Source organism: Muscardinus avellanarius (genome assembly GCF_963383645.1).
Source record: "Muscardinus avellanarius genome assembly, chromosome: 1".
NCBI classification, from domain to species: domain Eukaryota; kingdom Metazoa; phylum Chordata; class Mammalia; order Rodentia; family Gliridae; genus Muscardinus; species Muscardinus avellanarius.
The window spans coordinates 220,261,731-220,392,732 of record NC_137786.1 but is presented as its reverse complement, the minus strand read 5'-3'; the positions used below and the strand labels follow the sequence as shown (position 1 = coordinate 220,392,732).

The following is a 131,002-nucleotide window of genomic DNA, read 5'->3' as shown; positions in this document are numbered from 1 at the left end:
AAGCACAAGGGTGTCTCAGGTCCCAGTTTTACTTCCCCAGGGTCCTAGCTGGGAAACTGTAAACTTATTTCCACCCTTAGAGGGCAGCCAAGCCCCAGCTCACACTTGAGGTCTTAGAAGGTTTTGTGGGCTCTAGGACCAACCAGTCAATTGTAGCACCTTCCTTTAAAAAAAAAAAAAAAAATGCTAACCTTTGGGACATCCACTTCAGAAATCAGAACTCTCCAAAATCAGAGCTAGGCAAGCGTAGACATGCCAACTGTCCCCAGCAGCAAGCCCAGATTGAGGAGCACTGGGTGGGAGCTCGCAAGGGCCAGCGCAGAGGTGGTCTGAGCGGGAGGCAAGCAAAACCCAGAAGAGCTCTGGACTGCTCTCTGGAGGAGGCTGGCTCCTGAGGGAAGAGAGTAGCCCAAGGTGCGGACTCAGGGGAGAAGGCCAAGCGACGAAGCTTACCAGGAGAAACATCAGGCACGGGGGCCTCCAGCCACAGGGACATCTCTTCCTGGAGCCCTGGACATTACCAAGGAACTGTCCTGCAGGAACGGCCCAGGTCACACTCTTCAGAACTGGCCTCCTTCTGGCCTCAGCTCCCTTCTCCTGTTTCTGCCTTTTATGGGTTCTCACATTATCAGCTAACATCTACTTGCCATGTATTAGCCCGTGCTAAGACTTTACATGCCTTCCTCGTAATATCCCTAGGAGGTCAGAACTGTTCTCTCTCCCTCCCTCTCTCCCTCCCTCCCTCTCTCTCCCCATCCCCCTCCCCCCTCTCTCCCCCATTGCTGGGCACTGAACCCAAGGCCCTGCACCTGCTAAGCAAGCAAGCACTCTGCCACTGAGCTATACCCCCAGCCCCTCGGGAATATTGTTTGTTTGTTTGTTTGTACTGGTAATTAAACCCAGGGGTGTTCTACCTCTGACCTATACCCTAGCCCTTTTAATTCATTGCTGAGGCTGTCCTTGAACCTGCAATCCTCCTGTCTCAGCCTCCCAAATACAGGGATTACAGGTGTATGTCACCATGCCCAACTCCCTCAGGAGTCTGTGTGTGTGTGTGTGTGTGTGTGTGTGTGTGTGTGTGTGCGCGCGCGCACGCGCGCTACTGAGGATTAAACCCAGGGCCATTCTACCCCTGAGATATATCCCCACCCCTTTTTGTTTTATTTGGAAATAGGGTCTCACTAAGTTGCTGAGGCTGGCTTTGAACCTGCAATCCTCGTGTTTCAGCCTCCCCAAAACTGGAATTACAGGCTCATACAACCATGCCTGGCCCCTCAGGACTATTCTTAAACCCATTTTACAGAGCAGCAAACTGAGGTTCAAAGAGGTTAAGTAAACTGCCTATCGCCATAAAATTAAGTGGTGGTAGAGCCAAGACCACAGCCTGGTCTGACTCCAAAGTCGGCTCCCAGCCATCGTGCCTCCCTGGTCTCCAAAGCCCCTCCAGGCCACCGGGAGTGTTTGGGCACACTGCTCTGCTTCGGTCAGATCCTCTTCCACTTGCCCCAGCACCCAGGGAGAGCCAAAGTAGACAGGACCAGGAGACGGAGGCACGGGCTACACGAGAGAATCTCACTCCCACCTGGACCTGGTGCTGCAGGCATACCTGTAACATGATCCCAGTACTTGGGAGGCTGAGACAGGAGGATCGCAGCTTTGAGGTCAGTCTCATCAACTCAGTAAGAGCCTCAGCAAAATAAAATAGGGATGGGTATCTAGCTCAGAGGCAGAATACCCCAGGGTTCAATCCTCAGCACCACAAAAGCAGGGAGGGATGGAGGGAGGGAGGGAGGGAAGGAAGGAGAGGGTGAGGGAGAGGAAGAGAGAGAATATGAAACTGAATATCTTACTCTCATCAATTTCTGGGTAGAAACAAACCTCTTGCTCCAAGACTCACTCTCCAAGATTTCAGATACAGGACCTCCTTCCCAGGACCGAAGGGTACTTCTTCGACCTAAATAGGACCTTATCCTGCCCCAAGCTCCCATCACCATCATCCCCCGCGGCTTCCCAGAGACCCCTTCTAAGATCCCAGCCTGCCCCACCCCCACACAGAGCCCCAGGCCACTGCTGAGGAGCAGACCCACCGAGTCCCCAGGCCACCACACTTCCTGGCTGCGCAGTCTCTGGAGCCCCCTTGCTGGGAGAGCAGGGTGGTGCAGTCCCTGTCGGGAGGCCCGGCCAGCCTCCCGGGCGCTGAGCACAGAGAGACCTGGAGTCCCAGGGAAGTGATAATGTGGGGAAGGCCGAGGGAGGGACTGCCCAGGGGTCGGGCCACCTCTCCTTCCTGCCGACTGCCCCACAAGTGACTGGAGCCCTGGCCTCCGCCCACGGGGTAGCTTCCCCACCGGGCTGACTCCTCCCCAGTCGGCCACCCCCTCGGCCGGCGCCACCCTGTCCCCTACCCTTAACCAAGACAGTTGCATTTCCCCACAAACCAGCCCAGTTCCAAGTCTCTCCTGTCCCTCTCTTCAACCTGGAGGCTCTCTGCTCTTAGGACTGCTTCCCAGGCGCCCCCACCCCAGTCCCGGCAGCCTCCAGAGGAGCGTTCCCTCCCCTCCATAGACACCTCGCGGAGCAAAGGTCTCAGCTCAGCCCAGAATTGCGACACCGAGTCCCAGCCTGCCTTCCCAGCCTCCCTCCTCCTCCCCTGCCTCTGGGAAGGGGCCAAGCTCTCCCCACAAGCCCCAGGACCGAGCCAAGCTGGTAGAACTCCAAGGGTGGAGAGAGGCAGGTGCTGGGGCTTCCAAGGAGTCAGTCTGTGAGTGCCCTGCGGGGCCAGAGAGGAGAGGAAGCCAGCAGACGGAGGGGCTGGTAGGGAGTCAGCTCTGAGAAATGACAGGCCTGGGACGAGGCTGGGGCAGCAGGTGGCAGCAATTCAGGGGCCAGCCCAGGCTGGACCCGGGAAGGTATGCAGGTTGCCCCAGCTGGGAAGAGTCCCATCTGAGGCTATCGCTGTAGCCTTCCTGCCGCTGCAGAGACCTGAGATCGACCTCACGTTTCACCTCCCCGTAACCCCTGGAACAGGACCTGACAAAGAGGAGGCAACACAATAGGTACTGTGTTCTTGTTTGTTGAATGAATAAGTAAACAATAAAAATAAGATTCTCTTCTAGCCCATACTTGTTAGCTCCAGTGAATTTCAACTTGGCATGCTGATTTAGCATTTGGTATCTGTGCTCAGATTCTGGGTTCAAATCCTGATCCTGCCTCTCATTAGCTGTGGTTATTTTTTTCTTTTTGTTTTTTTTTTTTTTTTGTTTGTTTGTTTGTTTGTTTTTTCCTCTCTCTTCAGTGCTAGGGATCCAGCTTAGGGCATCATACATGCTAGGCAAGTGGTTTATCACTGAGTTACACACCAAGCCCAGATGTGTGATTTTGTGTGTACGTGTGTGTGTGTCTGTCTGTCTGTCTGTGTGTTACTGCGGATTGAACCCAGGGGTGTTCTACCTCTGAGCTACACCTCTAGCCTTTCTTTTATTTTAATTCAAGGTTTTGCTAAGTTACTGTGTGCTGGTCTCAAGCCTGTGATCCCTCTATCTCAGCCTCCCAAATACTGGGATTACAGGCATGTGCCACTACACTGAGCTCCAGATATATGGTGTGTGTGTGTGTGTGTGTGTGTGTGTGTGTGTGTGTGTGTTACTGGGGATTGAACCCAGGGGCAGTCAACCTCCACGTTACACTCCCAGCCTTTTTATTTTTTTGTTTTGAAATGAGGTGTTGCCCTTGGCCTCCCAGGAACTGGGAATATATGCATGAACCACCTCACCCAGATCAGATGTATGATCGTAATTGAACAAATTATTTACTTATATCTCTAAACCTCTATCTTTATTTCTTTGTTATTTATTTATTTATTGTGGTACTGGGGATGGAACCCAGGAGCATTCTAACTCTGAGCTACACCTATAGCTCTATTTTTTATTCTTTATTTTGAAACAGGGTCTCACTGAGCTGCAAAGAGCCTCACTAAGTAGCTGAGGCTGTCAGCAAACTGCGATCTTCCAGTCTCAGCCTCTGGAATGCTGGGATTACAAGGGTGCACCATCATACCGGGCTATCTTTATTTATTTTTTTTTTTAAGTACTAGGGGTAGAACCCAGGGACATTCTACTTCTGAACAATACCCCCAGACCTGTTTTATACTCTTTATTTTTGAAACAGGGTCTCACTAAGTTGTGGAGGGCCTAAGTAGCTGAAGCTGTTCATGAACCACAATTCTCCTGTCTCAACCTCCCAAATGCTGGGATTACAAGTGTATGCCACCATGCCTGGCTCTAAACCTCTTCTTTAAAATGGAGTGTTATAAGCCAGGTGTGGTGGCGCACGCTTGAAATCCCAGCATTCAGGAGGCTGAGACTAGAGGATAGTGGTTTGCGGACAGCCTCAGTTACTTAGTGAGGGTCTCCGTAACTTAATGAGACCCTGTTTCAAAATAAGGAATAAAAAATAGGAGCCAGGCATGGTGGCGCATGCTTGTAATCCCGGCGCTTGGGAGGCAGAGACAGGAGGATTGCGAAGGTTCAAAGCCAGACTCGCTGGCTTGAGACCCTATTTCCAAATAAAAAAAAATATATATAAATAGGTCTGGGAGTGTAGCCCAGAGGTAGAAGGGTTTCCAGAAACCCCAGTACCACAAAAAAAAAAAAAAAAAAAAAAGAGAAAAGAAAGAAAAGAAAAGAAAATAGGGCAGGGGCTGTAGCTCAGGGGTCGAATACCCTGAGTTCCATCCCCAGACCTGTAAAAATAAATAAATAAATAAAAATAAAATGGAGTATTATAATAGCACAGTGTTATTAAGACACACACTTATTATCCCAGTACTTGGGAGGCCAAGACAAGAGGATTGCAGGTTTGAAGCCAGCCTCAACAGCTTAGTGAGGCTTTCAGCAACTTAGTGAGACTCTGTTTCCAAATAAAATATAAAATAGGTCTAGAGATGTAGCTCAGAAATAGAAGGCTCCTGGGTTTCTTCCCTAGTTACACACACACACACACACACACACACACACACACACACACAAATGGAGATAATAACAGGTGTGTGTGTTTATGTGTGTGTGGTATTGAGGATTGAACCCTGGGGCAGTCTATCTCCGAGCCCTACCTACAGTACTATATTAATATATTATTTTTTATTTTGAAACAGGGTCTCACTCGGTTGATGAGTGTCTCCCTACTTGCTGAGGCTGTCCTTGAACCTGCGATCCTCCTGTCTCAGCTGCTCACATACTGGGATTACAGGTGTGTGCCACCATGCCTGGCTTCTGTGGCATTTTTTTCTTTGCCACATAAAGTTGTGGTGAGATATGAACATAGCATGACACAACGTGTGGCATGTTAGTAGATGCTCAAAAACTGGCAGCAGTTATCATTGCCTCCTAGTCCTCTCATCCTTTTTCATTTTTTTTTTTTTTGGTGGTACTGAGGATGGAACCCAGGGACATTCTATCTTGGAGCTACACCCCCAGCCTATTTATTTATTTATTTATTTTTATTTTTTGGTGGTCCTGGGGTTCCTGGAAACCCTTCTACCTCCGGGCTACACTCTCAGACCTATTTTATATTTTCTATTTGGAAACAGGGTCTCTTAAGCCAGCGCGACTGGCTTCAAACCTGTGCGATCCTCCTGTCTCTGCCTCTCAAGCACAGGGATTATAAGCGTGCGCCACCATGCCCGGCTATTTTTTAAATTTTGAAACAGGGTCTCACTAAGTTGCAGAGGGCCTCACTAAGTTGCTGAGGCTGGCTACAAACCTGGACCTCCTGTCTGAGCCTCCCAAGCACTGGGCTTACAGGCGTGAACCCCCATGCCTGCCCCCCCCCCCCCCCCCCCGCTTTGCTTTTTTGGTCCTTACAGCAGTCCCAGGAGGGAGGGAGGATAAATAACTCCATTTTACAGAGAACATCGAAGCTCACAGGAGGGCCTTGCTCAAGACCACACACAGTGCTGAGCTGAGATCAGAATCAGATGTCCCGCTCAGTCCTGTGCTCTGTTTCTCCCGCATCGGGACCTGCCGCTGCTCTCAGGTGAGATGGAGGAAGCAGCGCTGGCAGCTGCGGGGAGCAGGGAGAGCACTGCAGATGCCTCACTCAGATGTGCAGGCAGGAGCTGAGGTTACTGCTGGCCATTCACCCTTGACCCATTCCCAGCTTCCTGCTCACAGGCGCTTCCTGTTTGCTGTGAACTCCAGTTCTCATGGGCCCACATTAAAGCATAGCACAGGGGCCAGGGCGAGCCGCCAGAGGGACCAGAGCGGAGATGAGCAGGGCACCAGGGGAGAGGAGGACAGAGGGAGCAGGGGTGGATGTGGGGTGTGGGGCGGGACAGGAGAAACCAGAGGGGAGAGGGCTGGGAAAACTGAAGAGGAGCTTGGTGAGAGATGGGAGGAAGCGGGGTGGGATGGGGAATGGGGCAGGGATTGCACAGAGAAGCAGGGTGCAAAATCTGCCCATGTATTTAATTTCGCAGTTCAGAAAAGCCCCTCTCCAGCCCTCATCTTAACTTCTGCCTCCGGCACTTGCTCTGTTCCCTCGTCACAAGGTCCCCTCACGGCCCCCACCCCAGTCTGCTGGTCTGGGCGTTTCTGAGTCATAACTCTGTTCCTCTCCTGTGTTCCTTCCCCAAACTTCACAAGGCCCTGGCTGTCCTGTGAAAGCAGAAACCAGGGACAGCAGCCGCTGGGAGACACCCACAGCACCAAATCTGCTCCCTCCCCACCCGCGCTCCAGCATGGCAGCACCTCAGATACCTGGATTCAAGGGCCTGGAATCTGAGCATCTGGGGCCTTGAGAAGAGCCTCTTCTCCCCTCCCCCCTCATCCACTCCTGACCCTCAGCTCCTTCTCCTAGACTCTCCCAGGACCAGGACCACACACAAGTCCCCTCTGGAGCCCTTAGATCAGGAGACCTGCTGCTCCAGGCCACAAGGGTTGAGGAGCACCTTACAAAGAGGCAAAGGGAGAGGAAAACAGGGAGAGACCAAGACCTGTTGGCAGGGTCTCCAGTTTCATGAGCACAACGGCCGAGACTTCTGCCCCAAGCCAGAGCAATAATGAGGTGACCTGCAGCTCGCATCACTGTCCCACTCCGCCAGCCTCACCTTCATGGCACAGTCCTGCCGGCCCACAGGAAGGTTAAGTCCAAGTGTCCATGGGCCTTTCCTATATATCTCCTTGGCGCCTACAGGAGGCAACATTCCTGGGAACACACTCGGGAGTCTCCTAAGTCACATTTCTGACCTCCAAATCTCCAGAGGCTTCTTTTGGCAGTAAAAGGAACCTGGAAGCAAAAATAGGAACATGTGCCAGTCTGTGGTCACATGCACTGTTGGATAACTCCCCTGAAGACACTCTCCCAGGGAGCAGGCCACAGGAGGGGTTTCAGAAGCCTGGGCAAGTGCTTCTTGCTCTCTCAGGTTCGGGAAGGCTGGAAAGTGCAGGGATCATCTCCCAAGTGACTTCTACTCAACAACCCAATCAAGATAGGGACAAATCTAATTCCTGGCTCCCAGACCTCCAAGTTCAGGGATGATGCAGAAGGCAGAAAATAAAGAAGAAACATACATTTATTTAGGCTTGTCTACATAATTTTGTTTTTACATGCACTGTTTCATTTATTCTCACAATAAGTCTGCAGAGATAGTCACTAGTAAGGTGCAGATGTAAAATCTGAATGCAGGTAAAGCTTATTTAAAAGCTGAAGCTCTAGCCGGGCTTGGTGGAGCACGCCTGTAATACCCGCGCTTGGGAGGCTGAGATGGGAGGAATGCACGGGTTCGAAGCCAGCCTCAGCTACTCAGTGAGGCTCTCAGCAACTTAGTGAGACCCTGTTTCCAAATAAAGGATAAAAAATAGGGCTGGGGGTGCAGCTTGGAGGTAGAATTTCCCTGAGTTTCATCCCCAGTACCGAAAAAAAAAAAAAAAAAAAAAAAAAAAACAACTCAAGCTCAAAACAAAATCAACATCACCCCCTTACACAAAACTATCTTTCCTGACAGGAAAAATGATTAACTCACCTCTATTTAGGTTTGCTTCTGCCAACACAGAATAGATCAGTGATTCCCAAATTTGACCTCCCCTTCAGAGATTCTACTTTATTTGGTCAGGTATATATATGCACATGTACCTACCTACCCATCTATCTATCTATCTATCTACCAATCTATATACAGGTTTTTTTTTTTTTTTTTTCGGGAATAGGGATGGAACCCAGGGGCATTTGATCTCCGAGCTACACCCCCTGCCCTATTTTTTATTCTTTCTTTTGAAACAGAGTCTCACTAAGTTGCAGAGGGCCTCAGTGAGTAGCTGAGGCTAGCCACGAACTGCGATCCTCCAGTCTCAGCCTCCCCAATGCTGGGATTGCAAGCGTGCGCCACCATGCCTGGCTTAGGTCTATTTTTTCATATATAATAAGATATGAGAGTTGGGTGTGGAGACATGCCTGTAATCCTACTGCTTGGGAGGCTGAGACAGGAGGACCGCAGGTTCCCAGTGGCTTTAGCAACTGAGAACTTCAAGCAATTTATGGAGATCCTGTTTCAAAGTAATAGGGCTAAGGGTGCAGATCAGAAGTAAAATGCCCCTGCAAGAAATCAAGGCTTTGCCCTAGACCCTACTATCTACTTTTAATCTACACCTTCCTGGAATCATTTTTCATTATAAAAACTGGAGCCAGTCTGGGCGTGGTGGCGCACGCATGCTTGTAATCCCAGCATTTGGGAGGCTGAGACCGGAGGGTCGTGGTTCTTGGACAGCCTCAACTACTACTTAGTGAGGCCCTTTGCCACTCATTGAGACCCTGTTTCAAAATAAAGAATAAAAAACTGGGCATGGTGGCACATACTTGTAATCCCCACACATGGGAGGCTGAGACAGGAGGATCACATAGGTTCGAAGCCAGCCTCAGCTACTTAGCGAGGCTCTCAGCGACTTAGTGAGACCCTGTTTCCAAATAAAATAGAAAATAGGTCTGGGAGTATAGCCCGGAGGTAGAAAGCCTCTGGGTTCCACCCCCAGTACCACCAAAAATAAAAAATAAAAAATAAAAAATAGGGATGGGGGTATAGCTCATAGGTAGAATGCCCCTGTGTTCAATCCCCAGTAACACACACACACACAAACACACACACACATTGAACCGGGCTTGGTGTCACAAGCTTCTAATCTTAGTACTTGGAGGCTGAGACAGGAAGATCACAGGTTCCAGACCAACCTCAGCCCTTGCAACTTAGTGAGATCGGGTTTCAAAATAAAGAATAAAAACAGGGCTGGGGATGTAGCTCAGAGATAGAATGTCCCTGGGTTCAATCACCAGTACCACATTCACACACAAAAAATGAAGTAAAATCTGCTTCACGGATCCCTCCTACAAGGCATACTTGTAGGCACAAAGGATGTAGACATATCTGAGCAAGTGGGAAGAAAAGCAAAAGATGAATCCGAGGAATTTTTGTTCTATTTGCTAAAATTTGGCGAACTAAAAATGTGTATTCTGAAAGTACAGTGGTCTGCCTCGTTTGCAAGAAGAATAAGGATCACATTAAAAAGAAAAACATTCTAGAGCTGGGCGTGGTACGCACATTTGTAATCCCCGTACTTGGGAGGATGAGACAGGAGATTCCAGGTTTGCAGCCAGCCTCTGCTACTGAGTGAGGCCTCTGCAACTTAGTGAGACCCTGTTTCAAAAGAAAGAATAAAAAATATAGGACTGGGGGTGTAGCTCAGAGGTCAAATGCCCCTGGGTTCCATTCCCAGCAACCCCCTCACACAGGAAAGATTCTAGCTCGGCATGGTGGCACATGCCAGCAATTCAAGCTATTTGGGAGGCTGAGGCAGTAGGATCACAACTTCAAGGACAGTGTGGGCAAGTTAGCAAGACCCTGTCTCAAAATAAAAAAGGGTGAGGATGTAGCTCAGGGGTGGAGTGCCCCTGGATGAAAGTCCTAGTACCACACAAACAAAACAAAAAAACCGGCCGGGCGTGGTGGCGCTCGCTTGTAATCCCTGCGCTTGGGAGGCAGAGACAGAAGATCGCACAGGTTTGAAGCCAGCCTCTGCCGCTGGCTTAGGAAACCCTGTTTCCAAATAAAAAAATGTAAAAATAGGTCTGGGAGTGTAGCCCGGAGGTAGAAGGGCTTCCAGGAACCCCAGTACCACCAAAAATGAAAACAAAACAAAAAAATCTAAATAAATTTTCATTAATATGCACATTTTTCCCATTTAGCCATGTTTCTTCTCATTCAATCCCACTAATGTGAAAAGGTTTCTTTTTTTTTTTTTAAGTACTGAGGAATGAACCTGAGGCATTCTACCTTCAAGCTATACCCCAGCTCTATTTTTTATTCTTTATTTTGAAACAGGGTCTCACTAATTTGCAGAGGGCCTTGCTAAGTAGCTGGGGCTGGTTGTGAATCCATGATCTTGCTGTCTCAGCCTCTCAAGTACTGGGATCACAAGCGTGTGCCACCATGCCTGGCTTAATAGAAATATTTTTATTGAAGGTACTCCAGGCTACCAAAAATAGTCTAGCAATGTAATTTGAGTAGCCTGCAAGAAACAGCCCATTATAAAGACTAATTGAGAATCAAAAAACTTGAATTTCAGTCTATTTTCCTGAACCGGAACTTAGGTAAGTCACTTCTTCACTTCTTCTCTCTTTGAATTTTGATTTCCTTCCATTCTTTCTTGCTTGCTTGGTGTGTGTGTGTGTGTGTGTGTGTGTGTGTGTGTGTGTGTGTGTTACTGGGGATTGAACCTAGGGGCATTTTATCTTTGAGCCAAACCCCTAGTCCTATTTTATCCTTTTTTTTGGGGGGGGGGTACTGGGGATGGAACCCAGAGGCATTCTACCTCCAAGCTACACCCCGAGCACTATTTTTTATTCTTTATTTTGAAACAGGGTGTCACTGAGTTGCAAAGGGCTTCATTACGTTGTTGAGGCTGTCTGTGAACCCAGATCCTCCTGTCTCAGCCTCCTAAATGTTGGAATTACAAGTGTGCGCCACCATGCCCGGCTTATTCTTTATTTTATTATTATTATTATTTGTGTGTGTGTGTGTGTGTGTGTGTGTGGGTCTGGGAATGGAACCCAGAGGCATTCAACTTCTGGGCTACACCCCCTGCCTTATTTTTTATTCTTTATTTTGAAACAGGGTCTCACTGAGTTGCAGAGGGCCTCAATAAGTAGCTGAGGCTGTCGGCGAACTGCGATCCTCCAGTCTCAGCCTCCCAAATGCTGGGATTACAAGTGTGTGCCACCACACCCGGCTTTATTCTTTTTTTTTTGGTGGTACTGGGGGTGGAACCCAGAGGCTTTCTACCTCCGGGCTATTCTCCCAGACCTATTTTCTATTTTATTTGGAAACAGGGTCTCACTAAGTTGCTTAGAGCCTCACTAAGTAGCTGAGGCTGGCTTCGAACCTATGCAATCCTCCTGTGTCAGCCTCCAAGCACGGGGATTACAAGCATGTGCTACCATGCCTGGCTTTTATTCTTTATTTTGAAACAGGGTCGCACTAAATTGAAGATAGCCTCACTATGTTGCTGAGGCCGAGAACCTGCAATCCACCTGTCTTAGCCTCCCAAGCACTGGGATTATAATTGTGAACCACTTCTGGGTTTGTTTTCTAATCTGTAAAGTAAGAGAACTAGGTAAAATCAGGGATTCAGAATTGCAGATTTTTTTATTTTTTTATTTTTTGGTACTGGGGATGGAACCCAAGGGCATTCTACCTCCGAGTTAAAACCCCAGCCCTTTTTTTATTGTTTATTCTGAAACAGGGTCTCACTGAATTGCTGGGATTACAAGTGTGTGTCACCATGCCTGGCTTGCAGATTTTTAAACCTTTGGACAAAGATGGGTGTCTTTGCACGCACCTGTAATCCCTGTACTTTGGAGGCTGAGACAGGAGGGTCACAGGTTGAGGATAGCCTCAACAAGTAGTGAGACTCTCATCAACCTAAGGAGACCCTGTTTCTAAATAAGAAATAAAATTGGGCTGGATTTAGCTTGAAGGTAGAATGCCTCTGGGTTCAATCCCCAGTACCACAAATGAAAAATAAAATAAACCAGTGGAGGGTCATTGTGACACTTTGGGATTATATACAAAATTCCATTGTCTGTTCATAATATTGACATTGTGTTTATATTACCTTTTTAAGGGTGGAACTGGGGATTGAAGCCAGGGGCATTCTACCTCTGAGCCAATCCCTCAACCCTAATTATTATTATTATTATTTTATTATTATTATTATTATTTTGAAAGAGTCTCACTAAGTACCTGAGGCTGGCTATGAACCTGTGATGCTCCTGTCTCAGCCTCCCAAGTACTGGAGGTACTGGGGATGGAACCCAGAGGCATTCTACCTCTGAGCTACGCCCCCAGCCCTATTTTTAATCTTTATTTTTAAACAGGGTCTCACTGAGTTGCATAGAGCCTCACTAAGTAGCTGAGGCTGCCCTGGAATCGCCATCCTCCTGTCTCAGCCTCCCAAATGCTGGGATTACAAGTGTGGGCCACCATGCTGGGTTTCTTATATTACTCTTGACATTTGTCTGGAGAAGGCTAAATTTTCATCTGATTCATAAAGGAGCTTGTGACTAAAATGGTTAAAATCTATTTGGCCACCCAACCTTATTCCATTCACTCAGCCTCCTTCATCACAACTATGTAAGTAAAATTTAGATGGCTTGGTATAAATAAATAATTTAGTTTGGAGTCCTAAATAGTTCTGTTTGCCCATGATAGGGTGAATTTGCTTTTGGTGGGCAGATCTGAATCAAAGTGTCCGAAGGGCCTATAATCTGACCTCCTGTAACTTTGCGTCACTCCAGGTTCAGAGTCACATAGTCCAAAGCGGCTGCACTGAATCCTAAGGGTCAATGCCTGGAGGGCCTCCGATTCTGCAGGATCCCCACCTATCTATCCAGCTCTATGTTATGGGCCTGCCCAAAAATATCGCCCCAATGACTCGTAATTCCTCCTTAGGGAGTCAATGCTTTGGGTTTGCCGTCTGAACATCCTGTGCAACCCAACTCCTTAGGGAAGCAGCGTGACGTCCTGACTCTGACAGAAACTTGGAAGTGGATGGGAGGGTGGAGAGCTGGGGAAGGGAAGTGAAAGGGCTACCAAGGTTTTGCTCCGGGCACGAAGCGCAGCCTAGACCCGGCCCAACCTCAAGGGCGCAGGGAGTCCAAAGGGCTGTTTACACGCTTTACCCCGCTCCCCAAACGGAGCCGGAGCCCAGGTTCAAACTCCACCCAGGGCAGGGCGTGGCGAGGTTAGGGTTAGCCCCAGGCTCCCCTCCCCCTCGCAAGTCGGCCTCCGCCGCGGCTCAGGGTCGGGCTGCCGCGCCCCGGCCCGGGGCGGCGCTCGCTCTCTCGGCCTAGCACAAGCGCCGCCTTGGTACGTGAAGAGAAAGCGCGATCAGGCCCGCTCTACCCAGACGAGGTCTTCAAGCCCTTTCTGCCGCGCGAGGTCGCGCTGCACCCCCAGGCTTCTCTGCCACTGCCACATCGCGAACCTCCTCCACGCCTCCCGTGCCGGACGGACCTTTCCCCATCACTCCAGTCTTTCCCTTAGCAAGATGGCGGCGCGGGCACTTCCGGTGTGCCGTCCCGAGCGCGTCCGGGCGGCTGCAGTGGGTGCCACCCAGTGCGTTCCGGCCTCTTTGCTGCACACACGACAGCGGTGATGGCGGGCAGGTCGTCCGGCTGGAGCCGGGCGGCTCTTCTCCAGCTCCTTCTTGGGATGCACCTGATGGTGATGCCACTCACCCAGGCCCGGAGCCTGCGCTTCGTTACCTTGGTAATGGGTGACGCAGTCACCAAAGTTTCGCCAGAACTAAAGGGCAAAGGCCTGCTGGAGGGAGGGGCAGGGCTTGTGTTGGGGGTCGGGTCTGGAGGAGGACGGGTTTAGGAGACACGGCCTGGGGCAGTTCGGGAGGCCTGGTTCAGAATGAATGTGGCGCTCTGGGCCATTTCGGTGGGGCAGGGCGCCCGAATAAGGAGTTGTACATCGGGGGAGGGAGGATGTGGGTTAAGTCTGCCCCGAGACATGGATGTAGTTAAAAGGTTAAGAGACCCATCAATCAAGAGGGTTTTGGTGGTCTTTTTTCTCAGTTTCCCCCACCGAATGCATTGCTTTCACTACTGTTTTTGCTTCCCACCAGCGCCTTTGGTTTGCTTGTGGTCTCTGGTTACACTGCTTTGTCAAATTCGGACCCTCCTGAACTCTGTGGTCTTTTGCACGGGGTAGTGAGAGTGAGGCTTCCTTCCCCGACACGGGGCAGAGGGAGGCTCTGTGCCCACATGGAGGAGACCCCTTACATGTAGGCAAACCATTTTCTTTCCTCAGCTGTACCGACATGGAGACCGTTCACCAGTAAAGACATATCCCAAGGACCCCTATCAGGAAGAGGCGTGGCCCCAGGGCTTTGGTCAGCTAACCAAGGTGGGTCAGGAGCCAGCACACCTCAGGGTCAATTGTAGAATGAGTGACCTCTGTCTAGGCAGGTCGCAGCTCATAGGGAGGCGGAGGCAAGAGGATCTCAAGTTCAAGGCCAGCAGGGGCAACTTAATGAGACTCTGTCTCAAAGTAAAAAATGAATAAAAAAGGCTGGGAATGTAGCTCAGTGGTAGAGGGCCCTTGGGTCACAGGGGTGCTTGCTTTGACCAGATATTGTTTTTGGGGTTTGTGTGGCACTAGGGATCATACATGATAAGCACACTGTGCTGTTGAGCCACATCTCTGCCCCTAATCAGATTCTGTGTACGTGTGTGTGTGTGTGTGTGTGTGTGTGTGTGTGTGTGCGTGCGCGAGTGTTGGTAGTACTAGGGATTGAACCCAGGGGCATTCTACCTTCCAGCTACATCTTTTTATTTTCTGTTCCGTCTTCAAGGGTCCCAGTAGGCTGCTGAGTCTTGCTAAATTGCTGAGGCTGGCCTCAAACCTGCAATCTTCCTATCCCAGCCTCCCGAGTACTGGGATTACAGGCAGGTACCATCACGCCTGTCTCTAATCAGATTTCAGAACCTTATGTTACTCTGCACAACTGGCTACGTAACAAATCACTTCTGGGGTCAGATTAACCCACTCCTCCTTCCAGCTAGGGGCAAGCTTAGGAAGCAGCAGTGTCTAAAACCTAGAGGGCTTTGAACCACCCCTCCCTCCTGGGTCCTTTAACCTGGGTTTGCCCACAGGAGGGGATGCAGCAGCACTGGGAGCTGGGCCGGGCTCTGCGGCAGCGCTACCGTGGCTTTCTAAACACATCTTATCATCGCCAAGAGGTAAGGCTGGGCGCTCTAGGGCAAGGCGAATGGAGCTGGCTGTCTTCATCCTCTGGCCCCAGGAAGCCTAAGAATGAGGCTGGACACTCTGCCTCCTTCCTGCATCATGGTCCCAGAACTAGACAAGACAGGAGGCATCTAGAATGTAGCCCTGGAGGCTGAGTGGCCTCTGCTCGGATGGGAAGAGGCAAAACTGATCAAGCATCCACGTCAGGTTGGAGGAAGGGCCTGGCAAAGGAGATTCTGACCGAAATAGCAAGCTTGCTATTGAGTGCCTTCTAAGGGCCAAGCATCGTGCGAGGGCTTTGCATACGGCGTACAGTACACAGACGACAGTCTCTGTCTTCATGGGCAAAGAATGCAGTGAGAATGTCAGATGATAAGCCAGACAAGCCACGATAAAGAGCAGCGGCTCTAATAAGTGCACCGCTCCCAAGCTCCCTGCTTCCCCGGGATGGAGGTAGCTGTCCTCCTAGTTACGGCACTCAGCCGCAGGTGTCTCAAGGGTTTGTACATGTTATTGTTCCCTGGAGGACCAGCTCTGTCCTGAGCTTGCCCTTCTCCAGTTTCTTTCTCCCTTTTCAAAAACTGCTCTATTCCTTGTTTTTCCTCCTTGGTCTCTAAGTTACTTTATAAAGGGAAGAGGGAAGAGTGAGGAGTGATTTCCACCCTCCAGGACCCTAGTCTGCATGAGAAGACACGTGTTCTTATAGACCAGTACTTGGAGCCAGGTGTGATGGTGCATGCTTTGTAGTCACAGTACTTGGGAGGCTGAGATAGGAGGATCGTAGGTTTGCGGCCAGCCTCAGCTACTTAGTGAGGCCCTCTGCAAACAGGCGAAACCCAGTTTCTTTCTTTTTTTTTTTTTTTTTTTTTTTTGTGTGTGTGTGTGTGTGTGTGGTACTGGGGATGGAACCCAGGGGCATTCTACCTCCAAGCTATGCCCCCAGCCCTATTTTTTATTCTTTAATTGAAACAGGGTCTGAGTTGCAGAGGGCCTCACTAAGTAGCTGAGGCTGTGCATGAACCACGATCCTCTTGTCTCAGCCTCCCAAATGCTGGCATTACAAGCGTGCGCCACCACGCCCGGCTCCCAGTTTCAAAATAAAGAATAATAAATAGGACTGGCAGTGTAGCTCAGAGGTAAAATGCCCCTGGATCCCCCTGGATTCAATCCCTAATTCTGCAATAAAAATAGAATAGGTACTTGGGAGGTTGAGGATCACAGGTTCAAGACCACCCTCAACAACTTAGCAAGACCTTGTTTCAAAGTTAAACATAAAAAAAGGCTGAGAGTATAGCTCAGAGGTAGAATGCCTCTGGGTTCAATCTCCAGTACCAAAAAATAAAAAATAAAAAAAACAGGCCAGAGAGACTACTAAGTACTTTTGACTAGGAGGAAGGGGAATTTGAATTAGAGCCATTCTCAAAAGCTAAGTTCTTCACCAGTGGTAACAGCCCCCTGCTAAGTGTTAGGGCCTTCAAGGATAGAGGGGAGAGGGCCACATGTTTGGTGGGTATACGGTGCTGGGCAGCCATCAAGAATAGGTTCTTCCAGCTGGTACAGTGGCACACACCTATAATCCCAGTGTTTAGGAGGCCGAGGCAGGAGGATTGCAGGTATGGGGCCAGCCTCGGCAATTTAGTAAGACCCTCTTTCAAAATATATAATTTTTCTTTTGCCCCTGGGGCTCCAGTGAGAGGCCAGAGTGCGCGCGCGCACACACACACACACACACACACACACACACACACACACACACACGGCTCTTGCTGCTATCTGTACAGGTTTATGTGCGGAGCACAGACTTTGACCGGACTCTCATGAGCGCTGAGGCCAACCTGGCTGGGCTTTTTCCTCCCATCCAAATGCAGCGCTTCAACCCTAACATCTCGTGGCAGCCTATCCCTGTTCACACTGTGCCCATCACTGAGGACAGGGTAAGACTGGCCAGCCCTTCCCTAGAGGCGGCGGAGGGGCCACCTGTGCTCATGGGCCTGCTTTTCCCAAACGCCTCTGCTTGTTTCCCCACTTTGGTCTGCAGCTGCTGAAGTTCCCGCTGGGCCCATGTCCCCGTTATGAGCAGCTGCAGAATGAGACCCGGCAGACGCCAGAGTATCAGAACGAGAGCGCTCAGAGCGTGGTGAGCGGGGCGAGCCGGGCGCCATCACACGGCTCTCCCCGGGGCAGGGCTGATCCCCGATTTGCTCTTTATAGCAATTTCTGGACATGGTGGCCAATGAGACAGGGCTGACAGACCTGACTCTGGAGACCGTCTGGAACGTCTATGACACGCTCTTCTGTGAGGTGAGTGCGCCGGGGTCCCCAGTGGGATTGCTCTTCCCCCCTCAGCAGACGCCAGGCCAGCAGAGCACGTGTCTGGATACGGCCATTCCTATCCCCGGCACACCGCTGCCATGAAACACGGGACTTCCCTCAAGAGGGAAAGAACCCCAGAGCGGGAAATGGTTTACTGGTCATCAGCAGTTCCTGCTCCCCTCCGGGCTCGTGTGGTACCAGACGCCTTTCTGCTGAGTCCCACTCTTGTTCCCCTCCTACGCCCTGCAGCCCAGCGCTGTCCCCACGTCTGCCTCACCTCTGCCCTCCTCTCCCTCCCTCACACACACAGGCACCTTCCCTCCCGGGAAGAGGGCTGCCCCTGGAGAGGCTCTGGCCTGGGCCCAGGGAGCTAACCTGCCTGGTGCGACACACAGCAAACCCACGGGCTGCTCCTGCCTCCCTGGGCCTCACTCCAAACCATGCAGCGTCTGAGCCAGCTGAAGGACTTCAGCTTCCGCTTCCTCTTCGGGATCCATGAGCAGGCAGAGAAGGCCCGGCTCCAGGGGGGTGAGTGACGAGAGCGCGTGTCACGCCCTTCCTCCGCGTTGAAAATGTGGTGGGGGCTTCTCACTGTCTGAAATATTTCCCCCCATCATCCCCTTTACACAGATCTCCTGTTCCCCTGACACAGTCTGTGTCACCATGATCAGGCTTGCATGCTGCTTTTGTGCCATTCTTTTTTTTTTTTTTTTTTTTGGTGGTACTAGGGATCGAACTCAGGGACATTTTCTCCTGCTGAGCTACACCTCTGGAACTATTTATTCGTTTATTTATTTATTTATTTATTGGTGGTACTGGGGTTCCTGGAAGCCCTTCTACCTCCGGGCTACACTCCCAGACCTATTTTTACATTTTTATTTGGAAACAGGGTCTCCTAAGCCAGCGCGTGCGGCTGGCTTTGAACCTGCGCGATCCTCCTGTCTCTGCCTCCCAAGTGCAGGGATTACAAGCGTGCGCCACCACGCCCAGCTATTTATTTTTTTTTGAAACAGAATCTCGCCAGGTTGCCGAGAGTCTCACTAAGTCGCTGTGTCTGGTCTCACACCTGCCATCCTCCTGTCTCAGCCTCCTAAGTACTGGACTACAGGCGTGCACCACCACGCCCGGCGGCCATTCTTATTCTCAAGTGTCAGGAGACCCTCCCTTCTCTAAGTAAACACCTCCCTCCAGAGAACCTCTGGGGCCACTTTGACAGTAGGCAGAGAGTACTCTGAGCACGCAGGTGTGTGCCAGCTGTCGAACCTGACACCTCAGTAATTTTCAGAACCTGCATGTGGCAGTTACCCTGGCACTGAGCCACCATCTTAAGTGCCCTGAAGCCGTCTGAGGTTTACATCTCGTTCTGCATTGGCGTAATCAAACTATGGGCAGGACCTCATCGCTCATTCACAAGTGACCAGGCTTTTACATGTGTGTTTAAATACAGATACCTTGTTTTAGCTGGCTTCCCTCTGTCGATGCGAGTGTTCTTAGAGGGAGTGCTGTAGAGTTCTGGCCTGGTCTCCATGAAGCTGAAGAATCCTCTGGGTTGGTGGTCAGCACTAGCCGAGGATGAGAGGAGCAGGTGGGCCTGACCTGAAGGCAGTGGCAGCCGTCAGCACTCACACCGGGGCCTCTTCTTCTTCAGGGGTCCTGCTGGCTCAGATACGGAAGAACCTGACCCTGATGGCAACCACCTCCCAGCTCCCTAAGCTGCTGGTTTACTCGGCGGTAAGCTCCTAAACCCAGTGCCCTGATGTCGAGCCCCAGCTGGGCCTCTGCTCTCCCCGGTGCCTGGGGGTCTGGGGAGCAGTCTGATGGGCAGCCCCTCTCCCTCAAAGCACGACACTACCCTGGTGGCTCTGCAAATGGCCCTGGATGTCTACAATGGGAAGCAGGCCCCCTACGCCTCCTGCCACATATTTGAACTTTACCAGGAAGACAACGGGTAAGTAGAGCTACCAGTGTGTTCTCTGGAGGGCATTCAGTGTGGCTGGGGGCAGCCTGGGACTCGGTTACAAGCACGGTGAGCCGCTCCTGTCTTGCCCCGTCCACCCTCAGGAATTTCTCGGTGGAGATGTACTTTCGCAATGAAAGTAAGGCGGCCCCCTGGCCGCTGATCCTGCCCGGCTGCCCTCACAGCTGCCCACTGCAGGACTTCCTCCGCCTCACAGAGCCTGTCGTGCCCAAGGACTGGCAGCAGGAGTGCCAGCTGGCAGACGATGCCGCAGACACAGGTGAGCCGCTGCCCGCCTTGGTGCTCAACGTTACATTCACATCCACCAGCCCTGGGGAGCCATCTTACTGCGTCCCCTGGCCACTTCCCTGAGACCATTTTATGCCGTGTCCCCAGTCCTCCCCCTTAGGGGATACCTCACTTCTAGCACCGAGAAAATAAGAGCAGCCAGGAGAGAGCACCCGCTCTCCCCCTCCGGATTCCCAGCTGACCTGCTGGTGTGCGCCAGGTGCGAGGACGAGTGTCCCTGCATCCCGGGTTCGTCCCCTCTCCTCTGTGAGGACCTCTGATGACGGTGCTTCCTTCTCTCCCGCTTACGTCCCGAAGCCTAACAGACCTCTGAGACCCATTTCTCCAGCTCCTCTGTGTCCTTCGTCCCTCTGAGAGTGGAGGCCAGGACGGAGTTGCCTGGACTTTGGCTCTACTTCCTCGCTGCGCATTCTCTCGCGCTGACGGTGGAAGCCTGGCGTCACCTTGGGCTGCAGTGACGCCTTTGTCGAGGTGGCCAATTCCTAGCTCCCCTCACCTCCCAGCAGCTTTACTAACTGACCACTCCTTCCTTAACCACTTTCTTGGGCACTGGAATGCACCTCACTGGTAAAAGTGCTTGCCTAGCATGCAGGAAGCCCTGGGTTCAGATCCTGGCACCGCCAAACAGAAACCAAAAGACCTTTCTTGGCTTCTCTTGGTTTTTCTCTTAACTTCCAGGCGGCTTCCTTCCCTGTTAAGTGATGGCCCAGGGCTTGTCCTCAGCCCTTTCTCATCTGTGCTGGCTCTTAAGGTCCTCTCTTCCAGCCTCATGGCTTCCGTACGTCATCTCCAACTCGAGGTCTTCACATGGATGTCCAATGAGGCATCTAAGTCGACATGTCTAAACCTAGTGGTCAGCCGGGCGTGGTGGCGCACGCCCGTAATCCCAGTACTGGGAGGCTGGCAGGAGAATTGCAGGTTCAAGACCAGCCTCAGTGGCTTAGGGAGACCATTTTAAAATAAAAAGTCAGCCGGGCGTGGTGGCGCACGCTTGTAATCCCCACGCTTGGGAGGTGAGACAGGAGGATCGTGCAGGTTTGAAGCCAGCCTTGCTGGCTTAAGAGACCCTGTTTCCAAATAAAAATATAAAATATAAAATAGGTCTGGGAGTGTAGCCCGGAGGTAGAAGGGTTTCCAGGAACCCCAGTACCACACACACACAAAAATAAAAATAAATAAATAAATAAATAAATAAATAAATAAATAAATAAAAATTCGGGCTGGGGGTATAGTTCAGATAGAACGCCCTTGAGTCCAATCCCCCAGTTACACACACACACACACACACAGTCTTTCCTCACACACAGTCTTTCCTAAAATCTGCTCTTCCTTCAGGCTTCCCCCATTCAAGCTTCCCCCATTTCAGGCAGTGCCAAGCAGACCCCTGGTTGCATAGCGTGAGCCTAGCCCTTCCCTCTCTCACACCCCACCTCCAGTCCCCTAGCAGACCCTAACAGCTCAGCCTTACAAATACATGCGCTTGCCTCCCTAGTCCAGCCACCATCGGCTCTTGCCTGACCTGCTCAAAAGCCTCCCAGTGTTCTTCCTGGTTCTGTTCTTGTCCCTACTAGTCTCATCACAGCAGAGTTAATTTTTTTTAATATATGGGCTCAGCCGGGCATGGTAGCACATGCTTGTCATCCCAGTACTTGGGAGGCTGAGACAGGAATATTGCAGGTTCAAGGACAGCCTTAGCAACCTAGTGAGACTCTTAGCAACCAAGCAAGACCCTGTTTCAAAACAAAAAGTAAAATCAGGGTGGGTATATAGCTTGGAGGTAGAATGCCTCTGGGTTCAATTCCCAGTACCGTAAATAGAGGCTCACATCACCGTGCTTCTCAGAATCTTCCAGTGGCTTCCTGTCATAGAGAATGAAATCCAGGTTCTCTGCCATGGCCTCCCAGCCCCTGCGTGGCCTGGTCCTCTGCTCCGTCTCCTGCTTGCCCCTAGCCTGCTCTGCTCTGATACCAGTGTGCTCATCTTGGGCCCTGTGAGGCTTATTCCTGTCTCGGGCCTTCTGCACTTGCTTCCTGACCCTCCCTCTGCTCACGTCGCTGTGCCTCACTCACTGCTCCGGGCTGTCCTCACCTCCTCGGTGCTGCCTCCCCTGACTCACCTCCTTTCCACTTGCTTATGGGTCCTCTCCTAGAAAGTAAACTTGGGCCATGGCTGGGGCTCCGTGGTGGAGCACTTCCCTAGTATGCGTGAGGCCCTGTTTGATCTCCAGCACGGGAAGAAAGAACCTTTGTGTTAGAATGTAAACTCCATGAGGGAAGAGACTACTCAGCATGCCAGAACAGCACCGGACACGGGGGAGGCGCCGGCGTTTGCTGGGGGTGCTGATGCTGCCTTCTCTCCCCGCCCTGTGCAGAGGTGATCGTGGCCCTGGCGGTCTGCGGCTCCATCCTCTTCCTTCTCATAGTGCTGCTGCTCACGGTCCTCTTCCGGGTGCAGGCCCAGCCTCCTGGCTACCGCCACATCGCAGATGGGGAAGACCATGCCTGACAACCACTCAGCCCCCTGCCCTCTGCCTCCTAGGGGAGGTGGGCTGGGGCCGTGTTCCTGACTGCTACTCCACAGCTACGGGCTGGAGAGCCTGGCTTGGGCCTCCTCTGCCCCTAGCCCACACGAGCAAGTGGGGCTTGGCTTGGCCCGTGGCGCCTCTTCGCTCAGCATTCACATTTACCAAGTGCTGTGCCGGACAGGGGCTTTCTCCTGCTGGATTTGCCTCTTCCGTGCGCTGAGGACCTGAGACGAAGACAGCACTCAGGCTTCACTCAGGACCTGGGATAAAAACTGAAGGAGTCAGTGTCTGGCCCGCCTTGCTCTCCCACCACGCCCTGCCCTCTTCCAGTCTTGAGTCCTTGGCAAATGGCTCAGAGGACATCGTCTTGCCTCCAGTGCTTAAGACAGAAAAACTGCACAATGCTGGGGTTACAAACTTTCGCTACCAAGGAATCAGATCACCCAGTAGCCAGCCAGCTACATTTACTCTGTCCAGCTGAAGCTACTGTTAGTCAGACATAATGCTTCAGGCACCATTCCACCCTCCCCCCGGGACTTGAACAGGTCTGGAAGGCGCTGGCACTGCACGGGGAGGGAGTGGGGGAGGTGGGCGTGAATCATAAGCCCACTCCCTCAGCCGTGCTGGGCTCCGCAGGGACCTGAGGTACATGCAGCCAGTGAGCTGGACAGCTCTTGACTCTGCCTGGGATAAGGCTGAGGCGGCTCCCAGAGAATGAAGTTTTGGACTGTGAGTACTGGTTCTGTGCCTTTTCTTTATGTCAGAGACCCATGGAGCCCGTTGACCAAGTCAGTGTGAGACCTACTCAGATGCTCAGTTGAGTATGGTTTTATTGGCTGTGTCAACAGAGAGTACAAACAAAAACACCCCCGGACCATTTGACACCACACATCAAAAGGGAGAGAAGTGCCTTGGCTCCAGGCTGGATATAACAGGGACTCCATGCAGCTGGGTCACCCTAAGTTTCTGGAGCTAAGTCAAGAGCAATAACATACCAGTATCCCATGCCACGGTGCCCCTGCCTCAATCCTAAGGCTCAGATGCTTATGGTCCATTAACAAATAGCTGCAGGGCATGGTGATACACTCCTGTAATTCCCAGTATTAGGAGGCTGAGACAGGAGGATTGTAGTTTGAGGCCAGCCTCAGCAACCTAGCAAGACCCTGTTTCCAAATAACAATAATAGAAAGGTGCTGGGGTGTAACTGGAAGGTAGAATGCCTCCAGGTCCAACCTCCAGTGCCATGGAACAACAACAAACCAAACAGCTGCCTCTCTTCACAGGACTTATTCCCACTTGTGGCCACCGAGTCATTGCTTGGCGGCACCTTCAGTGTCTCTCATTTTCATTCCATGGCCCCAGCTTCCTCCTGTCTCCAAATGAGAATGTGATAACCTAGAAAGAAGAAGAGTAGTCTGAATTACACCTTCCATTATCAGTCTTTGAGAACTTGGGATGGCCCAGGGAACCCAGGGCTCAGTGAGGAAATGCTAGGAAGTGGGACAGCAGCCAGGTACTTCCACAACCCTCTCAAAGCAAGACAGACAGAGGGCCTGGGCTAGAGAGGTCACTGTCTCATGCTCCCTTCAGTGGCTACTGCCCTGGGGTGAGCATGGCAGGGCTAAGGTGAGCTTTGCCTGCGTGGGAACTTGGGGAGAAGGGCTGGGCTTGGCCAGTCTGAGATGTATCTGTGCTACTCACCCATGGCAGAGGCCAGCGTGTCCCCCATGGGGTTGAACTCATTAAGCTGCAGAGACAAGAGTTTCAGCATGAAGAGGAGCTGGAGTTATTGACAGAAGGGCACAGGACTAATTTCTGACCAGTAAGGAAGATTGAATCCCTGCTTCCTCCCATCATTGGGGGCCCAAGGCTCACCGAAACAATACCAGAAGATTCTGGGTCATAGAGTTGACACATCATCTTCCCCGAGCTCCCATCAAACACATCGACTGTCCTTAATTCGCCGGGGGCACAACTTTTGAAATTAGGATCTGGGTATCGGCCCACCACAATGAGGTTATACCGAGGATGCCAGGTTGCCTAGGAGATGGAGAGGTTGATGCAGAACTTGTCAAGAGGGACATCAAAAGTACTCTTTGTGGGGCTGGGTCCTGGTGTAAGAGCACTTTGCCTAGCATGGGCGAGGCCGGGTTTGATCTCCAGTACTGGAAAGGAAAGAATTCTTTTTCCTACGAACAAGCCAAAAACTTAAAAAGAGGAGACAAGACCTATATAAAACTACAATGATGGCTTCAACTGTGTGTACATCTATCTACCTTTGGAGATTCTTAGTCCCCATCTGGCCTCTGGCCCTTAGGGATACCTTCAGGCCTTCAAATGCTTTTGCATTTCTTGAGATCATACCAACTGGTAAACATGGTTTTTCACCTTTCTATGCTGGGGACTGAACCCAGGCCCTTGTGCACACTAGGCAAGCACTCTACCACTGAGCTACCCAGCCCTACAAGTGTTTATTATCAGCTTGGCCCAGACATTAACCCAAGAGGTAGTAAGCCTATAACAAAGCAAAAAGACTCAGTAACAGAAACCAAATAGGGTGTAAGTTCTGAAGTAACCCCATTGCTAACTGTTAACGTTGAATCGCTTAGAGAACGGAACCTCAGGGAGTCTAACAAAAATGCACCTTCGGTCAACTTTTGCTTTTGAAATTCCTCGTTTGACTTCCCGTCCCGGTGCACGTGGAAATGACAGCTGCCGAGGGGGGCGGGCGCGGCGCCTAGAGCGTGCGCGGGTTGTACTCCGGCAGCCTCATGAAAAATGAAGAGTTGAATTTACAACTGGTAATGGCTAAGAAAGGAGAGGAAGCCCACGTTCTCCAGATCGCCCTACTCAAATCTAGCAGTTACTGGAATGACAGAACAGGATGTCACTTCCCTCCTTAAGGAAGTTTTGAAGGAAGAAAGACATGATTAGCAAGAAGGAAGAAATGGCAGATATATGCTATAGCTCGGACCTAAGTCACTAGCAAGTCACAGAGGGGAGGTTGGTCTGGCTGGATGTGAAGGGGGAATGAAGACAGATGGAACAGCAAGAACACCAACTGGTAAAGGCATCTTGATATTATTTATTATTTGATTTGAGGTACATGGGGTACTAAATCATCATTTACTGAGTACTTACCAGGTGCTAGGCATGGTGACAAGTGCTTTAAGTATATTGATTCATCCTCACAACAACCCTATCAGTTAGATACTATTGTGCCCTTTTTACAGATGAGGAAACGGGGACTTATTTCTATTATTTAGAAGCCACCTAAACCTGCAAGACAAACTCAGAAAGTGAAGGTTAGTTTGTGGATCCGTGGTACACACGGGTAACTGAAACTGAGAAGACAGAGCAGAGGGGCAGGATCATAGAAAATGCCCAGTGAGATCAGGGCTGGGCTGAAAACACTCAAAAAATAGCTCATCAGAGAGCCACGAAGGAAATTAAACAAGATGGAATTGCAGAAGCGGGACAGACTGCTTTGTGTCAGGGCAGGAAGCGCTCTGGGCCTGTAGGCTGAGCACGTCTGGCCCTCCTGCCGCCTCAGGCTGGCTGGTCTGTCCTGGGACCACGGCTGCCTTGGCCGCCCGCTGTGGGCCGGGCCCTGGAGCTGCAGCAGCGAGCAGACAGCAGCGTGTCACCCACCTTGATGGGCGTCAGGTGCTGGAAGTGCCGGTGGGGGTGTGGGATGAGGCCCAGGGAGCAGTCCCACTGCGAGGCGGAGTACACCCGGATCTCGCTCTTCTGGTCAGTGGTGAGGAGCCGAGCTCCATCAGGGCTAAAACATGCTGGCAAAGGGAGAAGGAACCCTGAGCCTGGCCTTCACAGGCCTCTTGTGGGATGCCCCCTCCCCACTATTCCTCTACCAAAACATTCTAAAAACTTCAGCAGTTGATGGAAGCAGCCCATGCCAGAAAGGGTCCCAGATGTCAGGGTGGCGGAGGCCATTGGGCCCGTGGGCTGACCCCACAGCTTCTAAGCTTCGAGAGGAGCGCCTGCAGCGGAGACAGGGCCTGGCTGTCATACCTGAATTGACAGGGTAACTGTGCAGCAGCGAGTAGAGGAAGCCGTCTTTCCCTCTCATCTGGCGCAGGTCCCACAGCTTCACTGTTTGATCTACGGAGGCCGTGGCCAGCAACCAGTCACAGCAGGGGTTCAGGGCCACATGGGTCACTTTCTTTTTGTGCATTCGGAGATTCCACAGCTGCAGAGGAGAGCCCAGTTCAGAGGTGGGGCCACGGGACAAAGGCAGGGTAAAGGAGGGAAAGGGGGAGCCTGGGCTAGAGAGCGTACCTCCTTGCCGTCAGTGTTCAGCAGGAACACGTGCCCCATGTTGTCTCCTGTGACCACCACTCGGCTTTCGGCCGACACATCCAGGCTGCAAAACCAGACACTAGAGGGAGAGACGGTGCTGTGAGGCTCACAGGGCCTGAGACAGGTCCATGTATTCACTGTTGCAGCCCCAGTGTCTAACTCACAGTGGGCGTCAAGAAATATTTGTTGAATGAAATGAGTAATTGTCTTGCCACGGGCCCCAGTGAGGAACACTCAGCTCGGCCCACCATCCAGGCAGAGGGGATGGGGGTGATGGGCCAGCACCCCCAGAAATAAGAGCAGCGCAACTCAACTTTACCTCCATGAGGCAAGTCCACAGGCCAGCTTGCCCTGCCGCCCCCACACCTTGGGTTTGGGGGAAGCCTGCTCTACTATCCTCTCCCCAACCACTCTCCACCTTGGGGCAAACATAGAGGGCAAACCGAACAAACGAGGATCATCCAGCTCTGTTCCTCACAGCTGACCACACGTGAACATGTGCCCTCTTCTGGGCAGTTAGGGGAAAAGCACACACAACCCAGTTCTTGAGAATAACAGTTTTTTTTTTTTTTTTTTTTTTTTTGGTGGGTCTGGGGATGCAACCCAGGGGCATTCAACCTCCGAGCTACACCCCCTGCCCTATTTTTTATTCTTTATCTTGAAACAGGGTCTCACTGAGTTGCACAGGGCCTCACTAAGTAGCTGAGGCTGTCCGTGAACTGCATTCTCCCGTCTCAGCCTCCCGAATGCTGGGATTACAAACTGGGATTACAAGCGTGCGCCACCACGCCCGGCTCAGGATAACAGCTCTTGGGAGAAGCATGCTTCATGGATCCTGAGCACACCCAACAGAGCTCCAATCCACACTGCTTCTTGGAAACCTGCAAATCCAGGAAACATGGACTTCTGCCATCCTCCCTCAGTGTCTGTAAGAGGGAGAGCTTTAAAATTTTTTATTTTGTTGTGGTACTGGGGACTGAACATGGGCATTCTGCCTCTCAGCTACAACTCTAGCCCTATTTTTTTTTTTTTTTCAGTACTGGGTATTGAACCCAGGGGCTACCTCTACCTCTGAGCCACACCCCCAGCCCTATTTTTTATTCTTTATTTTGAAATAGGGTCTCATTAAGTTGAAGAGGGCTTCACTAAGTAGCTGAGGATGGCTGCAAACCAGTGATCCTCCTGTCTCAGCCCCCCAAGTACTGGGATTACAAGCGTGCACCACTACATCCAGCCATCTTCAGCCTTTATTTTTTATTTTGAAATAGGGTCTTAATAAGTTACTGAGGCTAGCCTTGAACCTGCAATCCTCCTGTCTCAGCTAACAAGATTGGGATTACAGGCATGGTGCCACCATGACCAGCTCCCAGCTGGTTATTTATTTTGAATGGTCTCACTAAGTTGGGGAAGCTGGCCTTGGACCTGCAATCCTCCCATGTCAGTCTCCCAAGGACTATGATTACAGGTATGGGCCACCACACCCAGCTTCGGGAGGTCCACTTGAGAGTTACCTGGAACTGAGTCGGTCTAGTCACCGATCCTGATGGCTCATCTGTTTCTCACCCCATGGGACGCCCAGAATAACCCCCAAGGCTAGGTAGACACCACATTCTCACAGATTCTCAGGAAGACGTCAGAGTTGCGTCTTGGGCTGGAAATGAAAGCGATTTGCGTTTTCTAATTTCTCCAGATGCTGTCAAAAGAGGAGGGTTCTGCCATTTAAGCAGTCCATCAAGGAGCAGCCAGGTCATTACACCCTGTGACTGGAGCAGTAAGCCTTCAGTCCTCAGTTCTGGCTTCACTAAGTGGTTTTCCAGGCCAACGCCCTGCCCTGTCTTGGTCCTGTGAGAGTCAAGGTCTAGTTAATATGAGCATGACTTCGAGAAGAGCTAAAGCCTGAGAAGCGCTGAGGCTCCCAGGCATGGCGGCGCACGCTTGTGATCCCAGTACTTGGGATGCTGAGACAGGAAGATCGCAGGTTCCAGGACAGTCTCAGCAAGTAGTGGGTGATCATCAACCTAGTGCAACTCTGTTTCCAAATTAAAAAAAAAAAAATGTAGCTGGGCGTGGTGGCAGCATACCTATAATCCCAGTATGTGGGAGGCTGAGGCAGGAGAATCACAGGTTCAAGATATGCCTCATCAACTTAGTGAGACTATCAGCAACCTAGCAAAACCCGGTTTCAAAATATAAAAACCAGGCTGGGAGTACAGCTCAGAGGTAGAATGCCAGGATGGGACACAGCTCAGTACTTGCTTTGCAAGCACAATGTCCTGGCTTCAATCCCAGTAGTAAAAAGGACCCCCCCCCCCAAAAAAAAAAAAGAGAGAGAAAGATAGCCGGGTGTGGTAGCCCATGCTTGTAATCCCAGCACTTGGGAGGCTGAGACTGGAGGATCGCGCAAGTTCAAAGCCAGCTTCAGATACTTAGTGAGGCTCTCAGCAACTTAGTGAGACCCTGTTTCCAAATAAAACATTAAAAAAAAAATTAGGTCTGGGAGTGTACATCTGGGGTAGAAAGCCCCTGGGTTCCACCTCCAGTATTCCAGTATATCTCTCTCTCTCTCTCTCTCTCTCTCTCTCTCTCTCTCTCTCTCTCTCTCTCTCTCTCTCTCTCTCTCTCACACACACACACACACACACACACACACACACACACACACACAGATGCTCTCGCTAGAACTACATTTAGAGCTTAGAAGCTCTTTCCTTTACTGGTTAAGCTACTCACTTGCAGTTATCTGAGCTGGTGAAAACTCGAAGCGTGTTGCCATTAAAGTCTTGCAGCCTCGTTGTTCCCTCCATTGAGGAAGCGAAAAACTGGTTGGTGTTGAGAAGGTTAAACTTCAGCCCAGTGATGCTCCCTCCAGCTCCAATCTAACAGGAGAAAGGGAAAAGCCAGTGCGTGATGATGGGCCAGGGGTGAGGACCAGGCCGGGCACACAGTGCCCCAAGATTAACACCCATTGATCAGCACCAGGGCCAGGCCGGCGTGACGCTTAGACACTAGGGTGCTCACCCCAACTCTGTGTGTGTGTGTGTGTGTGTGTGTGTGTGAGAGAGAGAGAGAGAGAGAGAAGACAGACAGACAGACACACACAGGGACAGATGGAGGGAGGGAGGGAGGGAGGGAGGGATTAAACCCAGCGGGGATTCTACTTCTGAGTCACACTCCTGGCCCTATTTTATATTTTATTTATTTATTTTTTGTGGTGCTGGGGATTGAACCCAGGGGCATTCTACCTCCAAGCTACACTCCCAGCTTTATTTAAAAAAAATTTTTTTTTGAAACGGTCTCACTAGGTTGATGAGAGTCCCACTACTTGCTGAGGCTGTCCTTGAACCTATGATCGTCCTGTCTCAGCCTTCCAAGTACTGGGATTACAGGCATGCACCACCACATCTAGCTTATTTTTCATTTTTAAACAGTCTTAATTAAATGCTTATTATTTAGCAAGGATTATTTTAAGAGTACCACATCTTCAAGAGCTCCTCTTCCTTAGGCTGTTGCTACCCAGCTTCCAGACTCGAACAGGCCTCCCCCAGAGCAAGCACTTAACCAGCTCAACACACCATGGGCATGCATACACCACTGCTCTACACCCCGCCCAGCGCCGGCCCTGCCACTCCCTGCCCGCTAGAGCCGCCCAGCAGCTCACCAGGCTTTGCTCTTGCATCCCGATGTCACCCATCCCTCAAACCTGCCTGTGCGGACGCCTCCTTCCCCTGCCTGCATGAGGCTGCTGCTGAGTGGCCACCCTGTCACCACCTGAACTGATATTATTGCTTGAATTTTATGATGAACATAAATTATAAAAGAATAAAGCATCTTCATTTTGAAAATGTCAACACATGTTCCCTAACCAAGGGGCTTGAACGAGGTCGAGGTCCGAGCCAAGGTCAGATGACTTCAGTGGTGAAACGCAGCGCTGCTGCTCCCTCAGGAACTGTGCCCACTTGGCCTTCTGCTGGGAGTGCAGCCAGCTGTCTCCCCACACCGGCGGGCCTTTCCTCTGCTCCACCCGAGCTGCCTGAAAGCCCCAACGTTCAAATGCCCACATGAACCTCCACGATTAGCTACAAGCACGTAATAATAAATGGTGATGCAGGCGTGGAGCTGATGCTTGCCGAGACTGTGCTCAGCGTGCAGAAGGCACCTGTCTCCATCTGCAGCATAGAAGAAATGAAAGAGGAGTGAACCAGACAAAAGCAGCCTCAGTGTGGCTCATGGTCAGAGTGGTTCCAGGTTTACCCAAACTTCTCCATCCTCATGTCCTAGATTCCAGAGAAAAATAAATTAACCTCTTCCTGCCTGAGCTCTGAGTTCAAACTTCAACTGAATGTTCTCCTCCTGGCAGACACCTGCCCACCTCTTACCTACCTTGTTTGAGGGGCAGAAAACTCCAAGTTCCGTCCTCAGCACGCCTCTGGCTGCCTGTCTCTGGCTTCCAGCAGTGTTTCTTGGACATTTGTCTCACATCTTCCCCTGCGTGTGTGTGGTGGGGGGTGCTGGGGATTGAACCCAGGGGCTAAGTTGCTGAGGCTGGTCTTGAACTTGCGATCCTCCTGTCTCAGCCTCCCAAGTCCTAGGATTACAGGCTTGTGCCCCCACGCCTAGCTCCGTGTCATGTCTTGAATACTAGCCGCTCACACCCGTCTAACTAGCCTTTTCTGATGGGCTGCTCCTGAAGCCTCTCCATTTCTGAGACTTCTTCCCGGTTCCCCCTCATCTCTTCCACCTCTAAACCAGAGTTGGAAAAACAGTGAGTGGAAGCACAGTCCAGCTCAGGTGTGTGCTTACCTTTAGTTAGTCCCAGCATCCAGAAGTCCTAGAGACTGTTACACATTTTACTTAATGCTACTGACCTGTACTCTCAGCTCCTTGAGCAGCCAAGGCAGGAGGATTGCTTGAGCCCTGGGCCTCTTGAAGCCTGAGTTTTTGACTCCTGCTTTAAAGCCAGTCACTTTTCATAGTAGATCTATCCAAGGTCAGCCACCAACTAGACAAGCTAGAAGACATGGAAGCGCTAACACACTCACCCCTCATCAACTGATAAATACTAGTACCTTATGATTATCCTCAAAGGGCCTGAGGTGTAATTCTGGTAGAATGCTTCCCTGATATGCATGAAGCCTTGGGTCCCAACCTTAGGACCAGAAGCTTAAAAAATAAAAAAGAAGATTCCTTCTAAAAGTCTATGCTAAACCAGGCATGGTGGCACATGCTTATAATCCCAATACATGGAGGCTGAGACAGAACGATCACAGGTTTGCAGTCAGCCTCAGCAACTCAGAGGCCCTGTTTCAAAATAAATAAAATAAGCCAGGCGTGGTGGCACACGTTTGTAATCTCAGTACTTGGGAGGCTGAGACAGGAGGATCGCACAGGTTCAAAGCCAGCCTCAGCTACTTAGTGAGGCCCTCTGCAACTTAGTGAGACCCTGTTTCAAAATAAAGAATAAAAAATAGGGCAGGGGGTGTAGCTCGGAGGTCGAATGCCCCTGGGTTCCATCCCCAGACCCTCAAAAATAAATAAATAAATTAATTAATTAAATTAAATAGGGCTAGGGGTGTATCTTAGAAGTAAAATGCCCTGGGTTTAATTCCCAGTACTCTCCCAATAAAAAAAAACCTCTACAATAGCACACTGTGCCTTTCCTCCTTCTCTTTTGTTTTTTGTTTTCTCACTCATGCACGAAGACTTTTCCAACAATTCTTTTTTCTTTTTTGGGGGGGGGGGTTACTGAGGATTGAACTTATGGCCATTCTACCTCCAAACTACAGCCCCAGCCCCATTTTATTTTTATTTTATTGTATTATTATTATTAGTAGTAGTAGTAGTAGTAGTATTAGTAGTAGTAGTAGTAGTAGTACTGGGGATGGAACCCAGGGGCCTTCTACCTCCGGGCTACACTCCCAGACCTATTTTTTTATATTTTATTTGGAAACAGGGTCTCACTAAGTTGCTGAAAGCCTAAGTGGCTGAGGCTGGCTTTGAACCTGCATGATCCTCCTGTCTCAGCCTCCCAAGAGCAGGGATTACAAGCGTGCGCCACCACGCCCGGCTTTTTATTTATTTATTATTATTATTTTTTATTTTTTTTATTTTTTGGTGGTACTGGGGTTCCTGGAAGCCCTTCTACCTCGGGGCTACACTCCCAGACCTATTTTTACATTTTCATTTTGGAAACAGGGTCTCTTACACCAGCACGGCTGGCTTCGAACCTGCGCGATCCTCCTGTCTCCGCCTCCCAAGCGCGGGGATTACAAGCGTGCGCCACCACGCCTGGCGTGGCTTTTTATTTTTATTTTAAAACAGGGTCTCACTAGGTTGCGGAGTCTCACTCACTACATGGTGACACTGTCCTAGAACCTGCAATCCTCCTGTCTCAACCTTCCAAATACTGGAATTACAAGTGTGTGCCACCACACCTAGCTTCTTCTCCATCAATTCTAATTCACAAGGGGCTCTTCCTTCTCTCATGTCTGGGGGGATTTGGCACCTGCACTGTTAGTTATCTTGTATGGACCTCATATATATACATTCCATCTGCCCCACTACACTTCAAACTTCTCATTCATTCAACAAATACAAAGCAGCCTCTAGCCCAAGCACTGTTCTAGGCACTGGGGATACAGTGGTGAACCACAAAGACAAGGTCCCTGCCACCAAAGAGCCTAAGTTCCAGTATGTCAAGACCACAGTGAAATAGGGTATTTCAAGCCAGATGTGGTGGTGCATGCTTGTAATCCCAGCATTTGGGAGGCTGAGACAGGAGGATCACAGTTCACGGACAGCCTCAGCTACTTAGTGAGGCCCTCCGCAACTCAGTGAGACCCTGTTTCAAAATAAAGAATAAAATATAGGGCGGGGGTGTAGCTTGGAGGTCAAATGCCCCTGGGTTCTATCAGACCCACATTAAAAAAAAAAAAGAAATAGGGTATTTCAGACACATAAACATTTGGGGGGTATGAAGCAGGTAATGATCTAGGGAATGGCTCGGTAGGGGGGGACTTTCTAAGTAGGTCAGGCAGTAGAAGCCTCTTTGAAGAGATAGATGAGCAGAGAGCCCTTGGAAAGGGGCACTCCAGTCAAGGGGAACAGCAAGTGCAGAGCCCCAGTTTCAGGAACAGAAATAGCTGGTGTGGCTAAAACAGGAAGTAGGACAGACAGGCCAGGGATGGTGGCACACGCCTGCAATCTCGGTACTTAGGAGGCAGAGACGGGAGGATCGCAGGTTGGAGGCCAGCACAATGGAACTTAAAGAAGAGATCCTGTTTAAGCTGGGCATGGTGGCCCACGCTTGTAATTCCAGCACTGGGGGCTGAGACAAGAGGATCAAGGTTCACAGACAGCCTCAGCTACTTAGTGAGGCCATTTGCAACTTAGTGAGACCCTGTTTCAACAATAAAAAGACTCAAAATAGGGCTGAGAGTGCTGCTCAAAGCTACAACACTCCTGGGTTCCATCCCCAGTACTGCAAAAAAAAAAAAAAGCCGGGCATGGTGGCACACGCTTCTAATCCCAGCATTTGGGAAGCTGAGAATAGAGGATTGCAGTTTGTGGACAGCTTCAGCTACTTAGTGAAGCCCTCTGCAACTTAGTGAGACCCGGTTTCAAAAATAAAAGAATTAAAAATAGGGCAGGGGGTGTAGCTCGGTGGTCGAATGCCCCTGGGTTCCATCCCCAGACCCACAAAAAAAAAAAAAAAAAAAAAAAAAAATTTAAAGCTGGGCCTGGGAGCGCACGCTTGTAATCTCAGCATTTGGGAGGCTGAGACAGGAGGATCTGGGTTTGTACCCAGCCTCAGCTACTTAGTGAGGCCCTCTGCAACTTAGTGAGACCCTGTTTCAAAATAAAGAATAAAAAATAGGGCTCAGGGTATAGCTCACAGGTAGAATGCCTCTGGGTTCCATTCTCAGTACCGCAAAAAAATAAAAATAAAAATAAATAATAAGTAAATAAAAATTACAAAGGGCTGGAGAATGACTTTCCTCCTCCCTGTGTTGGCAGGAATGGGGCAGTGGGACAGTGTGTGATTTCTCAATGATTTCCTAGCACTGTTCCCTCCCTCAAAGTGGGAGGAGATCACACCATCCCAGGAATGCTCAATACATCTTTATTATTTAAGCTAAAATAAATAAATAAAAAGGGCTAGAAGATACTGCTCAATGGTAGAATGCCCCTGGGTTCAATCCCTCATCACACACACACACACACACACACACACACACACACACACACACACACGAAAATAAGGAAGGATGAGATGAGGTCAAAGAAATAGGAAGGGGCTTAGACTCTAAACACGATCATTATTCTGTACCTCGAATCCAGGGGCATTCTACTTCCAAGCTACAACTCCAGCCCTATTTTATTTTTTATTTGGAAACAGGTACTCACTAAGCCTTGCTAAGTTGCTGAGACTGGCTTCAAACCTGTGATCCTCCTGACTCAACACCCCAAGTACTGGGATAACAGGCCTGTGCAACCACACCTGGCTTTTTTTTTTTTTTTTTTTTTTTTTTTGATACTGGGTATTAAACCCAGGAGCACTTTACCTTGAGCTAAACCTCCAGCTCCCCCCCCTTTTTTTTTTGCAGTACTGGGAATGGAACCCTGGGACATTTTACCTCTGAGCTACACCCCCAGCCCTATTTTATAGTCTTTATTTTGAAGCAGGGTCTCAACTAAGTTGCAGAGGGCCTCATTAAGTAGCTGAGGCTGTGAACCTCGATCCTCCCATCTCAGCCCCCAAGTACTAGGATTAAAGCGTGCACCACCACGCTTGGCTCCAACCCTTTTTATTTTATTTTATTATTTTTGTGTGGGGGGGAATGGAACCCAAGGGCATTCTACCTCTGAGCTACACCCCCAGTCCTATATTTTATTCTTTATTTTGAAAAAGGGTCTCACTGAGTTGCAAAGGGACTCACTAAGTAGTAGCTGAGGCCGGGCGTGGTGGCACACACTTGTAATCCCAGCATTTGGGAGGCTGAGACAGGAGGATTGTGGTTTGAGGACAGTCTCAGCTACTTAGTGAGGCCCTTTGCAACTCAGTGAGACCCAGTTTAAAAAAAAAAAAAAAAGAAGAATTAAAAAATAAGGCTGGGGGTGTAACTCAGAGGAAGAATGCCCCTGGGTTCCATCTCCAGTACAACAACAACAACAAAAAAAAAAAAAAAAAAAAAAAAAAAAAGAAAGAAAAGAAAAAATGTAGTAGCTGAGGCTGTCCTCGAACTGAGATCCTCCTGTTTGAGCCTCTCAAATGCTAGGATTACAAGTGTGAGTCACCACACCCAACTTCCTTTTTATTCATTTCTTTTTTTTTTATTTTTTGCAGAACTGGGGATGCCCAGGGGCATTCTACCTCCGAGCTACACCCCCAGCTCTACTTTTTATTCTTTTTATTTTGAAAGGCCCTCACTAAGTAGCTGAGGCTCTCCTTGAACCATAATCCTCCTGTCTCAGCCTCCCAAATGCTAGGATTACAAGCGTGCGCCACCACGCCTGGCCAGCCCTTTTTATTTAATAGTTATTTTGTTTTGAAACAGGGCCTCACTGCTTGCTGAGGCTGTCCTCAAATCTGTGATCCTCGTCTCAGCCTCCCAAGTACTGAGATTACAGGTGTGCATCACCATTCCTAGCTATACTTTCGAATATTTCAAGGGCAGGCATTCAAGAAATAGTCACGTATCATTACTATTCCCACGTTTCAAAATGACCAGTGACACTCATCTGACTCCTGAACGATACCAACATGCCTTTCGTTCCTTCATGAGACACGTCTTCAGCACTATGCTGTGGCACTGGAAACTGCTTACCCCTTTAATGAAGGTGGGCTTGTCCTTTACGGCAAAGTTCCACAGCATGATATCTCCCCCTTTGGAGGCCACAGCCACGGTGCTGGGGTGCGTCGGGTGCCATGCCAAGGACGTAGCCCTCCTGTCAAAGGGGGCCGCCTTTTGGAATATCCGGTACGAAGCCAGGGAGTGCAGAAAAGTCTGCTGGAGACCCTGATGCAGAGACAATAGAATTAAATTGAATTACAATGTGGTAAAATGCCAACCTTTTGTTCCTTTGTAGACGAGCCCCAAGACTAAGTCCTTCCACCAAAGGAAATCTGCCTGGCCCTGCACATGAAAATGTCTAAAATGTACAAGGACTAATCTTTTTTTTTGGTGGTCCTGGGGGGTGGAACCCAGGGGCTTTCTACCTCTGGGCTATACTCCCAGACCTATTTATATATATATTTTTAAGATTTAAAGAAGTTTATTAAAAAGATAGAAATACAGAAAATAGAAATACAGAAAATAGTTACAGCCCCATGCCAAAATGGCATGAGGGGGGAGGGTGGCCCGGGCCAACTCACCACTCCCCTATACTTTATTTTTTTATTTTATTTTATTTTATTTTATTTTATTTTATTTTATTTTATTTTTGGTGGTACTGGGGTTCCTGGAAGCCCTTCTACCTCCGGGCTACACTCCCAGACCTATTTTATATTTTTGAAACAGGGTCTCTTACGCCAGCGCGGCTGGCTTCGAACCTGCGCGATCCTCCTGTCTCCGCCTCCCAAGCGCGGGGATCACAAGCGTGCGCCACCACGCCCGGCCCCCCTATACTTTATTTAAAAACAGGGTCTCACTAAGTTTCTGAGAGCCTCACTAAGTAACTGAACCTGTGCGATCCTCCTGTCTCAGCCTCCCAAGCGCGGGGATTACAAGCGTGCGCCCCCACGCCCGGCACAAGGACTAATCTTCGCTAGCATGAGGACAGAGTGCCTTCTACTTGGGACCTTGACAACATAAGACTTTTTTTCTTCTTTTTACTTGAACCAAGGGGCATTCCACGTCTGAACTACATCCCCAACTCTAACTCTGTTTAGTTCTGCATTGTGAAACAGGGTCTCAGTTGCTGAGGCTGGCTTCAAACCCGCAATCCTCCTGTCTCAGCCTCCCAAGTACTGAGATTACAGGCTTGTGCCACGGCTGAACATAAGACGCATGACCGACCTTTACAGCATAAGACTTTTCTCCCTGGCTGAGGCCCAGCAGCAGGGTTGGGGTGATCTGACCACTCTTGACAACCTGCTGAGCCAACCCATTATCTACTTTCGGAGTGTCCCAGGATAAAAAGCTATCTGCAACTCCTTGAGCACTTCAGCTAGGAAACACCTTACCTGCTGTAGCGATGGCCAGGCAGCCTTGCCCAGCTTCTGCTGGTTGAGGGCCCTGACGATGCTGCTGCACAGCTGTGGGACTTGCAGACTAGCGGCCTCCGCCCTGAGGCAGCCTGAGTCACATCTCCTGCTAGAACCTGCCAGGAAGAACAGACACATATTTTCCTCTCTGATCTCAGGAAAGGTTTTTCAGCTGAAATCCCATAACGAAAGCCCGCTGTTTCATTCAGTAGGCCCGATCTGTCTCATCTCTTGAAGCCTTTCCATGGTCTGGGTTTAATCTCACTCAATACAAGAAAGAATGAGTAAACTCCATCATCAACCCTTCCCAGAAACACCCCCCTGACCAGTAAATTTTTTTTTTTTTTTGGTGGTAATGCGGTTCCTGGAAACCCTTCTACCTCCAGGCTACACTCCCAGATCTATTTTTATATTTTTTTTTAATTTGGAAACAGGGTCTCTTAAACCAGTGAGGCTGGCTTCAAACCTGTGTGATCCTCCTGTCTCCACCTCCCAAGCGCGGGGATTACAAGCGTGCGACGCCATGTCCGGCTGACCAGTAATTTTAAAGTGAAACTAAATATGATCTTGTAGGGTTCCTCAGGGCTGAGCCAAAATAAAACAAAAACAGCCAAGCGTGGTGGGCACATGCCTATCATCACAGATATTCCAGAGGCTGAAGCAGGAGGCTTACAAGTTCAAGGCTAGCCAGGGCAATTTATCCAGACCATGTCTCAAACTAAAAAGGGCTGGGGTGTAGCTCAGTAGCAAAGCGCCTCTGGGTTCAGTTTCCAATATTGCAAAGGGAAGAGGGGAAAAAAAAAGGTGTTTAAGAAAGAGGCATGTTGCTGGGGATGTGGCTCAGTGGTAGAGTGTTTGCCTTAGCATGAGCGAGGTCCTCTGTTCAATCCTCAGTACTGCACGCGCGCGCGCGCGCGCGCACACACACACACACACACACACACACACACACACAAAGCATGTTAATTTTGTGTGTGTGGTACTGGGGATGAAACCAGGGGCATTCTATACTTGAGCTACACCCCCAGTCCTATTTTTTATTCTTTAGTTTGAAACAGGACCTCACTGAGTTGTAAAAGGCCTCACTAAGTAGCTGAGGCTGTGTGCGAACCTGGATCCTCCTGTCTCAGCCTCCCAAATGTTGGGATTACAAGCGTGAACCACCACACAAGGCTGCATTTAAATCTTGTATTAAAGTAACGTATCGGTGACCAACTGTTAGCCCCAAGTTGTCTGTTTTCCTGGAAACCAACAAGATCCAGAGGGACTGGAATAGCTCTAAATTGTAACAGGTTACTTCTGAGGCAGTAAATCAAATTATAATAAGAATAAAGCAACTCTAGCACACCAAGCTCTATTGGTAGACCCACCCTCTAAGGACAGACCTCTTGACAACCGATCTTTCTTCTCATGAGCAAAAAGCATTTCATCAGCTCGGGCTCCAGTCTTTTGGGCTCCTGCCCCTCTCACCCCCAGATTCAAGCCCTGTACATCTCTTGAGCAGGAGCTTTCTAAGGAAAGAAAGGCGGGAAGGAAACTGCAGGCTCACGCAGCCGAAGCCTAGGAGCTACAGCTAACAGCCCTGTCAAAATTCAGCAACTCTAGCCGGGCAAGGTGGCGCACGCTTGTAATCCCAGCGCTTGGGAGGCCGGGACAGGAGGATGGCACAGGTTCGAAGCCAGCCTCAGCTACTTAGGCTTTGAGCAATTCAGTGAGACCCTGTTTCCAAATAAATTATAAAATAGGGCTGTGGGTGTAGCCGGGAGGTAGAACGCCCCTGGATTCCATCCCCAGTACTGCCAAAAAAAAAAAAAAAAAAAAAAAAAAAAAAATTAAATTCAGCAACTCTAGAGAGAGGCTGGAAGAATGGGATTATTTCAAGCAGTATTGGAACAAACAAAGAAGGTGAACAGCCATGTGTCTGTGGCCACGGGGCTCCTCTGCTCCTCAGTCGCCTGGGAGCGGGCGCTAAGCCATAGCTCTGACGTCGGAGGCACCTGCGACCCCCGCGGCCTCGGGGACCTGGGGCGCCCATCCCCCAGCCAGCCTCCGGCGCGAGCACCCAGAACTGCGGGACCGAAAGCGGCAGCACAGGCAGTACCCGAGCCCTTCACACTGAGCTTCCTGGCCTCGGGCTGCAGCTCCCGGGGGCTTCTCCTGGTCCGGAGGCGCGCCACCACCTTGGGGGTCTTCTGGGCTTCCGGGCATTTTCTGGGAGCCATCGTCCTCCGAGCGAAGGGGTGCAGTGCCCCGCACCGAGAGTACGGAGGGAAGACGCCGGGCGCGCACTCGGGAGCCCGCACGGCCACAGGTGACCGTCCAGCCAGCCAACTTCCCGCCAAACATGCCCAGGACTTGTTTGCGTCGAGCCCGCCCCGCCCTCGGGAGGCCACGCCCCTTCCTGGTGGGCGGGGCCGCGTGGGCGGGGCCGACCGCGCCCTAGATGGCAGAGGGAGGTGGTTTCTTTTCTTTACCGACAGGGTACCTTGGGGTTTCGCCTTGGTGATGGGTGTGGCCAAGTTTAATGGCTCATGTCTGAACCTAGGCGAAGATAGGAATATTGTCCAGAAATATGGGAGATGTCGCTGGACTGGGGCCCTGAGGGGGGGCAGCAGGATGTAGTCCTAGAAAGGAAATTAAGGATGAGTCACAGATTGATTTTATTGAGAGAAGAAAAGACGTCCACACTCAGAGAGAGAGGGTAGAGTGTGGGTGCTGGAGAGGGGCCGGCCAACTAAGTCTTGGAGAGACATATACAGGTAAACTCCAGGAGCGAGTGAAGCCAGGCGTGGTGGCGCACGCTGGTAATCCCAGTACTTGGGAGGCTGAGCCAGGAGCAGCCAGCCTCAGCATCTTAGCGAGGCCCTCCGCAGCTTAGACCTTCTTTCAAAATAAAGAATAAAAATAGGGCTGGGGGAGTAGTCCCTGGGCTCAATTGTCAGTACCGAAAAAAAGTCCAGGAGCGAGGTGGTAAAGTGCTTGCCTAGCACCCAGCAAGGCCCTTGGCTTCATTCCCCAGTGCATCAAAAATAATATACAGGTAAAATCTGTAGTGTAGTGATATGGTTTGAGAGCAAGTTTTTAGTTTTCTTTGTATTGGAGATTGCATATATTAATTATTAACTACTAGAAGTTACATTCTGGTGTTTTTGTTTTTTGTTTTTGGTACTGGGAATGGAACTCAGGGACATTCTACCTCCAAGCTACACCCCCAGCCCTATATTTTTTTGGTTTTTTTGGTGGTGGGGATGGAATCCAGGGGCATTCTACCTCCAAGATACACGCCCAGCCCTATTATTTATTTATTTATTTATTATATTTATTTATTTATTCTTGGTGGTACTGGGGTTCCTGGAAGCCCTTCTACCTCTGGCTACACTCCCAGACCTATTTTAATACTTTTTTCTTTACTTTTTTTTTTTTATTTAATGTGGAAACAGGGTCTCGTAAACCAACGCGGCTGGCTTCGAACCTGCGCGATCCTCCTGTCTCTGCCTCCCAAGCGCGGGGATTACAAGTGTGCGCCACCACGCCTGGCCAGGGGCATTTTCTATCTCTGAACTACATCTAGACTTTTTTACTTTTTATTTATTTATTTTTGTGGTAATGGCGGTGGAACCCAGGGGTTTTCAACCTCCGGGCTACACTCCCAGACCTATTTTATACTTTATTTGAAAACAGGGTCTCACTAAGTTGCTGAGAGCCTCACTCAGTAGCTGAGGCTGTTGGTGAACTGCGATCCACACCCGACAGGGCATTCTATTTCTGAACAGCACCCACAGCCCTTTTTATTTATTTTGAAACAGGGTCTTATTAAGTTGCTGAGGCTGACCTAGAACCTATAATCCTGTCTCACTCTCCCAAATTCTGGGATTACAGGCATGCACCACCAGGCTCAGCTGAAAGTGAATTCTAAATCTGGACTTTCAACGTCTCTGAAAGTGGACTTCAAGTCTGTATTTTAACCGTGGCCACTCTTGTTTTGTCCTTCCTGTTTCCTTTCTACCTGTCCTTATGCCTTCTACCTCAAAATGATCAAACATCTCCCTGTTTTGGCCAATATTAATAGCAGCAGCTGCTTTGCCCATCACGGGTTTAGTTTTGCTTTCTTCCCCCACCTTATAGATAAATTTTATTAAAGAAATTATAAGCTGGGTATGGTGGTGCACTCTTGTAATCCCAGCATTCAGGAGGCTGAGACTGGAGGATCACAGTTTGAGGACAGCCTCAGCTACTTAGTGAGGCCTTCTGCAACTTAGTGAGACCCTGTTTCAAAAGAAAGAATAAAAAATAGGGCAGGGGGTGTAGCTCAGAGGTTGAAAGCCCCTGGGTTCCTTCTCCAGACCACCCCCCAAAAAAGAAAAGAAATTATAGAGGTTAGATATAAATAAGTCCACAGGGTGATTATAGATAGTAGCAATGTATCATATCTTTAAAAAAAAAAAAACTAGAATTTTGAATGCTTTCACCATAAAGAAATGACAAATGTTTGAAGAGACAGATATGTTTAATGTCATTTAAACAACACACAAGCTGGGCTTGTAATTCCAGGATTCGGGAGGCTGAGACAGGAGGATCATGGTTCACAGACAGCCTCAGCTACTTGGTGAGGCCCTTTGCAACTCAGTATTTCAAAATAAAAAAATAGAAAATAGAGCTAGGGGTGTAGCTTGGAGGTAGAATGGCCCTGGGTTCCATCCCCAGTACTGCAAAAAAAAAATAAAATAAATAAACAACACACAATATATTCCTGTTTGAAATATCAGATGGTACTCCATGAATATGTATAATTTGTGTGTGTGTGTGTGTGTGTGTGTGTGTGTGTGTGTGTGTGTGTGTGACTGTGGTTTGAACTCAGGGGCATTCTACCTCTGAGCTACACTCCCAGCCTCATTTTACTTTTTAGTTTGAAACAGGGTCTCACTAAGTTGCTGAAGCTGGCTGCAAACCTGCGATCCTCTTCTCTCAGCCTCCCAAGTACTGGGATTATAAGCATGCGCCACCATACCTGGCTAATTTTTACATTTTTATGTATGTTTTTAAAATAAATTTAGAGCCAGGCATGGTGGCGCATGTTTGTAATCCTAGTACTTGGGAGGCTGAGACAGGAGGATTGCACAGGTTCGAAGCCAGCCTCAGTTACTTAGTGAGGCTCTCAGCAACTTAGTGAGACCCTGTTTCCAAATAAAATATATAAAAATAGGTCTGGGTGTGTAGCCCAGAGGTAGAAAGCCCCTGGGTTCCATCCTCAGTACCACAAAAATAATTAATTAATTAATTAATTAATTTAGAGCTGGACATGGTGGCGACAGCATTCAGGAGGCTGAGATCAGAGGATCGCGGTTCACAGACAGCCTTAGATACTTAGTGAGGCCCTCTGCAACTCAGTGAGATCCGGTTTTAAAATAAAGAATAAAGCTGGGGATGGAGGTGCACGCTAGTAATCCCTGCGCTTGGGAGGCAGAGACAGGAGGATCACGCAGGTTCAAAGCCAGCCGCACTGGCTTAAAAGACCCTATTTCAAAAAAAAAAAAAAGTGTAAAATAGGTCTGGGAGCGTAGCCCGGAGGTAGAAGAGTTTCCAGGAACCCCAGTACCACCAAAATTAAAAATAAATAAATAAATAAATAAAAATATAGGGCTGGGGGGTGCAGCTTGGAGGTAGATTGCCCCATTCCATCTCCAATACTGCAAATTAATAAATAAATTTAAAATTTAAAAAGAAGATATTATGGGGAAGGACAGACCTTCTGTTCTCTTAGGGTTTGTGGTTGGGCCTAAGAATTAAGTTGATGCAAAACAGATTAACAGGAGAAAAGCATACAAATTTTATTTAACATTTTTGCCTGTATATGGGAAACTTCAAAAGAAAATGAAGACCACAGACAGCAAGCAACTGTGGAGCCGGGCGTGGTGGTGCACGCTTGGGATTCCAGTCCTCCTCCAGAGGCTGAGACAGAGGATCCGGGTTCGTGGCCGGCCGCAGCTACTTAGTAATGCCCTCCGCAATTTAGTGAGACCCTGTTTCAAATAAAGAATAAAAAATAGGGCTGGGAGCCGGGCGTGGTGGCGCATGCTTGTAATCCCAGCATTCAGGATGCTGAGACAGGAGGATCATGGTTCGTGGACAGCCTCAGCTACTTAGTGAGGCCCTCTGCAACTCAGTGAGACCCGGTTTCAAAATAAATAATAAAAAATAGGGCAGGGGGTGTAGCTTGGAGGTCAAATGCCCCTGGGTTCCATTCCCCGACCCTCAAAAAAAAAAAAAAATAGGGTTGTGGTGTAGTTCAGATGTAGAATGTCCCTGGGTTCCATTCCTAGCACCACACACAAAATAATAATAGTATTAACAATAATAATAATAATAATAATAATAATAATAATAAATAGGGCTGGAGGTATAGCCCAGAGATAGAATGCCTCTGGGTTCAACTTCTGGTATCAAATCATCATCATCATCACCAATCAGTGGCATGTTCTGAACCCCTTCCATTGACATTCATAAGATCATCCCCATTTCCTGAAAGCCTCCAATCCAGAGCAAATCCCCACTTGAACTCTCCCCAAATCATTCCACACAAGTCAAAACCTTATATACCCTTTCTAAGACCCTCTTACCCAAACATTTTATCTTCTCCAAAGTATATGTTCTCCACTTCAAAGAGCAATAAGCCCAAACTGCAGTGAGGATGGAGTGCGCTCAGCTTAGAGAGGAAGCGTGGGAGAAGGAAGGGGCACGGGAGAGGGACACTTCAGGTCAGCCTGGGGAGGAGGAGGGAAGCGCGAAGTCAAGAACGTGCTTCCAAAGAAGGTAACACTTAACCTGACCCCGGGATGGGGAGGAGGTCATTTCAACAGAAGAAGCAGGAATGCAAAGTCAGAAAGGTGGTTGTGAGCCGGGCGTGGTGGCGCGCACTTGTGATTCCAGTACTTGGGAGGCTGAGATAGGAGGAATACAGGTTTGAGCCCAGCCTCAGCAACTTAGGCCCTCCACAACTTAGTGAGATCTTGTTTTAAAAATTAAAAATAAAATAGGGCTGGGGGGTAGCTCAGAGGTAGAATGCCCCTGGATTCAACCCCCAGGTGAAAAAACAAAACAAAACAAAGGTAGTGAGCTGTTATAAATAGATTCATGAACAAGGGAAGTGTTCCTGCTTAAATCTCTGGTTATCCCAGGATCCATCTTTAGGCCTGGGGAAGTTTTCCATGGTTGATAGAAAGAGCCATGTGTGATCAATGGAATCCTGCCCGGCACATACCAAGAAAGCACCTTGTTTCAGACTGGGCTTTTTTTTTTTTTTTTTTTTTTTTTTTTTTGCAGTACTAGGGATTGAACCCAGGTGCAGTCTACCTCTGAGTTACAGCTCCAGGCCTATTTTTAGCTTATTTATTTATTTATTTATTTTTATTTTTTATTTTTGGAAGTACTGGGGTTCCTGGAAACCCTCCGGGCTATACTCCCAGACCTATTTTTATATTTTTATTTGGGAACAAGGTCTCTTACGCCAGTGAGGCTGGCTTCGAACCTATGCGATCCTCCTGTCTCCGCCTCCCAAGCGGGAGGTGGGGGGATTACAAGCGTGCGCCACCACACACCTGGCCTAGCTCTTTATTTTGAAACAGATTCTCATTAAATTTTGAAGGGCCTCACTAAGTAGCTGAGGCTGGCCATGAACCCATGATCCTCCTGTCTCAACCTCCCAAGTACTGGGATTACAAGCATTCGCCACCATACCTATTCTTTATTTTTATTTATTATTATTATTTTTTTTTTTTTTTTGCAGGTCTGGGGATGGAACCCAGGGGCATTTGACCTCTGAGCTACATCCTCTGCCCTGTTTTTTATTCTTTATTTTGAAACAAAGTCTCACTGAGTTGCAGAGGGCCTCACTAAGTAGCTAAGGCTGTCTGCGAACAACGATCCTCCGGTCTCAGCTTCCCGAATGCTGGGATTACAAGCGTGCGCCACCACGCCCGGCTATTCTTTATTCTTAAAACAAGCTCTCACTAAGTTGTAGAGGGGCTCACTAAGTAGCTGAGGCTGGCCGCAAACCTGCCATCCTCCTGCCTCAGCCTCCCTGGTTTTGAGGCATCCTTAACCCAGATGTTGCTTTGAATCCTGTTGTTTCACAACCAAACAGTGGCCTAGGGCCTTGATGTTATCCATCAAGTGCAGGACGGACAACCACATTTATACAGGTCTTTTTTTTTTTGGTGGTACTAGGGATGGAACCCTTCTACCTCTGGGCTACACTCCCAGACCTATTTTATATTTTATTTGGAAACAGGGTATCTTTTTTTTCTTCTTCTTCTTTTAAATTTTGGTGGTACTGGGGTTCCTGGAAGCCCTTCTACCTCCAGGCTACACCCCCAGACCTATTTTATATTTTTATTTGGAAACAGGGTCTCTTAAGCCAGCGCAGCTGGCTTCAAACCTGCCCGATCCTCCTGTCTCTGCCTCCCAAGCGCGGGGATTACAAGCGTGCGCCACCACGCCCGGCCCTATACATGTCTTTTAATGCTGCTTATCTGATACGGGGGTGAAGAAAGCAGCGCTGCTCGGTTCCGTGGCGAGGAAAGGCCGTGCAGGCACGGCGCCCCGTTTGTATAGATGTTTTGGTCTTGTCTATGATAGTACTTTGGACAGAAGGCATCACAAGGCAACTCATTCAGAAGCTGCTGGGACAGCAAATCATGGTCTCACGTCCACACAGGGATCTGGGCAGACCATGGGCATGACTCTAAATAATGCCTGTTTCTTTGATCTGCAAAACAATATGTGGCTTTACTGAGGTGTTTTCTAGAACAGAAAACATGGCACAGCGGAAAGAGCACCGTACTCGGGCTGTGTGATCTTGGGGCTCATCCTTCCACTTTCCACGTGTTCGTTTCCTCGTCATAAAATGAAATAATGGGAGAGAGTGGGTGGGCTCTAGTATTCATTTTGTTTTGGAACCTGTGATCTTGGGACTTGCTGTAAAAGTAGCAAAAGCCAGCTTTCTGCTCTAGTCTCCCTGTGGCAAGTTTCCATCCGGCAGGAGTCATTTTCTTGGTACAGGCTGATACATGACTCTGATTCTGCTCAAGCCATCTATGGATCCAAACACTTGCTGAGTCTGCAAAGCCATCCATAATTCACACAGATGATATGTGCAGGCTTCCCACACACAGTTACTGCATCCAGCGGTTTGCAAATGACAGCCTCAGGGATTCTGCAGAGCTTGCAGGGAACCCAAATTTTTATTCCTTCTTCAGGGATTGGAAACAGACAGAACAGAACTGAAGCAGCCAGAGTTCTCATTGCTTGGCATCACCAATTCAGGGTTAGATGCCCAAATATGAACAAATTCATAGTGTGCTTAGTGAGGTCATGACTCCCACCCTCTGGGGATGTGGACTGTTATATTCAATAACATAACTTTGGAGCTGGGTGTGGTGGTGTGTGCCTGTAATTTCAGTACTTGGGAGGCTGAGACAGGAGGATCGCAGGTTCATGGCCGGCCTCAGCAACTTAGTGAGACCCTATTTCCAAATAAATAATAAATTAGGGCTGGGGGTACAACTAGAAGGTAGAATGCCCCTGAGTTCAATCGCCAGTAACACGCACACAGACACACACACACGTACCCATGCATACATGCACACACACTTTTGCACTTTACCTCCAAGTTACAACCCCAGCCCTATTTTATTGAGAAACAGGGTCTTGCTAGGTCGATGAGAGTTTCACAACTTGCTGAGGCTGTCCTGCGATCCTCCTGTCTCAGCCTCCCAAGTACTGGGATTACAGGCATATGTCATCACACTCAGCTTAAAAAAAAAAAATATATATATATATATATATAATCAATCATGTGTATGTGTGTGTATATATATATATACATACACATGATATATATACACACATACATATGTGTGTGTATGTACACATATAATTTTGGTCTGGGGATGTAGCACAGTAGTAGAGTGAGGGTTTGTTTTGTTTTTTTCTTTTTTTTTTCTTTTTTTTCTTTTTTTGGTGGTACTGGGGTGGAACCCAGAGGCTTTCTACTTCCGGGCTATACTCCCAGGCCCAATTTATATTTTATTTGGAAACAGGGTCTCACTAAGTTGCTAAGAGCCTCACTAAGTAACTGAGGCTGGCTTCGAACCTATGTGATCCTCCTGTCTCAGCCTCCCAAGCGCGGGGATTATAAGCATGTGCCACCACGCCCGGCTAGAGTGAAGGTTTGGCATGCACAAATCCTGTGTTTGATCTCTAGCACCACAAAAAATAAATATAATAAAATTATGTGCATGTAATTTATTATTTATCCTGGCATTATGGCATGTGCCTGTAATCTCAGTACTTGGGAGCCTGAGACAGATGATTCTCAGGGTCAAGGCCAGTCTCAGCAACTTAGTGAAACCCTTTCTTTCTTTCTTTATTCATTCCTTCCTTCCTTTCTTTTTTATTTATTTTGCAGTGCTGAGGATGGGACCCAGGGCCATTCTACCTCCAAGCTATACCCCTGACTCCATTTTTTATTCTTTATTTTGAAACAGGGTCTCACTAAGTTGCAGAGGGCCTCACTAAGTAGCTGGCCGTGAACCTGGATCTACTGTCTCAGCCTCCCAAGTACTGAGATTATAAGTGTGCACCATCATGCCTGGGCTGAAACCCAGCTTCAAAATTTAAAAAAAATAAAATAAAATAAAATTACACCTGGGGGTATAGCTTAGAGGTAGAACATCCCTGGGTTCAATCCCAGTACCTCAAGAAATGTATTATTTACATGATATACATATACATATAAATAAATAATTTGGGGTAGCTTTGGAGGTGTCAGATAGCTATGTAAATACCAACCAAAACAAACAAATACCTTCTGTTTTTACTGTGGGGAATGAGGTACCATTACTGAAAGGACAAAGTTTGATCACACCAGAGACCACCTTGTAGCCAAGAGATTTATTGGAGGGGCCGGTATGAAAGGAAGAGAGAGAGAGAAAGAGAGAGAAAGAAAGACAGACAGACAGACAGAGGGGGAGAGAGAAAGAAGAATCCGGGAAGAGAGAGAGCATGTGCTGGGATCAGGGTTATATAGGGGCTTGGGGTTACAGATTGGGGGCCAATAGGATAGGAGAAATGCTCTTTGAACTAATTGGCTAGAGTCCCATGGGAGGGGGTCGTGCGGCCAGGTAATTGGCTTGGGGTCAGCGGGGAATCTCCCTTTCACTGTTTGGTCAAGGGCACCAGGAGGGGGCAGGTCTCCCAGGTAAGTGACCAGGTTCGGTCAGAGGGGGATGGTAGCTTAACTGGTCAGACCAGGGCCTTTCAGGACACTAAGCTTATGGGGGGGGGGGGGATCTGAAATAAGAACCGAATTCATCTAACAATTACTATTTAAAATACCATCAGTTTAAGATGCCAGAGATCACTGAGTGTGGTGGCTCAGGTCTGTAATCCCAAGATTTGAGAGGCTGAGATAAGAGGGTCATAGGTTCAAGGCCAGACTCAGAAATTTAGGGAGACCTCCCAGCAACTTAAGGAGACCTCCCAGCAACTTAAGTGAGACCTTAATTCTTCTTCTTCTTCTTCTTTTTTTTTTTTGCGGGTCTAAGAATGGAACCCAGGGGCATTCGACCTCTGAGCTTACCCCCTGCCCGATTTTTTATTCTTTATTTTGAAACAGGGTCTCACTAAGTTGCAAAGGGCCTAAGTAGCTGAGGCTGTCCGCAAGCCAGCAAGCCATGATCCTCCCAAAAGCTGGGATTACAAGCCTGCGCCACCACGCCCGGCTCAGTGAGACCCTATTTCAAAAACAAAATGAAATAGGGCTGGGGATGTAGCTTGGAGCTAGAATGCCTCTGGGTTCAATCCCCAACACCAAAAATAACATTTAAAAAAGATACCAAGAATCTTCTCCAGGCAGCCAAATTCACACAGCAATCACCAGAGTACTGAAATAATCTCTGTGAGATGTTTTGCACACTGTAGAGTGTTCTACAAATAGGCATCGTTATATAAGCTTCCGGCACTGTGTTACCTACTGGAAAGTTCTGATGAAGGTGGTGAGGATGCTCTTTGCTGACCTCGAGTCCTGAGCAGTCAGGACACCACCGTGGGAAGAGCGGGGCATCTGAGAGTCAGAAATCAGGGTGTGGGTTCTGGTGGGGCGTCTGTTCACTCTTCTGGCCCAAAGGTTTTTTCCTAAGGACTACAGAAATCCCAAGTGGCAGAGAGGGAAATGGTTGTCTCTGCGTTACAGCCGCTCAGTTCCCTACAGTGGGGCGAGAGAAGGCATCAACATTCCTTTACATTCCTCTCTTCCCACTCTCCTCCGCTGCCCGGCTTTGGCTCCTGTCCCTCCTATAACACTACGACACTGTAACTCCAGGGGCATGTGATAGAGAGAGAGAGACAGAGAGACAGAGACAGAGAGAGACAGAGAGAGACAGTGAAAGACAGAGAGAGACAGACACACACACACACTCACACACACACACACTCACACACGAGACTTCCAAGGCTCCCATCTGAGTGCCTCGCGTGGAGGAAGTGCTGAACTGAGTAGCTGTGGTTCTTGGTGAGGCCTGCATCCTGGCGGACGGCGTCTTGGGCAAAGCCATACACATCCTTCCCAACCTGGAGCTCCGAGGGGCGTCCCTGCAGACCCATTAATAGTGCATTCCCCTTGCGTTCAACTGTCCCTGTGTCATGGGACCCGAGAATCTGAGGGTTTTGTTATAATCCAGGCAGCCTAGACGATCAAGCCACACTGAGCCCACGGATCCACTGTGCAAAGAGACCGGAGTGATGTGACTGCAAGCACGTGGAAAAATCGATGGAAGCAGAACTCATGTTGGATTATCCTGGGAGGCTCCACACTCATGGCAGAAGTGCTCATAAGAGTGAAGGAGAAGAAGCTGGGCGTGGTGGCCCATACTTGTGATTGCAGTATTTGGGAGGCTGAGACAGGAGGATCTAGGGTTCAAAGCCAGCCTCAGCTACTTAGTGAGGCTCTCAGCAACTTAGTGAGATTCTGTTTGGGGGTGGGGTGAAGGAAAGCTGAGCAGGGCAGCACATTCTTGGAATTTTAATTCTAGTACTTGGAAGACTGAGAAAAGAGGTTCGAGGTCAGCCTCAGCAACTTAGACCTTGTTTGATTATTTATTTCTTGCGATAATGGGGATGGGACCCAGGGACATTCTACCTCTAAGTTACATTCCCAACCTTATTTTTAGTCTTTATTTTGAAATAGGGTCTCACTGAGTTGCAAAGAGCCTCACTAAGTAGTAGCTGAGTCTGTCCTTAAACCACGATCCTTCTGTCTCAGCCTCTCAAATGCTGAGTTTACAAGCGTGTGCCACCACACCTGGCTTGACCCTGTTTTACTTTATTTATTTATTTATTTATTTATTTATTTATTTATTTATTTATTTATTTTTATTGTTTTGTGGTGTTGGGACTGAGCCCAGGGGCATTCTATCTCCAAGCTATACTCCCAGCCCGATTTTTAAAAAATTATTATTCTTTATTTTGAAACAGGGTTTCACTAAGTTGCAGAGTGCCTCCCTCACTAAGTAGCTGAGGCTGGTGGCATGGTGGCGCACGCTTGTAATCCCCATGCTTGGGAGGCTGAGACAGGAGGATCACACAGGTTCAAAGCCAGCCTCAGCTACTGAGTGAGGCTCTCAGCAACTTAGTGAGACCCTGTTTCCAAATAAAAATATAAAATAGGTCTGGGAGTATAGCCCGGAGGTAGAAAGCCCCTGGGTTCCACCTCCAATACCACCTAAATAAATAAATAAATAAATAAATAAATAAATAGCTGAGTCTGTCTGCAAACCCAGGTCCTCCCTGAGAGACCCTATTTTAAAATAAAAAATGAGCCAGGCGTGGTGGTACATGTTTGTAATCCCAGCATTTGAGAGGCTGAGACAGGAGGATCAAGGTTCGAAGACAGCCTCAGCTACTACTTAGTGAGGCCCTTTGCAACTCAGTGAGAACCTGTTTCCAAATAAAGAATTAAAAAAATAGGGCTGGGGGTGTAGCTTGGAGGTAAAATGCCCCTGGATTTCATCCTCGATACCGCAAAAAATAAAATAATAATAATAAATAAATAATAAATAAAATAGGGATGGAGTTGTAGCTCAGAGGTTGAATGCCCCTGGGTTCACTCCTTAATACACACACACACACACACACACACACACACACACACACACACACACACACACGGAAATGAGATACAGACACAGAGAGAAAGACAGAGCAGCGACCGTGAGGATGGAGACAGAGCCCGGAGTGATGTGACCGCAAGCCATAGGTGCCAAAGATTGCCAGATTGCCAGCTGTCACCAGACCAGGCAAGGGAAGGTTCTCCCCCACCACCTAGCAAGTGGGGTCCTGCCAACATTGTGATTTAGAATTTCTAGCCCCCAGAACTGTGAACCCATTTCTGTTTTAAACCACCCATTTGTGGCCATGGTTGCCGCCTTAGGAAACCAACACACCAGCCTCTGCCGCGGGTGCCCACCCTCACCAAGGGGGAAGTCGGCTCGCCACCAGCGCTGGGGCAGATGGCATTCCTTCCCCACTTCCTGGCTGTGTCTTTGGGCATCAATTAATGCCTCTCGATGTTCACTTTCCTCCTTTGTTGCATGGGATGAATACGTCTCACTGCACAGAAGAGGCCGGAAGACTCGGGTGGCAAGGGTTGGTGCTGAATGCCATGTGTCCCACAGACACTACCCACGCCGGTGCTCCCAGCCTCCCTCCTCACTACCTCGGTCCTCCATCACAGGACCGAGGCGCTTCACCCTAAGCACTGAACTCCCACTGCAAGACTGAGGACCCTCTCACACCCCGCAGCTGCCACCCAGAACAGCCACCCCTCACCTGCGAGCACTGCAGCCGCCCCCTCACCAGTCCTCCTGCTACTTCTCTTTCCATTCCTGAATGAGGGTCAGCCTCATTCAGGTGCAAAGGGCCAGACAATAAATATTTGAGGCTTTGTCCTGTGGCAACAGCCACAGTTTTTACATAGATGAGTTATGACTGTGTTTCAATGTAATTTTAATTAATTAATTAGTTTTGGTGTGGTACTGGGGATGAACCCAGTACATGATACATCACTAGCCCTTTTTATTTTTATTTATTTAAATATTGTGGTACTGCCAGGCGTGGTGGTGCACGCTTGTAATCCCCGCGCTTGGGAGGCTGAGACAGGAGGATCGCGCAGGTTCGAAGCCAGCCTCAGCTACTTAGTGAGGCTCTCAGCAACTTAGTGAGACCCTGTTTCCAAATAAAATATAAAATAGGTCTGGGAGTGTAGCCCTGAGGTAGAAGGGCTTCCAGGAACACCAGTACCAAAAATAAGTAAATAAATAAAATAAAATAAATACCAAAATAAATAAATATTGCGGTACTGGGGATGGAACCCAGGGGCATTGTATCTCCAAGCTACACCCCTATCCCTATTTTTTAGTCTTTTTATCTTTGAAGCAGGGTCTCACTGAGTTGTGAAGGGCCTTGCTAAGTAGTTGAGGCTGTCTGCGAACCATGATCCTCCTGTCTCAGCCTCCCAAATGCTGGGATTACAAGCATGCGCCACCACACCCAGCTTTATTTTACCTTTTTTTTTTTTTTTTTTTTTTTGGCAGTACTGGGGATGAAACCCAGGGGATTCTACATCTGAGCTACTTCCCTAGCCCTAGTTTTTATTCTTTATTTTGAAACAAGGTCTCAGTGAGTTGCAAAGGGGCTCACTAAGTAGCTGAGGCTGTCTGTGAACCACGATCCTCCTGTCTCAGCCTCCCAAATGCTGGGTTTACAAGTGTGCGCCACCACGCCCGGCTTATTTTTTGTTTTGAATCAGGGTCTTGCTAGGTCATTGAGAGTTTCACTAAGGTCCTGAGCCTGTGATTCTTTTGTCTCAGCCTTTTTTTTTTTTTTTAATTTTTATTTTTTGGTAGTACTGGGGATGGAACCCTTCTCTGGGCTACACTCCCAGACCCATTTTTTATTTTTTATATATTTAGTTGGAAACAGGGTCTCTTAAACCAGCTTGGCTGGCTTCGAACCTGCGTGCTCCTCCTGTCTCGGCCTCCCAAGTGCGGGGATTACAAATGTGCGCCACCACGCCCGGGGATGTCTCAGCCTTCTAAGTACTGGGACTACAGGTGTGCACCACCACGCCTGACTATCTGCTTTCTTTAAATTGAGGACCAAGTGGGTGACACAGTGCTGGTCTGCAGTGGGTGCTCCTCTCCCCTGGGATTCCTGCACCAGCAAAGGAGGCCATGGAAGGCCCAGGGCCGACTTTCCAAGCAGAGCCTCCTGCCTCCAGGGCTGAAGGGTGGACAGTTCAACAGCAGCCCGCAGGATGCGTCCTGCCAACTCTGTGGTTCTTTCCAAAGAATCTGCCCTGGGCAAATTCCTGACCCTGAAGAATCTTTCCGTGTGGCTGCACTCAGAAACCTGCTACGCTTTCTCACTCCAGTGCCGGTCCTCCGCCGTGCTCCCCACCATCCTCACTTGGAAATGGCCTCCCCGACTGACGACTGACTGACCGTAACCCCTCTCGAAAACACACACCAGTTTTCCCACCTTGGGTTGCCTGAAATTTTAAAAACAGAGCTGTTAAATCAGGATACTTTAGTCAGCTGCCTATCAGGAATGCTGGGCGGTGTCCAGGGGCTGAGAGGAACAAAGCAGCTTTCAGAGCCCGGGCTGTCCTGAGGCCCCGGCTTCCTCTGGTTTACCCTTGGCAGGGCTGTTAGAGGTGTGTGTGTGTGTGTGTGTGTGTGTTTTGTTGTTGTTGTTAGTGGTGGGTGTGTACTGAAGATTGAATCCAGGAGAGTTTTGCCTCTGAGCAACACCCCCAGCCCTTTTTATTTTGAAACAGGGTCTCCCTAGGTTACCATATGCTAGCCTCAAACCTGTGATCCTCCTGTCTCAGCCTCCCGGTGCTGTGATTACAGCTATCATACCCAGCTGGTGCAAGCCTATAGTCCCAGTACTGGGGAGGCTGAGATACAAGAATTGCAAGTTTAAGACCAGTTTCAGTAACTTAGTGAGACTCTCAGAAACTTGGCAAGACCCTGCTTTAAAACAAAAATAAATAAATAAATAAATAAATAAATAAATAAATAAATAATAGGGCTGAGGGTGTAGCTGTGAGGTAGAATGCCTCAGATTTCAATCTCCAGTACCACATGAACACATAGACAAAAAGGATAAACCTGAAGCCGGGCTTGGTGGTGCGCGCTTGTAATCCCAGCGTTCGGGAGGCTGAGACCGGAGGACCGCGATTCGTAGACAGCCTCAGCTACTTAGTGAGGCCCTCTGCAACAAATAGGGCTGGTGGTGTAGCTCGGAGGTATAATGCTCTTGGGTTCCAGTCCCAGTACTGCACATAAAAAGAAAAAAAAAAGGATAAACCTGGGCTGGGGCGTAGCTCAGTGGTAGAGCACAGTGCTTTGCATGGCTGAGATCCTGGGTTTAATCTGCAGCACCACAGAAAGATAATAAAAGGATAAACCTGGCTCTGTGCCCCTAGTCCCAGCTACTTGTGAGGCTCAAGCTGGAGGATTATTTGAGCCCAGGAGTTTGAGGCCAGCCTGGGAAACATAGTGAGACCCCCCATCTTAAAACAAAAAAAATCTACGGTGTCTCATGCTCATAATTCCAGTCAGTACTTGGGAGGCTGAGACAAGAGCATCACATGTTCATGACCAGCCCCAGCAACTTAGGGAGGCCCGCAGCAATTTAGTGAGACCTTGTTTCAAAATAAATAAAACAGAGCTGAGGGTGTAGCTCAGCTGTAGGATACCCTGAGTTCAATTCCCAGTACTGAAAGAAAGAAAGAAAGAAAGAAAGAAAGAAAGAAAGAAAGAAAGAGAAAATATTCAGTCTTTCTTTCTTGTATTGGAGATTGAACCCAGGGGCATTCTACCTCTGAGCTACACCCCCAGCCCTTTTTTTTTTTTGCGGGTCTGAGGATGGAACCCAGGGGTATTCTACCTCTGAGCTACATACCCTACCCTATTTTTTATTCTTTATTTTGAAACTGGGTCTCACTGAGTTGCAGCGGGCCTCACTAAGTAGCTGAGGCTGTCTGTGAACCGCCATCCTCTGGTCTCAGCCTCCCGAATGCTGGGATTACAAGCATGCACCACCACGCCAGGCTCCCCAGCCCTATTAAATATGTTATTTTGAAACAGGGTCTCACTAAGTTGCTGAAGCTGACCACAACCTGCACTCCTCCTGTCTCAGGCTCTCAAGGACTGGGATGCACCACCACACCCGGCTTACGTTTCAAATGCTTAGTAGCCACGTGCGGCTCACAGCTATGGCTAGGACCACTGCAGAAGATTCTACTGACAGCACTGTAGCAGACCCAACACCGACTCACCTCCCTCCATATTTCATTTAATTACGGCATGTACATGTAGGTACATTCTCGTTGTAAAATTTTGTTTCTCAGTGCTGTGGATGGGTTTTGTGTATGCTAAGCACACGCTCTGTCGACTGGAGCTACAGTCCAGTTCCTCACTGTGAATTCTCTAACATTACAAAAATGGCGCTTTCCAATTAAAGACTTCTCAGCCGGGCGTGGTGGCGCACGCTGGTAATCCCCGCGCTTGGGAGGCAGAGACAGGAGGATCGCGCAGGTTCGAAGCCAGCCACCCTGGTGTAAGAGACCCTGTTTCAAAAATATAAAATAGGTCTGGGAGTGTAGCCCGGAGGTAGTACCACCACCAAAAAAAAAAAAAAAAAAAAAACAATTAGAGACTTCTCCCTGGAGACAGCTACCCCAGTCGGCTTGACATATCTTCTCTTTCAATAGTTAGTGTATTCTTCGCTGCCCTTCTTTCATTCAACAATGATGAGGAGCTCTTCATGTAAGAATACATCTCAGCAAGCTGGGCATGGTGGCAAATGCTTATGATCCCAGTTCTTGGGAGGCTGAGACAGGAGGATCGCATGTTCAAGGCCAGCTTCAGCTACTTGGGCTCTCTGCAACTTAGTGAGACGCTGCTTCAAAATAAAGAATAAAAAATAGAGCTCTGGCCGGGCGTGGTGGCACACGCTTGTAATCCCCGCGCTTGGGAGGCAGAGACAGGAGGATCGCGCAGGTTCGAAGCCAGCCGCGCGCGCTGGCTTAGGAGACGCTGTTTCCAAATAAAAAATGTAAAAATAGGTCTGGGAGTGTAGCTGGAGGTAGAAGGGCTTCCAGGAACCCCAGTACCACCAAAAAAATAAATAAATAAAATAATAATAAAATAAATAAATAAAAAAATAGAGCTCTGTAGCTCAGAGGTAGAATGCCCCTGGATCTAATCCCCGGTACCACCAAACGTGCCGGTACCACCAAAACGTGCACACACACACACACACACACACACACACACACAACCCCTCTTCTACCTTTTTCGTGAGTTATCTCAGAGTAATCCATAGCATGGATAAATTTTAAGTTATTCAACTATCTCCCTCATAATGGACATTTGTTTTCAGTTTTCCCTAATTGCAAACAATGCCATATGCAAATATCCTTATATTTCTTTTGTTACTTGTACACACATTTGTTGCTAATAGATATAAAAAAAGGAATTGCAAGCTGAGCATGGTGGCATGTGCTTGTAATCTCAGTACTGGGGAGGCTGAGGCAGAAAATGGCAAATTAGCAAGTTGGAGGCCAGCCTCAGCAGTTTAGCAAGGCCCTCGGCAACCTAATGAGACCCTGTTTCAAAAAAAAAAAAAAATCCGGGTGTGGTAGCATACACTTGTAACCCCAGTACTTGAGAGGCTGAGACAGAAGGATTTCAGGTTTGTGGCCAGCCTCGGCTACTTAGTGAGGTCTTCTGCAACATAGTGAGACTCTGTTTCAAAATAAAAGATTAAAAAAAATAGGGCTGGGGATGTAGCTCTGAGGTAGAATGCTCCTGGGTTCAATTTCTAGTAACTGAAAACATAAAATTAAAAAAAATAAAGTTGGGAGTGATGGAATAACAAGTGAATTACACTGTAATCCCAGTACTGGGGAAGATGAGACAGGAGGATCACAGGTTCGCAGCCAGCCACAGCTACTTAGTGAGATCTTGCTTCAAAATAAAAAATAAAATAAGGCTGGAGGTATAGCTTGGAGGTGGAATGTCCCTGGGTTCAATCCCCAGTACCCTGCAAAGTGTAATAAATAAACAAATAAATAAATAAAAATAAAAAGGACGGAGGGTGTATAGCTCAGAGGCAGATAACCCTTTGGTTCAATCCCCAATGACACACACATACACACACACACACACACACACACACACACACAGAATTGCTAGGTCATAGACTCATACACTGACCCCCCTGGAGCCTGGCACGCCCAGATGCTCCCACCTAGAAAGCCTCTCCCCATGACTGATTCCTTCTCATGAAGCCCAATCAAGCGTCATGTCCCTGTGAGAAGTGGTCTCTCGCTTGGGTTCTGCCCTGGTTTTTCACACCCAAGTCGTATCATTGATGTATACTTCGGGTTCTGCCTTATGTATCCTAAACACTAGTCATAGAGATTAGCAGAGGGTAATATTTCAGTCTTGGCTGGATGAATGAATGGATACATAAACAAAGGAAGGCAAGGTTAGGACATACCAGAAACTCAAGGTGAGCCTGCGAGTGTCCTGGTATTTGGCTGCAGACCAAGGTGCCACCTGGTGCCCTGAGCTCAGCTGCCTCTCACTAGGTTTCTGTCTCCCCGCGGCCTCCGGCCCTGGGCATCCCCGCTTGAGCCCTGTCCAGGTGGGGAGTGGCGTTGACGAGCAGTGTGTGTGAAGGTCTGATCTGAGCCCCAACGGTGGCACTAGGTGGGAGCTGGTTTTCTAAGGACATGTGTGTCTTCTTTTCCCTTGGCAGCAGCCTGCATACTCTGGGTTCTGGTTTATTTTCTCCCCCTACAGCACCTTGGGAACAATTATGATCAACTGCAGCGTTCCTGCTTCCAGATCTGAACCCCAGGGAAGCCAGATGTTTTCCACTGGCATCCCCTTCGCCTTGGGGCCCACGAACGTCCTGCCTCACGAGCCTCTCATAGCCTCGCTTTCCCAGTTGGCTGCCAACTTTAATTTTAATGAGGCTTTAATAGGCGGTTCCTGTAATTAATTTCATTCTTATATTTTCGCACTTTCTGTCTAGGTACCTAAAGGCCCCCAGGCACTGTGTGGATGTTAACTGATTTAAAATAATACAAAACACGATAGCTGCCATTAGACTTTTCCCCAGCGCCTCTGATTTGCAATTGTTTTACAATCACTAATTAGCTGGGGCACATGGCCCAGTGGAAGGTCAGCTGGGGCGCCTGTCAGGTTTGATAGAGGTAGAAACAGAGATAAGGAGAGAAGGGACTTGTCCAAGCCCTAAGAGAGAGTGGGTGTTGAAACTGGTTGCAGAAGCCACATCCTCAGGTATGAGTTGCCAAACTCGGCCAGAGTCCTCCGGCCAAAGGTGGTAGGTCTTAGGTGCACCACAGGTGTCTGGAGGAGGCAATTTCACAGCCCCCCAATCAGCTCTCAGCAGCTAATGCTACTCCAGAAACCATCTCTAAAGGTCCCCTTTCCATTTTTGTGAGCGAATTCACGGGTCGGTGATTTAGAATCTCACTTACAAAATGAGATTTATCTCATTTTTGCTATTTTTTATTTTTAAAAGCTGCCTTTTAAAAATTCGCGCGCAGTGCTCGCACTCCTCGGGGAGCGGGGGCTGGGTGGGAAGGTGCTTCAAGCCCTCCCAACCCGACCTCGCCGGCCCGCGCCGCCGCAGGGTCACCCGGCCCGCTCCTCGGGAGGGGCGGGGAGGCCAAGCAGGTGGCCATTAGGTCGGCCTCGGAACATTCTTGGACCGCTCCAGTGGATATAAATAACAGGCCGGCTCCGAAAACTCCTGAGGGGCCTGGGGAGGAGGCGAGGAAGAAGGGACTTAGTCACGGTGGGGTGGCATCGTGGCGCTCTGGAAAAATCGGCCACATTGATAAAGTGGGCGGAGGGACTTAAGAATGAATCGTGGTAGAAAATCGGGGAACAAGATCACGCAGGGGCGGAGCTCGTGCATTTTCGTTCCGCCCCCACCGCGTGCTGGGCCCGGGGCCTCGGAGTGCGCCCCAGACTAGCGAGGAGCTGTGCGCCCACGGGGCACCACTTTTAAGTCCCGCTCTGCACGACTAGGGCTTCTGGGGTAAACTGCGGATGGTCTCTGAACCTCAGTTCCCGCCATCTGTGAAATGGGAATCCTAGCCCTAAGGGGGGGGTGAGCCTCCCCAGGCTCGCAGCTGGGAACGCGGTGCTCCGCGGGGAGCACGGCCGCGCCCCTGGAGGGCACCGCCCGCCCCCTCGCCGTCCCCAGCTCGGACTCCCGCGGCCTCGCGGGACCCCGGGGCCTGCGCCCCCCGCCCGCCGGCTGCGCGGTGCCGGGGGGGGGGGGCGGCGCGGGGAGGGCGGGGCCGGGGGCGGGCTTCCCGGGGGAGGGCCGGGCGCGCTCCGGGAGGCGGCGGCCGGGCGGGAGCGGCAGGACTCGGACCGGAGCGTGGCCGGACCCCCGCCCGCCGAGCGCGCGGAGCCCGCGGTGAGTGCCCGGAGGGGGCGCGGGCCGAGGCTCGAGCCCGCCCTCCCGCGCTCTGGCTCCTGAAGTTGGCATCGCGACCGCCTCCCGCCGGGGACCCCGGCCACCCTGCCCTGCGTGGGGACCGCAAGCGCGGCCGCCGGGCCGGGCCGGGGGCGTCTGGCCCGCGGCGCCGCCACCCTGGCGACTCCCCGTGCCTGCGGGGGCAGGAGACGTCGGGCTGGACGGCCACTCCATCGCCCGGGCCCCTCGAGGGCCCAGATCGGCCTCTTCGCGCCGGCTCTGGGCCCCCAGGGAGGCCGCGCTCCGGGTGACTCCTTGCCCTCTGCAAAGAGCCTCAATTCCTGGGGCCGCCGCCCGGGGCCACCATCTGGAGTCCGCGGCGGAGACCCGGGCGCCCCCTCCCCGCCTCAGGGACCGGCTGGCCCCACCCCCGCCGAGACCGAGTTCAGCAAGTTTGGCCAAGAAGTCCTAGAGCCTCCATGGCTAGGCCTGGCCCTGCTGCTCCGCTTGGGCTCCCGGGGCTGGGAGCTGTGCAGCGCCGGGCGGCCCCGCGGGGTCTGTCGAGGGTCGCCGTCCGCGAGGGTTGGGGCTGGAGACGCGCCGCCCCCGGCTCCGGGATTTGGTGTGCAGGCTCGGGGTTTGGAGTGCGTCATCCCGGAGCAGGCACCTCAGCCGGCAGGTCGGGTTTCCAAAAGTGCCCCTTTGTTTTGCCCCTCCCTGGCCCTGCCTCCTCCCTCTTTCCCCGCGCCACCCCTCCCCCAGGCTCCGGGGCGCTCCGGCTGCTGGTGCCCGCCCCTTGGGCCTGGGTGCCCCTCCAAGGACCAGCGACTGCCCCTTCCTGTGCCCTCAAATCCTAGGGCTGTGGGCTCGCCGGAAGGGGCTGCTGGGGAAGAAATCCTTGGGTGCAGCCTGTGACTCAGGGCACCCGGGCTGGGTTGGGCAGGGAGGCAGTGCTCCCTCCCCGCGGCATGCCCCCAGCTTCTGATAGGGGTGGAGGCGGGGTACCTGGGACCGTCGGGTGGAAGGAGGCCCTGGAACCCAGGACTCCTTCCTGCTTTGGTCCCAGCAGCTGGGAGGAGACCCTTCCAAGCCCCAGAAGGTCTTCTGTGGCCCAGGAGGTGTGCGCCCAGGGAAGATTTCCTGACTTGCTTTCTGAGCACTTGCTTGTGGCAGAGTGTGTTCTGCCCAATTTGTGTCTTTGCTGAGATCAGGAGGGACAAGGTGTCAACAAGGACCAAGGCACAAGGCCCACCCCCTCTGCTAGGAGAAGCGGGGCTGGTGGTGCCTGGGCCTTGGGCTTATGTTTGCTCTGTGAGGCCGGAGGGAGCTGTGCCAGCCCTGCACACACAGCCAGCTCTGTTCTGGGGCCAGAGAGAGGGAACGGGTGGGGGGCAGCTCTCAGGGGAGCAGAGAGGCTGATGCAGGCAGCACCCCCACCCCACGGCTCACTGGGACAGCTCCAAAGGCCCTGAGATTTATAGCACACTCTCTATGTGGCTGGAGAGTCTTTTCTGGACAAATGGGGCAGACTGAGGGAAGCAAGGTGAAGAAGAGCTTATTGGGGTGCTGGTGGGGCAGCTGCTCTGTGCCCAGCCACCTCTAGTGCCTGCACCTCCATGGGTCTCCATGGGGCCCCGAGCTCCGGCTCTCTCCTGTCAGCCGGGCTGGAAGCTCCCTCAAGCCAAGCTTTGTCATGGCGCTGTCGCCAGGGGTCTCCTGGGCTTGAGGAGGATGTCATTTCTCTTTTTGAATTACTGGGGATTGAATCCAGTGGTACCACTGTACTACATTCCCAGCCCCCCCTTTTGTGGTATTGGGGATTGAACCCAGGGGCATTCTCCCTCCAAACTATACCCCCAGCCCTGTTTTTTCTTTATTTTGAAACAGGGTCTCACTAAGTTGCAGAGGCCCTCACTAAGTAACCTGGGATCCTTCTGTCTCAGCCTCCAAAGTACTGGGATTACAAGTGTGCACTACCACACCCGGCTCTCTCCCAGCACCCCCTTTTTTGCAGTACTGGGGATAGAAGAACCCAGGTGCATCCTACCTCCAAGCTATACCTCTAGCCCTATTTTTTTATTCTTTATTTTGAAATCTGGCTCACTAAGTCGCAAGGGTCTCACTAAGTAGCTCAGGCTGGCTGTAAACCTACGATCCTCCTGTCTTAGCCTCCCAAACGCTGGAATTACAAGCATGTGCCACCACGCTCAGCTCCCCCAGCCCTTTTTATTTTGAGACAGTCTTGCTAATTTGCTTACTCTGGTCTTGAACTGGCAAACCTCCTGCCTCAGCCTCCCAACTACTGTGATGATAGTTGTGTGTTACTACTCCCTAGTCGTCTTTACTTTTGGTGCTGAGGGTTGAACGTCAGTCCTTGCACATGCTAAGCTACACACCACCACTGAGCTATCCTACTAGTCCCTCCCTTACTTTTTTTTTTTTAAACTAATTATTCCTTATTTTGGTGCCTAGGGAAACATAAATCAACCAAAGAAGTCTGTCCATGACTGGGGACAGATGTCCTGTCTGTCACACCCAGGGGATATATGCCCTGACTGAGGGGTCACAGGGTCTGCAGGATCCCAGAGGATGGAAGAGCAGGAGTGGCTGCAGAGAAGATGCCCTGTTTGAGGGTTTTTTTCTTTTTTCTTTTTTTGGTAGTACTGGGATGGAACCCAGGGGCATTCTACCTCCAAGCTATACCCCAAGCCCTATTTTTTATTCTTTAATTTTTGAAACAGGGTCTCGGTCTCACTGTGTTGCAAAGGGCCTCACTAAGTAGCCAGTATGAATTTTGAAAGATGTGTAGAGGTTCCCCCCCCCCCAGTACTGGGGATGAAACCCAGGGGCATTCTACCTCCAAGCTATACCCCCAGCCCTATTTTTTAATTTATTATTTTGAAACAGGGTCTCACTGAGTTGCAAAGGGCCTCAGTAAGTAGCTGAGGATGGCTGTGAACCTGGATCCTCCTGTTTTAGCCTCCCAAATGCTGGGATTATAAGCATTTGCCACCACGCCTGGTGGGGCTTTTTTTTTTTTTTTTTCTCCCAGGACTGGGGATGGAACCCAGGGGCATTGTACCTCTGAGTTACACCCCCAACCCTGTTTTTTAGCCCTTTAAAAATTTTTTGAAACAGGGTGTCACTGACTTGCAAAGGGCCTTGCTAAGTAGCTGAGGCTGTCCTGGGACTGCGATCCTCCTGTCTCCACCTCCCAAATGCTGGGATTACAAGCTTGTTCCACCATGCGAGGTTCTCAGTTTGAAGGGAGCACTTGACAGAGAGCCCTGCTTTGGGGGCAGCAGGAATGCACTCTGTCCTCTGGGGCCAAGTGTCCCTGGGACCTGGGTTTGCTCAGAGGAAGTGATTTCCTTGTAGAGGCCATGAGTCATGGGGACAGCTGAGACCCTGCTCATGAGCAGGAGGGGAGCGGCTGCATACCTCGGTGTCCTCTGGTCCCTGAGGTGGTAACTGGGGCTGGGATTCTGCCGACTGATGGCTTGGCTGGCTCCCTGCGCTGCCCAGACTCTGGGCTTTCTGAGGGCCGGACTTGAGTACCTGGTGATCCACGGGGCCCCGCGGGGCCTTGTGGGTGTCGTGGAGGGGGATGAGTAGCTCCTTGTGACTTCTGGATCCTGGTGTTTCTCTTGCAGTGCCTGGTTTGAGTCTTACACCAGCCCCGCCATGGAAGCTTACTGGGGCCGCGGAGGGGGGGATTTCCACCCCAGAGGGAGCTGAGGCTCCTCAGGGCAGTAAAATGCACTTGTCCATGCTTCCTGGCCAAGACAGGGCTCAGGCGTCCTGGCTCGCTTTCTACTCTTCCCAGCACAGCAGCCACCGGCCGTGCCAGGCACGCTCTCAGGTGGCCTGGTCTGCTAACGGGGTTGCCTTGTCATTCGAGGGAAGGCAACAGGGACCCTGGCGTGGGCCGGAGTCCTCTTCTCTCATCCGCAGAGCGCAGTGCGGGGAGCGGGGCTTTTGGCCCACCCCCCAGCCCTGCCTGCCACCTAATCCCCTGCTGGATCATGTGACCCTCCTGGCATTCTCCTGCCTGGAATCTGGCGCTTCTGACAGCAGTTGCTATATCGGGGGAGCCGGGCACCGCCCTGGACACTCTGGGCCCCACCTCACCCCCTGCTCTGCTCTTGTTAACTTCAAGGCAGATCACAGCAGCCGTTCGGAGAGCTGGCCACTCGGTCCCTGCAGTGATCTCCGGACCCCAGGTACGCAGGGGGAGGCAGGGAAGGGAAGACCCGGGCAAGTGGAGGCACTTTATCTTTGCCCCATTTTGGCTCCTCTTGGCGATCGCCAGCCCTCTGCCTGCTCACACTGAGCTCGGGTAGCCCCGTGGGTGCTGGGGATGGCAGTGGGGCAAGGCCCAGGGATAGAGGGGGCCGCTTCCTAACCCCAAAACACAGGTCCAACTTTCCTGCTAAACACCTGCACTCCACGGCCCCAAATCCGCCACCATTCCGTGCTGCGGGGACACCATGGCTCCAGAAGAGGACGCCGGAGGGGAGGCCTTAGGGGGCAGTTTCTGGGAGGTGAGTAGCTGAGGCTGGGCACTGAAATATCGCCCCTTCTTTGGATGTACCCTCCCGTCCGGGAAGGAGCCTAGCTGTCAGCCCTAGCCCAGGAGGGGCTTCTCCTGTGAAGTTGTCCTCCTCGTGTGCACCCACAGGCTGGCAACTATAGGCGGACAGTGCAGCGGGTGGAGGATGGGCACCGGCTGTGCGGAGATCTGGTCAGCTGCTTCCAGGAGCGTGCCCGCATCGAGAAGGCCTATGCGCAGCAGCTGGCCGACTGGGCCCGCAAGTGGAGGGGCGCTGTGGAGAAGGGTGAGCCGGCCTGCAAGCCTGGCAGGGAGGGACGCGCAGGGCGGCTTCTTTTACACTTCTCGGGGAAAGTCCAGGGCTCTTCCACATCTGCCTTTTCCCCTTTCTAGAGGAAGATCCCCTTGGTCTTTCTCATAGTTATGCTGGTGTAGTCTGTAAAGTATGTGCCTGAGTTACTCTGATATTTCTAACAATCCTAAGATGGAGATGGTCCTGTTCTATGCATTTAAAAACTTTTTCAGAGCCAGGCGTGGTGGCGCACGCTTATAATCCCAGCTTTCGGGAGGCTGAGACAGGAGCATCGCAGTTTGCGGACAGCCTCAGCTACTTAGTGAGGGACAGCCTCAGCTACTTAGGCCCTCTGCAACTCAGTGAGACTCTGTTTCTTTTCTTTTTTTTTTTTTTTTTTTTTTTGGTGGTACTGGGGGTAGAACCCAGAGGCTTTCTACCTCCGGGCTATACTCCCAGACCTTTTTTATATTTTATTTGGAAACGGGGTCTCACTAAGTTGCTGGAAGCCTCACTGAGTATAGCTGAGGCTGGCTTCGAACCTATGCGATCCTCCTGTTTCAGCCTCCCAAGAGCGGGGATTACAAGTGTGTGCCACCACTCCTGGCAAGACTCTGTTTCAAAAATAAAAAATAAAACATAGGGCTGGGGGGGTTGTTGCTCTGAGGTAGAATGACCCTGGGTTCCATCCCCGGTACTTAAAAAAAATTTTTTTTTCTTTTCCTGTTTGCGGTGCTGGGGGTCAAACCCAGGCCCTTGCACATTCTAGGCAGGTGCTCTGCCTCTGAGTTATACTGCTAGTTCCCTATGCATTTTTACAGGAGAAACTGGAAGTTCAGAGGAGCTAAGGGCTTTGCATGAAGTCACACAGCGTGGGGGGCTGTAGGTAGAGTCCAGGCTTTCTACTGGGTAGAGAGAGCCCAGGCACGTAGAGTTTATGCATCAGGCTTGGGTCTGACTTTTGGCTCCATTCCAACGCTTCCAGACAGTTTGCTTGGCTCCTCTGGGCTTCAGTCCTTGTCAATAATGATGCTGCCCACTTGGCAGTGGTAGAGGCAAGGATTCAGGAAGAGCTCTGTGCCAGGCACAGAGTAGGCATCTTGTGGGCAGCAGCTGACAGCACTGCCATTCATCTTCGCACCCCTCCATGCTGCCACCCAGAGGGGCACCTGTGAGAGGCCTTGGGTTTGCTTGGGGTGGCACTCTCCCCAGCCTGGCCCAATCCCCTTTGCTCTGCAGGCCCGCAATATGGCACGCTGGAGAAGGCCTGGCACGCCTTCTTCACGGCGGCCGAGAGGCTGAGCGAGCTGCACCTGGAGGTTCGGGAGAAGCTGCACGGGCCTGACAGCGAGCGGGTGCGCAACTGGCAGCGGGGGGCCTTCCACCGGCCAGTGCTGGGCGGCTTCCGCGAGAGCCGGGCGGCGGAGGACGGCTTCCGCAAGGCCCAGAAGCCCTGGCTGAAGAGGTTGAAGGAGGTGAGGCTGGATGGGCTGGGCATCAGAGGCAGGCCTCTTCCAGGTCTGCACAGGGCTCTAGGCGGCCTGCGCAGGGCGTCCAGCAACCAGAATTGTCCCCTTGTATGTCAGGTTGAGGCTTCCAAGAAGAGCTACCACGCAGCCCGGAAGGACGAGAAGACGGCCCAGACCCGGGAGAGCCACGCGAAGGCGGACAACGCCGTGTCCCAGGAGCAGCTGCGCAAACTTCAGGAGCGGGTGGGACGCTGCACCAAGGAGGCCGAGAAGGTACGGCCGGGCCAGGCCTCCTGCCCAGAGCTTGCTCCCTGCACGCCTTCTCCAGCCCCAGGGCCTCCCGTCCCTGTCCCCAGGTGCCACCTCTTTCCAGGTGTTCACTGATAGAGACAGCAAAGGTGATGCTCCTCCCAGGGAGAGGAGCTGCGGGGTTCTGGCCCTGGGACTTTGAGAGCAGTTGAGGAGGCGCCTTCCTCGCGCAGTGCGCTATGTGGCCCACTCTTCCTGCAGTGCCTGTCCCTCCTGTGCTACATATTCCAAATCCTCCCTGTCCTCTGAGCCGCCGCTCACTTTCTACCCCCTCCAGGACGCCTTTCTGATTTCGCTGCCTGTCCACTCACTCTGCCAGACTTGCAGATGCCGTGTCTGAACGGCATCTCCGTTGTGAAGCTGCAGGAATGGTCTTGGGCCCGCAGGTCCCTGTGCCTGGCCCAGGGGCTAACCTGAGGCCGTGCCTGGTAAATACTGGTGGAGTCGCAGGGGAGGCGGTCCGTCCTCACCAGGCCCCCTCTTCTCCTGTCCAGACAAAAACCCAGTACGAGCAGACGCTGGCAGAGCTGCATCGCTACACCCCGCGCTACATGGAGGACATGGAGCAGGCCTTCGAGAGCTGCCAGGCCGCTGAGCGCCAGCGGCTCGTCTTCTTCAAGGAGATGCTGCTCACTTTGCACCAGCACCTTGACCTCTCCAGCAGTGACAAGTATGGCTTGCGGGTGGGCGTGGGGCCCCTCTGCCTCCCCGCGCTCTGGCTGGGGGAATGGCGTCGGGGAGGGGCCCCAGACTTCCGCACCTGAGGGGCCGCCATGCTGTAGGTTCCACGAGCTCCACCGAGACCTGCACCAGGGCATTGAGGCAGCCAGCGACGAGGAGGATCTGCGCTGGTGGCGCAGCACCCACGGGCCCGGCATGGCCATGAACTGGCCACAGTTTGAGGCATGTGGGGCTCAGCGTGGGCCCTGGGAGGGAGGCCAGGGCTCTGGGAGAAGCAGGAAAAGGTGGTCGGATGGGCTTGCTGCCGCCGCAGCCATAACACTGCCTAACCCTAAGCACTGTCCCCTCAGGAATGGTCCTTGGACACCCAGAGGACAATCAGCCGGAAGGAGAAGGGTGGCCGGAGCCCCGATGAGGTTACTCTGACCAGTATCGTGCCCACAAGAGATGGCACGGCACCCCCGCCCCAGTCCCCGGGGTCCCCAGGGTGAGAGCCGGGAGCCTGGCTGAGGCAGACAGCTGTGTGCCCTGCCCGGGCCCTCTTCCTTTTCTTTGCTTCCTTCCCTTAACACCTGAAGTGGGTTGAAAATTGGTGCCTGGGACCCCAGGGCCGACGTAGGAGAGATAATACATAACGGGGTTCACAGAGGTTTAGACTGGCCAGGCAGTTTCCATATTCCCTCCTACTTCCAGCCCGCGTCAGCGTGTGCAGGAATTGCACGTGGGCTTGCCTAGGGCAATGGCTTAGGTGCCACTAGAGTCTGCTGCCCCCACCCCCTGCCTCTGCAGCAAGGCTCCAGGGGTGAGCTGAGATCTCTCGCCCAAAGTGTCCTGGGCCCTGACTGTCCCTCTCTGTCTTCTCTTCCATCTCCAGCAGCGGGCAGGACGAGGAGTGGTCAGATGAAGAGAGTCCCCGGAAGGCTGCCACTGGGGTGCGGGTGCGGGCGCTCTATGACTACGCTGGTCAGGAAGCTGACGAGCTGAGCTTCCGAGCAGGTACCTCGGGGTCCCTTTCCTCGCCTCTCCAGGCTTCACTCCCTGTCTTACCTGCGGAGCAGGGTGTGGCAACGCAAAGCCATACCCCCTTCTCAAGGGCCAGCTCCCTGGCAGTTCCAGGCTGAGCCAGCTGGGGCCTGACTGCTGCCTCCAGGTTAGGGGGGTGGGGGGTGGGGGCTGTTGACTTCCATGACCTCTCCCTGACTTGGGGGGGGAGGTTGTTGACTTCCATGACCTCTCCCTGCCTGGGGGGGGGGGCTGTTGACTTCCATGACCTCTCCCTGACTGGGGGGGTGGCTTTTTTTTCTCACTGGCGGGCTCCTGTACCATCCCAGCCCCCTCAATCCTTGACCCAGTTGTGGCAATGGTTGGGCCGGAGCAATTGGCAGTGACCCATCCCCCTTCCAACAGGGGAGGAGCTGCTGAAGATGAGTGAGGAGGACGAGCAGGGCTGGTGCCAGGGCCAGCTGCAGAGTGGCCGCGTTGGCCTGTACCCTGCCAATTACGTAGAGTGTGTGGGTGCCTGAGCACCCGATAGCCCTTCTACGCTGCCTCTCCACCCGGGGTCAGAGCCCCGCTGCTCCTGGACGGCCCGACCCGAGTGCCCTGAACTAGTATGCTGCTGCTGCTGTCTCTTTCCCCCCAGGAGGGAAAAGTCCTAGGACCCAAGGAAGGGATGGGTCTGTGTCTAGGAAGGGATGGTCAGGGACGGCCAGCTGAGTCTAGGCGGAGGGCGGAAGTGACAAGGGTACAGGGGTGTCTCAGCTTCCCCAAGCACCTGGGTCTCCCCAAGACCCGAAGACCCAGTTTCTGGTCTGTTTTGGGGTTCCTGGGGTGGGTTTGGGGTGAGTATAGTTCTGGGTTCGCAGCACTGTCTTTTGTGATTTGTTCTAGTGTGTATTAAACTTGATCCTTCAAAAAAGCACCTGGCAGGTGTTGTGTGCATCTTTTTGATACCCCACCCTGGCACCTGGAAGGGGGCACTGGGTGGATCTGTGGGCCCGGCGTTTGCTCAGGGGCCGAGGTTGGGCGCGGCAAGCGCTCATCTGGTGCCTGCCCTGGAACTTGGGACGCTAACCTGGCCGGAAGGGACGAGCCAGCGGGCTTGCGTAAGCGGCCAGGCTGGGGGCTGGGTTGTGAACTGAGCGGGAGCCCAGCCACCGGTGTGCCCGTTCGGGCCGGTGGGAGCGGGAGAGCCTGGGAGCGCTGTTAATCATTACTCGTGATCGGGCCCAGGTCAGGGCTGCGGGCGCCGGCCGGCCGGGGCGGGGGCGCGCGCGAGGAGGTTTGGCCCGCCCGCGAGCCGTCGTCCACCCGGCAGCGGATTGGCCGCGAGAGTCGACGCGGCCGCGGCGAGCTCGGCTGTGACGTCGCGCACGCTCCGCCGGCTGCTGATTGGTCCAGATCCGGCCGAGTCACCGACCCCTGGGCGCGGGCGCCGCGGAGGCCTGCGGGGCTCCCCGCCTCCCCAGCCGCCGATTGGCCCGCGCCGCCGCCGGTCGGTCGCGGTTGTGTCTGGGAAGGAGAGAAAATGGCGCCGGAGCCGAGCAAGACTGAGATCCAGACCCTTTTTAAGAGGCTTCGTGCAATCCCAACTAACAGGGTGCGCGGGCAGGAGGGGCGCGGGGTCTGGCGCGGGCGGGCGGGAGGGACGGGGCGGTTTTCTTGGGGTGTCAGCGCCCGGCCTCGACTCGGGCCCCTGACCATTCGCTTCTCGCCTCTTGCACTCAGGCCTGTTTCGACTGCGGCGCCAAGAGTCCGAGTTGGGCCAGCATCACGTACGGTGTTTTCCTGTGTATTGACTGCTCCGGGGTGCACCGCTCCCTGGGCGTCCATCTCAGCTTCATCAGGTGGGTTCTGCGCGCGGATGCTGCGCTTCCTCCAGGGCTGCGCGTCAGCCCCGAGAGTGGCCGCCTCGACTTTGACACTCGGGTCGGGTGTTTGGAATCCCCGGGCCCGGGGGTCTGGCAGCCTCCTGAGGTCGAGGGACCGTCTGTTGGGGCCCCTTACCACCATAAGTGGTAGGTCTCCCGGTCTGTAAAATCCGCCGTCTTTTCTCACGGTCACACTTGAGGCTGAGCATTACTTTAGGGGGAAATGTCGAAGCTTGACCTTGCTGTTGCAGATAGATTGGCACAGTGTGTCTCTAGTGAGGCCGTGACCGTGCTTAAGAGGAAAGCTAAAGCCAAGCTTTCATGCCTGAGAACGCGACTTCCTCTTGGGTCCAGGTGAATAACGAGTACCCTTCGGAAGGGTAAATGAATAGCAAAGGGCAGAGTGGAGGAAGTGGGGCAGTGACTAATATTAGCCCCTACAGAAGTCAGATGCCAAATGACAGGTGTGGGCCTGCCTGGAAAGCAGGTCTCCTGGTTTCTGCTGGTAAGTGACACACAGACCTTGTACACAGGTCTACTGAGTTGGATTCCAACTGGAACTGGTTCCAGCTGAGGTGTATGCAAGTCGGCGGAAATGCCAATGCGGTAAAGCTCCTTTGACCTCCTCCCACTCCCCATTCTTTTGCCTGGGTACAAACTAAACTAGGTAGATGTTCTTGGGAAAAGGCTGGAGAGCTGGGGCCTCCACAGTCATTGAATTCTTGTTGGCCTACCTGGATAGAAGGTGGCTAGAGTGGCTGTAGCTTGCTGTCCTTAGGTGGGGTTGGACGACGGCTGGGTTTCTTTCAGTTCACTGAAGACGGGAGGTGGCGAGGTATTTTTTGCAGGAATTTCAGAGGAATTTGCCTCTACGAAGTTCTCCTGGTGCCAGCGTGTCATTCTGGATCAATAATAACCAGGCTGTTATAAGGAGGTGTCTCCTGTGGCTGGCACTTTGCTTTGAGATTCACCTGTAGCACACTGCAGTCTTCTTTTTGCTTTCTAGACAGCCTTTTTCCGCCAACACGGGTGCACGGCCAACGATGCCAACACCAAATACAATAGCCGAGCTGCCCAGATGTACCGGGAGAAGATCCGGCAGCTGGGGAGTGCGGCCCTGGCTAAGCATGGTACTGATGTAAGCACCTGGCTGGCTGTGGGGTGGGGTGGGGGAGGGTGCTCAGAGCCCTGAGTTTCACCTGCTGTCTCCCTTCCAGCTTTGGATAGACAGTATGGGCAGTGCTCCTAGTCAGTCCCCAGAGAAGAAGGACTCTGATTTCTTCACAGAACACACTCAAGTGAGTACCCCAGGGCATATTCCCAGTTGTTCCTGACAAGTGGTTGACTTTGCCAAGGCCGAGGTCTTCTTTGATCATGGCATGGATTTAATTTCTGCCTTGGTGTGATACCTCAAACAGTTCCTCTGGGGTCTACTGAGCTGGTGGACTGCTGCCTGCTGGGAAGGCCCAGCTCTTCCCTTCTCTAAGGAGGAGGGCCGTGGCATCCTCCTCAGGAATGGAGCCCTGACAACTGGGAAGGTGGGGTGGGGAGGAGAAGTTGCTCGAAGGCTTAAGAGCTCTTGGGCTCAAACAACTTTCCTAGATTTTTTTCCCTTGTAAGAAAGGCACTGTGGTTGGGGATAACAGAAGGATTCCCTCCTCTATGAGCCATGCCAGTGAGGAAGGCATGTTGGCCCTGGGTGCCAGGGTTGAACTCTTAAGTTTCTATCCCTGCTTTGCTTTGCTTTTCTCTTTTCTTTCCTTTTCTTCTTTCTTTCTTTCTTTCATTCTTTCTTTCTTTCTTGTGGAACCCCGGGACTTTTCTACCTCCAGGCTATACTCCCAGACCTATTTTATACTTTATTTGGAAATAGAATCTCACTAAGTTGCTGAGAGCCTCACTAAGCAGCTGAGGCTGGCTTCGAACCTGCGCGATCCTCCTTTCTCAGCCTCCCAAGCGCGGGGATTACAAGTGTGCGCCACCATGCCTGGCTTTATCCCTGCTTTTCTACTTGGCATTTCTGTGATGTGGCCAAATCCCTTATCCCATGAAAACCCCAGTTTCTAAAATGGGAATGTAGCTACCTTATAGGACATGTTAAAATTTTTATGACAATTTATGTCTGGCACATGGTAAGCGCATAATAGTTTTTATTATTCTTTTGTACTGGGATTGAACCCAGAGGCATTCTACCTCTGAGCTACTCCTCCAGCCCTATTTTGTTTTTATTTTGAAACAGGGTCTCGCTAGGCTAATGAGAGTCTTACTACTTGCTGAGGCTGTCCTTGAACTGGTGATGGTCTTGTCTCAGCCTCCCAAGTACTCGGATTACAGATGTGTACCACCACACCCGGCTCTTAATTGTTGTTTTTCTATTAGGGGAATGTGTTTGGCCATAAACACAGTGGAGGGTAGGGGGCTGCTGGTTTCCTGCATCTATTTTCAGTGGTAAATAGCAACTCTAACTTGCTAACCTCTAGTCTGCATTCCTCATGAGCCGGGAGTAAGGCCGCGTACCACAAGGCACTGGCAGGTTCTCGGCACTCCTTGCCAGCAGGAGCATCTCACCGAGGCTTCTGTGATCTGGCCTCCTTTTCAGCCCCCTGCCTGGGACATGCCAGCCACCGAGCCTTCAGGCACCCAGCAGCCGGCCCCGTCTGCAGAGAGCAGTGGCCTGGCACGTGAGTTCAGCCCAGATTCCAACCAGATGTCTTGGTCCTGGGAAAGGACTCGAGGCTGCCAGGGGAATAGGAGTGTGTGGGGGCTTCCTTTATCCCTGGGTAGGATGGGATTCATTTCAGTCCTCTGGAGGAAACGGTGGGCTTTATCTTGGTGGCAAACCGAGGAAAACCAGTGGCCCCTGCCCTGTCATGTCCCCTAAAGGGAGGCTGCAGGATGGGAGGAGCCTCATACCTGATTCCTGTCATTGCATCCACAGAGCCGGAGTTTGGCCCCAACACCGACCTGCTTAGCACCTCACCCAAAGCTCCTCTGGGTCAGTATGCCAGCTGGGCTGTGGGTGGCTGGAGAGGGTGGGCATCAAGTGTTCTCCCCAGATCTCAGGAGACTGAGTATCTGACCTCCCTGGGGTGGGGACTGTGATTGTAGTCGTGGCCCCAACATTGACTCCAGAGCTGGGCCCTCTGGGTCAGCAAGCCTGGGTGGGCTGCGTCTGAGTGTGTGGGGCTGGATCTAGCCAGGGTGTGGGGAGGCCGGCATGAGACTGCACACCTATGCCCGGTGTCAGGCGGAGCTGGCCTGTGTCATGGGGATGGGGGACATCTCTGAGCTGCTGAAGGCTGGGGCGACATTGTCCCTTCAAAGCCAGTTCCTGGCCTGTCTTTCAGCTCTTTTCTGTTCTTTCTTTGGTGGCCTTCAAACTTGGTTAGAACAAACAATCCTTTTGCTGACTTTGGTTCTGTTGGCTCTTGGGGGTTGGGGCAGGCAGCCAGCAGTGACTGTCCAGCTATCCCGTGAGATGGCTGGCATAGCTTGTCCAGCGCAGACTACGTACCGGCTTCTGGGCTTGGGAGCTGTATGGAGACTCTGGGGTGTACCCTTGTTAGCCACAGTCTGTTTCTCCTCCAGAGTCCATGTATCTGTCAGCTAAAGGGGCCCCTCCGGCCAGAGGTAACCAGCACAGCTGCCTGGGGAGCCTGGCCCCTCGCACACTAGCTCCCTGCTCTGGGAGCTGAGACTAGCACTTGGCATCTGCCCCTGCCTAACAGTCTTTACTGGGCACAGGGACTGTGGTGCCTCAGGTCCAGGCCCCTGCTGCGTCCTGCTGGGAGCTGGGAGCTCCCTAACCTTGTCTGTCTGTGGCTTGGGCACCCTTGGTTGCAACTAGTGGTGGCAGCCTCCCCTCCCCTCCCCTCCCCTCCCCAGAGTTGCTCTTTCTAAGACGCTCTTGCCAGGAAGCTGCATGGTGTGGACTGAGTCTCTGCCTGAGACTTTGTTTTATCCTAGCTCATGCCTACCCTCTCTCTCACACAGAACTGAAAAGCTCCATTATTGGCAAGAAGAAGCCAGCGGCAGCTAAGAAGGGGGTAGGTGGGGAGGGGCGGTGAGCTGGAGTGGGTGGGCGCCAGACTGCCTGGGCTCACCCCTTGGCCTTACCACGTGCTAGCTGTGCAGCTTCGGCAAAGGTGCTTAACATTTCTGAACCTCATCCGTGAGAGATGTCCATCTTGTAGGGGCTCCTGTTGGGAGCTCGTGGGACTGTGCCTGTCTAGTTCAAAGCAGTGTGCCAAGACCCTGGGCAGCGTTGACCCTGTCCTCCTCCTCCAAGGCCTCTGCTGGAGGCCCTGGGTGCCACAGCTGAGGCAGAACCACCGTTCTCACAGCCGTGCTCTGCTCGCTGTGCTTCTGTATCCGACCCTGGACTTCAAGGACCCCTCCTTGGGGGTGTGGCCAGAGAGCGGATGCCTGGGAGGCAGCCGCGGAGCCTGGTTGGCAGGGCCCCGTGTCACATGGTTCTCTCCCCAGCTGGGTGCCAAGAAAGGCCTAGGTGCCCAGAAGGTGAGCAGTCAGAGCTTCAGCGAGATCGAGCGGCAGGCCCAGGTGGCGGAGAAGCTGCGGGAGCAGCAGGCGGCCGACGCCAAGAAGCAGGCGGAGGAGTCTGTGTGAGTGTCGGCCCCGTGGGGTCGGTGGTGGGAAGCGTCGGCGCCAGCCTCTGACCTGTCCATTCCCTCAGGGTGGCCTCCATGCGTCTGGCCTACCAGGAGCTCCAGATTGATCGGAAGAAGGAAGAGAAGAAGCTGCAGAATCTAGAAGGGAAGAAGCGCGAGCAGGCGGAGAGGCTGGGCATGGGCTTGGTATCCCGCAGGTGAGGCTCAGCCCGGCTGGCAGGGAAATTCCAGTGCTTTTCTGGGAACCAGTGCAGGGTGTTCAGGGTTCCGTGCGTAGTTCTTCTGAGGGGGACAGGTCATTTGTTTGTTGTCTTAAAGCACCTGCTAGAGCGCTTGTTGGAGTACACACATGCCCGATGAGTATGTGTTGCATGAGTGGGATCATGCAACAGATGGAGCAGGTGCTGCTTTGGTGTGTGTGGGAGACGAGGGCAGTGTTATTCATGAAGATGTGAGGCCCTCTTGGGTGTTATTTTCCAAGACCTGCTTGAGAACTGCAGGGCTTTTAGCATCTCTAGACCCTGCCCATTAAATGCCACGGGTGCGGTTGGACACTTTCACACTCAAGATACGGGCAGTATCCTTGCTGAGGTTGGGCAGTATCCTTTCTGCTTCACAACCACTGGGTTTGCATTGCTGTGGTTTTAACAAAAGCAGACTAGCTCTGCCCATGCATTTTGTGCCACATTGTGAGTTAACAAATGGAGGTTACCGTAATAGATTTTTATCTCTTAGAAAGCAGGTGTGGGACCAAAAAAAAAAAAAGAAAAAAAGAAAGCCTCTGGGTTCCACCCCCAGTACCACCAAAAAAAAAAAAAGAAAGAAAGAAATCAGGTGTGTATGTGTGTGTGTGTGTGTGTGTGTGTGTGTGTGTGTGACTACAGATTGAACCCAGGGGGATTCTACCTCCAAGCTATGTCCCCAGCCCTATTTTTTATTCTTTATCTGAAATGGTCCTCCTGAGTTGTGGAGGGCCTAAGTAGCTGAGGCTGGTCACCAGCCTGTGATCCTCCTGTCTCTGCCTCCCAAGCACTGGGATTACAAGTGTGTGCCACCATGCCGGCTAAAAATCAGAATTTGATAGTGCCAAGGCTAACAATCCTGGTAGCAGTTAGCTTGTGTTAAGTGGTGGCTACACTGGGATTGAACCCAAGGACATTCTGCCTCTGAGCGAGGGTCTCACTAAGTTGCTAAGGCTGACATTGAAACGGATCCTCCTGCCTCAGCCTCCCAAGTGCTTGGGTTACAGGGCTGTGCCACCAGGCCCAGCTGGCTGCTGCTTTTGAGGAGGTGTGCATTTGTTATGATGAGGACACCAGATGTATGTGATAGTACTATCCCCTTTGTCCAGATGAGGAAATTGAAACTCAAGAGTAATTAAGCAACTTTCCCAAAGCCTGCAAACTTAGTAGCTGGCAGAAGTAGAATTTGAATGTAAAACTGACCCCAAATTCAGTACTGTTAGATACTACGCTCTGCTTCTCTGGAGGAGATAAGGCTGGCATTCTAACTTAATCTTTCAAAACATACTGGTTGTATTAAGTTACTCCCTTTCAGTCTGTGTGCTGCTAGTATAATCAGAGCTAATCACTGAAACAAAGGATTTTAATCCTGAAAAGGGCTGGGGACCCCTCCCTTCCCTTATTTTGGTCGCAGAGGACTGGCTGGGTTAAAAGCTCTGAAGCTTCCTGGCTGCTGTGTATGTTGTGTGTGTGTGTTTATCTCTCACCTATTGTTGGATTGAGCCTTGGGCCTTTAGCATGCTAGGCAAGTGCTCTGCCACTGGGCTAGACCCCCAACCCCGTTTTCTCCTTTTTGTAATGTGACAGAATCTCTAATTTAAACCTAGTCCACCCTGTTTCAAGTCCTCTTGCAAAATATTCACTCCTTGGATTTTCTATTTTTTTTCATTTTGTGTGTGTGTGGAGGATTGAGCCCAGGGTGTATTCTACCTTCAAATTAATGCCCCTTGCCTTATTTTTATTTTGAAACAGGGTCTTGCTAGGTTGATGAAAGCCCCACTAGTTGCTGAGGCCTCAAACCTGCGATCCTCCTGTCGCCACCTCCCAAATACTGGGATTACAAGTGTGCGCCACTATCGGCTCTGTGCTCAGCCACTGCTTGGGTTTCACTGAATGACACACTTGTGGATATATGTTCTCCTTTTCGGTGCTGCAGATTGAACCCAGGGGCATTCTTCCTCTGAGCTGCATCCTCAGCCCATTCATTTATTTATTTATTTATTTATTTATTTATTTATTTATTTATTGTGGTACTGGGGATGGAACCCAGGGGCTTTCTACCTCTGGCCTACACTCCCAGACCTGTTTTATATTTTATTTGGAAACAGGGTCTCACTGAGTTGCTGAGAGCCTAAGTAGCTGAGTCTGGCATCAAACCTGCACGATCCTCCTGTCTCAGCCTCCCAAGCACGGGGATTCCAAGCATACGCCACCATGCCCGGCTCCCCTTTTATTTTGAAACAAGATGTCACTAAGTAGGTGAGGCTAGCCTTGAACCTGTGATCCTCCTGTCTAGGCCTCCCAAGCCCTGGGATTACAGGCATGTGTCACCATTCTCAATGAAGCTGGAGACAGTTTCTAGTTTATATAAACCATCCTGAGGTCGCCTCCGTGGAGCCTGACAGAGGAACGAGGCATCAAGAGCCCTACCCTTTGCCTCACTCGGCCCTCCTCCGTGGGAGTGCGGCGCACCCAGCTTGTCCTGTGTGGGCTAGGCTCGGTGCTGGCAGATGCTCTCATCCTTAATTATTTTTTGCTGTACTGGGGATTGATCTCTGGGGTATTCTAATATTGAGATATAGCCCCTTCCGTATTTTTTATTTTGAGACAGTCTCTCCCTAAGTTGGCCAGGCTGGCATAAATTCATGATCATCCTGCCTCAGCCTCCTGAGTTGCTGGAATTTTAGGACTGTGCTGTCATGCCCAGCACATGTATCCCCCTTTGCCTTCACACTTTCTTTCTGGGGTGGAAAGGACTACTGGGGATTGAACCCAGGGGCATTTTGCCTCTGGGCTATACCCTATTTACTTATGGCTTAAAATTTTTTTTTGTAGTTCTGGAGTTTGAGCCCAGGGCCATTCTACCTCCAAGCTATACCCCAGGCCCCCCCCCCCTTTTTTTTTTTTTTGGTGCTGGGTGTTGAACCCAGAGCATTTTACCTCCTAGCTATACCCCTGGCCCTATTTTTATTTTATTTATATTATTTATTTATTTATTTATTTATTTATTTATTTATTGCAGGTCTGGGGATGGAACCCAAAGGCATTCAACCTCCGAGTTACACCCCCTACCCTATTTTTTATTCTTTTATTTTGAAACAGGGTCTCATTAAGTTGCAGAGGGCCTCATTAAGTAGCTGAGGCTGGCCGCGAACCGTGATCCTCCTGTTTCAGCCTCCTGAATGCTGGGATTACAAGCATGCCCACCACACCTGGTTCCTATTTTTATTTTGAAACATGGTTTCATTAAATTGCTGAGGCTAGCCATGAATCTGTGATCCTCCTGTCTCAGCCTCCCAAGTACTGGGATTACAAGCATACACCACCACAGCTGGCCCCCAGCCCTATTTTTATTTTTATTTTGAAACAGGGTCTTGCTAGGTTGATGGGAGTTTCACTACTTGCTGAGGTTGTCCTTGAACCTGAGAATCTTCCTGTCTCCGCCTCCCAAGTTATTTTTTATTTTGAACCAGTCTCTCACTTCAGTTGTGGAGGGCCTCACTGAAGTTGCTGATGCTGTCCTCCAACCTGTGATCCTGCCGTTTCAGCCCCCCAAGTATTGGGAGTGTGCACCTTCACACCCAGCACTCTGTTTTGTTTTTTTTTTTTTTTTGGTACTGAGGGTGGAACCCAGGGGCTTTTCTACCTCCGGACTATACTCCCAGACCTATTTTGTACTAAGTTGATGAGAGCCTCACTAAGTAGCTGAGGCTGGGTTTGAACCTGTGTGATCAGGACTCCTGTCTCAGCCTCACAAGCACTGGGACTACAAGTGTGCGGCACCACGCCTGGCTTCTCTATTTTTTTAAAGAAGGGTTGGATTATTAGGAATTCATCCTTTGATGCCTCAGACTCACTTATCTGTTCTGGGCATCCCATCCTCTGCACCTGCACATCTCAGTGAGGGATCCACTGATGATCAGCAGCAAGGTGAGGAGCCCTGGCTCAGGACGAAAGCACTCCCATCTGATGCGTTACTAAAATGGTAACAGAAGCCGGGCCTGGTGGCGCACGCTTGTAATCCCCGCGCTTGGGAGGCGGAGACAGGAGGATCGCGCAGATTTGAAGCCAGCCTCGCTGGCTTAAGAGACCCTGTTTCCAAATAAAAACATAAAATAGGTCTGGGAGTGTAGCCCGGAGGTAGAAGGGCTTCCAGGAACCCCAGTACCACCAAAAAAAAAAAAGAAAAATGGTAACAGGAAACCAACCGCTGGCCAGAGAAGCTCTTTGAAGAAACAGCGCTGATGTGTAGACACTTGCTGGGTGTTCCCAAGTCGCACAGTGCCTAGCACCCTGCCAGGAGTGGCAGGGAGAGGTTCTGGGTGGCTATTCTCGTGCTGCGACGCTGATGCCTGCCCCCGGCCTCATGCCTGCTTCCTTTTCCTGCACAGCTCTGTCTCCCACTCGGTGCTGTCGGAGATGCAGGTGATCGAGCAGGAGACTCCAGTGAGTGCAAAGTCCTCCCGCTCGCAGCTCGACTTGTTCGACGATGTTGGAACGTTTGCGTCTGGACCCCCAAAGTAAGGCTGTTGCTGGGGTGCAGACTTGGCTCCCAGGGTCCTCATCGGGCTTCTCTGAGCCACCCTGCTGTTTTCCCAGGTACAAGGACAACCCCTTTTCCTTGGGTGAAACTTTTGGTTCGCGCTGGGAAACAGATGCTGCCTGGGGTATGGACAGGGTAGAGGAGAAGGAGCCAGAAGTGACCGTCTCCAGTATCCGGCCCATTTCAGAAAGGTAGAGTGGGCTGGGGGAGCTCCGTGTGGTAGAGCTTTCTGCAGTAACGGAAGTGTTCTGTGTCTGTGCCGTCTAGTACAGTGGCCACTGGCTTGGTGGCTGTTGCACCCTACAAATGTAGCTGGAGCAGCTGACTTTTTAATGTCATTTAACTTGATTCAGTGTCCACAGGCACACGTGGCGAGTGGCTGCCTCCGTAGGCTGCGTGGGGATCTGGCTTTGGTTTGCACTGTGCATTAGCTTGGAGGGCTCGGGGCCTCTTTTGCCTGGGATCTGTTTCTCTGGAGGGGCCTGGTTGTATATGCCTCAGTCCTGACATCCCTTTCAAAGGCTAAGATGGGCCCCATCTTACTGATTGACTGTGGTGCTGGGGATTTAACCCAGAGCCCGGCGCATGCAAGACCAGCGCTCTACTACTCAGCTATCCTCCCAAACCCCTATTTATTTTTAAAAGCCTTTTCCATCTTAATCTGGGCAATATTTTATTGGTAATTTGTGTGCAGATCACCTATTTGTAAAATGGAGACGTTAATAACTAGCTCACAGGGTCACCAGAATGATTCATCATGACGAAACTCGTAAAGCCCCTGTACGCAGTGCTCAGGTAGGAGTGACCCCGCACTTTTGCACCACGTTAAGGTGCTTCAGAGAGTAAAAGGGGGTACTGTTAAGACATGAGAGTTGGGTGTAAGTTCAGGCAAGCAGACTTGTGGTTACCCCAGTGTTAGGCAGATTGACCTGGAGTTGGGAGCAGTGACAGGGTGGCTTTTGTACCCTGAAGAAACCACAGGGCTTTGGGGCCAAAGCTTGGGCCCCTCAGAAGCTATTTCTACCCTGCTTAGCGTGGGTAACTTAGGCTCTGCACCTTTGCTTCCCTGGAGGGGAAGGAGGGGCCTCCTAGTCTCCCTGTGGCGGCCTCTCACCAGGGACATGGCCCCTCAGTCCCAGAACCGCAGACAGAACTGGGCAAGATGAGCCATGGCCAGGAGGCTGCTGGTGCTTAAAAAAAAAAATCTCTGTACTCTGCTTCTGATGGGAATGGGAGAGTCAGCGGTATTCCACACCCACCCCTCAGAGCCACAAACCGGAGGGAGGTGGAGAGCCGGAGCGCGGGCCTCGAGTCCAGTGAAGCACGGCAGAAGTTTGCAGGAGCCAAAGCCATTTCATCTGACATGTTCTTTGGGCGGGAGGTGGACACTGAGGTGAGTGGAGCTGCCTGCCCTGGGGCTGGCGCAGCACAGAGGACGGGTGCTACCTCCCTGCCTCCGCCTGCGGCCTAGCACTGCAGGGTTCTCACATCAGTGGCCGAATGATCTCTGGGCCTTTCCTTTTCTTCAACACAGTATGAAGCCAGGTCTCGGCTGCAGCAGCTCTCAGGCAGCAGCGCTATTAGCTCTTCAGACCTCTTTGGGGACATGGATGGAGCTTCTGGAGCAGGTAGGGCCCCAGTAGGGTGGTGGGCACCAGGCGAAGCCTCTGAGCCTGTTTGCTGGGAAGGGCTTTCTGCAGGCTCCGGGTCACCCCTTCCCTTGCTTTTACAGGAAGTGTGTCTCTGGGGAATGTGCTCCCTACAGCTGACATTGCCCAGTTTAAGCAGGGTGTCAAGTCTGTGGCAGGCAAGATGGCTGTGCTGGCCAATGGTGTCATGAATTCTTTGCAGGTGAGGCTGGGCTGCGAGGCCTGGGGAAGGGCCCACAAAATAGTGTGAGCCACGCATGGTGGCACATGCCTGTAATCTCAGTACTTGGGAGGCTGAAACAGGATTGCAGGTTCAAGGCCAGCCTCTGCAACTTAGATCCTGTTTCAAAATAAAAAAATAAAATAGGGCTGGGGTTGAAGCTTAAAGGCCGAAGGCTCATGTTCAGTCCCCAGTACCACACGCAGGCACTGCTGCTGGGTAGCGGCTGGCAGCCCAGAGAGCGTCTTCTTTTCTTGGCTTGGCAGCTTGCGTCCTCCTATCTCTGTACCAGGCGGGGCAGTCCTGGTCTCGTCAGCTGTCCTCCGGCCCCTGTGAGGCGTCAGGGCTCCGTTGCTCAGTGGCCTGTGCTCACTGCGGCCATGGGGCCCCTTACGGTGTGCTGAGAGCGGCTGCAGCCTTGGCTCTGACTGACTGTTTTCTCCTGCCCCAGGATCGATACGGTTCCTACTGATCCCGACGCCAGGCTCAGGCCTGTGGTGGTGTCAGAGACGAGAACCCCGTGATTCCCGGGCCGGGTGCCTGCCTTTTGGACGCTGGGGAGGATTGTTACTTTGTTGGTGTGAAGCGGGGTGGCTTTGGAGGACCTCGGCGAGGGAACGGCACCAGCCCTTGTCCCCGGCCTGTGGATTGACCCCTGCCCCGCTCCCCTCACACCCTCCTCCATGCTAGTGTCCTTCCGTCCCGCCCAAAGCTGCTGCTCGCCTGGCCTTCTGCCCTGGAGTGAGCGAGGGCATTCCCTCTGGGCTGCTCACTCTTGGTCCAGCCCTTCCCCAAGCTGGAAAGTGAAGGTGTAAGACCTTACTGGGTTCTAGGATCCTTTTAAGTGGTCTGGAGCTTGTCCTCTGGAACCAGCTGGAGGCCTTAGAAAAGACTTCTGCCGTAGACCAGCCCCAGGAGAGGTTCTGGTTCACCACTGTGGTCGCTGCTGCCAGTGGCGGCCCCCTGAGGACAGGAGAGGGCAAGCGCCTCTGGGCCCTCCTAAGGGCTAGAAACGACCTGGTACCTAAAGGTTTTGTTTGGGATCCACTGGAGTGACCCGTGTACCACTGACTGCTAGATGTCTCAAGCCCTTCCCCTCCGTCACTGGGTCGCAGGCCCCTCCGTCTGTACCTGGGACTTGTCCCTTCCTCTCCTGGTTGGTGCCTATGGCCGGTCTCATCTGCCCTGTATCCTGACTGGATGCTGTGAGTGTGCTACTGGCCTAGGATGCTGAGGACACGAGAACCAGAAGCAGGCTCCTTGGGCTCAGCTTTCTTCCTCTGCGTCACCCTGGGCCAGGGAGCCGGAGCACCCCACCAGCCAGCACGGGAGGGGCCTGCAGGCCTCGCCTTGCAGCTGGGCCGCGCACTGTGTCATCCATCCTTGGTGCCGTCTTCGCCTGCCTGTGTGTCCAGGCTGGGCTCCCAAGCAACACAGACCACTCTCCCCGCTCCCCTTCCGCAGAGGGACATGACTTTCTTTCAGGACTGTTTGTATTGAAACAAAGTGGTGTCAAAATAAAGCCCCCACGGGGCCTAAGGGTCAGCGAAGGAGTGTCCGCAGTGTGCCTCCCTGCCCGTGTGGCCCCTGCTCACTCTCTGGGCTCCCACCGATACGGGTCGGGTGTCCTTGCTGAAGCCGAGGGCACTCTCTCCAGGGCCTCCAGCTTGTCTCTTCTCTGAAAGCCAAAGGCCCCTGGCTCCTTGCCCCTGTGCTGCCGAGCAGTCCGGTGCAGCCTCCACCTCACCACCCTGTTGCACGCGGAGGAAAGAGCTGGTGTTAGTTGGCCCTTTAGCTCATTGGCAGAGCCTATGACCGAGGGCCAGCAGGCGGCACTCGACAGGACCTGTTTTATGGAGTTAAAAAATACTTCAGTCCCCAGGACCACACACACAAGTGTTAAAATATTTCAGCTGGGGCCAGACGTGGTGGCACATGCTTGTAATCCCAGCATTCAGGAGGCTGAGACAGGAGGATCGTGGTTCTCTGACAGCCTCAGCTACTTAGTGAGGCCCTCTTAGTGAGACCCTTTTTCAAAATAAAGAATAAAAAATAGGGCAGGGGGTGTAGCTCGGAGGTCAAATGCCCCTGGGTTCCATCCCTAGACCCGTAAAAAAGCATCTGGGTGTGGTGGTGCATGCCTGTAATCCCAGTACTTGGGAAGCTGAAACAGGAGGATTGCAGGTTCAAAGTCAGCCCTCAGCAAGTTAGACCCTGTTTCAAAACAACAACAATGGCTGGGGGCGTAGCTCAAAGGCAGAACACCCCTGGGTTTGATCCCTGCTACCATACACAATATTCAGGTTTACATGGGACCCCTTTAAATCTCAAGGGCAGATGTGTTTGTATAAGCCCTTGGTGTGGCCATCCCTTTCCTCAGTGGTTCCTGAAGTATCTGTGACGAGTCCCTTAGGACTTGTCAGTGTAGTTATAAAGGCTGAGGGAGCCAGGGGGTCATAGGCCAGAGATTTCCACTGTGGCTCTGGCGGTGGAATCGTCTGGAGTGTTTATGAAAAATGTGGATTTCTGGCCCCCATCCCGAGTCTGTAGAGCTGACTCTCGCGGGGTGAGCTGCATGGTCTACGGCCTGTGCTTCTGGCACGGCAGGATTTGGCAGGAGCTGCTGTAGGACTGGCTCCCAGGTCTGTCGGGAACCGCATGGCTCTGGGAGCCTGTTGACATTGTGCAGTAACTGGGCTGAGAGCAGCCCAGGAAACCATGTGCCCAGCGGTGGGGATGCCAGCTTTAGAAGGCAGCCTGCTTTGCTTGGCACCTGGGTGGGTTTTACTTTCTGGAGCCTTCCTCCCCCACCCACCACCTTCAAGGAAGGTGCAGACCATCGGCCTTACCTCTTCCACTCCTGGGAACCTACACATCTCGGGCCTGCTGTTCATAGCTGCATCCCCCTGCCCTGACCCTGAGCTTGTCCAAACAGTGACTTCCTGGGTAAAGGCTGCAGTGTCGACCTCCTGTGGCCAGGAACCTGGCCTCTGAGCTCTTCCTGAATGCCCCTCCAGCTGTGTGCACTCCTGAGTGGCTACTCTCCTGTGCAGGATGCCAGCCCCTGTGGCCCACCAGCCCCACCAGCCCCACCTCCATTGTGCCAGAAAAGCACTCAAAGCCAATCTCGCCCTTTCCCTCCCCCCCACCTGCCTAGTGCTTTTAGACTCACTGCTTATCAGACACAAGGGACTTTATTGATTTCACAGATTTAGCTATTAGACAGGAGACTTGAAGCCGACTTTGAAAGCAAAGTTGTCTTCTTGCCCACCCTTCTCCCAATCGTGGCTAGTGGCTGATTCCTTCAGTAGAAGGCCACAGAGGTTCTGTCCTCCCAGGACTTGCTGGTAGGTGTCACCCTTGAGTGCACAAGGACCTGCATAGCTGTTCCTGTCCTCCCTGCAGTGGCTGCTGTGAGATGACCCTGGTCAGAGCATGAGCAGAGGCTGGTTGCAAAGAGACTGCCCTTAAGAGACTAGGACTGTCGACAAAGGGCGAAGGCCAGGTCCCCTTCCCAGTGACGAAGTGGCCTTGGAAGAGTGTAGGTCTGAGGCCTGACAAAAGTCCAAGGGCTGACAGAGCCAGGGAGAGCGGGCTATTAAGTTTCTAGGGTCATTGCTTGACCTGACTGATCACTGAATGGGTCTTTGGCTGGGGCTGTTATTCGGCATTTCGCCAGCAGAGGGCAGCACAGCAAGGCGTGGAGAAGTGGTAGGTGGGGGTGCCGGGCTGGGGTGGGCGCAAAGTGCAGGGCACAGGCAGGGCCCATTAGCCCCTCAAGTCTCAGACTCGTCTGTCTCTTCAGTGGAGCCATCGCTCTCTGCATCCAGCTTGCGGGAGTGATGGAGGGGCCTCCAGGGGGAGCCAACCCGGGGAGGAGTCCGGGAAGGCAGGCAGCTGGCCTCTGAAGCAGCAGTGACTGAGTTGACCAGGCCTGGGACCTGGACCAGCCTGAGGAAGGGAAGAAACCCACAGGGCAGCGAGGCACGTCCTGAGTCGGGGCCAGGACCCCCAGGCTCACTCTTGCACTGGACAAACCCCAGGGACTCAGGATACCTCGGGCCTCCACTGGCCCCCAAGCCCTTCCCTGAGCCGTAGGCTGCAGCCCAGGATGGGCACAGCCAGGTCTGACTGCGACTGGGCCCGCCAGGGGGCAGCACCTTCCCATTTAACACTTACAGCCGTTCCAGCTCTTCGTCCATGGCTGGGTCTTGCATGAGGTCCCCTTTGTCAGGCAGCGCTCCTAGGGGACAATGGGTGTGTGGGATGACAAAATTAACCCGAGGGCTCATCAGCCACGCAGCAGACGCCTCCACACCCCTTGCTTTTGTGTCTGCCTATTCTGCTGACCCAGGAAGGGCTGATCTAAGAGCTCTGAGGATAGAAAGTAAGTCCTGAGTACTGGTAAGTTCAGTGAACCTCTGCACCTTCCTTCCCTTACGTGGGTCAGCGACAACAGCTAGAGAGACATCCCCAGGCAGGGTGACCGGCTTCCAAGATGAGACTGTGGCTTGTGAGCTGGTGCTGGGGGTCAGCTCCTCCTCGAGGTCCCAGGGCTGAAGAGGGTATGGCCCAAGCTAACTGCAAAGTTCAGAAATTATCCAATTTTGTGTCCCCTATTTTGGAGATAGTTTTAAAAAATGCTGCCTCTGGCCAGGAGGGGAGCTGTCCCATCCTGAGAGCTCACATCCATCTCTAGGGGGTGGTTTCCTTAGGATGGACTAAGATGAACTCTGATTCTGGGGGCAGGTGAGAGGCTTGGGTGCTCCAGGTGCTGTTCCCTTGGGGAGGGAAAGTGAAACTGGAGTTTGCAGATAGGAAGAGTCTCACCAGCAAACTGTTGAGGAAAATGTGCTCCTGGGGGTTTAGAACTTAGCTTGGCAGTCAGCGGTGCCGCCCCCCTCCCGACTCAACCCGGAGGCTACCCACCTGGCACTAATTCAGTTTCTGACTTCTGAATCTGTTTTGAGATGATGTCTCCTGGACCATCTGTTCTAAGTTAGTGGTTTTCTAACTCTGTCCCTTGGGACCCTCTCCTTTTCTGGGGCGACTGCCTTGGGGAGGGAGGGAACAGGGCCTCTCCATGAATGGCTTAAACTAGGATATTCCAGCTTTCTACCTTGTACCCCGGAGATGCAGGTGAGGGCAGACACCACATACGTCTTTTTTTTTTTTTTTTTTTTTTTGCGGTACTTAGAATGGAACCCAGGGGCATTCTACCTCCGAGCTACACCCTCGGCCCTATTTTTTTAATTATTTGGATACAGGGTCTCACTGACTTGCAGAGGGCCTCACTAAGTAGCTGAGGCTGTCTGTGAACCATGATCCTCCTGTCTCAGCCTCCCAAATGCTGAGATTACAAGCGTGTGCCACCACACTCACTTCAACCAGTATTAGAGCTCAGTGAAGTTGTAAATGTCCCTTAAAACCAGCGAGGGTGAGGTTAGTTCAGGCTGTGACCCTGCTACTAGCCGGGTTTCCCCCTTCCCCCTGCGCAGCTGTCATTGGTGGAAAGGAAGGGAGGTGGCCAGGGACCTATGGAGAGAGTACCTAGCAGATTCCTACTCAAGTTCTTACACTCTCGATTGTGTGTGTGTGTGTGTGTGTGTGTGTGTGTGTGTGTGTGTGTGTGGTGCTGGGGGTTGAGTCCAGGGGCATTCTATCTCTGAGCTACACCCTCAGCCCAATTTTATTTTTTATTTGGAAAGAGGGTCTCACTAAGTTGCTGAGGCTGGCCTTGAACCCACGATCCTCGTGTCTCAGTTTCCCAGGTACTAGGATTAGAGGAATGTGCCCCCACACCAGGCTCCCTGGATTTCTGACTTTTGATTTGTCCCGTTTCAGCTGGCAACTTAGTCGAGGGGTCCCTGCTTCAAGCAGGCTGCCGGGTGGCCCTGACTTAGCATGGGCTCAGTGCCCCTGTGTCTCCCAGAGCCGGGCAGGGGTGCACCGCGTGCCCCAGGAAACAAAGCGTCAGGTGCCTGGCCTTCTGTGGTGGGCATTTAGTGGGGTGATTGATCTTCCTTCCCAAACCCTTTCCTTCAACTGGCAGGAGGGGACCGTTGCTTCTCTGAGACTCAGGAATCTGGATCAAGCACAGGAGGAGGCTCTCTAAGAGAGACACAAATAGTAACCCCTAACCTCCGGCAAAAGAGCAGCTTGCTGGTTCTTCCTCTGGGAGAAGAGTGGCCGAGGGCGGGGTGAGGGTAAGGGGAGAAGACCAACCAGTGAGAACTCGGTGACTGGCAGGGAAACTGGGCCAGTGCAGGCTCCCCCACCCTTTCTGCTCCTTTTCAGTTAATCAGATCCCCGCCCCAGCTGGGGAAAAAGCCTCCCAGACACACCTTTGCCCCATTTCTAAATGGGATTCAGGTCTCTTTGATATATAATCTCCAGAGCCACTGGGTAAATAGTCCTAGTCTCCAACCTGCAGGCCGCTCCCCACAGCAGAAGTGGGGACTCTGTGGGGAGGGGCTGGGCACCCCTCTGCCTTGGGAGCCTGCTCGGTCTTGTTGGGGCGGGGGCCTCAGGCAGGACGGCAGTGTGTCCCTTCCGTGGGAATGTGAGCGGCTGATGAGGGCACAATCTTGCCCACATTCTGGCTCCCCAGGGCTCACAGGCTGGCCCTGAGAGTCAGGGTGGCGGTGGGGAGGCCTCCTTCACACTCAGGGCCGGGTCTGCCAGTAGAGCCCAGATGCTGTCTGTGTTGTGGGGAGGCGCTGGCCACAGCCAGCCCTGGCTTACCTAGGGCCTGGTTGATTCCATGATGCTTGGAGAGGGCCACAAGGAATCCGTAGAAGGTCAGTCTCTGAACGTTGCTTAGGACCTCCTTGACAAGTGCTGGGGGTGGGCAGCTGGAAGGGAGAGGACAGATGCCAGGTTCAAAAACCACCAAGTCTCAGTGCCATCTTTCCATCCACACCCAAAGCCAAGACGGCGTGGCAGGTCTCCAGGGCAAGGCTCTGACTAGAGACAGGAAGGGCTGGCATGTTCATGAGCTGGCATTTTTACAGGGGGTGCAGAGCGGGGATGAGGAAGTGGCCCCTGGTGACAGCCTTTCCTTGGAGGAGACCAACGGGATGCTCTGTCCCGAGGGGCCTGCGCCGCACAGAAGAGCTCAGCCTTCCTCTCTGTGGGCAAGTCTGGAACGGCAAACGCTCTTTTCTCCTTAAGGAGTCAAGGGCAGTCAGCCTCCTGGCAAGCTGGCCATCTCCAGTTGGTCTTGCCCAAGTGAAAGCAATCCTTCCCAAGTGAGCCAACGGGAGCCTGTCAGCCACAGCCTGGCTTCTGGGCAAATGGCCCTGTTCTAGCTTATATCGGAAGCCGTCAGAACAACCTGCTGGAGAGCGGTCCCAAGCCAGCAGCCCGAGAGCCCGGGGCTGAGGGGGTCGTGAGCCCACTTCCCACCTGTACTTGTGCCGGTCACACAGGTTTTCCAGGCACTGGTAGAACAGCGACGCCTCCACTCCCTCCAGCATGCCAGCCTCGCCCACGGCAGGTCGCTGGCGGTGCTGCCCGCTGGACGATGTTGGCACAATCACCGTATTGGGGTTCTTGCCTGACAGCAGGTCCTGATAGATGGCAGCCACGCTGTCCAGGAACTCTGGGACCATGGGAGTGGGAGGGCGCGGCTCAGGCCGGGAGGACACATTCGGTCCCTTTGCTGTGTCCTCCCTTCTCTGAGGCTCGGCTCCACCCCAGCCTCCACACACAGCTTGATGTCCTGTGAGCAGAACACCTCAGCAGCTGCTCGCGCTGCGTCAGCCCCAAGGGCCTGCCTGTGGGCAGCTGTCCCTGGATTAGGCCAGGCCCCACGCATACTTTCATTGCACGCTATACTTGTTTGTAGCACTTATCCAATGGCAAGTTTTCAAGCAATTATTTGTCTCCTGTGCCTCCTTACTGGATGGAAAGCCCTGGTCCAAGCACCCTGCTCTGCACTCTACTGAGCATACTGATTTTTTTTTTTTTTTCTGTACTGGGGATGGAACTCAGAGGCGTACTGCCTCCAACCCCAACCCTATTTTTTATTCTTTATTTTAAAACAGGGTCTCACTAAGTTGTGGAGGGCCTCACTAAGTAGCTGAGGCTGTCTGCAAACCATGATCCTCTGGTTTCAGCCTCCCGAATGCTGGATTACAAGCGTGCGCCGCCACGCCCGGCTTGAGCACTTTTTATTTTGAGGAGGGTCTTGCTGAGTTGCCTCTGCTGGCCTTCAATTTGTGATCCTCCTGCCTCACCCTCCCGAGTGGCTGGGATTACAGGCATGCACTGCCACGCCTAGCTACTTATTAAATGTTAGAAATTTATTAAATGTTAGAAACGTATTAAATGTTAGAATTTTGAAAAAGCATAGCATGTGCATGTTTCCGCTGCTGAGCCCCATCTTGTGAGGCCACCTGCCCCCTGACTCAAGGAGGCGTGCTGGAGTACCGTGAGGAACAGAAGGCCCTCAAGCGGCTAATCCAGTAACCATGCGCAGTTGAGCCATCATGAGCAGCCAGTGACTTATGGCCCATCCCCTCACACTGCTGAGTGGCGGCCCGCAGAGGCTGCTCCGGCCTCGTGGGAGGCAGTGAGGGAAACTGTTCTCCCACACATGGCTGCTCCTTCTGGAGGGCCCCAAAGTTTCAGAGAAGTGGGGAATAGATGCCTGGTGTTCCTCGGATCAGGTGATGAGACCCCAGGTCCACCCCTGCCTGCACAGCCTGTGGGCTGCCATCACGCAGGCAGCATGTGGCGCCTAAAGGAGGCCGGGCTGGCTGGGCCACCAGTTGGCAGGAGGGCCATCTCCAGGCTCCAAGGACGGCCTTCTGTTTACTGGAAGAGCCCGTTTTAAGCAAGTCTGTTTATGGACACAGTCAGCGACTTCTAAACCCCGCATTCCATTTGATGCTGCCTGTGTACGGGCTCGTGCACATGTGTACTTATTCATCTATTTTTATTCCATCTGATTCCAGGAGGGATTTGAGGGCGCAGCTGGTGTGAACTAGGGAGCAGAGTGGCTTTGTGAGATAGGACTGGTGTGTGTTTGTTAAAAGCCATGCGAGTTGTAGAATGCATGCCCACACATGTGACCAAGGGCCGAGGAAGCAGCTAAGAGCACCAGCTTTGGAGCCGGCCTCCTGTTCAAGTCGGATTCCCTGCTTGTGAGCGTGCGCCTTTGGCTATTATCTCTGCGAGCTTCTCTCTCTCTCTTTAAATGGTACTGGGGTGCTCTCCCACGGAGCTACATCCCTAGCCCTTTTTATTTTGAAATATGGTCTTGCTAAGTTGCCCAGGCTGGCCTCAAATTTGGGATCCTCCTGCCTTGTCTTCCCAAGTAGCTGGGATTACAGGCTACAGGCATGTGTGGTTATAAGCATTTTCTCTCTCCCTTCCACCCCCGCCCCCTCTCTCTGTACTAGGGATCAAACCCAGAGGCATTCTATTTCTGGGTTTCACCACAAACCCTATTTTTATTTTATTTTGAAATAGAGTCTCACTAAGCTATAGGGGGTCTCACTAAATTGCTGAGGCTGGCCAAGAACCCAGTCCTCCTGTCTCAGCCTCCAAGTACTGGGATTACAAGTGTGTGCCACCTTGCCCAGCTGTAAGCTTATCTCTTAAAGGACCTATCTCTTAGAGTTAAGGAAAAGATTAAAGGCCTCCAGGCTAGGCCTGGGACAGGCAAGTGTTCAGTGAGTTGTGAGTGCTTTCGATGTTGCTATTGTCTTTATCACTTAAGCGATGTGTGGTGCTGCTGACTGGAAGCAGAGTGCTTTTCAGCGTCTTTGGGAGGTTGAGGAAGTAGGCTTTGCAGACAGGATCTTGTGACCACCAGTGTGAACTAGACATCCTGTTGGTGGCCCACAGTGAGGCACGCCCCCAAAGGAATTGGGAAGGGACCCGTGTGCCAGGCACACAGACCAGAAGGCCAACGGGGTGGGAAAGGGAGACCTGGTCCCAGACGGGAGCCACCTGGGGGCCTGGAACACTCTCACCTGAGTAGTAAAACTGGATCTGGAACGCAAAAAGGAAATCTGAAAAAGACATCAAGCAGTCCATGGCATCGTCCATGAGCACGATCCTGGGGGAAAAAGGGAGAGGGAGACAGCGCGTGAGAATGTGTCTTGTGAGCAGAAAGCGCGGCTGGAGAGCACAGGCGCTGGCCCTGGGCCTCCAGGCTCCCTGGAGGCAGGCGAGTCACTCGGGAGCTCCCCAAGGCAAGCTCCTCCCAGTCACCTCACTTCTTCTCCATCAATTGGACTCCGCCACCCAACTGAGCAGACTGCACCAGGGGCAGCCGCGGCGGCACCAGCTGGAGGTCTGCGCATGGGCAGAGGCGTGGGGGTGGGGCCGCAAGGGCAGGGTGCGACTGTACCACCGCCAAGATGTCTTTTCATATACTTAAGCAGTAAATCCTTTCATTCTGCAGTGAGGACCATTTAGTTCAGAATAAATACAGCTGATCAGAAAAGGCAAAAAGAACAGCCAAGAGGTTGAAAGGGGTCTTGGCAAGTAGTGCTGAGGTTTAATAAGCTACCAAATAGCCAGAGCAGCAACAGGCATCTCCACCCTGGGGCACAGATGGCAGACCAGGAGAGAGGGCAAGGAGCTGCTGGGGCTTCTGACCCTCCCGTGTTGGGGGACAGAGGCCACCACTCCTCCTCACTGTCTCCTCGGGAGTGAGCCGGAGGACCACCTCCTGGATTTTCCTGTCTCTAGACCCTCCCACTGGGCACCCACCTCACAGGAAGAAAGCCATTTGGCTAATAATGGATCAGACCAAAGCCACGTTCATACTCTGCTCAGGGCTGCATCCGAGGGGGACAGGAAGAGAAGGAAATTAGCACTTGCTGGGCTCCATCCATGTGCCAGGCAGCGTGCCAAGCTCCCCTGCTTGGAGGGAGCTGGGCCCCCAGTCTGTTTCAGGCTGGGCCTTCTGGCTTTATCTCCCCTTTTCTTCTTAAAACTGTTTCATTTTGTTCTCTTGTGTATTTTTCTAAATCTCCACTTCTCTGTGTCACAGGGTCCCCAAACCAACAACTGGGTCAGACCCAGAAAGGGCCGCTCAGCCTTGCTGGCCTCTGGGGAAGGAGCTTTAGAGTATACAGTGTGAGTGGCGGCGGCTCTCCTGGTTTCAGAGCTCCCTGAAGTGAGAAAGGTTCCTAGCTAGTCTAACTGCAATTACAATAACAACAGAGATAGATACCACTGACTGAGCGCCTCGTTCACGGCAGGCACCGCACAAGGTATTTAATTACACTAACTAGGTTTGTTCCACAGCATCCTGTGAGTTCGGTCTTGTCTTATATTTCCAGTTACAGGTGAAGAGTTTAAGTCTTGGAGGTGTGAGCTTGCCAGAGCCATACACAACTGGTGAGTTTGCACGACTCCACTGGCCGCACACCTCCCTGCATCTTTTGTGTGTGTGTGTGTGTGTGTGTGTGTGTGTGTGTGTGTGTGGTACTGGGGATGGAACCCAGGGGTGTTCTACCTCCAGGCTATACCCTGAGCTGTATTTTATTTATTATTTGGAGTGGGATATCGCTTAGTTGCTGAGGGCCTAAATTGCTGAGGCTGGCTTCAAACCTGCGATCCTCCCCAGTACTGGGATTATAGGCATGTGGCACCACACCCAGCTACACTGCCTGTTTTTTTTTTTTTTTTTTTGGTGGTGGTACTGGGACTGGGGTTCCTGGAAGCCCTTCTACCTCCGGGCTACACTCCCAGACCTATTTTTACATTTTTATTTGGAAACAGGGTCTCTTAAACCAGCGCGGGTCTGGCTCCAAACCTGCTCGATCCTCCTGTGTCCGCCTCCCAAACGTGGGGATTACAAGCGTGCGCCACCACGCCCTGCTTACACTGCCTGTTTTAAAACGAAGACATAGCTGGGTGTGGTGGCGCATGCTTGTAATCCCCTCGCTTGGGAGGCGGAGACAGGAGGATCACGCAGGTTCGAAGCCAGCCGCGCTGGTGTAAGAGACCCTGTTTCTAAATAAAAAAATATAAAATAAGTCTGGGAGTGTAGCCCGGAGGTAGAAGGGTTTCCAGGAACCCCAGTACCACCAAACAAACAAAACAAAAGAACACACAAAGACATAGAAGAGAAATACTAGCATTTTATTTCTTAGGTTCTGTGGCTAATTTATTTCGTATTTTAGGGTCTAAATTAACTGTTTCCAGTGTGTCTGTTGGGAAGAAAAGAAAGTGGCCTCCGTTATCAGGGTGCAACATTAAAACTGCCTGGAAAGAATTTAGGCCAGAGATGGGAAGAAGCAATGCTGCTAAGGGCCACAGGAGGGCGCCCCGGTCCCTCCATCAGAGCCTTGAGGGGTTAGGGCACTGCCTTAGGCCAAGGACTTAGCTCCCATTCTCATAACCAGAGATCTCAGGTAGACAAGAGGAAGAGAGAGAGGGTACCAAGCCCGTTTCTGACACCTGGATGGGTAGGGAGATGGGAGTGGGCATCGAGGTAGAGGGAATGGGGTTAGCAAAGAGGGAGCAGAAGCAGAGCAATCCAGGAGCACTCAGGGAAGAGAAGCCAGAGCCCCTTCCTCCCCGCACACTCCCAACACAGCCAAGCATCCCAGCGGCCTAAAGCTAATGAACTCAGAATGGCATCAGGCTGAGAGCTTGCCTTTCAGAAACCCTGGAAAGAGATGCTGAAGCCTCCAAAAATGATCCACACTTCCCCGTAGGGCGTAAACCTCAAATCTGTCCTGTTTATAGCTGTTAACACCGTTTTATCATCTATCTTTTTGTTCATTTATTGTGATATAATTAAGATATCACAAACTTCACCATTTAAAATGTACACTTCAAGCTGGGTGTGGTGGCACATGCTTATAATCCCAGTACTTGGGAGGCTGAAGCAGGAGGATCACAGGTTTGAAGCCAGCTTCAGTAACTAGTGAGATTCATTAATCTAGATAGACCATGTTTCAAAATAAAAATAAAATAGAGCTGGGTGTGTAGCTCAGAGGTAGACTGCCCCTGGGTTCAATCCCTACTGCCACACACACACACACACACACAAGTACACTTCAGTGTATTTTAGTATATTAAAAAGATTGTGTAAGATGGGCGTGGTGGTGTACCCTTGTAATCCCAGTACTTGAGGAGGCTGAGACAGGAGGATCACAGGTTTGCAGCCAGCCTCAGCAACCTTGTGAGGCCCTCTTCAACTTAGTGAGACCCTGTTTCAAATTAAAAAAATAAAATCAGGCTGGAGGTATAGCTCAGAGGTAGTATGTCCCTGAGTTCAATCCTCAGGAGCAGCAAAAAAAAAAAAAAAGATTGTTTAGCTGAGCATGATGGCATATGCCTATAATCCCATAATCCCAGTACTTGGGAGGCTGGAACTGGAGGATTGTAGGTTCACAGCAGCCAGCTTTAGCAATTTAGTGAGACACTTTCCAACTAACAAATAAAATTGGGCTGGAGGGGTAGCTCAGAGGTAGACTACCTCTGGGTTTAATCCCTCATGCCACCAAAAAATAAAAATAAAAGATTGTGTAGCCATCACCACTTTCTAATTCTAGAAGTTACCTTGGGGTGTGTGTGTGTGTGTGTGTGTGTGTGTGTTACTGGGAATTGAATCCAGGGGTATTCTATCTCTGAACTATATCCCAGTCCTATTTTGTGTGTGTGTGTGTGTGTGTGTGTGTGTGTGTGTGTGGTACTAAGGATTGAACCCAGGGGCATTCTACCTCTGAGCTACATTCCCAGCCCTATTTTATTCTTTATTTTGAAACAGAGTTTCACTAAATTGCAGAGGGACTCAGGAAGTAGCTGAGGTTGGCGGCAAACCTGTGATCACAAAGGTGTACCACCATGCCTGGCTCTTTTTTTCCCCTTGGAAACAGTGTTCTCACTAAGTTATAGAGGGCCTTTCTAAGTTGCTGTTGCTGGCTATGAACCTGTGATCCTCTTGTCTCAGCCTCCCAAGTATTGGGATTACGGGTGTGTGCCACTGCACCTGGTTTACCTCCTTTGAAAGTCTCACCAGCATCTTCTGAGACAAGTCTTGCCTCGCCAACCTCAAGTAGGTTGCCATGGGCATCCTCCTCCTAAGCCTGATAGACTTGGCACCTCTCTGGGGAGTGAGGGAGGAAAGCACCCTCCTAACCCAGACTGAAATAAAACTACATTGTGCACCTTTCCGATCTTAGAACGGGCCACAGTTTTCTGTCAGGGGCTGTTCCTGATTTGAACATTAGAACATTATCCCTCCCCCGCTTTTTAATATTTTTCTTTAAGCATGAATGAAGTGTGCACACGAGCCATCTATTCATTTCTTCAGAGTGCAGCCTGGCGTTGGGACTGGTGACTGATGGCCAGCTGGGCCGCTCTTTCCAGAGCAGGAGGATGTGCCGCGTTTCCAGCTCCTTGACCTCATGGACCAGGAATTTCCAGAAGCCACTGGGCAGCATGTGCTTTGTTGTTCCATAAGCAACACTGGGCACCCAAATCCGCAAATCTCTTCTGCACCCTGCTGCAATACCTCTGGGGTTCTGCCGGTTATGCTTAACTTTGTCATTTGGTCAGACTCGTGCCAGATGAATTTCTTGAATTTATTTATTTACTTTTGTGGTGTTGGGGATTGGACCCAGGCGTATTTGACTTCTGAATTAGATACCCAGGTGGATTTTATTCTTTGGAAACAGGTTCTTGCTAAGTTGCTGAGGGCCTCACTAAATTGCTGAGGCTGGCTTCGAACCTGCAGTCCTCCTGCCTCAGCCTCCAACATGGTGGGATAACAGGAATGCACCACCATGCCCAGCTCCTGGTCTTGTTTTTGGGCTTCACAAGAGGTCGAGGGTGGCCCTATGCCACGTGGAAGACGGCTGTCACCTCTGCGGCAGTGCTAGGGAAGAGACCAGCCCCTCTTTGCAGATGGCACTACGGAAGGGTGGAGTCCTAGTCACGATAGGCGGTCAGGAGGGGCCAGCAGGTAGGCTGAGGGAGGCAGACAGAGGCAGGGCCTCTTTTTAAGGGACACATGGTTGGATCCCAGCAGCAGGTGCAAAGAGGTCTCTGTTGCGAGCAGTGACACTGCTGCCACAAAGCCAAGTGGACCTCAGTGCTCCGTAAAGCACAACACCCAACCCTCTGCTCAGCCAGACCGCTGAGGCGTCCGGGACATCCTGGAACTCCCACCTGGCTGGTCACCGTCAGTCAATTGCCAAGTCCTGTCAGTTCTGTGGCGGAAATTTCTCTTGACTCCATTTACATCTCTACTTCTGTGGCCACCATCCCAGACCTAGCTTCCACCTTTCTTTGGACAATTGCATGGCTCCTACCTGGTTTTCTCTGCAGTGATTCTTGTCTCCTTTTAACTGAGTATTCATACTTTGGTTGGAAAGATCTTTTAAAATGTAAATCTGAGCTAGGTGTGGTGGCACATGCCTGTAATGCTAGTACTTGGGAGGCTGAGAGGAGGATCACAGGTTTGAGGACAGCCTCAGCAATGTAGCAACACTCTCAGCAACCTAGTGAAACCTTTCTTTCTCTCCTTCCTTCCTTCCTTCCTTCCTTCCTTCCTTCCTTCCTTTTTTTGGATCTGGAGAATTGAAGCCAGGGGCACTCTCTCCAAGATATACCCCCAGCCTTATTCTTTTATTATTTTGAAACAGGGTATTGCTAAATAGCACAGGGTCTCACTAAGAAGCTGAGGCTGGCTGCAGACCTGTGATCCTCCTGTCTCAGCCTCTCAAGAACTGGGATTCTAAGCTTCTGCCACCATGCCCGGCAAGACCCTATTTCAAAACGAAAAAATAACAAAGGCTTAGAGGTATACCTCAGAGGTTGAATGCCCCTGGGTTCAATCCCTAGTAACACACACAAAAAAGTAAATCTGATCATGCTGTCTAAAACCCTTCATGGGCTTCTGATTGCCCTCCAAGCAGAGTCATTCTGACTTATGAGCCTACCAGGAGCGCCCTCCCTGTACTTCAGCCACACTGGTCCTTCAAGTCCTTCTCAGGGCCTCCTTCCTCAGGCCTGGACTAGCCAGTCCCTCCGCCCACAGTGCTCCCACTTTAAACCCTCTGTCCTACCTGCCTACTACCCAGGCTTCAGGCACAGCCTGCTAGCACGACTCTGGGAAGAGGCAAGGAAAGACTTGCCACATGGGCAGGCCTCCCTGCTACCAGCTTCTTTCTGTGGCCTTTCTACGTGGTTCGCATCTGTCTTTGCCCCAGGACTGGAAGCTCTACCAGGTGACACATCTGTGTCCCTGCTCCTTGCTTGACTCTGAAGTCCAGCCTGGTGCCTGACACTCGCTCAGAAAATATCCATGGAATGCATGAACAAGTGAGTCAAAAGGCCACACTACCCTTTTCTTTTCCTCTGGCTAGGTGACACCGGACATTTAGCTCTGGACAGCCCATTTAGGAGAAATACACTAGAGTCATGGAGGAGGTCAGCATGGTAGAGGGTCTAAAAACCATATCAGATGAGTGGCTGCATTTAGACCCTTCGGCTGGGTAGAGAAGATGCCAGGGAAGTGAGGCCGAGACCCAGCCCCTGAAGGCGGCCTGGGAGGAAGATGCCACAGGGATCTGGACTCTGGACTCCGGCTCTAGAAGACTTTGCAAGCTGCCCCCCTCCGGCTGTGGCTCTGCAGATGCTGGTGCAGAAGCTGGGAAACTTGTTCCCCAGATGGCCTCCTCCAGCCCTGACGGGGTGCCACCCCAAGGGTAGACCAGAACTCTCAGGGCCGGGTTGGGTGGGGGCTGGCTGTTCAGAGGCCCGGGCTGCAGAAGACTCAAAGTCTTACAGGAAGGTGCTTTTAGGGACACCATGTGCCTTCCCAACAGTCTTCAAACACATGCTCTGGCCCATGACGCTCTGGGCATCTGGGAATGTCAGCTGAACTGCGGGCAAAGGCAGGCTGGACGGGGACAGTTCTTCCACGCTGAACTCAACTGTCAGTACGCCAGAGGGCTCAGGAAAGCATCTTCCTGGGGACGAGGTCACCCACACACGCTGCTTTCCTGTGGATGGCGGTTGGCGCAACGCCCCTCCCTGCCAGAGGCCTTTAGCTAACGTGCCAGCTGCTTCTGACACCTGGAGGAGCCTGGCCGCCCCTGCTTTGAAGTGGAGCCAAGGGGAAGCTGCTGCCAACGAGAGTCCATATGAATCTATTGGATCATGGAGGGGTCCTTGCAGGCCACGCCTCTGGGCTAGAGAGAAGGTCCCTTAGGAGAAAGAGAGGCTCTCGGGTTCAGCCTGGCTCCAAGCAGAACCATGTGTCGGGTGGAGTCCAGGGCAGGCAACTGGAATGAAGAAAGAGCGCTTGGCAGGCCGGGCTCGTCCCGGGGGCTGGCCACTCTCTCCCTCCCTTGCTGACTCCTAACAGCTGGGATGGGCTGGCTGGCTGGGCAGTATGTGGGTGCCAAGCAATAGCTTCCAGCCCAGTCCTTCTGACTTGCCAATGTCCTCTTCACCCCTGAGGGTCAGTCTCCCTGTCAAGTGGCATGAGCTGCGCTCTTATTCCTGAAGTTCTGGGATAGGTGACCTTGGGATCAAATCCTGCTTCTACTACTCACTGGCCAAGTTACTTTTTCTCTCTGTGACTCAGTTTCCCTTTCTGTAAAGAGGAGAAAAATCATAGTTCCTATTTCATGGAACTCTTAAAAAAATGGCAATGGGGAACTAGGCGTGGTGGCACATGCCTATAATCCCAGTGCTTGGGAAAAAGAGGCAGGAGGATCATAGATTTGAGATCAGCCTCAGAAATTTAGGGAGACTCTCTGCAACCTAGTGGGATCCTGTTTCAAAACTACTACTACTACTACTAATGATAATAATAAAAGGCTGGGGGTGTAGCTTGTAGGTAGAATGCCCCTGGATTCAATCCTAGCAGCACACACACACACACACACACAAATTAACAATGTGATGATGTACTTTGCTTAGTATACAACAGGAACTTAAAATAAGTGTTAGTTGTTATCAATAAATATATTCTACCAGCTGAAAAAGCCCTAAATAGCAAAATAGTAAATAAAAACATAGCTCAGAGGAAGTGAGCGCTGCCAGCTCCCAGCCACGCAGCAGTCTTAGGCAGAAGCTACCTAGTTTTGAGTTCACTTTTTTTTTTTTTTTCTTTCAGTACTGGGGATGGAACCCAGGGGAATTTTATCTCCGAGCTACACCTCCAGCCCTATGTTTCATTCTTTATTTTGAAACAGGGTCTCACTAAGTTGTGTAGGGCCTAAGTAGCTGAGGCTGGTCACAAACCTGTGGTCCTCCTGTCTCGGCCTCCCAAGTATTGGGGTTACAAGTGTGCGCCACCACACCCAGCGTGAAGTCCACTTTTTGGGGAGCCAGCCCGTAGCCCTGCCAGAAAGAAGAGCCACCTCGCATGACTAACGTCCTTCGTGGCTGCAGCTGAAGCATGTCCCCGTGTCTGTTGCGCCTCTGCGGTCTCTGCTCTAATGACAGGGACGTGAGGGGGAGGCAGCCATGAAACCCAGCGACCTTCCCCAGATGGCAGGGCGGGCTGCTGCGCAGGTCCCCTGGGACACTTCCTGAGGCTGCCTCGCTCATTCGTCCAGGCCTCACTCAGCGTGGGATGTTCAGGTCATCGCTCTCCCTCAGCTCCAGCCTGGCTCAGGGCCCCCAAACTCCACATGCCCTGCAGGGCTGAAGAGCCTGGCCCAGGGGGTGTGAGCACTATTTTGGTGTGTGTGGTCCCGGGGACTGAATCCAGGGGCACTCTACCTCTGAGCTACATTCTCTGCCCTATTTTATTTTAAAACAGGATCTGATTAAATTACCATGCACTGGCCTTCAACCTGTGATCCTCCAGTTTCAGCCTCCCAAGTGTGCCACCACACCCGGCTGTGGGCACTGTGTATTTTGTTGTTGTGCTACTGTGGATTAAATCCAGGTGCATTCTACCTCCAAGCCACACCTCCAGCTCTTTCTATTTTTTACTTGGAAAGAGCCTCGCTGGGTTGCTGAGTTTGTCCTCAAACCTGTGATCCTTGTGTCTCAGCCTCCGAAGTGCAGGGATTTCAGGCGCTCGGCACCATACTATTAGTGATAACAGTGACTAGGTCTCGTCGGGGCAGACTCTGCCAGTGCCCCACATGTCTCAGTTTATTGTCCTCTCATTAATCCCGCGAGGCGAGCTCAGTGACTATCTCAGTAGGACGTAGAGTTCAGCAAGGTGAAGAAATGTGACCAAAGTTACAAATGCGGAGAAAGAGCCCTCATTCAGGTCTCTGCCTCTGATCACAGGTCCCAGACCACCTGCAGCCGCACCTGGAAGGAATCAGTGGGCTCTGCGCTCCCGAGCACCGATTGTCCATGAGCCTTCCTGCAAGCGCCTCTGTCTCCGCTCCCACCTGCTGTTGGTTATTTGGGTCCAGCAACTGCCCCCAGAGGAGCTGGCGGCTCCAGCCGGATGCTGCTGCTTCCCTGTAGACAGCTGAGGCCTCCTGATCCTTCACCTCCCAAGAGGCCTGAGCTGGGGACGGCTCCCCAGGCCTTGGAGGGTGAAGACCCAGACCCACGGTAGAGCCTGGACGGCCTTCCTCTTCTGCCCCCAGAGGTGTCTAAATCTAGGCCTACTGGCTTCCCTGCGTCTCGCGAGGCCATTCCTGGTGAAGTCCCAGCTGCTGTCCCACCACGACGCTCACTTTAGAGTGCTTTTCCCTCGCACTGTGCTCCACCTACATCCTACCCATTCTTTTTGACTTAGGTGAAGTATTGATTAGAAGATTACAGAAAAGAACATAATACCTGTGTCCCCAGTAGCCAACTCTACCGAACCTTAATATTTGACCACCATTGCTTCAAACTGTAAAGGCCTTGTAAATGATTACGGATGCAATCGGCCACCCGCATGTCCCTCATTTGGATCCTCTCTTCTTTTCCAGGACCACCAGTTGGGGGTTCAGCAGCCCTATGCATTTTTTTTTTCGGGTCTGAGGATAGAACCCAGGGGCATTTGGGTTCTATCCCGAGCTACACCCCTTGCCCTATTTTTTATTCTTTATTTTGAAAAAGGGTCTCACTGGGTTGTGGAGGGCCTCACTAAGTAGCTGAGGCTGTCCGCAAACCGTGATCCTCCTGTCTCAGGCTCCCGGATGCTGGGATTACAAGCGTGTGCCACCACGCCCGGCTCCTATGCATGTTTTTATACTATAAAAACTCATGCGAATGTCTGTATTTTTAGAACATTATGTAGTTTGGCTTGCCTTTAAACTCTATATGCCTAGCCACGGGTGGCAGTGCATGACTGTAATCCCACCACAGGGGAGACTGAGACAGGAGGATTGCAGGTTTGAAGCCAGACTCAGCAACTTAGGCCCTCAGCAACTTTGTGAGACCCTGTATCAAATAAAAAAATAATAATAAAATAGGGTTGGGGGTATACTTAGGAGACAGAATGCCCTTGGGTTCAATCCTCAGTATCATTAAATAAAACCTCCATTCGTATGCCATGTGTAGCTTCATATTTTGAGATTAATCAGTGTTGATGTATATATTTCTGTTCAATAGTGGCAGGACAGAATTCCATGAATATGACACCACACTCCGTCCTTGTGCAGAGGGACACACAGCTGTCCCAACAGTAGTGATTACCAAAAATGCTGTATATTTCCTTGTACCCAGGCACACCTCTTGAACTTTTTAGCTCTACCAACACTGCCTCAAAGTAACAGCACCAATTTTTATCACCATAGTGTGGGCGTCTCGCTGCTCTGGGTCCTCCCCATAGTGTGGGGGTCTCACTGCTCTGGGTCCTCCCCATAGTGTGGGGTCTCGTTGCTCTGGGTCCTCCCCATAGTGTGGGGTCTCGCTGCTCTGGGTCCTCTCCATAGTGTGGGGTCTCACTGCTCTGGGTCCTCCCCATAGTGTGGGGTCTCGTTGCTCTGGGTCCTCCCCATAGTGTGGGGTCTCGCTGCTCTGGGTCCTCCCCATAGTGTGGGGGTCTCGCTGCTCTGGGTCCTCCCCATAGTATGGGGTCTCGCTGCTCTGGGTCCTCCCCATAGTGTGGGGGTCTCGCTGCTCTGGGTCCTCCCCATAGTGTGGGGTCTCGCTGCTCTGGGTCCTCCCCATAGTGTGGGGTCTCGCTGCTCTGGGTCCTCCCCATAGTGTGGGGGTCTCGCTGCTCTGGGTCCTCCCCATAGTATGGGGTCTCGCTGCTCTGGGTCCTCCCCATAGTGTGGGGGTCTCGCTGCTCTGGGTCCTCCCCATAGTGTGGGGGGTCTTGCTGCTCTGGGTCCTCCCCATAGTGTGGGGTCTCGCTACTCTGGGTCCTCCCCATAGTGTGGGGTCTCATTGCTCTGGGTCCTCCCCATAGTGTGGGGTCTCGCTGCTCTGGATCCTCCCCATAGTATGGGGTCTCACTGCTCTGGGTCCTCCCCATAGTATGGGGTCTCGCTGCTCTGGGTCCTCCCCATAGTGTGGGGTCTCGCTGCTCTGGATCCTCCCCATAGTGTGGGGGTCTCGCTGCTCTGGGTCCTCCCCATAGTGTGGGGTCTCGCTGCTCTGGGTCCTCCCCATAGTGTGGGGTCTCGCTGCTCTGGGTCGTCCCCATAGTGTGGGGGTCTCGCTGCTCTGGGTCCTCCCCATAGTATGGGGTCTCACTGCTCTGGGTCCTCCCCATAGTGTGGGCATCTCACTACTCTGGGTCCTCCCCATAGTGTGGGGGTCTTGCTGCTCTGGGTCCTCCCCATAGTGTGGGGGTCTCGCTGCTCTGGGTCCTCCCCATAGTGTGGGGTCTCGCTGCTCTGGGTCCTCCCCATAGTGTGGGGTCTCGCTGCTCTGGGTCCTCCCCATAGTATGGGGTCTCACTGCTCTGGGTCCTCCCCATAGTATGGGGTCTCGCTGCTCTGGGTCCACCCCATAGTGTGGGGTCTCACTGCTCTGGGTCCTCCCCATAGTGTGGGCGTCTCGCTGCTCTGGGTCCTCCCCATAGTGTGGGCGTCTCGCTGCTCTGGGTCCTCCCCATATGTGGGGTCTCGCTGCTCTGGGTCCTCCCCAGCACTTAGTTGTACCATCAGACCTTTACATTTCTGCCAGTTTGATAGGTGTAAAGTGGCATCTCAATTTAACTGGCAGTTCTTTATACTAGTGAGTTTGGGCATGAAAATATGCCCTAATGTTTATGATTATGTTTCTGTTCCTCTGTGTATTGCCTGTTTATATCTTCGGACTTTTTCTACTAGGGTTCTTTGTCTTATGCTTTTGTAAGAGTTCCTTATAAGACAACTCCTCATCATCCTCTTCCTCTTCCCTCTTCCTCCTTTTTTTGTAGTACTGGGGATGGAACCCTGGGGCATTCTACATCTGACCTACACCCCCAGCACTATTTTATTTTTTATTTGGAAACAGAGTCTTACTAAGTTGCAAAGGGCCTAAGTTTTAGCTGAGACTGTTCACAAACCTGTAATCCTCCTGTTTCAGCCTCCCAAGTACTGGGATTACATGGGTGAGCCACCACACCCAGCTGTAAAACTTGTTGAGACTAAAAATTTCATGAGACTCATCTGTTGATTGGTTTTAGGATTAAACAATTCTGGGAAATGGGCTGAGGTGTGGCTCAGTCACGGAGCTGTTTGCCTAGCCTGTGGGGGGCCTTGGATTCAATACCCAGCACTACACTAAAAAACAAAACAAAACAAAATATATGGCAACTGATAACGTGACAAATATCCTCCTTCAGTCTCTGGCTTGTCTTTCAATTTCATCTTTCATTTTGTGGAAGAAAGCATTTAAATTCTTAATTACCTAGAAGCCCAGTAGCTCAGGCTCCACACCTTCACTAAAGTGGTCGGGGGTCAGCTGCCATTAGGGAACCCCTGCCTCTGAGCGCCCCCCTCTCAGGACACCGGCTCTTCTTGTCCTGGCTGTCCTGAGCACCCTGGTGGTGAGCACTGCATGGCAGGTGGACACATGCAGTTTTGTTTGCCGTCAATTAATTGTATTGCTCTTGTCTACTGGGCTCTCGGCCTTTAGTATCTTGCTGAAGAATTCTTTTGCTATCTTGTACCCACAAAATATTTTATTTTCTTTTATTCTCTCTTAGGGAATTATAGGGTTTTTTTTTTTTTTGGTGGTACTGGGGTTCCTGTACCTCCCTTCTACCTCCGGGCTACACTCCCAGACCTATTTTATAGGTTTTTTAAAATTTGGAAACAGGGTCTCTTAAGCCAGCGGGGCTGGCTTTGAACCTGCGCGATCCTCCTGTCTCCGCCTCCCAAGCGTGGGGATTACAAGCGTGCGCCACCACGCCTGGCTGAAGTAGAGATTTAATTTTATTTTTTCCTATGTGGATAATCATTTGCCCCCTCAGCACTTTTTGTGTGAGTGTGTGTGTGTGTGTGTGTGTGTGTGGTACTTGGGGTGGAACCCAGAGGCTTTCTACCTCTGGGCTATACTCCCAGACCTGTTTTTTATTTTTATTTGGAAATAGGGTCTCTTAAGCCAGCGCGGCTGGCTTCGAAACCTGCGTGATCCTCCTGTCTCCGCCTCCCAAGCGTGGGGATTACAAGTGTGCATCACCACGCCTGGCTCTTTATCAGTTTTTATAAATGTGTGAATCTATACTTGTCCTATCTAGTATAATCCATGTGCCCATCCTTCCTCTAGCGCCACACTGTGTTATTTATGATGGCCTCGTGGTAAGTCTGGCTATCTCGCAGGGCAAGCTCGTCTCGTACGAGCCCTGCAGGTTCCGGCAGCCACAATGGATGGGTTCTCCTATTCTCACAGCACTCAGCACTGCCCTCATTTCAATCCTGCTGCTCTATCAGTTTGTGAATCCTTCCAGGGCTGAGACAACATCTGTTTTGGTCGCTGTCACAGTCCTTCCAGAAAGCACAATGATGGCAGGTAACAGGCACTCAGGAAACACTTGGTGAGTGGAACGACAGGGAAGGAAAAAGTGTTCTGGGAACGGCCCTGTGGTGCAGTGGTGACAGGCCATGTGGGAGGGCACTGTGGAGGAGCGGAGCCAGGCATGGTGGAGCACCGCTACCCCGGGAGGTGGAGCCAGGAGGATCACAGGTCCAAGGCCGACTCAGCAACTCAGCGAGCCCACAGTAACTCAGCAAGACCCCATTTCCAAATATAAATGAAACAGAGCTGGAGGTGTAAAGACAGAAAGACACTAAGAAAGCAGAGAGAGGCATCCCTGGGACACACGCGCTGGCAGGATCCAGGCCCTCATGAACAGCTCAGGAATGAATACGGGAGTAAAGGCTCACACCCTAGTCACCTACTGTAACTAAAAACACGGTCATGGGGCGGGGGCTGCGCGATGGGCATTTGATGGATTATATTATTCAGTTCTTAAACAACTCTGTCAGGTGGGTGCTACAATGACTTCTATTTTACAGAGGACAAAACTGAGTTTTAGAGAGGTCACAAGCTAGTTAGTAAAAGAACTTGGACTGGAATCCAAGGTGCTGGCTTAGCACCTGAGCGCGTCACCATGGGGCCGCGCTGCAGCTCTGTGACGAGGGACCAGCTGGAAAGCGACTCTCTTGAAAACTACAGATTCTCCAGGACTGTGTGCTTTTGAAGTACTATATGCATTCATAACATAATCGTATCCGAGCTTTTCCTTTTAAATATGTATTATTATGGCTGCTGGGCTTTGGTGAGGGAGAAGTTAAACAGTGTTTCAGAAGATAAGAGCATGTAACCCTCCACCCCCCTGTATTGGAAATGGAACCCAGGAGCATTCTACCTCTGAGCTACGCCCCCAGCCCAACTTTTTATTCTTTATTTCAAAAATAGGGTCTTATTAAGTTGCAGAAAGTAGATGAGTAGCTACTTCCTTACTAAGTAGCTGAGGCTGGCCAAGAACCTGTGATTCTCCTGTCTCAGCCTCTCAAATCCTGGGATTACAAGCAGGAGCCACCACGCCCAGCTGGAAATATCACTGTGTGTGTGTGTGTGTGTGTGTGTGTGTGTGTGTGTGTGTGTGTGTGTGTTACTAGAGATGGAACCCAGGGACATTATACCTCTGAGCTACACCCCCAGCCCTATTTTTTATTCTTTATTTTGAAACAGTGTCTCACTGAGTTGCAAAGGGCCTCACTAAGTAGTGGAGGCTGTCTGCGAACTGTGATCCTCCTGTCTCAGCCTCCTGAATGCTGGGATTACAAATTTGCACCACCAATGCCCAGCTAATATAACTAATTTTAATCCAGCCAATTCTAAAAATGTTAGAGTGGGACTAGCAGGCAATGCTTTATTTTTTATTTTTTGGTGGTAGTGGTGGTGAAACGCAGGGGCTTTCTACCTCTGGGCTATACTCCCAGACATATTTTATATTTTATTTGGAAACAGGGTCTCACTAAGTTGCTGAGAGCCTCACTAAGTAGCTGTGGCTGGCTTCGAACCTGTGCAATCCTCCTGTCTCCTCCTCCCAAGTGCGGGGATTCCAAGTGTGCACCACCATGCCTGGCTAGCAGGCGATGCTTTAAATCACTGGTTCTTGAACTGTGGTACCCAGACCATCAGCATCATTTGGGACTTACTGGACTCTGGGGTGGGGGCCACCATATGAGCTTAAAATAGTGCCTGGGCTCTCACCTCAGCAGCACATATGCAGAGATTCTACTTGGAGTTTGGCTCTGGTTGCATGGTCTGAACCACTAGGAAAGCTTCCCAGTTGGAGAATGGAGAGCTGGAGATGCCATGGAGTGGCTAAGGAATACAATCACTTCACTGCCTGCGGCTGCAGGAGCGTGTGGTGGAGGGGTCTCTGGCTGGGGCTGCTGTCTGCTGCGGAGTTTGTCTGCTCTCTCCTTTCCTGTGTTTCCAGCTCATACCTGCTGGCCTGGGCCTGTTCATGATGCTCAGAGTCCATAAGGCAAGCGCGTGCGGAGACGCCATGCCCTGCACAGGCTCTGCTTTACAGCTGCTTGTGGACTGCATTCTTTGACTCACACATCATCAGCCGGGAGCCTCCTCCTGCAGCCTGTCCCCAGACCTCGGGGTCCTGAGTGAGCCTACGGGGGACGGCGAGGGCACCTCCTCTTCCAGCAGCAGTAACTGGCTTGAAGGCTACCCCCCTGTGATTCTGGTCAGATCCTGGGCGTGCGTGTGGGGAAGCTGGGGTTTTGACCTCCAGGACAAATGAGAATAGCTCAGAGGACACTTTCAGGGATAACTACGATGTTTTCCACGCATCCCAGCTGGAGTGGGGTGGAGAAAGGATGGCATTGGAGACATGGGGTCGACAGAGAAGCCTGATATTCTCACATAGGGGGAAAACAAACTTCTCCTAATTCCACATCCATCTCTGACTCCGTGGCCAGGCTCCTGTGTTTCCAGGGCCCTTCTGCTGTTCCGACTTATGTTCCTGTAAGCCCCCACCCCCACCCCCGGCTACCGACACAGCGGGCTACAATGCTTCCTCCTCCTCGGATGGAAAGGTCTGCTCTTCAGCAGACAGCGGGTAAACCTGCCACACGGAGAGAAATACCACACTACAAGGCCCCTTGAATCAATTATACCAAGTATACGCAAACCTTGTTTTTAGATCCTGGCATGGTGGCACATACCTGTAATTCCAGGACTTGGGAGGCTGAGACAGAAGTGTTACAGGTTCAAGGCCAGCCTCAGCAACTTAGTGAGACTTAGATCCTCAGGAACTTAATGAGACCCTGTTCCAAATAAAAAATAAAATAGGCCTGGGGGTGTAGCTCAGAGGTAGAGTGCCTCTGGATTCAAACCCTAGCTCCACTAACTAACTGATTATAACTAACTAATAGGGCTGGGGGTGCAGCTCAGAGGCAGAGCACCCCGGGTCCCATTCCCAGTACCCCCATTGTGTTTTCTAGAGGGCTTTATCACTTATACTCCATTCTTTCAGTCCTCACATTCATCAGCTTGTTTGGAAAGGCCTGGAGAGATGGGCGAACTCAGAGCCATGGCTGACAGGGTTAAGAACCACACGGCAGGAAAGGAGGAGAGTGGCTACTCTGCAGCAAAAGAAACCAAGGTGATATATCAGAAGTGGCGGTAGCCAGTGACTGGTACCTAGTGACTCCTTTTAAATGAAATGCTACCCCACGAAGGGCAGGAACTACATCTTACTCCCCAGTATGCACAAAAACTCCCTGCACAAAACTGGCACTCAAGAAATATTTGATGAGCTGGGCATGGTGGTGTGTGCTTGTGATCCCAGTACTTGGGAGGCTGAGACAGGAGGATCCAGGTTCGCGGCCAGCCTCAGCTACTTAGTGAGGCCCTCTGCAACTTAGTGAGACCCTGTTTCAAAATAAAAAGCAACAACAAAAACTGGGGCAGGGGGTAGAATGCCCTTGGGTTCAATCCCTAGTACCACAGAAAAAAGTATTTGATGAAATGAAGAAATGAAATAGAATATAACATGAATAAACCTTGAAAATTTTATGCTAAGTTAAGGAGCCATTCACAAAGGACCACATATAATTCCACTTATTTGAAATGCCCAGAATAGGTCACCTATAGAAACAGAGAGCTGATAATTGGCTCCCTATAAATGGAGAGGATTGGGGGATTGGAGAGTAATGGCCAGGGGATACACGACCCCTCCTTTCCTCCCTCCCTCCCTCCTGTCTCTCTCTCTCTCTTTTCTTTCTTTACAGTACTGAAAACTGAACCCAAGGTTTCTCCCGCTGAGCTACATCCCCAGACTTTTTATTTTGAGGTGGGTCTCACTATGTTGTCTAGGCTGGCCTCAAACCTTCAATCCTCCTGCCTCAGCCTCTTGTGTAGCTAGGACTAGAGTTGTGTATCATCACACCCAGATAGGACTTCTTTTTAGGGTAATAAAAAATAAATGTTCTAAAATTGATTGTGGAAAAATATAAAATAAGTCTGGGCATGTAGCCGGAGGTAGAAGGCCCCTGGAGTTCATTCCCAGCACCACAAAATAAAAACAAATAGATAAAATTGATTGTGGTAATGGATGCATACTTCTGAAAATAAATCAGAATCCACTGAATCTTATACCCTAAATGGGTAAAGTATATGCAATGTGAATTGTATCTCCCCTCAAATAAAACTGTTAAATAAATATTTGATGAATAAACAATTGAACAATTGAATGTAAGATGTAGTTGCTGACTTATTTTTAGTTACTTGGAACCATGGGCTATCAGAACCATGTCAGATGGCAGACAAGGGCTAGGACTGTAGCTCAGTGGTAGAGCATTTGCCTAGTATGGTGAGGCCTTGGGTTTGACCCCTAGCACTGGAAAAAGCCAGACAAGGAGTGTTCATTCATACATTCATTCATGTATTCATCCATCCAGGGTCAACATGTACGCAGGTCCATGCTTAGGCTCAGTGGCTCAGGCAGCATACAGGATGGGTGTGGGCTGCCTGCTCTCCTGGAGCGCACACGCACATCTCGGGTTCCTTCTCCTTTTTATTCAGAAATTCCCCAGTTAAAGCGGTGCTTTCATTTGTTCGTTTATTATTAGCTTTTTTTTTTTTTTTTTTTTTTTTGGTACTAGAATTGCATACAGGGGCATTCTACCTCTGAACAAATTTCCCAGGCTATTTTATTTTTCCTTTTACTAGGTTGCTGAAGGTCTTGCTAAATTGCTGAGGCTAGCTTTGAACCTGGGATTCTCCTGTCTCAGCCTTCCAAGTACCAGGATTACAGGCTGTACCACAGAGCCATTTATTTATTAAGACAGGGTCTTCCTATGTCGCCCAGGCTGGCCTTGAACTGATGGTCCTCCTGACTCACTTTCTGGGCGTTGCTGGGATTATAGGTACATGCCACCACAGCTGGCTGAATTCTTTTTATTTCTTTCCATTTTTTTTCTTTTGGTGCTGTGGATTGAACCCCAGGGGGTGTTCTCTCTCCAAGCTACACCACATCCCTATTTTATTTTATTTCTTTTTTGCAGTACTGAGGATGGAACCCAGGGGCATTGTACCTCCAAGCTATACCCCTAGCCCTATTTTTCTTTCTTTTCTTTTCTTTTTTTTTTTTTTTGTGGTCCTGGGGATAGAACCCTTCTACCTCTGGGCTATACTCCCAGACCTATTTTATATTTTTTTATTTGGAAACAGGGTCTCTTAAGCCAGTAGGGCTGGCTTCGAGCTTACGTGATCCTCCTGTCTCTGCCTCCCAAGTGCGGGGATTACAAGGGTGCGCCACCATGCCCGGCTTATTCTTTATTTTGAAACAGAGTCTTACCAAGTTGCAAAGGGTCTCACTAAGTAGCTGAGGCTGTCCATGAGCCTTGATCCTCCTGTCTCAGCCTCCCAAATGTTGGTATTACAAGTGTGTGCCACCATGCCTTCTCTATTTTTTATTTGGAAACAGGGTCTCGCTAAATTGCTGAGGGCCTAGCTAAATTGTGGGGGCTGGCTTAAAATCTGTGATCCTCCTTATCTCAGCCTCTCAAGTACTGGGATTATGGTTATGCACCACCATATCTGGCTAGCATTTTTTTTTTTTTTTTTGTGGTACTGGGGTTCTTGGAAGCCCTTCTACCTCTGGGCTACACTCCCAGACCTATTTTTATATTTTTGAAACAGGGTCTCTTACGCCAGCGCGGCTGGCTTTGAACCTGCGCGATCCTCCTGTCTCTGCCTCTCAAGTGCGGGGATTACAAGCGTGTGCCACCACGCCCAGCCTGGCTAGCATTTTTATTCTTAGATCTAGTCTTTAAGAATATTAAATTCTGCTGGGCGTGGCGGCGCACGCTTGTAATCCCGCACTTGGGAGGCATACACAGGAGGATCGCGCAGGTTCGAAGCCAGCCTTGCTGGCTTAAGAGACCCTGTTTCCAAATAAATATATAAAAATAGGTCTGGGAGTGTAACCCGGGGGTAGAAGGGTTTCCGGGAACCCCAGTACCACCAAAAAAAAAAAAAAAAAAACCCAAGCAAACAACAGACAAATTCCTAATCTTTCTTAAAATTATCTGAACCCAAGAAAAACTATCATAGAAGTTTGAAGCTAACTCTACTTGAGTGTTTTTAAATGACAAGAAATAATTTTCCTCACTCCCTTCTCTCTTTTATTTGCTAAGAAAAAAAATTTCAAAGCTCTTTTGAGCTGCAGATCAACTAAAATGGTGAAACATGAACTGAGCTTTTACTAGTGGCCAATTGCCACTGGTAAAGGTAACTACCCACTGAATAGTAAGCAGGGAAAAACCTGCAAAATTCTGGATGTGTGATCATTAGACAGGTTTTGTGCATGACAAGCAAAATTGGTTGGTGAGCTGTGAACCAGAAGACACCCTGCCTGCCCGGTGTGCGGCTGCTGTCTGGCTGGCAGCGACTGACCTCTGATGGGGGTGGGCCGGCTGGTTTGGGGGTGAGTAAGTTGGTGCAGCTGGGACGAGGAGACTGGGCACTGTCCCAGCTCAGGCGATGGGTCCGACACTTGCGCTGCTACTTACAGCTATCAGGAAATTTGGGTAACACAGGCTCTTTGAGTCTCAGTTTCCTTGTCAGTAAAGTGGCCAGTAACAGTTTTTAAAAGGATTGAGATAATTAGATAGCTAAATTTAAAGGAACAATGGAGGTAAATGCCTTCCATCTGATTCAGGAAAGCTAGGCATTTTTCATAACACAGGTCTTTTTACTATTTTACTTCCATTTGCAGCCCTAGCTCAGGTTTGGTGCTGAAGTAAAAGAGACATGCTCCAAATACTTGATTTGGCTAAAAGGTGTGAATGATAGTGACACCAAATCCAGAAGGTGTGAATGATAGTGACACCAAACCCAGAAAGGAGCGGCTCCGGATTACTTCTGCAACGGCTCTCGGTCCTGATCAACCCTGAAAGCCTGCTTTTAGTGAACCTAACACAATCTGTCCCTTTTCTTAATTGTGATTTTATCACCTTCAGGGCTTTCCACTCCCCAGCCTCAACCTTTATCACAAGTCACTCCCCACTCTTGTCTCTGAGTGTGTGTGTGTAGTGTGTGTGTGCACGCCTGCATATGTGTGTGTGTGTGTGTGTGTGTGTGTGTGTGTGTGTGTGTGTGTGTGTTTTGGCTTTTTTTCCCCCTCTGCATTTCACCACCCTCCAACTCTATCTTCAGACCCTGAGGCTCCCCGCAGAAACCACAAAAGATCATTTGGCTTCCCTTAGGAAATGCAGAAAGTATTATGTTTTGGGGCAAACCCCAAGTAGACCCCTCTCCAAATGCCAGTTTCTCTCCTAATGATTTTTTCATGTGTACATGGTTCAGGTTTCTCTGAGAAGCCCTGGCCCACACAGGGCTGTGCTGGCCCCAAGGGCCAGGAGACGTACCTGGCCGCTTTCTGAGTGAGCTCCAGCGGGAAGTCCGGGCACAGTAACTGCAGCAGACAGTGATATTCTTTCATGGTCAGCAAATCTGGAGTGGGATTGGAGAGGGATGCGTTAGCTTTCTGCAGTGCAAGTCACTGCCTTCTCTTTAGGCATTTCATGGGTCATTTCAGACCCAGTCTTGGTAGAGTTGGTTTTTTGTTTGTTTTGGTGGTACGAAGTCTCAAACCCAGGGGTTCATGCATGCTGGGCAAGTGCTCTACCACTAAGCTACAACCCCAACCTTGAGTTGCTTTTTATTTTTTGAGGTACTGGAAATTGAACTTAGGGGTATTCTACCTCTGGTCTACATCTCCAGACCAATTTTATTTATTACTTTGGAAACAGGGTCTCACTACATTGTTGAGGCTGGCTATAAACCTGCGATCCTTCTGTCTCAGCCTCCCAAGTACTGGGATTACAGGTGTGTGCCACCATGCCCAGCTTACAGCTGCTCTTCTAAGGTGAGTCAGCATTACGCATGTGCAGCCACTAAAATTAGGTGAGATTATAAAATATTTTCCTGGGTGTCAGCTCCCAGTTATAACTGCTTTAACCAAAGGGGCTTCACTTGTTTGAGAGGAAAGGGGCCTTCAGGCATAGTGGCATACATCTGTAATCCTAGTACTTAGGAGGCTGAAACAGGAGGATCACAGGCTTGAAGCCAGCCTCAGCAACTTAGCAAGGCTCTTAGCAACTTAGCGAGATCTTTTTCCAAATAAAAAAATAAAAAAAGCTGGGTGTGGTGGCACACGCTTTTAAACCCAGCATTTGGAAAGCTGAGACAGGAGGAAGGCAGTTCACTGATAGCCTCAGCTACTTGGTGAGGCCCTCTGCAACTCAGTGAGGCCCTGTTTCAAAATAAAGAATAAACAATAGGGCTGGGGTTGTAGCTCGGAGGTAGAATGCCCCTGGGTTCTATTCCCAGTACCTCAAAACAAACAAACAAACAAACAAACAAACAAACAAGCAAGCAAACAAGCAAACAAACAAATAGGGCTACGGAGCTGGGCCTGGTGGCGCACGCTTGTAATCCCAGCATTCAGGAGGCTGAGACTGGAGGATCGCGGTTCGCCGACAGCCTCAGCTACTTAGTGAGGCCAACTTAGTGAGACCCTGTCTCAAAATAAATAAAAAATAGGGCAGGGGGTGTAGCTCGGAGGTCAAATGCCCCTGGGTTCCATCCCCAGACCAGCAAGAAAAAAAAAAAAAAAAACAAATAGGGATATGGGTGTAGCTTAGAGATAGAATACCTCTGGGTTCAATCCCCAGTCCCCCCCCCCCCCACACACACACTTTGGTCGAATGAGTCATTTCAGAGCTGGTTAAATCTTTTGACATTCTCTGGCATGGTAATGTTCACCACTGCATGCCCAAAGACCATCCACAGAATATCTGGAAGCAGCACCAAGGCAAACAGTCTTGCATGTGTGGAGGAGGGGGAGAAGAGTACAGCATGGAAAGCCACAGACCTTAGTTACTCTGTCATCCAGCACTGTAGCAGGCTGGTTTCTGCTGGATGCCTACTCTCAGCTCTGGACACCCTATTAGAGGAAGCCAAGACAAAGGTCCAAGATATATAATCAAGGCAATCAAGTGATTCTGATATACAGAAGCAGTGCTGTGGGATGGAGAACCCAGGAGTCCCTGTGGTCCATTTGACAAAGAGGCAAATCTCAGATGCCACGGGAAGGAAATACCCTGATGCTTAAACATGGTTTTGTCACTGTAAGCACTAAAGCCAAAGGGTTTTGGACCAGCCAGGCTGCAGTCAGTAATCTGCGCGTGCCAGTGCATTTCAGATACGAAGGGCAGGCTAATGGTCGAGCAAGGGCAGTCCACCCAGAAGCCATCCTGACTGGGAAGAGGAGGACGAGAAGGGAATCCAGAGGGCACGGCTATGTTTGGGGAATGAAGATGACAATCACAGGCACTCGGTTTCTTTGGACCTAAGTTAGTCCAAGCCACAGGAATCTAGATCTTCTGCCCCTGCTAGTGTGGTTGATGTTTTTCCAAGACAAAAAAACCCCAAATCTCCAGGGAGAAGCCTGGGTTCCTACTTTTTCATCAAAGCTCAATTCAAGGTGGGGGCATAGAGTTAAACTAACCACACTGCCAGAGTCAGGGACACCAAAGGACAGACTCGGCGTCAATGTAGGTCAGAGGATCAGGATGGCTTTCGTGGCCTTCCTTTAGGCCACATTGGGGTGTGTACTCTCTCCTCACTGCCTGACCTCGGGGGTCTTATTCTTCAAAGGAGGGGGTAAGAGACACTCACAGTCTCATGGGTTTGGGGTGAGGAACACACCAGCTACACACCCAGCCCTCCTTTTTTTGAGGTACTGGGGATTGAACCCGGGAGCATTCTACCTCTGAGCTACACCTCCAGCCTTATTTTATATTTTATTTTGAAACAGGGCCTCACTAACTTGTTCAGGGACCTCGCCAAGTTGCTGAGGTTGTCCTCAAACCCGTGACCCTCCTGTCTCAGTCTCCCAAGTACTGGGGTTACAAGTGTGCACCACCAAACTCTGCTTACTTGGTGATTTTCTAGGATAAACTTTGGTGGCTACATCTGAGGGGACAGGGGCCAAATGGTTTCACAGGAATTCACTTTCACCCCCCCAAAATGACTGGAAAATAACCCTGGAATGATAAACAGGGTGAAAGAAAATGAGAAGATGTGGTTGGGGACAATGGTGCATTCCTGTAATCCCAGCACTCTGGAGGCTGAGACAGGAGGATCATAAATTTAAGGCCAGCCTTGGTGATTTAAGGAGACCCTCTTTCAAAATAAAGTGCCCCTGGGCTCAATCCCCAGTGTGTACACACACACACACACACACACACACACACACACACACAGAAAGAGAGAAAATTAAGAGAGAGAAAATGGAGAGAGAGAAAATGGAGAGAAAGAAAATGAAGAGAGAGGAATTCCCTTATTTAATAAAGAAATACAGTGCTAAGAATCAATCTTATCCTCCTGGTTTCTACAGCTTAGGCCCTGTTTTAAGTTCTTCTTCTTTGCTCCTGGGGATTGAATCCAGAGGCATTCTACCTCCAAGTTACACACTAGCCCTTTTTGTTTTTTATTTTGAAACGGTCTTCTGAGGTGGCTGAGAGGCTTGCTAAATTTTTGAGGTTGGTCTTGAACCTGTGATCCTCCTGTCGTAGCCTCCCAAGTATTAGGATTACAGGTATGTGCCACCACGCCTGGCTCTTGATGTTATTTCAACTCATTTATTTCAACTACTTGCTTCCAAAGAGCAGAATAACTTACAAAATCACTCCGCATCTTTTTAATTGTGTTTGTCAGCTTTTCTTTGCTGTGACAAATATCTGAGAAAATTAACTTCGAGGAGGGAAGATTTACTTTGGCTCCTGGTTTTGGTGGTTTCAGTCCATGGTGAGCTGACTCTAAGGCAGAAATGTCACGGCAGAAGGAGATGGGGAGGAAGGCTACTCAGCTCCTGGCAGCCGGGAAGCAGAGAGGAAGTGGCCGGGGACAGACAGAGTCCCCAAGGCCGGCCCCCAAGGATGCACTCCTTCAGCTAGGTCTCACTCTCACTGTTTCCACTGCCTCTCAGGAGCCCGTTCAGACAGCAACTCCGGCAGTGGGATAATCTACCGATAATGTCAGAGCCTGTATGATCCAGCCGCTTCCCCGAGTAGCGCCACCCCGGCCTTGCTGCGCTGGGGACCACGCCCTCAACATACGGGAATTTGGGGACGCCATAGATCCAAAGCATGACACCCACACAACACCAGGTTCTCAAAAACGCTACAGCCAGCCGGGCGTGGTGCGCACGCTTGTCATCCCAGCATTCGGGAGGCAGACAGGAGGATCGCGGTTCGCGGACAGCCTCAGCTGCTTAGTGAGGCCCTCTGCAACTCAGTGAGACCCGGTTTCAAAATTAAGAATAAAAAACAGGGCAAGGGTGTAGCTCGGAGGTAGAATGCCCCTAGGTTCCATTCCCAGACCATCCCCCCCCCAAAAAAAAAAGCTAAACCCAGAAAATACCCTGTCTACCACCCCTGTAACTGGACTCTCCCAGACGTCATGTGAGGAGGTGGCCACATAAAGAGACTCATGGAAATGTGACCAAATCAACAACTTTTAATTGTGTGTGGGAGATCGTTTCTAATCCTATAAGTAGTGGCCGGATAATACCAAGACCAGATGGCCTCAAGGAGAGCCACACCTCCGGTGGTACACAGCAGCCACTCGCACCCGTGGGTACGGTGCGAATGGCAAGTGGTGAGGCTCGTCCCAGCATCACAGCGCCAAGGAGCCCATGGGAGCAGTCCTGCCTGCGCCTCAGGCTGGCTTCACATCTTGACTCTGCAGTTTATCAGGTATGTAGCCTTGGGCAAATTGCTTAATTTCTCTCAATCTCAGCTTCTCATCTGTATAATGGGAGTGATAATACCTGCTTTTCAGGGTTGAAGTCAAGTATAAAAGAGATACTGTCTATAAAGTACTTAGCAGAATCCTAGGGCTTAGTAACACTAAACAATGGGGGCTTTCTGGTTTTATTTTTAAATCTTGGGGGTATGGGTAGTTGAGGAAAACAAGTAGAGGTTTTCCTCGCTGAGTCTGATGCTTACACACCTAGAAGTGTTCTGCCTAGAAAATTCGGTCAGCCTGCCTGCACACACATTTCTTAACACTCTTGTCTCCATTCATCTGACATCCCCCGTGCCCCCCGCGTTCAGGCAGAGCGTTTCAGTGAGGAGCGAGCCAGCAGCACCCAGCTTCTGAGGCTTGCACTCGGGCGCTCGTTGGCGCCAAATGCTGCTGTGGACGCTGGGCTCTAGGCGCTTACTGCTCCTAAGAGTCCAAAGGCCCCTCCTGGCAGCCTTTTGTGCTGCGGGAGTAACAGTGATGAGAGTGAATAGTCTTTGAGCTCTGTGCTCAGCACTTGAATTAGCGCACTTAACCTTCGCGGCAACCTTATGAAGCAGGCTCCATTGTTCCCAGCCCCATTTCACAGATAAGGACACAGGCGCTTAGAGGATGCCATAACCTGGTGATCAAAGAAAAAGGGGCCCAGAGTGTGAGGGATGGAAGGGGATCTGTCCCCCCAGAGCAAGATCCCAAGCTGGGAGGGAAAGAAGGGGGGGGGGATCAGGGATGGAGGAGCTTAACAACGAAAATACTACTCGTGTGTGTGTGTGTGTGTGTGTGTGTGTGTGTGTGTGTGTATGGTGGGGTGCGTGTTACTAGGGATTGTCCAGTATGCCTTGTGCATGTGAGGCAAGCACTTTACCACTAAGCTACCCCAAACCTTTTGATTTTAAGACAAGGTCTCACTAAGTTGCCTAGGCTGGCCTCCCCCTTGTAATCCTCCTACCTCAGCCTCCCAAGTGGCTGGGATTGAAGGTGTGTACACTGTGCCAAAGGGCTTGCTAACCTTCGCGGTCACTTACTATGGTCCAGGCACCGTTCTCCTAGGGTTTTGCATGTGTCACCTCATCTCATCTTCACAATTTTATCCCCATTTCCCAGACACACCAACTCAGACTGTGCATGCTTATGAGGCAGAGCTGGAACTCCAGCCCAGGCCCTGGGGCTCCGGCGCTTACCCAGTGACCACTCCAGCACCTCGATCTTATCAACCCGAATGTGTGGAGACTTAAGAGCTTGTCTCCCCTCCAAACAAACTGCTGGGGACTAAATAGCTCCAGGTGAACTGGATCAAGGAGACAATCCAAGTGAATTGGGGATTTTCATGTAAGAAATTGAGGCTGAAAGGTTCTAATTACCGTCAACAGGAAAGACTGAAGCTTTGCAGGGCGGGAGGATGGTCCACCTGCCGCAGCGCCAGCCTCTGCCCCGCCCACCTGCAGCCCTCAGCCTGCTGGCAGGTGTAGGTGTGTACCAACACATGGCTTCTCTAAAGGAATCCCCCACAATTAGGAAAGCTCAGCCAGCGGCCCCGAAAGTTCAAAGGCAAAGACATAAGAAGACTTTGGTATAAGATCAAAATCAGAATACTCTCCACAAATTGGAGCTTCTGTTTGTGTGGGTGGTCAGAACTGTTAAACTCTTCTAAGCCTGCGAGAGTCTCACCCACTAGGTGCCTGGCTCTGGGCCAGAGAGGTTTTTACATTTTGCTTCTATCATCTCCAGAGGCAGCACAGCGTGACATTGTGACCTGTGTTTTAGAATACTGGGTCCAGATTCTAGTTTTGCCAATGACTTTAAATTACTTGCTGAATTAATTCTATGCTTTGTTTTCCCCATATGTAAAACTGACTATACAAACATGATGGAATTGAGTTACTGTGAAATACTTAAAATAATGTCTGTCCTAACCGGGCATGGTGGCACAAGCTTGAAATCCCAGTACTTGGGAGGCTGAAACAGGAGGATCTCAGGTTCAAAGTCAGCCTCTGCAACTTAGCGGGGATCTCAGCAACTTAGCAAGACCCTGTCTCCAGAAAAAATAAAATAATAAGGGCTGGAGGTGTAGGTCACAGATAGAATGCCCCCAGGTTCAATCCCCAGGAACACACACACACACACACACACACACACACACACACATGCACACACACACAAATAATGTCTGCTCTCTTTCCTAAGTGCTGTTTCAGCTATTACCATATCAGAAATAAAGAAACCAGGGCTCAGAGAGGATTACTTTCTCAAAGAAACAGCTGGTTAGAAGGCTAAGATTCAGATCCAAGCCTATCTGGCCCCAAAGGTCCTGTAGATCCAGCTGGTCTTTGGAGGACTTCTGATGATAGGATTGTTCATGCCAGATGACTGATAGACTGTATCTAAGTTAAACACACAGAAACCTTCCAGGCAGGCCACATTCAACAAGGCAGGGTAGTCAGGCAGGGCAGTTGTATTAGAGCAGAGCTCAGACTTGGTAACCAGATGACCCACTTTCAAAAATCTGGCTCTGCTACTCACCATCAGCATGACTTGGACAAGTTATACAACTTCTATGAATCTTAGCTTCCTTGTTTGAAAAGCATGAATAACTCCAATATATCCTTAATGGGATTGTTGTAAAAAAAAAAACAAAAGAAATAACTTACATATAAATTTCCAGAGAAATATTAACATAGTGGTCAATAAGTGGTAGTGTTTTATAATTAGTAACTGATTAAAAATTAAAGTCCTGAAATTCAGGAATCTCTGGACTGAGCTAAAGCACTTAGCACGATGCCTGACGCATCATAGCAAATATCTGTTGAAGAAATAAACAAAACATGTACTACACAGTACCCAAGTCAAAATTCAAGAATTCGTGGGACAAAGTTCTGGCTACGGAGATGGGAAACCTCCAAGCACAAGACATATTTCTCAAAGCTTAGGGAGGGTGTGTGTGTGTGTGTGTGTGTGTGTGTGTGTGTGTGCGCGCGCGTGTGTGCGCGCGCGCATAGATTCCAGAAGCTAGCAAATGCCTATTTGGTAGGTACTGCAACTCTTAACAAACACAATAAATCATAGCAGGTGTATTACAATTCATGGGTTTATTGACTCTTAGAGCCTGCTTGATTCAATGGGCTTGGATATTTATTTACACAGGAATGTATCACCAATTTTACTATGGAACTACGGGAGGCCGAGGCTTCCTTCACAGAAATGCACTTCACCCCCTGCTATAGCCCTAGCACAATATTACTGTTTTCAAGATAAGCAGAACCCTGGCTCAAAATATTCTTTTGTTGGTTATCTCTGCTCTAATCCTAGAGAATGACAGATGAGGTTATTTAGCCTAGAAACTTAATCTCGTCAGGAATTATTAATGCCCAGTGGAGTTGAGGGCTAACTCATTTTCATTTTCAGGCAAAGAAGAATGTCTTTCCTACATCTGGTATGCCTTCTTGCCGTGGAAATTCCTGCCTGTGAAGCTCTGTGGGGGCAGCTTAGTCATTTCTACATCCTCTTTGCAGACCACCATGTGTGTCCACAACATTTGTTCACAAGAGCTGTGGCGGTGTGTGGTTGTATACTCAGATGCGTCTGTTCTTCCTGGGAAATGGTGCCTTTGCCGGGGTCAGAGCGGTGTCACTGAAGACCAGCAGAGGAGTGCCAGGTGGAAGGACCTGGGCCTTATCTCTGTCTCTTCTTCAGAGAAGGCCTTCCCCAAGGCCTGAATCAAGGCTCTTTAGGGCCACAGCTGTGGGCGTGCAATGGCGTTTAGTTTGAATGCATCTGTGTGACTGCCTGCATGTTGGCTGGGGGTGCTGGTGCTGGGCAAGGCTGGAGATAATGAAATGCTACCAAGCCATGGGAAACCCAGAGGACAGAACAAATGCTAGTTGGTCGGCTGCATGATTTCAATAGGAACTACCGCAGAGGCCAGAGAACACCACAGCCCATGAGTGAACTTTCCAATTTTCAGCTGCAATTGTTTTCATGTTCCTTCATGGAGGGGTCGGGAAGGCTCATTCTAAATGACGCTTGCCCTCTGCCAGGCTGCTCTGCCAAGGGATGCTCGGAAGGACATGGGTAGTTTGGGGCATGACCACACCACCCCTTCCCATTCCCAGGGCAGGAGGCTTTGTTACCAGGCCACAGCTGAGTAAATACTGCTCAGGACGGCTCTGCGGAGGGGGAGGGGAGGGGAGGGGAGGGGAGGGGGGAGGGAGCACATCTGACAGCTTCACCCCGAGGAGCACTTGGTACCGCAGTCGCAGGAAGCCTGCTAACATCCTAAGGAAGGGCCATGTTCCTGTCGAGCAAAGGCCCAGGAGAAGAGCAGTCTGTATTCTTAAATTTTATCTTCTTTGGCAGCACCGTTGTTTAATATTATAAATGAAGGGAGATGATAATTAGTTTACTGAGAGGGAAATGATCCCACAAAAGGAACGAGAGGCAGTGGCGTCCAGTGACACCTGAGGGGTAAGGTACTCAGGCCATGACTAACACTATCCTTTGCCAACTCCTTACTCCCCAGAGCGTCTTTAGTGTGTTCAAACGGGGGCAGAAAGCCAGGCTCTTTCGTTTTATATTTTATTATGACTAAACCCAGCGCCGAGTATGAAATGTATTTAGCTTATTTCTATTTGGCTAGTATATATGTTCTAGGCAAAGTATTAAATCAAGACCCAGAAACAATTTCATGGTAATGTTTAGAATGAACAAAAGCAACGTCCCAGGAACTGTTTATATCAGATAGATTTAAAGACATGTAGGCATTTCTAATCAGGGTCTGAAAATCCCTCCCCAAGGATAATTATGACGTATCATAACCATCTGGTCAGGTGGGTAGGCTAACCATGGCCATCCCTAGCCACCACCTCTGGGGGCCTGAATCAGAACCCTGGTCTGCTATAAAACACCCCTAAACTGTGCATGGTGGTGCATGCCTGTAATTCCATTACTTGGGAGTCTGAGACAGGAGGATTGAAGGTTTGAGGCCAGCCTCAGCAACACAGTGAGACCCACAGCAACTTAGCCAGACCTTGTTTCAAAGTAAAGAAAAAGGGGGTTATCTTGGAGGTAGAACACTCTTGAGTTCAATCCCTAGCACAAAAATAAATAAATAAGTAAATAAGTAAGTAAATAAATAAATAAAAGAAGAGCCTCCTATACTGTGTCAGACCGTTGGGGTACTGCCCTGTCTTTGGGGGCTGTTGAGAGCTGGAGGACAAAGGCAAGATGTTGTCCTGGGGAGGCCATTGTCTGTGAAAACTCTGATGATATGAAACTCGTCAGGCTGCACATGTGCAGGAGAGGCCGCACACGGCACTGCGGAAGGAGGCAGGGTGCCAGGAGGAGAGAAGGCCTCTCGTTAGTAGTAATGGGGCCGGCGACTCTGGCAGGGCAAAGTCTCCTACCCATTTATTGAGGAAATGGGAGGGAGTTTTGGACGTCAAGATGTGGAGCAGGATCTTGGCACCAGACGCTCCCACGGGGTCCAGCAGCCCAACCAGGAAGTGAAGCAAGCCCCGGGTTTGCGCCACGGCTCCCAGGCTCGTACGGCTCCGCCAGGTGCTGCTGGTTGGTGTTTGGCTTGGAAAGAGGACAGGGTGTGCCCTTTCAAACAGGCACCTCGGGGCCAACGTGTAATTCTCTAGGAAGAAGCAGGTGCTTGGAGTGTCCGTGCCCCACTCCTGCTCCTAGGTGAACAGCGGAGGTTCTGCGGCAGGAGCATCAGGCCTTTTCATGGTGACTAAAGGTGAGAGGAAATATCCCACTCTCCTGGTATATCTGGAATACCTCACTTAGCCTTTGAAAAAGACTTTGAAAAGCATTATTTTTAAATTTCCTTATATGGATTTTTATGGCCAGAATGAGCATTTTCCTGTGATATTTAGAGTCAAAAAGATCTCTTTTACCTCTGAGACATATCAAGATAAAGAGACAAGCCGGGCGTGGTGGCGCACGCTTGTAATCCCAGCATTTGGGAGGTTGAGACCTGGAGGATCGCGGTTCGCGGACAGCCTCAGCTACTTAGTGAGGCCCTCTGCAACTCAGTGAGACCCTGTTTCAAGATAAAGAATAAAAAATAGGGCAGGGGGTGTAGCTCAGAGGTAGAATGCCCCTGGGTTCCATCCCCAGTACTGAAAAGAGAGAGAGAGACAGACAGACAGACAGAGAGACAGACAAGAACCTGCTCTAAGTTCTGCAAAACCCTGATTGCATTCCTCTGGCACAATTTTTCTGGGCCTCAGTTTTCCACCTACAAAATAAGAAAGTCATAGTATATGAGGGTAAAAAAATGTTTAAAAGATACATTTTATTTAAAAAATTGAAATCTAGCTGGGTGTGATGGCACATGCTTGTAATTCCAGTCTTTGGGAGGTTGCAAGTTCAAGGCCAGCATCTGCAACTTGGTGAAAAATAAAAATAAATAAATAAATGAATAGGGCTGGAGGTGTAGCTCAGCGGTAGAATACCCCTGGGTTTAATCCCCAGTCTGCAAAAACAAACAAATGAACAAACAAAACCTTGGAACTCTTATAAGGAACCTCAATATCTCCCATAGATTAAAAACAAAGCTTCACAGAGCACAGTGCCACTTGCCTGTAATCCCAGTGCTTGGGAGGCTGAGACAGGAGGATCACAGGTTCAAAGCCAGCCTCAGCTACTTCGTGAGACCTTGTTTCCAATAAAAAATAAAATGGGGCTAGAAGTGTAGCTCAGGGGAGAATGCCCCTGGGTTCAACGCCAAGTAACACACCCATATCCGCATCCACACACACAGAGAAATGAGTGGATAACAGTATTGTTAATGACGTTACTAGTGTGAATAAACATTGTACTAACCATGAAGTTTCTGAGAAGATTAAAAGAGTTGATTACAAAAAAGAGGGATGGCAAATTAAAGTGCTTCTGACACAAGGCAGAATTCAATACACACCACCTGTTCTTGTTCTATTCCCCCCCCTCCCCCGCACTCGGGGCACACAGGTGGGATGGCGCCCGCCTGACAAAAGGCATAGTTCTCCAGAATTCTCCAGCTGAAGCAACCTTACTCCTTATCTCGTGATTACTTTATCATCCTTTGTTCTTTATTGATGGTAATGGACTTCCTGCCTGAGACAGGTGTGCACCACTTTCCTTGAAAAGCCAATGCATTGCCAGTCCTCTTCACCTCACTCTTAATCCTGCAGGCAGCTCATATTCGTGGCGACTGTATCATTATGCAGGCCATTTTCAATTCTGATGCTCATAAGAACCTTGTGGGGCAGAGAGAGTTTAATGGCCTCAAGCCCTCCCCACTTGTTTTTTTTCTTCAGTGCCAGGGGTTGAACCCAGGGCCTCGCACATGCTACACAGGTGCTCTACCATGGAGCTACACCACCAGCCCTTTTTATTCTTAGTTTGAACCGGTCTCAGTAAATTGCTGAGGCTGGCCTTGAACTTGCATTCCTCCTGTCTCAGTCTCCCAAGTACTGGGATTACAGACGTGCACCCCTGCACTCAGCCTCAGCTCCCTCACCTTTCTCTAGACAAAGAAAAGGATTTTGTCCCCCAACAAGGGTCAAAAGGCCCCAGCAGTGGTCCCAGAATCACCAAGCCTTCCCACAGCAGTGCAAAGCCTCTTTCTACTACATAGGCTGGCACCCTGATGCCATTTTTTTTTTTTTTTCTGGCCCTAAGTTCCTGGGAATTCAGCCTGAATTTCTTTCTTTTATGGATTAAAAAATACCGAGGCATAGTGAATTTCCATAATTAGAACTCAGCAAATGTTAGCTGCAACGATCTGTTTTTGTTGTTAATATTTAAATCTGCCACCAGCGATTCTATCTCTACCATGGCTCCTATCGTCTGGCTCCAGAATCAGATGCAGTCTATCTCTCAGGTGCCTTGCTGCTCACCAAACAAATGGACAGATCTTCTCTATTTTAAATGACTTGCTACTCATGCCTATAATAGAGAAAGAATAACAAAATTAACATTTTAAGCCATTGTAAGCCTGTATCTGTGATTTTTGTTGTTCTGAGGATGGAATGCAAGGGCGTTCTGCCACTGAGCTACATCACCAGTTCTTTATTTTTAATTTTGAGACAAGGTCTCCCTAAGTTGCCCAGGCTGGCCTTGAACTTGTGATCCTCCTACCTCAGCCTCTCTAGGAGCTGGAATTGCAGCCCTGTGGCACCATGCCCTGCTGTATCTGCAAGTTTCATAGGACTAGACACAGATTCACAAGAAAAAAGTATATTTAGTTTATACATATAAAATGTATATTATATATACTTTCAACTACCTTTTCTTTTCCAATTTAAACCCAGGTTGACAGGAGAGAACTTTATAAGCTATCAGAAAAACTGTCTGAAGAAGACAAGCCACAGAAAGCAAAAACTAATAAAAGTTATTATTTCTCTAAGCTTCCCACTGTCCAAAACAGCCACAAAATAAACAAGAAGCCAGCCAGATTATGCATTTGATTTGCTTAAAATGCATTTTCCTTCTCAGCAAAAAAAAAAAAGAAAAAAGAAAAAAGAAAAAAAAAAGAAACAACTTTTCTAAATAAGTGTAAACAGAAGCAGTGGTGAGTGGGGTTACTCACTAAGGGTAAGTTGAACCAAGACAGACTAAAAATAAAAAAGCAACCACCTAAGTTCTCTGGTTCTCAATGGTTGTGCAAGTAGGGAAGGCTGCTGCTAGCATGTAGGCGTGTTTACAAAGAGAGCAGCCTGTTCTCTCGTCAGAATCCACTAACTTCCACCACTGATGATGGACTTATGGCTGTCCATCCTCTCAAAAGCAGACTTCAGAAACAGGGAAGTAGGAAGAGGGTTGGATACAGACAGACACATCTCTGCAGTGAATCCACCTTTGTCTCCCCGCTGTTTCCTGACTTCTGTGGCCATATGCAGTGTACCATGTCTATAATTATATGTGTATATGTGGGTGAGAGCAGAGGCAGCTAGGGAGGGAGGAGTGTCTGGCTCTTGGGGACCGGCCGGGAAAGGAAATTGATGTTAGCAGTCACTGCTCCTTAAACCATCAGCTTTGTTTTTCACTGTTTTTCCTGGAAAAGGATGCTTAGCCTGTAATGTGAGTGAATCACTCATCTTATTTTAATAAAAATGTGCAGCAAACGATAGTGTTCTTCATCCTGGGAAATGACACGATAGGCTTTTGAGACCCTGATCCTTATCTTTCACTGGATGGCGGGCATACAAAAAGATGAAAAATACCCCCGTGGCATCAAAGGATAAATCCAAATGATTTCTTTTATGTGCTGATTTTTTTTTTTTTTTTTTTTTTTTTTTTTTTTTGCGGGTCTGGGGATGGAACCCAGGGGCATTTGACCTCCGAGCTGCCCCCCTCCCCACCCTACTTTTTACTCTTTATTTTGAAACAGGGTCTCACTAAGTTGCAGAGGGCCTCACTAGGTAGCTGAGGCTGTCTGTGAACCGCGATCCTCAGGGCTCAGCCTCCCGAGTGCTGGGATTACAAGCGTGCACCACCACGCCCGGCTCCGACATCCTAAAAGACCAAGCCTGGTCGCTCCCTCAGGTTGGGGTTAGGAACCTGGTCTCAACGCTGAGGAGTGGCTTTCAATTGGGAAGCTACTCTTGGGCCTCAGTCTCTTCTGTCATGCTTCACCTATAAATGACCAGGGCTGATTAGACTAAGTGAAGTACATTTTATTTACTTATTTTAAAACGGGGTCTCGCTAAGTTACCACACACTTTGTACCTGTGATCCTTAGATCTCAGCCTCCAAAGTACTGGGATTACAGGTGAGCATCACCACGCCTGGTTAGGAAAATATATTTTAAAGTATTTAAGACTGTGTGCCCTTTAGACTCTTTGAATTTTGCCATGGTCATGTATATCCTACAACTTAAGAATATAAGCAAAAGTATGAACAACAAAAAGATATCGAAGTGTCTTTAAAAAGCAAGACCTGGGCTTGGAGTGTAGCTCAGTGGCAGAGTACTAGCCTAACATATGCAAACACCTGGGTTCAATCTCTAGTAACACACACACACACAGCCAGTAAGACCATTAATAATTTTTTTGTGGTGCTAGAGAGTGAACCCAAAGGCATTCTACCTTCAAGCTACACCATCAGACCCATTTTATTTTATTTTAATATTGAAACAGGGTCTCACTAAGTTGCTGAGTCTTGCGTTGAACCTGTGATCCTACTGTCTCAGCCTTCCACGTACTGGGATTATAGGCATGCACCATTATGCTTGTCTAATAATAATAATAATAATAATAAAATTTTATGGTACTGGGGATGAAACCTAAGGGTGTTCTACCTCCAAGCTATACCCCCAGTCCTATTTTTTATTTTTTGAAACAGGGTGTCACTAAGTTGCAGAGGGGCTCACTAAGTTTCTGTGGCTGGCTTTGAACCTGTGATCCTACTGTTTCAGCCTCCCAAGTACAGGAATTATAAGCGTGTACCACTATACCCAAGTCATTCTGATTTATTTATTTATTTATTTATTTATTTATTTATTTATTTATTGGTGGTACTGGGGTTCCTGGAAGCCCTTCTACCTCCGGGCTACACTCCCAGACCTACTTTACACTTTTTTTTTTTTTAATTGGAAACAGGGTCTCTTCAGCCTGCGCGATCCTCCTGCCTCTGCCTCCCAAGCGCAGGGATTACAAGCGTGTGCCACCTTGCCCGGCTTCCACTGCTGGTTCTTAATAATTGTTTTAGGAATACTACTCTAAAGAGGAAAGGTAATATTTGTGAAGCTCAGCACTCACCATCTGGGGCAGAGAATGTAGCTGACAGACAGCTTTTGTTTGGCTTAACCTGTATTTTTAAAATTGGGGACCAAGCTGGGCGAGGTGGCACATATTTGTAATCCCAGTACTTGGAGGCTGAGACAAGAGGATCGCAGGTTCAAGGCCAGCCTTGGCACTTAGTGAGGACTCCACAACTTAGTGAGATCTTGTTTCAAAATAAAAAAAAAAAATAGGGCTGGGATTGTGGCACAGGTAGAATACCCCGGGTTCTAGCCTTAGTAACCCCCCCCCCCACCTTGGTCCAAAAAACATTTTAGAAAAGCAGTATATTTCTCACAACACCACCATCTGGATTCCAGGGATCTCTGTTTATAAAACTCAAAAGACCTGCAATACTGGGCCAGTGCCCTGCATGGCTGCGATCAGCTGGAGCCGAGGGGAGGGCGCCCTTGCCTATCACCCACAGGATGACACCTTTGCTGCTGATAGCACCTCCTGGCCACTGCAGCCCCTGAACCCCAGGAGAAGAGTTACTCTCTGGAAGATTTCACAGTAAAGATTTAATTCATTTGACTTAACAAACTTAAGAAAAACATAAAATTAATGACTTCATGATATTAATGGGAAAATAAAATAGATGATCTCATGATTTCTTTTCTTTTTCTTAATTTTGGTACTGGAGATTGAACCCAGGGGCATTCTACTCCAAGTTATACCACAGCTCTTTTTGTGTGTGTGTGTGGTACTGGGGATGGAACCCAGGAGCATTCTATCTCTGAGCTATACTCCCAGTCCTATTTTTTATTCTTTATTTTGAAATAGGGTCTCACTGAGTTGCAAAGAGCCTCACTAGGTAGCTGAGGATGGCCAGGGACTGCGATCCTCCTGTCTCCGTCTCCCAAATGCTGGGATTACAAGCATGCGCCACTATGCCTGGCTTACCACCACTTTTTACAATTTTTTTATTTTGAAAAACAGGGTCTTGCTATGTTGCTATGGGTCTTTGTAAGTTGCTGAGGCCAGCCTCAGACCTACATGACTCAGTCTTCCCAAGCACTGGGATTATAGGCATGCACTATATGGCTGGTGATGACCTCATGATATCCTATCTTTGCTTTAAAAGAGAGAAAAAAGATATAAATTTATATAGGAAAAAGAATGTAATATACCAATGTATTCACAATGGTGCTTAATTCTGGGTCTGGGGAGGATGGGTAAATGTGCTTTCTTACAATTAGCAGAATAAAATTAGCCAGATGTGGTGGCACAAACCTGTAATCCCAGTACTTGGGAGGCTAAGACAGGAGGATTGTAGGGTGGATGCCAGCCTCAGGAACTTAGCAAGATCCTGTCTCAAAGTAACTCAGAGGTACAATGCCCCTAGATTCAGTCAGCAGTAAACACACACACACACACACACACACACACACACACACACACACACACAGTACATTTTGTGGAGTAAGCCAATCCTGGGTTCATATATAGTTCCACATTTACAAGATAAATAATTTAGGACAAGTTAGTTACTTAAACCTTTTGAGCTTCAATTTCATCATTTTTAAAATGGGATAACAGAACTGCCTTGCAGAGTTTTAAACATTTTTAATTAGAACATTTTGTTTGAGGCGCTAGAAATTGAACTCAGGGCCTCACATATGCTAGGCAAGTGCTCTACCACTGAGCTACATGCCCAGCCTTCTTATCTTGTGCTGAGACACAGCCTTGCTACTAAGTTGCCCAGGCTGGCCAAGCTTGTGATCCTCCTGCTTTAGCTTAAGTAGCTGGGACTGTGGTTGTACACCACCACTGTGCCCCCAGGGACAAAGTTCATTAATAGTTATTATGGGGCTTCTACATTTTACTGGATCTTGAATTTTAGGTGCTTACGATACTTTAGGGAACATACATGCAGGCTCCTTGCCCTTGTGGAGCTTAGCATCTAGTGGGGAAGCCAGATAATATATAACAAACAAAATAAACAAGTAAACTATAGAGTAAGTTAGTAATAAGTATACTGGAAAAAAGTACAATAGAGCAAACTGGCTAGGATGTGTAAAGCAACAGTGCTGGCACTTTTGTGTGTGTGTGTGGTACTGGGTACTGGGGATTGAGCTCAGGGCAACCTACCTCGCTCGGAGCTACATCCCCAATTCTATTTTATTTTTATTTTGAAACAGGGCCTCGCTAGGCTGATGAGTCTCTCTACTTGCCGAGGCTGTCCTCGAGCCTGTGATCCTCCTGTCTCAGCCTCCCAAGTACTGGATTAAAGGTGTGTGCCACCACACCTGGCTAGCACAGTTTTATAGAGTGGCCTGGGTAGGCTTCACGGAAGTTACATCTAGGCACAGCCTTGGAGGTGGTTAAAAGTAAGGGATACAGACATCTGAGCAAAAGCATCAGGTGAAGGGAACAGGATCCACGATCGTCTCGATGCAGTCGCCCACTGGATAAGAGCAGCATGGAGACCTTATTCTCTAATAAGGGGAAAGAGTAGGAGATGAGGTTGGAGAACTCACCGGGGCCAGTCCATGCGTGTCGGTGTCGGCCAGAGTGTGAAGGTTAAATGACGTGTCCACGCTAAAGGCCCGGACAGTGTATGTACATGGGAAACATTT

At 50.5% G+C, this 131,002-nt stretch overlaps 6 protein-coding genes across 10 annotated transcripts in view; 3 read left to right on the top strand and 3 right to left on the bottom strand.

Moving 5' to 3' along the window:
• Positions 1 to 496, bottom strand: part of NR1H3 (nuclear receptor subfamily 1 group H member 3) — a gene marked incomplete at both ends in the record, with an annotated part of 8,890 nt that extends 8,394 nt beyond the window's left edge. For both annotated transcript variants that reach the window (XM_080719585.1, XM_080719586.1), the window contains one exon: positions 454 to 496. In XM_080719585.1, coding sequence (XP_080575711.1) covers positions 454 to 496 — 43 coding nt within the window. The remainder of the gene's footprint in view (positions 1 to 453) is intronic.
• Positions 497 to 13,699: 13,203 nt separating this feature from the next.
• ACP2 (acid phosphatase 2, lysosomal) lies at positions 13,700 to 22,385 on the top strand (the record flags this gene model as incomplete). 4 transcript variants are annotated; one of them, XM_080700861.1, is made up of 11 exons in its annotated part: positions 13,700 to 13,813; positions 14,363 to 14,458; positions 15,208 to 15,294; positions 17,083 to 17,235; positions 17,340 to 17,438; positions 17,513 to 17,602; positions 18,010 to 18,142; positions 19,263 to 19,345; positions 19,456 to 19,562; positions 19,676 to 19,851; positions 22,252 to 22,385. In XM_080700861.1, 11 exons carry the CDS (start codon positions 13,700 to 13,702, stop codon positions 22,383 to 22,385), a joined length of 1,272 nt encoding a protein of 423 aa, XP_080556987.1. The 4 variants fall into 4 exon arrangements, with proteins under 4 accessions (XP_080556987.1, XP_080556986.1, XP_080556988.1 ...); XM_080700860.1 differs by having other exon boundaries at positions 17,056 to 17,235; XM_080700862.1 differs by lacking the exon at positions 14,363 to 14,458.
• Positions 22,386 to 23,749: 1,364 nt separating this feature from the next.
• DDB2 (damage specific DNA binding protein 2) lies at positions 23,750 to 40,149 on the bottom strand (the record flags this gene model as incomplete). The annotated part of the gene is made up of 10 exons (XM_080697196.1): positions 23,750 to 23,799; positions 24,106 to 24,151; positions 24,280 to 24,444; positions 26,056 to 26,198; positions 26,437 to 26,614; positions 26,704 to 26,803; positions 29,455 to 29,600; positions 36,549 to 36,740; positions 37,907 to 38,043; positions 40,029 to 40,149. 10 exons carry the CDS (start codon positions 40,147 to 40,149, stop codon positions 23,750 to 23,752), a joined length of 1,278 nt encoding a protein of 425 aa, XP_080553322.1.
• Positions 40,150 to 60,409: 20,260 nt separating this feature from the next.
• PACSIN3 (protein kinase C and casein kinase substrate in neurons 3) lies at positions 60,410 to 69,343 on the top strand (the record flags this gene model as incomplete). Its single annotated transcript, XM_080695852.1, has 10 exons — positions 60,410 to 60,517; positions 64,969 to 65,061; positions 65,199 to 65,355; positions 66,601 to 66,836; positions 66,948 to 67,103; positions 67,634 to 67,809; positions 67,922 to 68,042; positions 68,171 to 68,307; positions 68,695 to 68,816; positions 69,228 to 69,343. The coding sequence occupies exons 2-10, from the start codon at positions 65,008 to 65,010 to the stop codon at positions 69,341 to 69,343; spliced, it is 1,275 nt and encodes a 424-aa protein (XP_080551978.1). The 5' UTR covers positions 60,410 to 60,517; positions 64,969 to 65,007.
• A 992-nt stretch (positions 69,344 to 70,335) lies between these two features.
• On the top strand, positions 70,336 to 82,002 carry ARFGAP2 (ARF GTPase activating protein 2; the record flags this gene model as incomplete). The annotated part of the gene is made up of 16 exons (XM_080690742.1): positions 70,336 to 70,419; positions 70,548 to 70,666; positions 71,224 to 71,296; positions 71,697 to 71,828; positions 71,908 to 71,988; positions 73,290 to 73,371; positions 73,629 to 73,685; positions 74,279 to 74,320; positions 74,684 to 74,736; positions 75,176 to 75,312; positions 75,384 to 75,515; positions 79,952 to 80,080; positions 80,160 to 80,294; positions 81,370 to 81,496; positions 81,638 to 81,731; positions 81,836 to 82,002. The coding sequence occupies exons 1-16, from the start codon at positions 70,348 to 70,350 to the stop codon at positions 82,000 to 82,002; spliced, it is 1,632 nt and encodes a 543-aa protein (XP_080546868.1). The 5' UTR covers positions 70,336 to 70,347.
• A 3,746-nt stretch (positions 82,003 to 85,748) lies between these two features.
• CSTPP1 (centriolar satellite-associated tubulin polyglutamylase complex regulator 1) overlaps positions 85,749 to 131,002 on the bottom strand; it is a gene marked incomplete at both ends in the record, with an annotated part of 203,991 nt that continues 158,737 nt past the window's right edge. The window contains 6 exon segments of the mRNA XM_080707788.1: positions 85,749 to 85,923; positions 86,152 to 86,215; positions 88,717 to 88,826; positions 89,380 to 89,575; positions 91,956 to 92,041; positions 113,211 to 113,295. Coding sequence (XP_080563914.1) covers positions 85,749 to 85,923; positions 86,152 to 86,215; positions 88,717 to 88,826; positions 89,380 to 89,575; positions 91,956 to 92,041; positions 113,211 to 113,295 — 716 coding nt within the window.